Source organism: Callorhinus ursinus, unplaced genomic scaffold, assembly GCF_003265705.2.
Source record: "Callorhinus ursinus isolate GAN/ISIS: 27379988/994484 unplaced genomic scaffold, GSC_fseal_2.0 scaffold1, whole genome shotgun sequence".
Lineage (NCBI taxonomy): Eukaryota > Metazoa > Chordata > Mammalia > Carnivora > Otariidae > Callorhinus > Callorhinus ursinus.
In genome coordinates, this window is record NW_027397063.1 from 73,583,093 (window position 1) to 73,727,271 (window position 144,179).

At 43.4% G+C, this 144,179-nt stretch overlaps 1 protein-coding gene, 1 long non-coding RNA gene, 2 other non-coding genes and 1 pseudogene across 5 annotated transcripts in view; 3 read left to right on the plus strand and 2 right to left on the minus strand.

Moving 5' to 3' along the window:
• LOC141373430 (uncharacterized) overlaps positions 1–5,752 on the plus strand; it is a 6,175-nt gene extending 423 nt beyond the window's left edge. The window contains exons 2-4 of one of the 2 annotated variants that reach the window (XR_012379440.1): positions 473–555; positions 860–933; positions 4,716–5,752. This is a non-coding gene — a long non-coding RNA (uncharacterized lncRNA). The remainder of the gene's footprint in view (positions 1–472; positions 556–859; positions 934–4,715) is intronic. The other variant, XR_012379439.1, reaches the window with a different exon arrangement.
• Positions 5,753–35,562: 29,810 nt separating this feature from the next.
• LOC112834691 (small nucleolar RNA U13) lies at positions 35,563–35,664 on the minus strand. Its single transcript, XR_003210997.1, has one exon. It is a non-coding gene; the product is annotated as a small nucleolar RNA U13 (small nucleolar RNA).
• A 14,901-nt stretch (positions 35,665–50,565) lies between these two features.
• On the plus strand, positions 50,566–111,093 carry KLHL6 (kelch like family member 6). The gene is made up of 7 exons (XM_025877893.2): positions 50,566–50,912; positions 72,271–72,436; positions 88,899–89,348; positions 98,220–98,457; positions 103,581–103,783; positions 105,617–105,830; positions 107,174–111,093. The coding sequence occupies exons 1-7, from the start codon at positions 50,620–50,622 to the stop codon at positions 107,473–107,475; spliced, it is 1,866 nt and encodes a 621-aa protein (XP_025733678.1). The 5' UTR covers positions 50,566–50,619; the 3' UTR covers positions 107,476–111,093.
• Positions 96,306–97,165, minus strand: LOC112828666 (14-3-3 protein zeta/delta pseudogene; annotated as a pseudogene).
• On the plus strand, positions 104,577–104,679 carry LOC112834697 (small nucleolar RNA U13). Its single transcript, XR_003211002.1, has one exon. It is a non-coding gene; the product is annotated as a small nucleolar RNA U13 (small nucleolar RNA).
• Positions 111,094–144,179: the final 33,086 nt, after the last annotated feature.

The window sequence follows — 144,179 nt, forward strand, 5'->3', positions numbered from 1 at the left end:
GCCGAGGGAGGCGAGGGAACGAGCCTGTGGCAGCACGGGGCTATGGCTCCCACCGCAGACGCCTGCGATGCCCTAGGCTTGCCCATGCCGCACCCTCGCCCAACGTCCCGGCGTCTCTGAATGCCTTCCCGCTGGTGGGGACAATCGGTGGTGGTGATGTGCCCTCGCGAGAAAGCCTCCGCGGACCTGAGGGCATGCCTTGGGGTGCCAGACCCCCCCGGCGCCGCCCCTCCTCCGCGGAAATGCCCCCCCCCCACTACCTACCCTCGGGTGTGGGCCGAGCCCCTCTGCTTCCCCGAAGGGGTCCTCCCGCCAGGTGGGGCCCAGTGCTCTTCCTGGCCTGAAAAAAGAAAGAAAAGGAAAGGAAAAAAGACCTAACACTTGAACATCGGTCCACTGTTAGTCAAGAGATCACAAACTGTACCAGGCTAGGTTAAAAGACCTTTCCCTACCCCCTAACCCAATGCCGCAGGAGCCAGGAGAGGTGGATGACGTAGCCAGAGAAATGGCACACCACACATGCCTTCTTATCCAATGTGGATCCTCCAGCCACAGGTCAGGCCTGAGGGGTGGGAAGTATTGAATTGGATGTAAGGTGTTTTTGTTTGTTTACTATGGACTGGTTTTGGGTGTGTGTGTGTGTTTGTTTTTTAAAAGGCCCCAGATGAAGCTATTCCTATAACCTTTGGAGACCCTGGAAAACTTCAAGATCTTTCTGGGATGTTGGTTGTCCAGGGGCTTAAAAAGGGACGTTAAAAGACGCTGTTAGGAGACAAAGCCATTTCCTGTTTGTATCTCTTGTGTGTGTACCCTTTGCTTCAGCTGGGGTGTGACAGAGTGTGTATTTCTCCTCCTCTAGAAGGTGCACTTTTCCAGAGATTAGAAGTCACTGAGTCCTGTCTGTCTCCTGTGGACAGTCCTAGGTAAATGCAGGTACATTTTCTCTCTTCTCTTGCATTATCAATCACTGAAGTATTCTGTATGTGAGGCTTTTCCTGATGACACTGTTTAAAAAATCTATAGTTTTTCTTCTACCGGTTGCATTTTAAATTCATGCCTTCCATATAGTGAAGGAATCCCGGACCCCTTGGACTTCAGTCCCCTCTCTGGGATGTGGTCTCCTGGAGTTGCGGGATCCACCCTCTTCAGTATCTTTCTGTTCTGTTTAGCACCCAGGAATGAGCTTTCAGGACCAGTTGTTTCATCAGTTTAGAATTTTCTTTCCCAACTCTGGAGAGATGTGCTTGGTCCCTTACACAACGGAGAGATCGGCCTCTTCGCAGGGAAGGCATGGGGGATAGGTGGAAGAGATGAGAGAAGGCAGGAGACTGGCAGGAATTGATGGAACAAGGGGAAGGGTATGTGACAACAAGGGTGTCAAGGAGACAGAAGGAAGGTACAGAGAAAGGGTTTGGAAGGAGGACCAAGGCAGGTCCATGAAATTTTTGACTGAAAATGGTATTACATCAACTAAAACACACGGTACTTAAAGAGTACAGTGTTGAAATTTATATTGTAATCACAATTACAAATCTTCCCGGAAAGATCTCTATAGGTGGCCAGTAAAAGAGCATCTAATTTTGATTACTGCATCCTGTGTCCTCAAAGGTTTATGTTTCCTGATATTTTTCTATGAACTTTGGGATTTGCCCTATTTGGATCCTGCAACTTCATGATAAAGTGGAAGGAGGTTTTGAAAGGTTTTGAAGTCAGACAGATCTGAGTTGTCTGCTATTATTAACTGCAAACTTGAGCCCATTACATAATCTCTCTGAGCCTTAATTTCTCCATCTGTAGCTATCTACCTAAGGTAGAGACTATTAAGCAATTAAATGCAAATACAAAATAGAATACTCAAGACACCCAGCACAGTACCTGGCACATAGCAAGTGCTCAGTAGATGGTTAAAATTGTTAATATTGTTGTGTATAATATTCCACTAAAATATCTTAGAGTAATTATTTCTGTAGCTATAGTTTTTGGCATCTCTAAGGTTTTGAAGGTTTCTAATTCTTGTTTGTCTAAACTATTCAAAACCGTACTACCATAAACACTTTTGCCCAGAATGCAGGTTTCCTTAGTACTATATTCCTAGAAGTGAAATGATTAGGTCAAAGGTCTAAACAGCTTTGTAGCCTGCCAGTTGGTACTTAGAGACATTGGACCAATTTGAAATGCAAATAGAGTATCTGGGTGCATTTATTTCCAAGGTCTGGTCAATAACAATACTTTAAAAATACTTAAATTTGTAATGAGTGCTGAGACCTTCTCTTTTACATAAGATTCAAATCTTCATACTTTTAATGAGCTTTTTTAATCATATTTGCCTTGCATATTTTTCTACAGTCTGTGTTATTTGTGGTGCAGTCTTATTCCATTTTATTATGCTGAAGTTTTTGTATATATCTTTCTATAAAATATATCTATCTTATAATAGAAAATGTATTTTATTTTTCTTTAATAGTCATAAATTTATCATCCATTAAAATAAAAACTTTTTGGTTCTCTAACACATCTGCAGCTTTAAATAGTTAACTGTGGGTATTAAAGACTTATTATTAATCCATTTGCCAAGTTTTATTACCTAATGTTTCATATGTGTTGCTTATTTTGTACAGTAGGTGCTTATGCTTATGGTCTGATATCTTGAGTCTGTTTCTGGGATCTTGATTCAATTTCATTTGTCATTTTTTTAAAGATTTATTTATTTATTTGAGAGAGAGTCATTTTTTCTGAGTATAGCCCCATATCAAACAGATTTCCTAATTAGGATATGTCTATTTAAATGGTCATTCATATTCTTGCTAGTTTTTTTTTAAAGATTTTATTTATTTGACACAGAGAGAGAGAGAGAGAGCCCAAGCAGGGGCGAACGGGAGAGGGAGAATCAGGCTCCTTCCTAGCAGGGAGCCTGATGCGGGGCTTAATCCCAGGACCCTAGGATCATGACCTGAGCCGAAGGCAGACCCTTAACCAACTGAGCCACCCAGGCGACTCTTGCTAGTTTTTTTTTAAAGATTTTATTTATTTATTTGAGTGAGAGAGCACATGTGAGCACAAGCAGGGGGAGGGGCAGAGGGAGAGGGAAAAGCAGACTCCACTGAGCAGGGAGCCCAATTCAGATCCATCCCAGGGCTCTAGGATCATGACCTGAGCCAAAGGCAGATAGATGCTTAACTGACTGAGCCACCCAAATGCCCCCATATTCTTGCTAGTTTTATTTTATTAAAATTCACCAAGGAGTTTTAGTTTTTTGGAATATGGTATTTTGATTGTTATCTCCTACAATGTGTGCAAACTTTGGGTGAATGTTCATTCTGTTTTATCTGTATATTCTAATTTTTTCTATAGCGAACATGCAGAAACAGTATACATTTAGAAGTAAGAAAAATATGATATAAAGGATCTTTAGTGGTAATGAAATGTAAGAGGGCAACATGATTGTAACTTCATAACTAAGCATTGACTGAAATAGGCAGAGAAGTGTTGGTTATTGTCTCACTGGTTTCTTTACATAGATTCACCAAGCTCTCCTGTTTATTGAGCACTGGAACATTTTTAAAAAATTTTTTATTGTTATGTTAATCACCATACATTACATCATTAGTTTTTGATGTAGTGTTCCATGATTCATTGTTTGTGCATAACACCCAGTGCTCCACACAGAAAGGAGCACTGGAACAGTTTATTCTTTATTTTATTTTTTTTAATTTTTGAAGATTTTTATTTATCTTTTTGACAGAGAGAGACACAGAGAGAGAAGGAACACAAGCAGGAGGAGAGGGAGAGGGAGAAGCAGGCTTCCCTTGGAGCAGGGAGCCCGATGTGGGGCTCGATCCCAGCACCCTGGGATCATGACCTGAGCCAAAGGCAAACGCTTAACGACTGAGCCATCCAGGCACCCCTGGAACATTTTATTCTTAACTACAACTCTCAAAGAACCACATTGAGACTTGCAAGACCAGGAATAGTCTTGGCACAATATAGGTAGTTTGTTTGAATTTGCTAAATACATAACAGTGTCACCTTGATATTTTTTCTATTGTGCTAATAACAATTGCCATAAATTAAATAAAAGGGGTGACTTCTGTCTGATTTCTGTTTTTGATTGAAATGAACTAACTTTGGGGTGCCTGGATGGCTCATTTGGTTAAGCATCTGCCTTATGCTCAGGTTATGATCCTGGGGTCCTGGGATCGAGCAGTCTGCTTGGCCCTCTTCCTCTGTGCCCCTCCCAACTTGTGCTGTCTCTCGCACGTTCTTTCTCTCTCTCAAATAAATAAATCTTAAAGAAAGAAATGAGCTGACTTTGCTTCCACACATGATAGAGTATAATAGGGACTGGATTTACCCTCCAGCCTTAAACAGCTAGAACTCTGGACAAAATATATAATAGTTTTTGGAATGTAGACAGGTAGAATAGACCTGTGATCCCTGAGAGAAGAAAAACAAATGAGGTGAGTTTTACAATTGACTCAGTATACTGCCTGGATGGACTGAGTGCAGGGAAAAGGAACTAACACTCCAGGCTATAAATATAAATTGGAGTTCCAAGAGGTCAATGCAGATAGAACTTGTGGGGCTGAGTAAAGGAGGGGAGGGAACTTCACAAAGAGAGAGCTCTGTATATTTACAGAAAGACCCCTTTAAGGGTTTGGTTGACTGATCTGCACATTTGTTTTTGTTTTAAAGATTTTTATTTATTTATTTGACAGAGAGAGACACAGCGAGGGAGGGAACACAAGCAGGGGGAGTGGGAGAAGGAGAAGCAGACCTCCCGCGGAGCTGGGAGCCTGATGCGGGGCTCGATACCCAAGCTGAAGACAGTCGCCTAACTGAGCCACCCAGGCGCCCCGAATGATCTGCGCATTTGTAAGAGGAAACTACTGAGGCCATGGAAAGGATCACCACGAAGCTGTAAATCAGACAATTCCTAGAGCTCCCATGGAGCTGGGAATAGTTTGTGCTCTACACCAGCTGGAGTAGAAGGACCTCATAAGGCATCAGGGAGACAGCTCAGAAAGCTATTTTCTTAGTAGTAAGGCTAAATTAGCCCTAGACTAAATTAAAGGCTGCTCTGGCTTCAAAGGAGGCTTTGAAAAGAACAAACTGATTCTAAGTGACGTGATTACGCCAGAACACAATCCAAAATTAATTGAGGAAATTCAACAAAATCTAGCACCAGAGGGATAAAATTCACAATGTCAGGCATCTAATAAAAAAAAAATTACCAGGTATGCAAAGAAGTGGGAAAATATCCATAAGCAAGAGAAAAGTCAATCAATAGAAACAGTCTCAGAAATGACAGACATGATGGAATGAGAAGACAAACATTAAAAAAGCTTCCATAAATACACTCCATATTTTCAAGAAGGTAGAGGAAAACCTAAGATAGAAATGGAAGATACAAAATGGATCCAAATGCAACTTCTAGAGATGAGAAATATATAAAATGAAAAATATGGTATGTGAGATTAGTTCCTGCAGAAAAAAAATCAGTGAATCTGAAATCATAGTAATTCAAATTCAAAGTGAGGCATAGAGAGAAAAAATACTGAAAATATATGAACAAAGTATTATGATCTGTGGGATAATATAAGCGGTCTAGCATACATGTCATTGGAAGTCCAGAAAGAGAAGTAAGGAGGGGCTAAAGGAGGAAACAGGAAAAAGTATTTGCAGAAATAATGGCTAAAATATTTCCAAATTTGACGGAAACTATAAACCCACGTATAATGAACACCAAGCAGAACAAACATCAAGAAAACCATACCATGGCATATTATAATAAAATTGCTAAAAACCTGTATAAAGAGAAAAAACTTAAAAGCAGTCTTAGGGGTGCCTGGGTGGCTCAGTCGGTTAAGCATCTGCCTTCAGCTCAGTTCATGATCCTGGGGTCCTGGGTTGGAGCCCAGGCTCCCTGCTCAGTGGGGAGTCTGCTTCTCCCTCTCCCTCTGCCTCACCACCAAGTACACACATGCGCTGTCTCTCTCAAATAAAAATAAGTAAAATCTAAAAAAAAGGCAGTCTTAAAAACAGAAAAGGGACAATTATACAAAGAGGAACAAAGGTAAGGTTGAGAGTAAAGTTCTCATCAGAAACTATACAAACTAATATCTGTGTAATTACCTACAAATTTTTTTAAAAGATTTTATTTATTTATTTGACAGAGCACAAGCAACAGGAGTGGCAGGCAGAGGGAGAGGGAGAAGCAGGCTCCCTGCTGAGCAAGGAGCCTGATGCATGGGACTTGATCCCAGGACCCTGGGATCATGACCTGAGCCGAAGGCAGACACTTAACCGACTGAGCCACCCAGGCGCCCCTGATTACAAATTTTCTGTTGGACATTCCATTTAATAGAATATAAGTAATAGTTCTTCTTAAATCTATTTATTTATTTAATTTATTTTAGAGTGGGAGAGAGCAGGGAAGAGGCAGAGGGGGAGAGAGAATCTTAAGCAGGCTCCATGCCCAGCGCAGAGTCTCTCACAGGGCCTCTCACAGGGCTCAATCTTACAACCCTGAGATCATGACCTGAGCTGAAATCAAGAGTTGACTGCTTAATGGACTGAACCACCCAGGCACCCCAGTTCTTCCTAAATTAAAAAAAAATTGTTTTCTTTCTCATTTGTGATTTTACTTATAAAATTCAGGTAACTTTGAATTTTGCTAAATATTTCATAAAACCAAATATTGATGATTTCAATAGTTCTTTATTTCTATAGTTTTACATTCTATTTTATTTGCCTTAAACATTATTTTTCTTTACCTTTTTAATTTTATTTTGATTTTCTCCATTTCTTTTTTTTTAAGATTTTATTTATTCATTTGAGAGAGTGTGCACATGCGAGAGCATGGGCAGGGGTGGGGCAGAGGGAGAGAGAGAAGCAGGCTCCTTGCTGAGTGGGGAGTTTGACTGGGGGCTCAATCCCAGGAACCCAGGGTCACTTCTTGAGCCAAAGGCAGATGCTTAACTGACTGAGCCACACAGGCACCCTTTTGTGGTTGAATAATATTCCACTGCATGTATGTGTGTGTTTATATGTGTGTGTGTGTGTGTGTGTGTGTGTGTGTCTCCATTTTCTTTATCCATTCACTCATCAATGGACATTTAGGATGCTTCCATGTCTTGGCTATTGTGAATAAAACTGCAATGAACATGAGGGCACAAATATCTCTTCAAGATAGTGATTTCAGGGGTGCTTGGGGGCTCAGTTGGTTAAGCGTCTGACTCTTGATTTTGGCTCAGGTCATGATCTCAGGATTGTGAGATCAAGCCCCATGATGGTCCCCATGCTGGGTGTGGAGCCTGCTTAAGATTCTCTCTCTCCCTCTCCCTCTGCTCCTCTCCCCACCTCTTAAAAAAAAAAAAAAGATAGTGATTTCATTTCCTTTGAATATATACCCAGAGGTGGAATTACTGGATCATATGGTAGTACTATTTTTAATTTTTTAAGGAACCTCCACACTGTCTTCCACAGTGATGGTACCAATTTACATTCCCACCAAATGTGCACAATGGTTTGTTGTTACTTTTTGTCTTTTTGATAATGGACATTTAACAGGTATGAGATGATATATCATTGTGGTTTTGATTTGCATTTCCCTGATGCTTATTAATGGTGTTTATCTTTTCATGTGCCTGTTGGCCATCTGTATGTCTTCTTTGGAAAAATGTCTCTTTGGGTTCTTTGTCCATTTTAAAATAAGATTATTTGGGTTTTTTTGCAATTGAGTTGTATGAGTTCCTTACATATTTTTGACTTTAACTCATTATCATATATTTACTCCTATTCTATAGATTGCCTTTCCATTTTGTTGATTGTTTCTTTTACTGTGCAGAATCTTTTAAATTTTATGTAGTTCCACTCATTTATTTTTGTTTTCATTGCTTGTGCTTTTGGTGTCATATCCAAAAAGTTGTTGCCAAGACCAATGTCAAGGAGATTTTCCCCTATGTTTTCTTTTTTAATTTTTTAAAGATTTTTATTTATTTATTTATTTATTTATTTATTTGACAGAGAGAGAGAGCACAAGCAGGGGGAGTGGCAGGCAGAGGAAGAGGGAGAAGCAGCTTCCCTGCTAAGCAGGGAGCCCAATGCAGGGCTCCATCCCAGGACCTGGGGATCATGACCTGAGCTGAAGGCAGGTGTTTAACCAACTGAGCCACCCAAGTGCCCCTTTCTGATTTTTTTTTAAAGGTAATCTATACATTTAGAATTTTTACATCCTTTTAATAAATGACCCTTTTTTGATACAATGACCTTCTTTGTTTCTTGTTACAGTTTTTGACTTAAAATCTGTTTTGTGTGATGTTATGGATAGCTACTCCTGCTCTCTTTTGGTTTCTGTTTGCATGGAAAACCTTTTTCCATCTTTCACTTTGAGCTTATGTGTGTCCTTAAAGCTTATGTGAGTCTCTTGTGGGCAGCATATAAGTCAGATCTTGCCTTTTTAAAAAAAAAATCCATTCAGCCATTCTGTGCCTTTTTTTTCTTAAAGATTTATTTATTTATTTGAGGGGGGAAGGGGCAGAGAGAGGGAGAGGGAGGGAGGGAGAATCCCAAGCAGCCCAAGGTGGAGCTATATCCTAAACCCTGAGACCATTACCTGAGTCGAAACCAAGAGTTGGACACTTAACCGACTGAGCCACCCAGGCACCCTTTTTTTTTTTTTTAGAGAGAGAGAGAGGTTGGGGGGGGGGGGGGGGGGGGAGAGAGAGAGAGAGAGAGAGAGAGAGAGAGAATCCTAAGCAGGCTCCACACTCAGCACAGAGCCCAATGTGGGGCTTGATTTCGTGACCCTGAGATGATGACCTGAGCCGAAATCAAGAACTGGATGTTTAACTGAGCCACCAGGTGCTCCTTTTGATTGGAGAATTTAATGCATTTACATTTAAACTAATTATTGATAGGTAAGGACTTACTAATGCCACATTATTGTTTTCTGGCTGCTTTGTTCACTTGTTCCTTTTTTCCTCTTTTGCTGTCTTCTTTTGTGAATTGATGGTTTTCCATAGTGGTATGCTTTGATTCCCTCCTGTTTATTTTTTGTGTGTCTACTGTAGGTTTTTGCTTTGTGGTTACCATGGGGGTTACATAAAACATCCTCTAAATATAACATCTTATAGATATAACAGTCCACTTCAAACTGATAACAACTTAACTTTGATTATATATAAAAACTTGATTCTTTTGCTCCCCCCATTTTATAATTTTGATGTCATAATTTACAACTTTTTATATTATGTATCCTATAACAAATAAGATTTATTTATTTATTTATTTGACAGAGAGAAACACAGTGAGAGAAGGAACACAAATAGGAGGAGTGGGAGAGGGAGAAGCAGGCCTCCTGCTGAGCAGAGAGCCCAATGTGGGGCTCAATCCCAGGACCCTGGATCATGATCTGAGCCGAAGGCAGACGCTTAATGACTGAGCCACCCAGGCACCCCTGTAGTTATACTTATTTTTAATACTTTTGTCCTTTAACCTTTATACTTAGAGTTTAATGGTTAACACTTAAACATATTACAGTATTAGAGTATTTGGAATTTGACTATATATTTACCTTTACCAGCATGTTGTATATTTTCATATATTTCCATGTTACTGATTGTGTCCTTTATTTATTGATTGATTGATTGATTGATTGATTGACAGAGAAAGAGAGAGAGAGAGCACAAGCAGGGGAAGTGGGGGAGGGAGAAATAGGTTCCTGCTGAGCAGGGAGCCCGATGAGGGGCTTGATCCCAAGACCCTGGGATGATGACCTGAGCCGAAGGCATTCGCTTAACTGACTGAGCCACCCAGGGGCCCCTAATAGTGTCCTTTCATTTCAACCTAAAGAACTCCTTTCAGCATTTCTTGTAAGGCTATTCTAGTGGTGATGAACTCCCTCAGCTTTTGCTTCTCGGGAAATCTTTTTCTCTCCTTCATTCCTAAAGGACAGCTTTGATGGGTAAAGTATTATTGGGTGGTGGTTTTTTTTCTTTTTTTCAGCACTTTGAATATATCATCCCACTTTCTCTTTGCCTTCGCAGTTTCTTTTGAGAAATCCACTGAGAGCCTTATGGGAGTACCCTTGTATGTGAGGAATTTCTTTGTCTCTCGCTGCTTTTAAAATTTTCACTTTGTTTTTGAAGTTAGAATGTTTTATTATATGTCTTGAATAAAATCTTTTTGAATTGAAATATTTTGGGAACCTGTGATTTGCATGAACTTGTATGTCTGAATCTCTCCCCAGATTTGGTAAGTTCTCAGTCATTATTTATTAAGTAAACTTTCTTCCCTTTTCTCCCTCTTTTCTTCTTCTGAGACTCCAACAATGCACAGAATGTTTTTCTTAACGCTGTTCCATATTTTACGTAGGCTTTCTTCATTCTCCTTCATTCTTTTTTCCTTTGTTCTCCTCTGAATAATGTATTTCTTTTCTTTTCTTAAGTTTTTATTTATTTTTTTAAGTAATCTCTACACCCAACATGGGGCTTGACTCACAACCCTGAGATCAAGAGTCACATGCTCTTCTAAATGAGCCAGCCAAGTGCTCCTCCTCTGTATAATTTCTAATGACCTGTCTTCTACTTCACACTTCACATATTCTTTTTGTTTGATCCAGTATGCTGTTGATGCTCTCTATTGTGTTTTTCATTTCATTCATTTCATTTCATTCATTGTATTCTTTCATAAGAATTCTTCTTTAATTCTTAGAATTCCTGTTTGTTCTTTTCTGTGATTTCTATCTTTGTTAAGCTTCTCATTTTGTTCATGTATTGTTTTCCTGATTTTGTTGAATTGTCTTTCTGTGTTTTCTTGTAGTTCACTGAGCTTCCTTAAAACAACTATTTTGAATTCTTTATTGGGCAAATCACAGTTCTCCATTTCTTTGAGGTCCGTTACTGGAAACTTATTGTTTTTCTTTGCTAGTATTATGTTTCCTTGATTTTTAAAATGTGTCTCAAAGTCTTGCGTTACTGCTTTCACATCTGAAGAAACAGTTACCTTTAGCCTTTACTGACTGGCTTTGGGAGAGAAATACCTTTTGTCAGCCCTGTTAAGGATTCTGAGGCTTTCTTGGATCTTTTCTATGGATATCCCTGCTTCATATTTCTTGTTCCCTTGTGGGAGCGGGTGGGATTCTTAAGATTGTATGCAAAGCCAGGCTAGGTGCTGACAGCCTCCCCTTTGCTTTTCCTGGGGTGGTGCTGAATGCTTAAGTTTGTTTACTTTCACCTAAATCTTCAGGGCTTGGTCAGCTTTCTGTGTGTGCTCACTAGGCTTTCTGCAAACCTCACTCTCATTGCCCTTCAGGACACACACAGGGAGCTGGCCATAGGATGTGGGTGTATGTGGGTGAGGCATGTTGAGCTTTGTTGTGGGTCCCTGTGGGCCGTTTGGGGGATCTTCAGGTCAGGCATCCCCAGGAGTGCATAGCTGGGCTTCTTGATGGAATACATGACACAGTTAATAAAATCTCTGTCCCTCGGATGCTCTTCAAGAGCCCTGTCTGCTGGTCTCCAGCCACTCTCTGACCCAACCTCCCCCGCCCCCACCCCCAGGTCATGCAGTAATCCTCAGTATTCTGGGTGGGTGAAAAAGAAGTGGGCCCTTTGGCAGCATCATGGACATCTGGGGCTGCTGGGCACTTACTTACACACTCTCACTTTCCCCTGTGGGAGAAATCATGGGCTGAGTATGTCACTCTTGGCACTGAGATGTGCTGCCTTGGGGGAGGGGTGACTTGGGTAAAGAGAAACTGTTTCCTCTTACTCTCTTAAGTGTATCCAACATCAGATATTTTTTTGCTCCAACAGTGTGCTGGAACTTCTCCATTGGATTCCTAGACTTCCACAAAGGCACTCTTGTCCATGGGTAATTGTCAGAGTTAGTGTTCTTTAGGAGGAAGATGGTAGAAAACTTTTTTTTTTTAAGATTTTATTTATTTATTCGACAGATAGAGAGACAGCACAAGCAGGCCGAGTGGCAGGCAGAGGGAGAAAGAGAAGCAGGGAGCCAGACATGGGGCTCGATCGCAGGACTCTGGGATCATGACCTGAGTCAAAGGCAGCCGCTTAACCGACTGAGCCACCCAGGCGCCCCAGTAGAAAACTCTTATTTCACCATTTTGATGACTTCACTCTGTGTGTTGTGGTCAGAAACATTTGAAAGCATTATTCAGTCTATATAGGTGCTTAACACATCAAAGAGCAGACTCAAGAACTCAGCAAGCATAAATTGTGGAAATTTAGTGTTATTGTTGTTGCCAGTTGTTCTCTATAATTTAGTAGGCCCTGAGGTTATTTTAGAGAAGACTTAATTCAGAGTTCCAGAAACTCACTCAAACTTGCATAAGCTAAAAAGAGACACAAGACTACGTGTTTCACAGAACCAAAGGTCTAGAGAGAGCCTCATGAGGCACCAGATTGAATTCTGGAAAGCCACCAGAAACCAAGTTGTCTCTTCCTCTTTACCTCTCTCTGTGAGGCCTCATGGTCTTTTATTTCTGTTCTGAGAGCGTGCTTCATTCTTTTCTTTCCTTTGCTGTTTTGTCTGCTCAGCCTCTCATCCATTCTCTTCAGTATCCATATAGCCTACCTAGAATGGCTATATCCAATTCCAAATTTCCATAAGAGACAATCTGCTCAGCCCAGCTTGGCCAGGTGTCTATCCTTGGACCAATCAAATGTGGCCAGGAATGTGAAATCAACAAGAACCTACCTATGGAAATTACCCCCTTAGGAAAGGGCAGTTCTCAGAGAAGAATCCCAGAAAAAGTCTCTTAAAACCAGATATCACTGATGTTCATTGCAAGGACTCATCAACAAGAGAAAGATCATTACAAAATAATTAATTAATAAATTAATTATTAATAAAATTAATAAATAATAAAAAGGATATGAGGCAGCTAATTTTTAAAGTATGTACATGTACAGATTTTAATATGATAAGCCTGGAAAATACATAAATTTAGTATTAAAATACTTTACTTCAAAATCATTAAAAATTTCAAGTGTGGCTTAGTTTAAGTCATTGTTCTAAGTGGAAAGTTTTATTCCAAGTGATTACAGTTAAGTGTGGAGATTTTAAAAAGTGAGTATTTGGCTGGTTTGTTTCTTTTTGCTTAAATGCAGTCTGTATTTTAGCCAAAATTAAATTAAATTAGTAAGAAAATGTAATAAAAGAAGAACTAGTAAATCAATTTGAATTTAATCAACAGAGGGAGCTAGTTTTAGATATTTAAAATATCTTGGTCAATTGTAATATTTTGGTTAACGAATTGTTGAAATTTCATAAGGAAATGAAACCCAGTTGTCTGGCTTTACCAGGTGTTTCTATATGACTATAGCTAATTGTACCCCATAGCATGGGTATTAAACATTTTAGGCAACGTATCTTGTTTTACTGCTAACTGAGTAGGGGAAGTAAAATGCGGAACAAATCATTACTCTGGACAGGAAGCAATAGAAAGGCAAATCAACATTGTTCTTGACTTGGTCCTTTGCATTGTTTTTATATTTTTACTGGAAATACTTTATAGCAATGCCCTTTTGGATCACCATTTAGTTGATCAGTAAATGGGTATCTAATATAGTGCAAACCCCAGCTGGGACTGAATGTTTCTTTTCCCCTGGGGAAAGGCCCTATAACCTGAGTTAATTTGCATATGATTCAGGTGGCTAGGAAAGGGAGAGAGTGCTGACTTGGGGACCAGGCTTCCCACAGTTGAGGAGAGGGGCTATATTCTCCAACAGGCATGGGTGCATGTCCTTTTGCGCAATTATAATTAGAAAGTAGGAATGTTATGGGGCGCCTGGGTGGCTCAGTTGGTTAAGTGTCTGCCTTTGTCCCAGGTCATGATCCCAGGGTCCTGGGATCAAGCCCGCATCAGGCTCTCATCTCAGCAGTGAGTCTGCTTCTCCCTCTGTGATCTCTTTCGCTTTCACTCTCTCTCAAATAAATAAATAAATAAAATCTTAAAAAAAAAACAAAGTAGGAATGTTAAGGAGGGAGGGCTTAAGTAACAACAAGCTTCATTAAGTTGATCTGCCTGCAGCCCTTGGTGAAGTGTGGCTTAGGGGTAAGCTCAGCTTGGGGAATAAACAAATAACTGCAAGCTAGGCTCTTGGGTAGCCTAGCCTCTTGAGTTTCTTTGTGATGGTAAGTAAAAATTTGGAGGATTGGCCCTTCCTTTAGAATAACCTCAAGAGGGTAAAAAGCTGGGCTCTTGCTAGCCTCAGTTGATCCCAGAATTTGTCTTAAAGAGCCCAGCCGTGGGGCGCCTGGGTGGCCCAGTCATGACCTGAGCCTTTGGCTCAGGTCATGATCCCAGGGTCCTGGGATCGAGCCCCGCATTGGGCTTCTTGCTCAGCAGGGAGCCTGCTTCTCCCTCTCCCTCTGCCTGCTGCTCCCCACTGCTTGTGCTCATGCTGTCTCTCTCTCTCTGTCAAATAAATAAATAAATAAAATCTTAAAAAAAAAAAAAGAGCCCAGCCCTGCAGGGATCAGCCATTGACTTTTCTCCAGACAAAGAAACAGCTCAGAGATGGCTGGAAGGATTCTACCAACAGACTACCAGGGAGAGAGTATGCAAGCAGTTGTAGTCAGACAGTGCAAACAATAGTGTGAGAATTGGTGGTTTTTCCTTGTTGGGGCATCAGCAAGATCAGTGATGGAGACTCCAAGAGTGGCTGTGCACATGAAGTGAGGTGACAGCATGCTTGTACCTGCAGCTCTGCCCTCTCCCCTTTCTACTGTTCATCCTCATCAACTTACAGACTTGGTATAGTGTCTCCCATCTTTAAAAAAGCCTACACTAGATCCTTCATCCCTTTTCAGCTGTCAGACCATCTCTCTGCCTTTCTTCCCAGAAAAATATCTCAAAAGAACTACCTACACTCTGCCTTTAATTTTTCACCTCCCTTAAATGATACTTTATCTTTAGGATGCTTTTGGCATTGAATAACAGAAAACTCTTGGGGTGCCTTGGTGGCTCAGTTGGTTGGGTGTCCAGCTCTTGGTTTCAGCTCAGGTGTGATCTTGGGGATGGGGCATGGGGCTCTGCTTGTCCTTCTCCCTCTGCTCCTCCCCGGGGTGTTCTCTATCTCTCAAATAAATAAGTAAATGAAGTCTTTAAAAAAATAACAGAAAACTCTAAATCAACTGGGGATTTATGAATTTAAATAACAAGAACACCACAGATAGAGCAGCCTTCAGGTGTGAGTTCTGGCTCTGCTTTGTGACAGTTCTCTTGAGTCTGCTCTTCTCTTTGGCATTGGCTTTATCCTCAGGCTGGTATCAAGACGGTTTCTACACAACTAGAAATCACATGCAGAAATGACAGTAGCCAATGGAAGAAGAGAAGCTGTCTTTTCTTTGTTTCTTTTTAAGGAAAAAGAGACCTTTACAGAAATCCTCCAACAAACTTCCCCTCACATTTTGTTAGAATTATATCACATGCCCATTCCTAAACATATTGCTAGAGGAAAGTATATTATAGTGGTTGGCTTGCACCAATCAGGATTTACACTGGAGCTGGCCATAGGATTCTATTTGAAGGAAGAAAGAGAAAACAGATTTTAGCAAAGTATCTAACATGCCAGTTTAACTTTTGTCCTCAACACTACAGTGGGATGAAATTGCCTAAGACACAAATTCCAGTGAGCATTCTTTGTCTTCATCTAATTCCACCTTTTAGCAACATTTGACTATTTGAGTACACTTTAGCTTCTGCCACATCATGTTCTCTTGGTTTTTCTATTCTCTCTAGTTGTTTTTTCTTGGTTTTCTGTGTACCAGGATTGTAAAACAGGACTCATCCTATTTTGTTTTCAGCTTTATTTTCCCAACACAATCAGATGATTCCAACATTTCAAATTAAGGAATGAGATGATTAGTGAGGACTTGCAAAGGAGGTGGCAAAGAGTGGGTTTTATGTCTATTAGCTGATTAAAAATTCAGCCTTATAAAAGAGGTTGAAGAGACCAACCTCTTTTAAGAAATTGGAGAGAAAATTACTTTAGAGATCTGCAATATAAGTTTTCTCCCACAGTAGGGAAGCAGTGGGGATGCTTGCTATTCTGTCAGTTTAGTGAAAGGGGCTTCATTGAGGAGCACTTGGAGAGTGGGGGCACAGAGGACTGGAGTCTGACTGTGGCTGACTAGCTCCTCTGATGGCAGGGTAAAGAGGTGATGCTGTGTTGGGGATGGCTGCTCTCCCAGAGTTTTGGACAAATGATGCTTCAGAGCTTCCCACAGATGTTATATAGTACATGCATAGAGAGCAGGTATGGGGTTTTCTTAGATCCTGCCCAAGAGAGCTGCTTGGGGAAAAACAAACAAACCCTGGAGATATACCCTTAGATTCTGGGGTAATGAGGGAAGAATTTTAAGTGACCAACCATGAGAAAAGCATTTATTTTGAAAAAGGGAACTGCCATTGCAAGATTTCCTGAGATGATGGAGCTCTGTAAAAGCCACAAAGTAGTCCCATGAAATAAAGAATATGCTTTAAATACCTACCAAACCTAAGTAACTTTGTTTAGTTCATAAGTCAATTAAGATCTTTCCTGCCCCATACCTTTTCTCCCTCCCTAGTCTGTTTCCACCCTGAGGAAGCAGAAGCTGAAGGCCTTAGGTGAAAGAAAAAAAGAGCCACCTATACCCTTTTCCTGCTCGAGGCAGCCAGATTGGAGCACACTCAAGCTGCGGGGGGGGGGGGGTAGGGAGGGTTGGGGGGTGGAGAAGCTTCAACTCTTCATGGATTTGGAAGTTGTTATTGCTTTGGACCACTTGTAACACTTGTAAAATGAAACTGTGTGTCTGACCAGAGGTAACCTGATGGCGTTTTATTACTTAAGAATGTCTAGAAAAGTCACAAAATTGCCTTTGATTTTATTTAAAGAGCAGGGAACATCCAGTTCCACTGAAGGGATGATTTGAACACGTAGTGGAGAAAAAGAATAAAGTGGTTTTCTGATAATACCAAGTGCATCCCTCTTGCTCAATGTATCATTAAGATGGACTTTTTCCTCTTTCATCCAGCTTCTAAATGAGGGCGTGCCCAGGACCTATCCTAGGTCTTCTTCTCATCTTTGTCTACGTTTTCTTGATATGTTATCCTTTCTCATTGTATGGCTTTGACTCACTTAATGCTGCCTTCCAGATGTGTACCCAATGTGTACCTCTAGCCCAAACATTTTCTGAGCCCCAGAATCATGAATCCAATATACTGGCAACTCCACTTCTTGCTAGTCTAATAAGCATCTTTCCATGCAGATTTTCCTGTCCCATCTCCACCATTTGTTTTTCTCCAGTTCTTTCCCATAATTAATAAAGAGCATTAAAAAATTGCTTCACCCCTAAGTTTAAAAAGTTATTTTGGATTTTCCTCTTTTCTTTCTCCCTTACTTCCAGGCCATAACCAAGTCTTATCAGTTCTATTTGAAGAATATATCCCTAGTCTGACCTCTTCTTTCCATCTCTACTCTCATCCCTTCCTCCAAGTTACCATCAGCTTCTCCTGGACTGGTCCAAGCCCTCCTTCCTGGTCTCTCATCTTCCACTCTATCCATGTTTAGTCTGTTTTCTATATCACGGAGTGAATTTTATTTTATCTTATTATTTTTTGAAGATTTTATTTATTTATTTGTCAGAGAGAGAGAGCACAAGCAGGGAGAGTGGCAGGCAGAGGGAGAAGCAGGCTCCCCACTGAGCAAGAAGCCTGATGCAGGACTTGATCCCAGGACTCTGGGATCGTGACCTGAGCCGAAGGCAGACACATAACCAACTGAGCCACCCAGGTGTCCCACACCAGAGTGAATTTTAAACATTTAAATCCAGTCATATCACTGGTTAAATCCTCTGTTTTATTCCTGTTTCATAAAAGTAAAATTCAAGCTCCTAATCATGGCCTACAGAAGCCTTGATGATCTGGTCTTTGTCTTCCTTTTTAAGTTCATATTGACCAGCCCCTCTTTGTTCACTGGGCTGCAGTCACTCTTTCCTGAATGGCCCAGTCTTCTGTTTACCGCAGGGACTTTGCACTTCTGTTCCTTCTGCCTGGAATGCTCTTTTACTGACTCTGATAAGGCTGACTCCCTCTCAGCCTTCATGTCTCTGTTCTAATATCACCTCTTTGGGAAGGCTTTTCCTGAGCAGCCTTTCTAAAGGAGCTAGCTCCTTCTGAATCCTCTGTTATTCTCTATCTAATTCACCTTATTTCTTGTATCGATGGCACTTATCACAAATTTAAATGATCTTATCTGTTTACTTATTTTATTTTCTATTTAATAAATGGGGGAAACATCCAACAATGAGTAGGTATCCTCTGAAGAAACCAGGCGGACCTGAGTTAGAAGAGCCCAGAGTGAAATCACAGGGGCCCTAAAGTTTGTTCAGAGGGGAGGATGTCACTTCACGGTGACATGCCCCACTCTGCCATGTTACCTGGGAAGAGGGATATAGTATCTTCATGGTCCAGAAAAGATAGATGTTAGCAGGAATTAGTTTTCTCTTTTCTGCAGCCAGAAGATGATAGAGAAGGAAATTTACTTAAGGCTTGGGAAGCCTCTCCTCAAGAAAATCCTATCAAAATGGCGAAAAGGGCAACACTTTAAGCATTCCACTCTAATGGCCAGATTGAGTAACAAATCCTTCAGTACAGAGGGCCCAGGTGAAGATCTCCCTCCTCAGGGACAGAGTGCTTGCCTCTACTGGAGCCCTCAAGACCTCCTACAGCTGAAAACTGATTTAATGTACACCCAGCTAATAGAGGATCCAAGGTGACTTGGATAAGTTGCTGTGAGTCACAGAAGTGATGAGAAATTCTGGGATACCATCCTATGTTTATAACTTCCATGCCCTCCTCCACAACCAAATTCAAATTGCAAATAGCAATAGATGACAATGAATATTTGATCAACATGCTATGGTGGGAAGCACATGAGCATGTGGCCAGACATGTGATTTTGAATTATATCTCTGTCACTTACTGGCTTAATGATCTTGGGCAAGTTACTTAACCTCTCTGAATCTTAATTTCTCCATTTAAGGAATAAATTACCTTTGTTAAGTTGTTCAGGTTTAAGGCTCTGATACATGGAAAGGGCCTGACAAATGATGGTATGATCATTATGGTTAGGAGATCTTCTGCTTATACCTCACTGTGCTAAAACACTTCATAGGCATAATAAAATGCAAACCTGTCTTACCTTTCTTCTACCATCTCTATGCTAAATCTTGGAGGATGTGAGCCTTTTAGAGAAGCTGAATGCTGTAAAGCAAGAAGTGGATTTCGGGGGCGCCTGGGTGGCTCAGTCGTTAAGCGGCTGCCTTCGGCTCTGGTCATGATCCCAGGGTCCTGGGATTGAGCCCCGCATCAGATTCCTGCTCAGCAGGAAGCCTGCTTCTCCCTCTCCCACTCCCCCTGCTTGGGTTCCCTCTCTCGCTGTCTCTCTCTCTCTGTCAAATAAATAAATAAAATCCTTAAAAAAAAAAGTTGATTTCAAGTAAATTTGTGTCAAGATTGACATCCAACATATCATTAGTGTATATTAAGACATGGAGGTACCTGTGATCCATGCTGGAAACAAAAGGCAATCTAATTCCAAGGAATAGGAGGTTACCAGGAATTAGCATGGTTACAAGGTGGCAGGCTGAATCATAAGAGATTAAGTCTAAACAGGAAAGTGACAATCTAGGTCAGTTCAACTTCTCAGTAGACAAATGGAAGACCATTTGCTTTCTGATTAGGCTATGTTAATTCCTCCACATGTTAATCTCTTCAAAGCCTCTGTTTTCTAGCCTTTTACCAGTGATATCTTACATATCCCTTTAAGCACTGGGTAATTGTTTGCCATGAAAGATAGACAATTGTACATAAATGTGGGTGGTGGTAGCAGTCATGTTTTCTGTTGTAAAGATGAAGAAGCTAAAAGAGCCAGTCTAAGAAAAATAGTAAATCAGATGTTAAGAGAAGAGAATGTTTCCTGGTTTATTCTTTGCCCTGGGAGACCCTGGGAGTATTCCCGATCATGGGTTCAAAGTGATTTCTGTGTATCTGTAACAGTTTTATTTTTCACACCTGTGTCAATCTGAGTTGGGTTTTGTTACTTGTGACAGCAAGTAACAATTTTTTTTTTTTTTACTTAAATAGCACTGTTTTATTTGTCCCAAGAGGGTACCACTTTTATAACCATCATTATTATATGTGTTTATAAACACTTCTTGAAATGCATTGCAGAAGAGCTATCACATTCATTTTCTGAAATAACATTCTTCTCAAAGTGTTTTGCACAGAACGGGCAAGAGTCCTGTGTAATACACTGTATTAGAGTCCTGTGTCATACACTGGTATGACACAATGCTTGGTACATAGCAGCAGTTCTCTGACAAAAAAGGTCGCTGTCATTATTACTGTTGCTGTTAGTACCACTCCATGAGGATAATACCCTTAGCCTCACTGGGGGCATTCCTGAAAGTCAAATGTCAGTGTGGTCTTCAGAGATAGTTTGGGGAGGGTGGTAAATCCTGGCCTTAAACTAAATCCTTGTAACTGGTTCTATCTACGGAATACACCTGTTCCTACTTCTCTCTCTCTCCATTCATCCATCCATCCATCATCCACCCATCCATCCATCCATCCATCCACCCATCCATCCATCCATTCAGTGTGGCACAAACTAGGGAAATAATTTCCTATTAGTCAGATCATCTAACAAGAAACAGATTCTTCAACCTTCCGGAAGGAGCCCCAGTAGAAGCACTTCAGAGTGAGAGAATGGATCTGGTGGTGCTTCTATGGAGGAAGACTTGTCAGATCCTTTCAGTTAGAGTTTTCTTGTCTTTGGACAGTGCTTAGATGAGCCATTCCTGTTTGTCGTCCTCTAACAGCAGCTATAGGCCTGAGCTGATCCATGTCCTGCCTGACCTCACATCAGCTTTCTGGCCGCCTCTGCATTTTGCCTGACTTTAATTACCCTGTAACAGCTGCTGCCTCCTTCCCTGGTGCTGCCCCAAACCGGCCTGGCTTCCAGCTGGCTTCCGGAAAGCAGGCATCCAAGGAGCTGGAAGAGAATTTCTCCGTGTCTTTACGGAGGGGCGTTTGCCCTGATAGTATGACTTCTCAGAGTTGCAGAGTCTCTCTTCTGTAATCCTTGCTATTAGCAGTGGTGTTTTCTGCTGTTGAGTCCATCTTTGCCACAGATAGCTGGAAAAGCAGTGCAGAATGTGTCCTTGGATGTGGATCACTTTCATCAGGCAGGGAACCAAAACACCACTCATTCTGTCTCTCTGGAGAGTCACAGTCATGAAAGCACAAACTACATGGAGAAGCTAAGCAGCTGCATTAATGTGCCAGAAAATACCCCAGCAAAGACATCAGGGCAAGAAGTTGCCCTGGGACAGTGCTCAGCCTACGGGGATGAGGCCTCTTTTCAGGGCTCTGTCAGCAGCCTTGGGCTGTGGAACTGCTAGGAGTTTTAAGGGACCGGGACAAGGGAACCAGGGAGGAGCAAGTGCTCCTGGGCCTGAGCCTGTGGATTCCTGATGGTCCGATACCATTCTCAGGACTGGAGGGTCAGTCAGCCCATTCCAGGACACAAGGGTCATAGGCCAGTCAGATGGGGGAAAGGTGTTTGCTTGAAGCAGCCTGAGCCCACGTGACCAGGGTGAAGAATCAAAATCATCTCCCAGACAAGTAGCATAATCAGAATGAAAGAAAGCATGAGGACTGGGTCAAGGAGACTGGTTCAAGTTTGGGAGGGAGTCTCCTTTTCCTGTGGAGCCTGTGTGATTCTTGGGGGTGGGTGTGAGGGCTTGAAGTAGCTGTTCAGGGTGCACAGATGGAATGTGGAGCTGGGAACCTGGTGGAAGAGGAATCCTGCAAGTTCCTAGGGCTGTAGGATTGATGGGATTCCTCATATAGTTGGCCATCCTGACTGTAAAACCTTGTCTTATATGGATCTGTGGAATTCTGTGCATTTCCTTTGTCCATAATGTATACTGTTCTCACAGGAAAGGTGAAATTTGCAAGCCTATGAACAACCTCCCCTCTTTTAGGTGTTCTTTCTCAGATGCAAGATGAAGGCTTTGGTGTCTTCCCTATGCTGGGTTCTGATTTGTCACAGGATACAGCCTTGCTGGCTTACAGGCAATGTCTGTCCTCCTATCAACATCAGTGTGGCATCTGCAACCTGATAATTCACAGCTCAGGTGCTGGTATTTGGTTAAATGCCTTCCATTTTTTCTCTGCAACCACTCCACCATGTCTTTCTGAAATATTTTTTGTCAAGTCATCTAATCATTTTGTCCTCTACTAGCAGAAAAGGAAGACTCTGAAAGTCTTAAATGTTTTTTTAAACTTGATGCTTAAAAAAAATAGAGACAAGTCAGAGAGCTGTGATAAACTTGAAAAAGACTATATTATACACATTTTGAGGACTACTTAACTATTGGTTAAATCTGAAAAATACTAATGTAATGAAAATAAAGGGTCTAGTAGGGTCTCATTTGAGTCTCCAGTTGACAGAATGACCCCTGAAATCACTAGTCTCTTGGGGCCTCATGATCAAATGAGAGAACAACCAGAGCTGTGCTTCTCAAATGGTGAGGTATAGGTAGAGTATTTGGGATCTTAAAGAAATGCAGATGCTGATTCAGTAGGAGGGGGTGATGCTGCTCTACCATTCAGACTTGAATAGCTAGGGCTTAGAAGACCTCTACAGAGTTCTCAGTCCTGGCTCTACCTCAGAATCTTCTTGGAGTTTGGAAAGGACTCAAAGAAGCTACATGTGCCCAGGCCCTACTTCCAATGATAAAATTGGCCTGGGATGGGCCAAAGCACAGTCTTTTTATTTTTTATTTTTTTTAATTTAATTTAATTTTGTTATGTTAATCACCATACATTACATCATTAGTTTTTGATGTAGTGTTCCATGATTCATTGTTTGCGTATAACACCCAGTGCTCCATTCAATATGTGACATTTTTAATACCCCTCACCTGGGCTAACCCAGCCCCCCTCCCCCTCCCCTCTAAAACCCTGTTTGTTTCTCAGAGTCCATAGTCTCTCATGGTTCGTCTTCCTCTCCTATTCCCTCCCCTTCATTTTTCCCTTCCTGCTATCTTCTTTTTTTAACATTTAATGTATTATTTGTTTCAGAGGTACAGATCTGTGATTCAACAGTCTTGCACAATTCACAGCGCTCACCATAGCACATACCCTCCCCAGTGTCTATCATCCAGCCACCCCATCCCTCCCATCCCCCACCACTCCAGCAACCCTCAGTTTGTTTCCTGAGATTAAGAATTCCTCATATCAGTGAGATCATATGATACTTGTCTTTCTCTGACTTATTTCACTTAGCATAATACCCTCCAGTTCCATCCACGTCATTGCAAATGGCAAGATTTCTTTTTTTGATGGCTGCATAATATTCCATTGTGTATATATACCACATCTTCTATATCCATTCATCTGTTGATGGACATCTTGGCTCTTTCCACAGTAGCACAAGTCTTTTTAAAAAAGCTCTTGAGATAATTCTAATATGCTGTCAGGGTTTGGTATTACTATGATGAACTCTAGGAGTCTATGAAAAAATGTATACACACAAACATACACGTATATGTATATGTATGTGTATGACTATACACTCACACAAGGTAAAAGAGTGTTCCTTTTCATTTTTTCAGAGAATGTAGAAAATTAGAATCTGCCACCTTTCTGCTTTTGATGTTTGAGTAGGGATAGCAGAGAAGAATTAGAGGAAAAAGCAAAATGACTGTCAGCCAAAGGAGCCACAAAAGTAAACAAGGCCCATCCTTTGCCTTGAGTAACGCATTGAATACCCAGTCGGGCATGAGTCACTGAGACAGGCTGCCTAACACAGAGCTTATCAACTGAATGGGCCTGTCAGATTTTGGACCATGGGCTGAACAAGATTCGATACTAAAACTCTTTCTGTCTTTAAGCCTAAGTAGCTAGCTCAATAAACCAGTAAGTTTAAACCACCTGCCAGTTAGTGATTTGGGAACCTTATTCTAAGCTTGGAAAATTTGAATGCATTGACCATAGACCAAACACCTGCAATTAAAGGGAAGGAAAAAAGGCTTCCACTGTTTATTCATGCTGAAGAAGGAGGTTCAAGTACCTGATTTCCATTGCATCATTTATTAGAAAAGCAAAAGCAAAGAGAAATGGCTCTTTGAAATCACAGCTATCTTCAAGGACAGTGAATATTGTTAAAAAAAAACAACTGTAAGTCAAGGCCTCTGTTGAGAGTACATGGCCTGTTTGTTCAGCTGAGCCCCTTGAAGGGTTTACTTGAAGTTGGGGCTAGGGTGACTTGGGAAGGAGGGGCTGAATGGCTCACCTCAAATTGTGTGGAAAATCTGGACCTAGGGTGTGGTGGTGACAGGAAAGGGGGGAGAGGAGAAGGAGGGAGAGGTGTGAGTAAGGCCAGGATATCCCAGGCTAGGTATGGGTAGTGAGATATGCCCAGTGCTGAGTGTCCGAGAGACCTTTGAGAACAAGTTGTCTACATGAGTGTTGGTTGTTGTAGGGCAGCCCTGTAATGTCTCCCCATGGCAGCCTTGTGTTCACCTCTTGGGGTCCCATGTGAAAGTGCTGGTCCTAAGTGAATCACACCAGGGCCAGGATAAAAAACAAGCCCGGGGGGGCAGAATGGATGGCCAGGGCTGCTGGGAATCAGAGCTGAAGGGGCTGTGAGCACTGCCCTGCTCCGTTTGCAGAAATCTCAGGAGAGCCTGGACTTTCCACAAGACCCAGATTGGGATTTGAACCGGTCCTATCTAGATCTCAAAGGCGCATGGCTACCCCAGCTGCCATGAGGGCCACATTTCAAGTGAGGTTTATTGAATGATGTGATGGAAAAAATGACTAAGTTTGTGTGTTTTCCTTATGCCTGTGCTTTGAACTGTTACTAGTTTACAGTTTATTTGGAAGTAGCTGAACCCAAGAGTTACAGGGAGTGGGTTATTTTAATATAATATAGGGCTAGGATGAGGGGATTTCTTGACTTGCTACTTGAGAAAAATGACTTATTGAGAATCTAAACTCTGAAAGACTCAAAAACTATTAGACTGCACTTCCTTAGTGATATGACTTTGGCAAGTTGTGGGAACACTGACCTTGATATTTGTCCAGGGAGGTGCAAGGCTTTAGTCCCAAACCACACGGCTGGAGACTGTGTTCATTTTCCATTTCTGATTGCCCAGAGCTCATTTGAAGTCACAGGTTTTGAAGAGTTACAGAGTTATTTGGCAGAAATAAGTTGCATTCTTGGAAAAAGTTTAATGCCTTTGAATCATGTTTAAAGTTCCTGTGGCTTCTGCTGGGTTTTAGGAAAGAATTTCCATATAGTTCAGTAATTTCACAGAAAAACTGTTTTCCTTAGTTATAAGGATAATTTAAAACACATACAATATAAATGCATTAATGAATTTTGCACCCAGGGCATGGGCCAGGGAGCTGGTAGCAGGGCTTTGGCCAGGAACTATGCTGAGGGGGCATGCTGGGATTGAAATCCTGTCTGAGTTCCTCCTATCCAGCTGTGCACCCCTGAGGGGGGCTACATCTGCTGGGGAGGAAGGGATGCCTCTTTTCCTAATGCATCTGCCCAGAGCGGGTGCCTTTCCCTAATTCACACAAGGGTGTCTCATAAGCAGGCAATTGAGAGACCTTAGCAAATGATGCTGCATGACATCGTTAATCTCCCTTTGGCTATTCTGAGATGGCAGTCAGGGTGGGATATCCCTGTCCAGGTGCCCATGTTGAAGGCAGGTGAAAGGAAATTTGGATGTGCCTCAGAATGGATCCCAATGGACTGATCAATTCTCAGTTGCCTTGGGAAAATTAAAGTACTTAAGCAGACTTGTTATTTAACTCTAGACAGCAAGCCTCCAGCTGTTCCTGGATTAGCCTGGGCTTGCCTTATCAGTGTATTACGTTTTCAAGAGCTTAAAGATAAAAATGTATTATGCCCATGTGGCATTCTCAGACTCTTTAGTTTTGAAGGTGAGTGGTGGACACCAGACTATAAGCTCTATGAGGGCATGGGCCTGGTTCTATCATGTTCAATGCTGCATATACTGCTTTAAGCACAGCGCTTGCCATAGAGTATGCCCTGGATAAATATATTTGAATTAAATGAGGTATGAATGGTGCTCTGTGGAGGTGGATGAGGACAGAGGAGAAAAGACAAATTTCATGCAGTGGCTGACTGAAAACAAAACCACATTTATTTGGGGGCACATTTAAAACAAGACCTTCTTAAAAATAACTTTTCAGGGAGCTGGGTTTTGTGTTAGTAGAAGAGCTAAGAGTGATTTTTATTTTTTTAATCAGATTTTACTGAATATCTACTGTGCCTGACACTAGGGAGATGCAATGCAATTATCCAAGACATAGTTTCTGTCCTCACATTGCACATCAGTGTGTGTAGTACAGTAATGGTCACTGGAACAGACGTTTCTAATAAGGGGTGTCAAGTGCCGTGGCAGAAATGCCCAGGGTTCTATGGGAGCAAATTTAGGACACATCTAAACCAATCTGAGTAGGATGAAGGAAGGCTTCCTGGAGGAAGTGGACTTTTTCAATCCCTCTCAATATATATGGTTCCTTTCGATTAGGTGGGCTGTGGCTTTTCTATTTTCTCAGTCTTCAAAGGTGTAGTCCCACTAGAGGTTCTGTCCTGGGGTTGGCCATCCCTCCATCCATGGAAAGCAGCTCCCACCTGGGAGAAGCTTACACCTGAAAAAACTTCACCATTTCCTCCCCTGTAGCTGCTACTTGACCCTTGTGGAGGAGACCAGAACTACACTTACATATCTTCCAACACTGGCCTAAATTTGTTGAAAAGAACCTTGTATGCAGGGATTTCTGAATGAAAAATAGCCACTTATTTAAATGTTTTAGCTATAATGTTTTCTGATTCTAAACTGGCTACATTCTCAGATAAGAAAACTGATTTGATGTTGTGAAGTTTAGGATTTTCTTTTCAAGAATAAAATTCAAATAACTTGTGTTCCATTCCTTAATGTTTAGTTTTTGTGAAGAACAATATGACAGGATGACTTTACAAAAAATGGACCCTCTATCCTTGTTGGTGGTAGCAAAATAAAGAGCAAAAATTTGATTTGGGTTTGAAAGTTTCTATCAATTGAGTAAGAATGGCCTCATTTTAAACAGCTTTCATAGTATATATATAATTATCTGTTGGTTACACCCACATCCTGTTCTCACTTAGGATGCATTTTGGAGGGGAAGAAAATTTAAATGTATTGGTTATTAAAACAAGAGGCTAATAATACTCTAGATAGCAGGTGGTACTCAAGGCACTTATTGGTTGGTTCATAGACAGCTCTGCAGCTTGGGGAGGCAGGACTGTGGTCCACAGTTGAAATGGAAAAAGATGTGATGGTTTGCTGTTACCTACAGATCATCTCCATCTGGATGACCCTTGTACACTTTAAACTCAACCCTAAACCTAACCCTAAGCCCATCAGCTTCTGCCTTAAACCTGCTCTGCCTTTGTGCCCCCTGTCCTGGTAAAGGTTATCACCAGCCATCTAGTTGCCCAAAGAAGAAACTTGAGCATTTCCCTTTATTTCTCTTTTCTTCTTTTCTTTTGCCCCTCACTCCTTACTTCTAGTCACCTACCAAATCCTGTTGACTCTTTCATTTTTTTTAGTTCTTATGGATTTACTTTTTGTTGTCCAAGGATTATTGAAGATACTACAGCGCAGCAGAAAGACTCAAACAGCTCCACGTGGTATTTGAAATTCATCCCAACTGTAGGCTGAGTGACCTGAAGGTTGGATATAGTGCCAGAGCCCAAGAATTTCAACATTTCCTCAGTGTCAAGCTCTACTTCAGTGATCTCCTGATCCAGGGCTGAGACCTCAGGCACACAATTATCTCTGCTTTCTGTCTCCTCCTGCTGTAGCTTGATGGAGATATCTCTTACCGAGCCTCTCTGAATCTGCTTCATCTCATGTGTGGCAAAGGCTGCTATCTGGTTGCAGAACTTCTTGCTGGGAAATATGGCAATCTCCATCACACACGTTGATGGGGACGTCATTGCCCAGGCACGAGTAGTACTTCTCAGTGATGATCCAGGCTGTCTTTTTTATGGTTTTGGTGCAAATGTGGCCCGTGTTGGCGATTCTGATAAAAGATGGCTCTACCATTTATTTATTTATTTATTTATTTGATTTATATCTGGAATAAATTCCATTTATTTATTTGTTTTTCTTTTTTCTTTTATTATGTTCAGTTAGCCAGCATATAGTACATCATTAGTTTTTGATGTAGTGTTCAACAATTCATTAGGCTCTACCTTTTATTTTTTTTTAAAGATTTTATTTATTTATTTGACAGAGAGAGACACAGCGAGAGAGGGAACAGAAGCAGGGGGAGTGGGAGAGGGAGAAGCAGGCTTCCTGCCAAGCAGGGAGCCCCAAGTGGGGCTCCATCCCAGGACCCTGAGACCATGACCTGAGCCAAAGGCAGACGCTTAACAACTGAGCCACCCAGGTGCCCCTAGGCTCTACCTTTTATTTTTTTTTATTATGTTATGTTAATCACCATACATTACATCATTAGTTTTTGATGTAGTGTTCCATGATTCATTGTTTGCCATAACACCCAGTGCTCCATGCAGAACGTGCCCTCTTTAATACCCATCACCAGGCTAACCCATCCCGCCACCCCCCTCCCCTCTAGAACCCTCAGTTTGTTTCTCAGAGTCCATAGTCTCTCATGGTTTGTCTCCCCCTTCGATTTCCCCCCCTTCATTTTTCCCCTCCTGCTATCTTCTTCTTTTTTATTTAACATATAATGTATTATTTATTTCAGAGGTACAGGTCTGTGATTCAACAGTCTTGCACAATTCACAGCGCTCACCATAGCACATACCCTCCCCAATGTCTATCACCCAGCCACCCCATCCCTCCCACGCCCCACCACTCCAGCAACCCTCAGTTTGCTTCCTGATTTTAAGAATTCCTCATATCAGTGAGGTCATATGAGACATGTCTTTCTCTGATTGACTTACTTCGCTCAGCATAATACCCTCTAGTTCCATCCTAAATGCTACTTGAATCCATTCATTTTTCTGCATCCCTAGGAACACTTCCCTCAGACCTCCATCATCTCTTACCTGGCTTGCTGGCAGGTAGCAGCTTTCTGATTTCCCTACCTCCTTTCTTACCTCACTCTAGGCCATTTTCCACGTGGCATCCAAGCTGATCTTCATCAAGTGCACATTTAATTGTCCCTCACTTGCTAAAACCCTACAGTGGTCCTATGCTGCCTCCAATTAATGTCCAAGGTCCAGTGGCTCACATAGTCCTTCAGGAATAGGTCCTGGGGTCTTTCCAGCTCTGTCTGTTGCCCACCCGAATTTCCATGCCACAGTCAGCTTCCTACAGTTCTTTGAATATTCCTTGCTCTCTTCTGCTGTGGCTTTTTCTCCTGTTTTCCCTTGTGTTTGAAATGCATACCAGTCTCCTATTTGTTCTTCAGATTTCAGCTTAAATGTGACTTTCTGAAAGCTTTTTCTGACTTCCTCAATTCTTCATCAGGTTTCCCTGTTATAGGCTCCTATACTGGATGTTGTTGATCATGGTCCGGATTGTGTGTTGTCATTGCTTGACTAAGTCCTCAAGTAGTTGAAGAGACACCTGACAGTGGGGTTCTCTGTGTCTCAGTGTTGTATCTTCAGTAATTACCCTGTGGCTGCTCCTCAATAAACATTTGTCTGTAGTTTGTGGGAGTCCAAAATGGATGATTGCCCTCAGAGAGATTTGATAGCAAATACATTATAATAAAAAATTTTTTAAGGAATTTTATTCCCAACCCCATCTCGATTCTTTACAGTTCTATTCTCCAAATACTGTGAAGTTTTGAGCGGTGCATGGAATAGCACCTTTCTACCTGGTATGGTAGAAAAAGCCTCAGACCTGGCCAACTTTTAAATTTTTTTTATTTTAAAATTTTTATTTATTTATTTTTTAAAGATTTTATTTATTTATTTTAGAGAAAAAGAGAGAGACAGCACCAGTGGGAAGGGCAGAGGGAGAGGGAGAGAGAGAATCGCAAGTGGGGATTCAGACACGGCTTGATCCCAGGACCGTGAGACCATGACCTGAGCTGAAACTAGAGTCGGATGCTTAACTGACTGTGCCACCCAGGCGCCCTTGGCCAACTTTTTAAAAAAATCTTAGTACATGCCAGCCTGTGTCTGTGTTATGCAGATTACACATATTATTTCATCTAATCCTCATAAACAACTCTATTGGATAGACATTATTATCTTCATTTGTCAGATAAAGAAATTGAGGTACAGAGAATCAGACCTCAGATCACATCAATGCTCTGTCACTTATTAGCTGTGTGACCTTGGTCAAACAACTTCTCTTTCTGAATGTTCATCTTCTCAGCCATAAAATGGAGAAAACACTTGCTGACAACTTGGATTCCAAATTTTTAGTTTAGTTTATTTTTTTAATTTTATTTATTTATTTGACAGAGAGAGACAGAGTGAGAGAGGGAACACAAGCAGGGGGAGCGGGAGAGGGACAGGCAGGCTTCCCGCGGAGCAGGGAGCCTGATGCAGGGCTCGATCCCAGGACCCTGGGATCATGACCTTAGCCGAAGGCAGACACTTAATGACTGAGCCACCCAGGCGTCCCTTTAGTTTAGTTTATACACCATGCACATTACACCTTGGCCTCCCATAGGAAGGCCCCTGATTCAGTGTCCTGTGTCAGTGAACAAATGAATGTGAGCTGTGGCGTGGTGATGTTCCAGCCCACCAGCCGTCAGGACAGCTTTAGCAGCGTAGCCAGTATGTTTGTTCAGCTAATTATTTTATTGCAACTTTTTCTTATTATATTATAAAAATATATGGAAAATGAAAATAAACACTCTGATTCTAGTGATGAATAAGAATAACTCACAATTATTCAGCACTGTGCCAGTTATTAACCTCTTGGCTCTCAGCTTCAAACCCACAATTCTATATTCTGCTTTGTGATGCAGGGACTGGGGCTCTGCCAACCACATTTTGCCTTTGTCAGCTGCTTCCTTTTAGGCTCTATCAATAAGCAACATTAGAGGGAGACTGCGTGGCAAGATGAGGAAGAAGGGATTTACTCTTTCCTCTTTGCTTCTGGTTTTCTTTCTGGTTGGCTTCCTGTTCCTGTCACCAGTGTCCAGCAATGCTGCTTCTTCACTCCAGCAGAGCCAGTTCATTCCAGAAGCAGGTTGTTACTGGCTCAGTGTGTCCCCTAAAATTCATATGTTGTAGTTCTAACCCTCAGTACCCCAGAATGTGACCTTATTTGGAGATAGGATATTTAAAGAGGTAATCAAGGGGCACCTGGGTGGCTCTGTCAGTTGGGCACGTGACTCTTGGTTTCAGCTCGGGGCATGACCACAGGGTTGCGGGGTAGAGCCCTGCATCAGGCTCTGTTCTCAGTGCGGAGTCTGCTTGTCCCTCTCCATCTGCTCCTCCCCTGCCCTCAAATAAATAAATAGATAAATAAATAAATAAAATCTTTAAAAAAATAGAGGTAATCAAGTTAACATGCATTCATTAGGGTGGGCCCTAATTCACCATGACTGATCTCTCTCTCTCTTTTTTTTTAAAGATTTTATTTATATAGTAGAGAGAGAGAGAACACAAGATGGGGGAGGGTCAGAGGGAGAAGCAGACTCCCTACAGAGCAGGGAGCCCAATGTGGGACTCTGTCTTGGATCATGACCTGAGCCGAAGGCAGCTGCCCAACTGACGGAGCCATCCAGGCGCCTGACTGTCTTTATAGGAAGATATGCATAGAGGAAGACAATGTGAAGAGACATAGAGGGAAGATGGCTGTGTACAAGCCAAGGATAGAGGGCTGGAACAGCTCTTTTCTTTACAGCTTTCAGAAGGAACCCTCCCTGCTGACACCTTAGTTTTGGACTTTTAGCTTCCAGACCTGTGAGACAATAGATTTTTGTTAAGTCACCCAGTCTGTGGTACATTGTTATGGCAGCCCTAGCAAATAACGTTCAGTAGGATCTAGTTTGAGGTTTTACCAGCTTGCAAAGGCAAACTCATTGTATCCCTGCAGAGACACCAGCTCAGGTGGCTGGCACCCCTTTTCAGGGACTCTCTTCCAAGCTTCTAAGTTTTAATTACAACCTCTTCCCTTTGTTCCCCCAGCCCTATGAACTGCTTCCTGCTCTTGCTACCTGTGAAAGCTTAGTGTTCTTTTTGCCTTTTCAATTACTTAGTTAACAATTCTTTATTATCTAGTTAAACATTGTCTATTTTATATTCTGTTAAAACAACTGGAGCCTAGGGGGCAGGTTTGCTGCTGGCAGAGCCTTGAGGGCACGAACCTGGCCTGGTAGAGCTGCAGGGTGGGGCTGCTGCCCCAGTGGGTCTGGAAGGCCAGGCATTGCACCAAAGAGGATTATTCTCAAGACTGAAGATCTAATGGAATTTACCATGCTGGGTTTTGTACTTACTTGAAACCTATCATTCCTTCCTTTTTTCCTATTCCTCCCTTTGGAATGGGAATGTCTATCCTATGCCTGACCTGCTCGTGTGTTTGCGAAGCATGTAACTTGTTTGATTTCATAAGCTCATAGCTGGAAAGGAATTTTGCTTCAGGATGAATCACAATTCTAGTCTCACCTATAACTGATTTAGATATTTAGATGAGAGTTTGGACTTTAGACTTTAGAGTTGATGCTGGAATGAGTTGAGACTTTAGGGGTTGTTGGGAAGGAATAAATGTATTTGGTATGCAATAAGGACATGGATTTAGGGGGACCAGAGAACAATGCTATGGACTGAATTGTATCCCCACAAAATTCATATGTTGAAAGTCCTAATCCCCAGTATGACAGAGAGATCTTTTCTGGCATAGCCTTCTCTAGACTGTAATATATACCTTTCCTCTGATGGTAGCGACAAGAATCATAGAGCTGACAAATTTAGCACAATCGAAACAAAGATGGCAATTTTTTTTTTTAAAGATTTTATTTATTTATTTGAGAGAGAGAGCACGAGCAGGGGTAAGGTTATAGGGAGAGGGAGAAGCAGACTCCCTGCTGAGCACGGAGCCCAAGGTGGGGGTGGATCCCAGGACCCCGAGATCATGACCTGAGCCGAAGTCAGACGCTTAACCAACTGAGCCAACAGGGTGCCCTATAGATGGCAACTCTTAAGCAAACCGAAAGTGGTGAATTTTGTTTTCTCATTTGAATGTACATTGGACTTAAGCCTATTTTCTGAGTGTTTAATTGTTAAGGAAAATAAAGTGCAGAACAGAATAAAATGTTGAAAATATATAAAGATTGGGTCAAAAGGCTTCATAAAACTTAGGATGCTTTATTTTCTCACAGTAACCTGTACGTTCTATATGCCATTCAGTTTCCTGTTCACATGTTGGCCTCATTACTCCGGGAGCTCCTTGAGGGCAGGCTGGGGGATATTTAGTTACCTCTGTATTTTCTAGTTTCCAGCACAGTGGCTGGACCATGCTTGACATTTAATGCAAATTGTTTAAGCTTAAACTTAAATTCTGGAAAAGGGCCTGTTTCAACTCCCCATTGTCAGTGTCATCTCAGACCTATCGATTACCCAGAACAGAGCCAGTGGAGAAAGGCGCAGCTCGGTGAAAGGGGTGTACCTTGTCCAATTTAGACATAGAAATTACTTTCCGTTATAGTGGGTTATTTTGAGAGGGTTAGACATGATTTACATGTCAGTCAGTGGCCAGAGTGGTTCTCATGTCTGGAGGGAATTTATGTCTCTGCTCTTCTTTGCCTAGGTTTTGAAACTTTCGTTATTTAATAATAGTTGCTATTTATTTAGCACTACAGCATGTCAGGTGCAGTGCTGAGGGCTTTACATAATGAGCTGTCCTTCAATAACCACAACAATGCTATGAGATGGGTAATCCTTATATATAAAAAATCTGCGGATCTGCAAAGTTAAGCAAATTGTCCAAGGCCACACTGTGGGAAATGCAATAACTAGGATTAAAATTCAGGTCTTTCTGACTCTAGAGTTTGGCCCTTTCCAATGATCTTTTTTCCTGCTCAAGCAGAGCCCCTAGACCTTTAGAACGGGATGATGGATCTCCTGACTCTCTCTCCACACTGGGATACTTTCTCCAGGTATAAAAACTCAAAATCCCAATTATCCCTCTGAAAAAGTGGTGGCTAAATTTTCCAGTCCCCAGTTTGAACTGGTTAATACACCTTCCCTTTCTTACACACCATGCTGAAGGAGACATTTTACAGAGTGGCAATGTGAGGTACAGAAATGAGCAGGGAACTTTACTTTGTGTGCCCTCTCAACATCTCTTGTCATATCTGTGCTTGGAAGGGTTGATATGATGATTAACTATGTTATAGAAGACTATTGGTTATATAGGGCTCATTTAATAATATTTTCTCTTTTCATGTATATATATCCACAGTGCTGAGCAGCAGTGTTGTTAACCCAAATTGGGGATTGTACAAAAGTCCTTCCTAAATGGCTTTGGAATGTGTTAAAATATGTCTGTATATATTTAAAGAATCATAAAAGATAAGAGCTGGGGCACCTGGGTGACTCAGTCAGTTAAGTGTCTGACTCTTGGTTTCAGCTCAGGTCATGATCTCAGGGTTGTGAGATTGAGCCCCACGTCGGGCTCCACACTCAGTGGTTTGTCTACTTGAGATTTTCTCTCTCTTTCCCTCTGCCCCTCCCCCACTGCACTCTCTCACACACTCTCTCTCTTTCTAAAATAAATAAATAAGTCTAAAAAAAAGATAACAGCTACTGGATCATATTTATTGTAACAGGTTTCCAGTATGTTAAGTCTAGAAGAACTTAAGTTAATTCAGAAATCTCTGGATAACATGGATAATACACCCAGAGGTAGACATGAAAACTTCCCTTGAAATGGAGAGGTAGAAAAAGTAGATTTTATTAATCCAGTGTTTTTCTTATTTTTCATCTGTCATTTAAAGGTGTATTGAAATTCTGTAGCTTGAAACTTCAGACTTGATCACATTTCTTTACCCTGGATGAAGTGTCTTAAGGCTGAGAAGGCCACCTGGCTGTTTCAGAATGAGATTGATTCAAAGTCCCCGTCCCCCAACTCCTCTGCCCCAAGCTATGCCTTGTCTTATAGTCAGCTGATCAGGTCACACTTTAATTCTAATGGTACATCCAGAGGTGACCGTCTCTGCTAGACTTATTTACTCATTTGGAGTTTGTTGTAAGGCCGAGTCCTTGGGGGAAGCGATGGCGTGGGTGTAGTGGTGGCATCCCGGTGCCCTGTACCAGCAATATTAGCGCTGAACGCTGCAGCATCTCATGCTTGGGGGTGAGGAAAGTGGTATCCTGACCAGGCTGATCCTTCAGAGAGATTTTCAGCCTGTTCTTAACTGCATCTTTCAAGCCTTGTTCTCCTTCTAAGCTGGAGATTTTGTCCTCCCCATATACTCTCCAAACGTTTTTAATTAGTTAATTAATTATTATTTTTTCACATCAGACGGGTAATGTGCCAAGGTCGTAACAAGGTTTGAGGAAGGCACATGTCACAGTGGTGTGAACAACCAGTCATCATGCTTATGAACTACAAAAGGATCCAAACATTTCAAATTTAAAATATAAAAGAATATGGAGCGCCTGGCTGGCTCAGTCGGTGGAGTGTGAGACTCTTGATCTTGGGGTTGTGAGTTTGAGCCCCATGTTGGGTGTGGAGATTGCTTAAAAATAAAACCTTGGAAAGCCTGGGAGTTTAAGTTGGTTAAGTGTCTGCCTTCAGCTCAGGTCATGATCCCAGGGTCTTGGGATGGAGCCCTGAATGGGGCTCCCTGCTCTGAGAGAAGCCTGCTTCTCCCTCTAGCCGCCACTCCCCCTGCTTGTGCTCTCTCTCTCACTCTCTGTCAAATAAATAAATAAATAATATCTTTTAAAAAGATAAAACCTTAAAAAAAAGAATAGTATGATGAGCTCCCATATACTCTTTGCTTTATTTCTCTCTTTCTATACAATATTTTCTTTTGCTGAACCATTGGAAAGTAAGTGGTGGTATGATGCTTCACTCTAAAAACCGCATGTATCTCCTGAGTACAAGGATGTTGTCCTACATAGCCACAATGCCATTATCATATGCAAGAAACATAACCTTGATATAAAATCACTGAGTACAGTTCATGTTCAAATTTTCCTTAGTCCTTAAAACGTCCTTTATAGCTACATTTTTTGGGGGGCAATGTAATCAAGCCTTTAATACCACTTTTGTGCTAGATGAATTCACACATAATTGAAAATATCGGGGCACCTGGGTGGCTCAGCCTTTAAGGGTCTGCCTTTGGCTCAGGTCATGATCCCAGGGTCCTGGGATGGAGCCCTGCATGGGGGCTCACTGCTCTGCTGGAAGCCTACTTCTCCCTCTCCCACTCCCCCTGCTTGTGTTCCCTCTCTTGCTGTGCCTCTCTCTGTCAAACAAATAAATAAAATCTTAAAAAAAAAAAAAAGAAAATATCTTAGATCATCTCAAATATCCCAGGACTCAAGTTTGATTAATTTTCTATTTCAAACCCAAGTCCATATTCAATAGTGTTTCATCTAAGGATATTTTGAAACATGTGACATTTGGTGTTAATACTTTTGGAACTCTGGAATAACCCGTGTCCAATATTCCCAATGTGTTAAAACTAGAAAGAAAACTCCTTTCTTTTAGCTGTTTTTGATGTTCTTATCGCTGGTTTTTGTTTTTGTTTTTTACCATGTTAACCATTTTTTTTTCAAGGTTTTTTTTTTAAAGATTTTTTATTTATTTTTTGACAGAGAAAGACACAGCGAGAGAGGGAACACAAGCAGGGGGAGTGGGAGAGGGAGAAGCAGGCTCCCCCTGGAGCAGGGAGCCTGATGCAGGGCTCCATCCCAGGACTCTGGGATCATGACCTGAGCTAAAGGCAGATGCTTAACAACTGAACCACCCAGGTGCCCCTACCATGTTAACCTTTTTTTTTTTTTTAAAGATTTTATTTATTTGACAGAGAGAGAGAGACAGCGAGAGAGGGAACACAAGCAGGGGGAGTGGGAGAGGGAGAAGCAGGCTCCCCGTGGAGCAGGGAGCCCAACACGGGGCTCGATCCCAGGACCCTGGGATTATGACCTGAGTCTAAGGCAGACGCCTAACGACTAAGCCACCCAGGCGCCTCCTTGTTAACCATTTTTAAGTGTAGAGTCTAGTGATATTAAATATATTCACATTGTTCTGCACCAGTCTCTTTAACTCTTTTCATCCTGCAAAACTGAAACTCTGTATCCATTAAACACTAACTCCTAGATCTCCACCTCCCCACCAGCCTCTGGCAACCACCCTCCTACTTTCTGTCTCTGTGAATTTGACCACGCTAGGTACCTCATGTAAGTGGAATCATGCAGTATTTTTTCGTGACTGGCTTATTCCATTTAGCAGTTTCCTCAAAGTTCATCCATGTTACAGTGTATGACAGGATTTCCTTCATTTTTCAGGCAGAATAATGTTCCATTCTATGTAAATACCACATCTTGTTTATCCATTCATCTGTCAATGAACTGTTGGGTCGCTTCCACCTTTTGACTATTGTGAATAATGCTGCTATGAATATGGGTGTTGTTTTTCTTTTTGAATCCAGGATCCAAACAATAATTATACACCCAATATTGTGCTAATAAATTCAGTTTCTACTAAAAATAGCTGGTGTTGAATTAGTGCTAGTCATCAGGGACTCAGACTCTATCCAAATGCATATGGATAGCATCTTGTACATGATTGAGCTTGATTTATAAACCTGATGCTAAATACAGAAACTCATAGTAGGTGTTGGTGAGTGTGACTGCACCTTACTTTTGGGATTAGCCTTACACTCCTGGCTTTTCTCCATCCTTACATCCCCCCCTCATTCTGCCTCAGGGGAAATGCTGAGTGAGGAGATAGAAACTGTGTGTACATGACCCAGAGTCTTCCTCACCTCTTCCCTTGGTTACTAGCTACTCTCATGTGCCTTTTGTTTTGCAATTCTGGGGATAAGGTGGGAGTAGGGGCTGGCTCTGTTTCAGTGTTGCCACAATTGGGTGGATAATCTGTTGATTATATGGTTTGACTCCCCAGCTCATCTAGTACACAAATATTTGGCCCTCATCTCCTAACTCTTTGTTTTATTTATCAGTTGGTTCATCCAGGATGAGGGGAAAATATTGCTTTTTATTGGACTTCTTAAAACACCTCAATTATCAGGGAGACACCTGATTACCAAACTCAACCATCTACCTGCACTGTGGACCCACTACTGTTGCATAAGTCTACTCGGGATAACAAGTTACAATTTGGAAGATGGCTGGTTCTCTGCAGACCCATGTAAAAGAAATATGGTATTGCCAAAGAGATATTAACATTAAACTAATTTGGCTTTCTCCACTCTAGGGACCTTCCTGTTGAGGTTACTAATGCCAGTTATGAGAAATAGAGTATTCCTCTTTGCTATAAGCGCAGGGAAAAGTTTACTCTTTTTAAAAACTCTATTTAGAAAAAATTTTTTTCATTGCTGAAAACCTGAGAAAAGCAGAAAAGTACAAAGAATAAAACAAAAGATACAAAAGCTTATCACCCAGAAATAACCACTTTTCGTGTTTTAGTATATCAATTTTATCTCCAACCCACACTTCTCCTTTGAGCTCCAGACCATGTATCAAACATTTCACTTGATAGCGCATCTTGAATGTCTCAGACTCTACACTCAGCATGACCAAGAATAAACTCCTACTCCTCTCCCCCACACCTGTTCCTTTAACAGTGTTCTCCATATCAGAGTGTTGGTATCTTCATTCATCCAGCTGTTCACACTAGAAACCTCGGCCATTCTTGAAAATTCTTTTTCCTTTACATTCCATACCCAATCCTTCAGCAAATTCTATTGATTCCAACTTTTGTTTTGTTTTTGTTTTGTTTTTGGTGGGCAACAAAGCAAAGTTTATTGATCGATAGTAAAGTGATAGTACAAAGCTCCCGAAGAGGAAGGGGACCCGAGAGGGTTGCCCTGATTTTAACTTTTCTATATACCTCAAATTCATTACTTGTTTCTCCCCCCAGCACTACTCTCCTGTCCATGCTGCCGTCATAGGCCATCTGGATTATGATAGATTCCACACTGGTCCCTTTCTCTTCTAGCTCACTCATGCTGACCCCTTTTTAACCTCTGATTAGACTGGGTTACTTCTGGGAAGAATTTCCCAATGGATAAATTCTTCTATGAATTGTGACTGTGGGTAGAATAATATTTCTGATGCACAGGGTGGAGTGATGGAAATGTTTATTTCTCTGGGGAAATGGTGGTCTCTGGGCCCCTCTACACTGATTATATGGAAATTATCCAAGATAACATGGGAACAGTAGACAACCTGTAGGTATTAGTAAAGGCCATTGTGCTGAAGGAGTTTTTGGTCTAAAACCAGAAGCCAGGTTTAGACTGAAATACACATACTTTCTTTTTTTTTTTAACATTTTTAAAAAACATTTTATTTATTTATTTGACAGAGAGACAGCAAGAGAGGGAACACAAGCAAGAGGAGTGGGAGAGGGAGAAGCTGGCCTCCCGCTGAGCAGGGAGCCCGATGCGGAGCTCATTCCCAGGACCCTGGGATCCTGACCTGAGCCAAAGGCAGGCAGCTTAACAACTGAGCCACCCAGGTGCCCCCATATACTTTCTTTTATATAGAAAGGTTTGAATAGTAATAGCTAATGCTTACATAGGGTTTCATATATGCCAGACATCATTTTTTAAAAATTTTATTTATTTAATTTTATTATTTTTTTTTAGAGAAGGCAAGAGAGAGATATGTGGGGGGGGGGGCAGGAGGAGAGAGAGAATCCCAAGCAGGCTCCATGCCCAGTGTGGAGCCCCACACAGGGCTCGACCCCACAACTCTGAGAGCATGACCTGAGCCAGAATCAAGAGTCAGACACTTAACCTACTGATCCACCCAGGCGCCCCTGCCAGACATCATTTTATTTTATTTTATTTTATTTTATTTTAGATTTTTTTTTATTTATTTATTTGAGAGAGAGAATGAGATAGAGAGCATGAGAGGGGAAAGGGTCAGAGGGAGAAGCAGACTTCCTGCTGAGCAGGGAGCCCGATGTGGGACTCGATCCCGGGACTCCAGGATCATGACCTGAGCCGAAGGCAGTCGCTTAACCAACTGAGCCACCCAGGCGCCCCAGACATCATTTTAAAGGCTTCACATATATTTATTCATTTCCCCTTCTTCACAAACACATGGAGGTAGAGACTACTACTATCACCAATTTACAGATAAAGATACTGAGACACTGATCTATTTTTAAAATCCTTTCTTTTTTTTTTTTAAGAGTTTATTTATTTGACAGAGAGAGACAACGAGAGAGAGAACACAAGCAGGGTAAGTGGGAGAGGGAGAAACAGACCCTGAGGGAGAGGACCCTGGGATCCTGACCTGAGCCAAAGGCAGAGACGCTTAATGACTGAAACACCCAGGCGCCCCTAAAATTCTTTCAATAAACCATAATCAACTGACCGTGCTTTAACCTTATGCCTATCTGTAGTCCTTAGTCCTCTGGGTACTATGTTTGGTATTGCTATTCCTTCAGGACTGAAATTTTGCCTTTCTCCTCCAGCTTATTCTCAGGGCTAACATTCTTTCATAAACTTCAAACCTGAGGGCTGCCACCAGAGCCCTTAATACCTTTTTTTTTCTTTTAACAGTCCAGAGATTCTTTCTTTCTCTCTCCCTTTCTTTCTTTCTTTCTTTCTTTCTTTCTTTCTTTCTTTCTTTCTTTCTTTCTTTCTTTCTTTCTTTCTTTCTTCTTTCTTTCTTTCTTTCTTTCTTTCTTCTTTCTTTCTTTCTCTTTCTTTCTTCCTTTAACACCTATTATGCCATAAGGAATGAGTTCTAGAAGTTCAGGCTCCTTTCTATTGATTTTCACAAAGTGCTTCTCTGGTTGAAGCAGGCTGGCATTTCAGTTTGTTGGGGCTCAGGGCAGGCTGTGTGCCAAGATGTGCCACAGTGGCATATTGATTATTCTAAACTGAAGTTACTTAAGCAACAACCAGTGCTAGAGGAACACTCTGACCTTCCTTTGTCTTCAGAAAGCAGGAAATAAGTCTTTCATATGAAAGGTACCTTCCCTGTACCAGGAAGTATAGAGACATCCTTACAGTCAGAGATTTGAAATTGAGGGCCAAGAAGACTATATAAACAAACTCTGCATAGATTCTCCACTAATTAATACCCAAACCTAAGTTTGTCTTATCAATTTGTCAGAAATTCATTGTTTCTTTGTGTAGAAAGTATAAAAGCTGCCTGCCTTTGTTACTCCTTGGTCCTGTGTCTGTGAGTCTCCATACAGATGAATTAAATTTTTTTTTCTCCTGTTAGTCTGTCTTATGTCAATTTAATTATTACACAAGCCAAAAGAACCAAGAAGGCTAGAGAGAAAATTTTCCTCCTCCCCAACAAGTTGAACCCAAGTACTTCTCTCTTTGGTTTCCTTCTTTTTCTGATCATTTCCCTTCACATATTTCAGGACGCTATCTTGGCTCTTAGGGTGCTTATAAGATATGCTCAATATACACATTAATTCTCTTGGCAAGAATCTTGCCCTTAACTTGTTTGTTTACAGCAATGCCAGCAGCATGCTGGGTAGTATTGTAAACTCTTCCAGTTTTGCCATGTGAACATGTTCCTTTTTGAGCAGTGCCGTTCCTTTAGCCACATACATCCAAATCTAGAAGAAGGGTGATATTGTAGACATAAGGGAATGGCACAGCCTGAGAAGGAACAAGTCCATGTTTTCTAAAAGGCCTAGAGAACATATAGAGGGCACCTCTCTTCTTTCCTTTTGTGTTAGTCATTTTGATGAACTATTGGAATATGGCAGTTCTGGTTAAAAAAAGAAAAAAGAAAAAGAAAAAAGACCTCTTAATATCTTGAGCAACCCTGGCTAAGAGGCAAATTGGGACAGAGAACCATAATGGGACAATGAGTGAGAGACTACATGAAAATAAATTGTTCAAAAATGAGTGTCTTTTGAAATATTCCCTTTATGAGAGAACTGGAATTGCCATCATGGCAGGTGTAGAAGCTTTAAGGGCTGCAGATATGATTCCATAGTGAGTACTTGGAGGTGGGGCCAACATTAGAGTCTGGAGGAAGGGTAAGTATGAGGATCAGACAGAGAAACATCCTGGTGCTGCTGTTCCTGTTCCAGGGAAGCCCATTTGGATGTAAGGAGCAGAGGATCAATCAAGCTACCTTAAGAAAAGGGGGATTTAGGCAGAATTTCTCTGAAATCCAGTAGTAGAGCCTTAACTGGAGCTGGAGAGTGGCCCAGATTCAAAGTAACCTGAGGACCTCCACAGTCTAAAGGGGAAGGTGGTATGTGAGTTGTGTGTTGGTAAATGTTTAATATCTGGATTTCAAACAGACAGACAGACAGACAACAGGGTGCTGATTTATAGCATTTACCAATTTCTGTGGTGTAAATACTATCATGGCCAATTTCAACCAACATAATATCACTGAACTTAAAGCTGGGAAGAAATACATGGAGCTCTATCTCTCTAGTCTGTTTAAGTCTATTCCAACACATCAAATGTTAACTTTGATTTTTTTCCCTGAACTTTCCAAGTTTTCAAGAAGTGGTTTATTATTGTTTTATAATCAGAAAAAAGTAATAAAAGTTATTTTTAAAAAATAAATAGAAATATATGAGATATGGACTGGTATATTACAAATGAATTTCTCTGGTTTTGCCATTTGTTGAAGTTCAGTCTTAACTTTTGCCCTTGGCCCCCTGATCCACCTAAGGGCTTGCAGCAGGTTTGGTTGAGCTCACTTCCAAATTTTGACTCCCTATTTTTTAGACATTGTTTCAGAGAGAGGTTGCTCAAAACCACCTGGTGGGGTTCTCAGGAACACCTGGCTTTCCTTATGTTCAGATCTGCAGAGGACGTCCCGGAGTGATGCTCAGGGACCTGGCTAGGTGGCTCTGAATAGAGTTTGGTAAAACTATAACCAGTACATGACAAGTCTTTCATTATGTTGACTAAAAACTGAAAAGTTATGCTATGGAAAGTGTTTGCTGTATGTGGCATTTGTAAGAGAAGATAAAACCTTGACAGATCTTTTAAAAATAATCACCTCCAGGGACGCCTGGGTGGCTCAGTTGGTTGGGCGTCTGCCTTCGTCTCAGGTCATGGTCCCAGGGTCCTGGGATCGAGCCCCACATCGGGCTCCCTGCTCAGTAGGGAGCCTGCTTCTCTCTCTCCTCCCTGCTCATGCTCTCTTTGACTATATCTCTGTCTGTCTCTCTCTCAAATAAATAAATAAAATATAAAAAAAAAAATAATCACCTCTGGATTTAAATGATGAAACAGTTGGCCTTAGACTTGGCCCTGTATTCAGATTTTGGTTTCTGGGCTCCCCACTTAGATCAGCCTTATGCTCCTTCTCATGCAACTTCCCAGCTTCCTGTTTCTGACTCAGTCAGGCCCCCAGCTCATTGTTCTTTATGAGAGCATTTATCTTTTGTTAATATTAAGCTGGGACAAGGTTGTCAAGAGGAGTTGGCCTCAGAGGCCCAGGGCTAGCGTTTGATGGGCAGGAGTCTAGGAGCCTTGGGCAGCTTTGAATCAGGCAAGGAAGAGAGACCAGGCCACAGTGTCTGCAGGATAGGAGTGGGAGAGGCTGGGGTGCTCCACCCATGAGCTGGGGGTACACAGGTGAATCTGATCTGAGGTAGAAGCTGCAGGTTCTCTGTCCTCTGGATCCTCAGCTATTAACTGGAACCAGAAGAAGATCACAGGACAGAAGGTAAGGCTACTCTTGTTTGAGGCATGGGTGGATATTCCAGTTAGCTCCCACTTACGAGTAAGTTATATACAAAGTCTTGACCATCCTACTCGAGCCTGGGATGGATAAAACACTGACTCAGGAGTTGCAAGTCCTGAATTCTTGCCCCATTTCAGCTACTAACTAGCTGTGTGACCTTGGGGCAGTCACTTAATCTTCTGGGTTTATTTCATGATCTACAAACTACTTGTTTGACGTAGTTGTAAGCCAGTCTGGGAAGACTCTAAGGATTTGGGAATTCTTCATATTGGGCTCCAAGTGGTCTGCCTGTAACTCTTTTTTGTTGGCTCTTATTTGATTCCCTGGAGTCATCCTCTAGTTTCTTCCACCTGATGGCCTTCCAAATCCCGTATCAGAGTCCTTCTTTTCCCCTTTGTTAAACACCTGCAGAGCTTCCGACAGATTCACATATGACGATGGTTCTCAAAGAATGGACCTGGGACCAGGACTAGCAGCATCTGCATCACCTGGAGGCTGTTAGAAATGCAAATTCTCAGACACCACTCTAGACCTACCAAATTAGAAAGTCTGGGGTTGGGGCCCAGGTTACACTGATGCATGCTCCAGTTTCAGCATCACTGCCAGAGGGCATGGGTCCAAATCCCCTCACTGGCCTGGTCCCTCTCTCTCTTTTTTTTTAAGGAAGAAGTTGAATGTTTTATTATCAAACTACTTATCTTCTTGCAAGGCTTTGTTTCATTGTATAAAAATAGCACCAGCAAGCACTGTATATTGCAAAATTAAGATAGTATTGCTCTTTATCTGATGCTATGCAACTAACAAACCTTTCTCCACTGCCAATTATTTCCAAGGAAAGATCATTTAAGTATTTTGACCCTAATCCAGGGATAGATGTAAGCAAGTTACGATATTCCCTAAGGTTTAAGATTACAATGTTATTTTTGAATTACATAATTTTTATAACTACTTTTTAACCACACATAATTTCAGGATTCTGACTTACAACTGGAACCTGCCTAAAAATCTTAGGGTGTTGCAAAAAAGTTGCATATTATGTTTATCTGCAATCATTAAAAAGTCAAGGGGTGTTTTCTTCCATGAACGTTGTTGCAAGTAGTTTCTTTTTCCATTAGCATTGCTGAAAGTTGCAATTTTTAAATCCTCTATGCAGCACTAATTTAAGACCACTATGCTAGATTAAGTTGTTTATTTAAGGATTCCATTTTCACTCCTCAGTAGATTTTATGTATTTCTTATATGCTTCTTCACTCATCAATTCACCCAGTTCTGAAGGATTACTCCGTGTATCTTGATCAGCCAACAATCTTCATAACAAGATTTGTTGACAAGTCCCAGATTTTCTACAAGAGCTTCATTAATTTCAATTACTTCTCCTGATAGAGGAGAATAGACTTCACTAGCAGCTTTCACACTTTCCAAAGCACCTAACTCATCTTGTTTGTCCGATTTTGCCCCAACTTCAGGCAGACTATAGTAAACAACATCCCCCCAAGCTTCCTGTACAAAATTGCTGATTCCCACTGTTCCAGTACCATTTTCTGTTGCTATTTGGGCGTTAAATGCACGGAGAGCTGAGCAGAGCCTGCGCGCAGCATCAGGCCAGCGGCACCCGCCCACAGCTCCCCAGACAGTAGTAGGCAGGGCGCGGCGGGCATGAAGGAGGTGCCCAGGCTGCAAGCCTGCAGCCTGCATGCTCTGAACTGCTTGCTCATATCGACGTGTTCATGGGTATGGGGGTCACAGGGCAGCGTCTCAGGAACCCCGGCCTCGCCCACAGGAGAAGGGTGCAGGTGGCCCCTCTGGCCTGGTGTCTTACCATTGTACCCCATTTTCTAACCCTACCCAGCTCACACACCTTGTCTTCCAGTTGTACCTAATGGCTTGTAGTTTTCCAAATACTCCTTGTTCTTTTACACCTTTGGTGTGTTCATTCCACCTTTTTCTTGGAAAGCCTTTACCCTCTCCCTTTTCTCTCATAAATTCTTCTTGTCCTCCCAGGTAAATTCACACATTACCTTGGCCATGCAGGAAGTCCTCCTAAGAGAGCCACTGGCTACCAAGGCAGAACTCTTCTTCTGTTTTTTGTTTTTTTTTAAAGATTTTATTTATTTATTTGAGAGAGAGAGAGAATGAGAGATAGGAAGCATGAGAGGGAAGAGGGTCGGAGGGAGAAGCAGACTCCCCGCTGAGCAGGGAGCCCGATGCGGGACTCGATCCCGGGACTCCAGGATCATGACCTGAGCTGAAGGCAGTCGCTTAACCAACTGAGCCACCCAGGCACCCCGTCTTCTTCTGTTTTTGATTATTCTTTCATCCCACCATGAAATCCGTCTATCCAGCCCTTATTTCTTGACTGAAGCATATGTAACTGGGCTTGTGCCAGGTTCTGGGATATAAGATGGCTTGACTTGAGCTCACAGCCTACTTGTGGGAGACAGACAAATAGCCAGGTAATGACAGTGCTTTAGTGCATCCATAGGAGCATGAGCAGAGTGCAGTGTGTACACAGGCAAGGCTTGCAATAAATGTAGGTATATTAGGGAAGCTTTGTGAAGGCAGGAAGGACATTTATCCTGAAGGATAAATTTTGCGGGCAGCAGGAAAAGGTGAAGGCTTGGGTCTCTTTCGGTAGGATTTAGACCCTGAAGCACTTTGTTCATTTTGCTGGTTCTACCCTTCCACACCTATTGCTGCTCATCCTGGAGAAATTAAGTTAAAATGAACTGCATGTTGGGGCACCTGGGTTGCTCATTCATTTAAGCTTCCAACTTTATTTTTAAGATTTTATTTATTTATTTGAGAGAGAGAGAATCTTCAGCAGATTCTACACTTAGCACAGAGCCCCATTCGGGGCTTAATCTGACCATGGTGAGATCATGACTTGATCCAAAACCAAGAGTCAGACGCTCAACCAACTAAGGCACCCAGGCACCCCTAAGCTTCCAACTTTTGATTTTTGGCTCAGGTCATGATCTTACGGTTGTGAAATGGAGCCCCATGTCAGGCTCTGCGCTGAGTGTGGAGCCTGTTTAAGATTCTCTCTCTTCTTTTCCCTCTGCCCCTCCCCTCCCCACTCCTAAATAAATAAATAAATAAATGAACTGCATGTTAAATGTATATGTATAGGTTTCAATTTTTTTTTCTGACAGGAAATACGAAGTCTCTGAATCAGAAAAAAGATAATTTATTATGCACAGACCATCTTCTTACCAGTTCCCTGCATCCCAATCTCTATAGATAATGTGAAGAAAACCTGATGTTATCCTGAGTGTACAATGAGGTTGCATCATAAGAGATGAATGCTGAAATTATGAGACTCAGAACTTATATAGGTCAGCTGGCACATGGGTCTGTTTCCTCCTCATCTTCCTCCTTCTCTACCTCCCCTGGGGAAAGAAACCTTTATTCTGGTAAACAAATCCTCTCGGGGTGGCGGGGGCAGTCTTGGCTTTTCCTTTCTTACCCTGGAATATAAGCAAATGGCATCAGAGGCTTCCCTCCCTTAGAGGGTGAATGGGTTAGTACTGTGGGCACTTACAGCTCAATCCTCTGAGAGTCTTCTGATAGGGTAGAACATGCTTCAGCATTGTCCCACCAAGAAACAGGAAGGTAGTGTTTTTATCAACCAACTCCTGACTCTCAGTTACAGGTCACTCTTGGGAGCACTTCTGATGAGCCGACATGCTCTTATAGCTGGACAACACTCTCAGGCAGAGTGATGCTTTTGGTGTGCTTATAGGAACTGTCTGTGGGTGACCTCCGGGATGGACTGAGGAGATATGGACATGATACCAATTATGTGATCTTGTCTGTCTTCATGTCTCTAAAATGGAGATCATAATACTTAACTGCACTGGATTGATGGGAAGATTAAGTGCATCAGAGTTCATAAAGTGCCTCTCACAGTTCTTGAAATATAGTCGATATTCAATAAATGATAGCTTTAGTAGTAATAAGTTAACATGAGGCACCAGTGGCTCTTCCTTTGTAGCTGACTTAAGACTTGTTTCTATCACTATAAGTTGTGATAGAGAAAACATTGACTGGGGTCAGAAGGGGCAACCTGTAGTTTTAGGAATAGAGATTTCCCTTTAGTGAAGCTACCCATTTGCACGGGGACAGAATCTATTCCTTTCAAGCGTTATAAAGCTAACTAGTCTAGTAAGATATAATTAGATAGTTTTCTCAGTATTAAAGCTTTTGCCAGTGGCTTGTACATTTTGTTGCTTGGTAGGGAAAATAAAACTTCCACAGAACTGGTTATTCTGCTTGTCGCTATAAAGAATATTTATCAGTTGATGCTAAATCTCAGAGCATATCCAGGTTGACATGGATGCCAAACTGGTTGTGTTTTTTTCCTTTGCACTAAATCTAATTGTAGGCATTATCACACCTTGGTACAAGTTTGTGCATGCATCCCTACTTACTAGGAAGATGTAGGGGTGGGGGGAAGGCAACAGTTATCTGCTCATGTCAAGGGAATGGGGCAGGTGGGCTTGGAGGTATATGAAAAATAGTAAGGGAACTTGGTGAACAGGATCCATCGCGAATGGAGAATTGAGTTTTATTCTTATTTTGTTTTAATGGGGGGGATGGAATGGAGCTGAATATGGTTAGTGTTCTTTATACTTTGAGAGGTTCTGGGTGCCAAGATGCCATGAGAGAGGGATTGGGTCATGTATTGTCCTCAGTTCTACCAGATGTGGCGGTTAGAGTCACGGAGCTGTAAGTGCTGAGCTCCTCCCAGTCGAGGCCTGTGGGAAGAGTCAGTTTTGTGCATGTTCCCTGTGGTGGGCTCAGGAGGCTAACCACGCACCAGCCCTTGCCCCTCCTCTGTGCTAACAGGCCCTGATTTTGTTTGACTATCAGATCCTTGTTCTTGGGGAAAGTGGACTCAAGCCAGTAGATGAATCATGTTTTGTGCAAGGCAATCATGTTATTCCATTTGTATTTCCTGGAGCTTGGTCTGAGGTGGTCAAGTGACCTAGGAGAATCTGATGGGGATTTTAGGAAATATTTTCTTTCTGGTAAAAAGAGATGAAGGAGAAAAGGCCTGCCCTTCTTCCTTTTTTTGGACTGGTTGGTACTGTGGCAGCTATTATGTGATCATGAGGGGCATCTCCATCACATGGAGAGTATGATAGAATGGGAAAATGGAAAAATTCTGTGTCTTTGATGACACAGAAGGATGAGTGTCTGGATTAGCCTGGGACTCCATAGCTCTGGCTTCTTATAATATGAGACTTCTATTGCTTAAACTACTTTTGATGGGCTATTCTGTTCTTGAAGCCAAAATGTCTTGATTGACAGAGCTCTGGATACAGAACAAGTCTGGTGGAGGGGAGATAACATAGACACTGACATTAGGAGTAAGCATCCATGGAAGAGAAGAAGAGCTAAGGCAGAACTGGGACCCCTGGAGAGGGCTCGGTCACCACTGACCAGGGCAGAGAAAGCATGAGGACTCCCTGTTGATCAGTAGGACAGCGAGTGCTCCCCACTGCTAGATGGTACATGAGAGCAGGAGCAAGACAGCAGAGGCCACTTTGGTGAGGCGCTGCAGACTGGAGTGGCCATGGCAGGTAAGCCCTGCGGTTCTCTCTGTGGGAGATGCAGGAGTCAGGACCAACATGATATTACAGCTCTTGTAGCCTGATGGGGGTGGAGGAAACAGGGGCTTTGGAGCCAAACAGATCTGGGTCCCACCACTTGCTTGAGCAGAGCTTCAGTTTCCTTCTCTGTAAAATGAGGAAAATCATATCTGCCCCATTGGATTCTTATAAGGATTAAAATACATTAAAATAAGTTAACTAATCTGTAATATAGTGGGAGTTTATGAAAAGATAGTTATTATTATTTAACAGACACCTGCAGAGGTAATGAAGATACTTCATGGTGTACCACTAGATACATGACCACTAGATACTGAGTGAGATCAGGCCAATTTGAGTTGAAACTTGCTAGGGTAATCTGGTGTTGACCTACCCTGATTAGTCTACTAAGAGAGAAGCCCCTGGGGATGGAGTTTCTGGAGACCATTTCTCCTCTGTCCCCAGAGACATATCTGAAACAATAGACTTTCTTGGGGGGGGAGAACATTAATATCTGCCATGACATTTTTTCCCCCTGAGCAGCGGAGGAAGACAAAGGCAGAAGATGCGCAGTGCTGATATAAATGAGAAGGCCAGCCATAAGTGGGTTTTCCAAAGTTCCCAAGGGACTGGGTAGGGGCTTATCGTGGGGTCTCAGACTCCTCAGAAGAGGGAGGGGGAAGATCGTAGAATGTTTCCTGCCCATCCTACCATTTACAACCTCAGTTACAAAAGCACCAGAGGTACAAATGTAATAACCAGAATCAGAGGCTTCCTGCTCACGGATATGAGGGGGAGATGGACCAAAATAACCTCACAGCACTAATAGCAGACTCTGAGAAGCCACCCCTTCTCTCCTGGAGCCCCTTTCTACACACCCCTTCTAAGTAATTTCTAACCTTTTGTTGACTCACAGAAAGAAGAAGAATAGAAGTTACTGGCGTTTGTAGTAACAGGATGAGAAAGTACGAGACTTCCTGTTGTGTGTGTGTGACAGCTGGTGATAAGTGGAGGACTCTACACAGGAAATCCGCTCAACTTCTGCAATGTGACCTGCCTGAAGCTTGGGCGCTCCTTCAGTCTGGATGTTGATGGCAGGACAAAGGGGCACCTGGACCATGGGCGACGTGGTAGAGAAGAGTTTGGAAGGGCCCCTGGCACCTTCTACAGATGAGCCCTCCCAGAAAAAGGGAGACCTGGTAGAAATCTTAAATGGGGATAAGGTAAAATTCGATGACACGGGACTCTCCTTAATCCTGCAGAATGGCCTGGACACCCTCCGTGTGGAAAATGCTCTGACCGATGTCATCTTGTGTGTGGACATTCAGGAATTCTCCTGCCACCGCGTGGTGCTTGCTGCGGCCAGCAACTATTTCAGGTCAGCACGCCTAGGATTACAGTCAAATTGGGTGCAGGTTGTAAGGAAAATCGGTATCGATGTGAGAGCCCAATCTAAGTAGGTGGCCGTTGTTGCATGTACAGTTTGTATATCTATTTAGGTTTGTGTGTCTATTCAATATACAAGAAAGGAAGTTATTAAACCTTAGATTTCAGAGTTGGAGGCATATTAAAAGAGAGATTGGTATTATTTAAAAGCAATGTTTGTTTATTATGGTGAATCTTCTGTATATGTGTCTTTGTTCCAGAGGATGGAAAATTACTGAAGTCATGGGGATTTTTTTCCCCTTGATCTGATTAGCGTGTTGGAAACATGATGTTGTCTTTGTTTACCAGTAGAGGTATAGAAAAGGTTGTGGCCCCTCGTTTGGAGTTATCAAATGACTTGCTGAAAATTAGGGGCTTCTGGTTGTGTACAGGGAGTGCATTGGAAAAGAAAACGTAACAAAGGTGCTTTTCCAGTGAGGGGCTCCCCGTTATAACACACTCTGAGACTTGGGCTCCATCCTGTCCTGCCCTTTTGACATTGGGACTCGAGGCAAGTCACTGCATGCTCTGGGTTCCTGTTTTGTCATGCATAAGCTGGGGACAATGATTACCTTTCTGGATTGTTGTGATAATTAAATATGAGAGGGAAACTGCTCTTACACGGTGCCTAGGGTATAGTAGATGCTCAGTATGTCTTTGTTGAATTCTTCACCTCATTCTGTTTGGTTCAGCTTAGAACCATTTATTGAGTGTTTACCACAAGCAAATGCCTGGGACAGGAAAGTGGGAGAATCAGGAATGCAGTGAATAGGGCTGGATCCAGAGTTCTCCCGATCACGGTAGGCGTGGTGGGAACCAGTCCCCAAGATGAAGATGAAGATGAAGAAGCTAGTTGGGGAACTTGAAAAAGAAATGCCTTTATAATTCTTTTTAATGAGATTCTTCTTAACTCTTGGTTCTGGCTGAGGAAATTAAAAAGTATTTACCTATGTAAATATCATGAAAAGTATTTTATTTTTTCATTTTTCTGAGAGGCTTAGAGGGAAATTTTTCCTTGGATTTCAAAGAGCAGGGTCAGTGGACTGTTGTGGAATTGATTAGGTCCCATATGTGGATAAGGCAAGGGGATGCCTGGGTCGGTGAGAAGTAGTGCCTGCTCTGTGCCAGACAGACACAGTTATCTGATTTTATTTTTGCAGCAGTGCGGTGAAGGTGGCTGATGTTCCCTTTTACAGATGAGGAAATGGAAACCCAGCTTTACATATGTAATCATTGCTAGAACAGGGATTGGGCACATTCTAGAAATCCTTATTTTTATTGAAATACAAATTGCCCCTAAATTTGGGGCTTCAGGGGCGCCTGGGTGGCTCAGTCGGTTGAGCGTCTGCCTCCGGCTCAGGTCATGATCCCAGGGTCCTGGGATGGAGCCCCGCATCGGGCTCCCTGCTCAGCGGGGAGTCTGCTTCTCCCTCTCCCTCTGCCTGCCTCTCTGCCTGCTTGTGCTATCCGTCAAATAAATAAAATCTTTAAAAAAATAAAAATAAATTTGGGGCTTCATTCCACAGGAAGTACATAAAAGGTAACGGGTAGGCACAGCATAAAGATGGGTTGACACAGATAAACACATTACTTACCCACCAGTTTTGAGCATGGCTTTCACATTGATCACAACCACTTTCAGAAGTGAATGAAAGTCAACTTGGCTCAATGTCCTGAGTACCTGTTTTTAGGTTTATTCATTCTGTTTTGAATCACTGGAAAATGGCTGTCACACAAAGGTATACCTGATTAGCAATTTTGTTAGTGGCTCGAAACAGGATCGCTGGCTGTGTGCTCTCAAGTACATCACTGGTTCCTCTGGTCCTTGGGTTTCTCATCCTAAACCGAAGGTGTTTGGGCCCAGGTCCTTCCCACCGCGCTGATGCAGGATACTTAGGGAAAGTGTCTACCAGCCCCCAGAGGAGGTGGTGGCAATGAGATGCGGGAGGCTCCCACAGTGTGCATATCTGCCTGGGGATGAAGAGTCGCTTCCAAAACTGCCTGGTTGTGGAGGGAAATTCCTTCTTTTCTTCAGAGCAGTAACTTTTTCTTATGTTTGTATTTCAAGATGACTTTCCTCCTATAATGAACACAGTCCTGGAGACAGGATTCTTTTTTCCAGTACTGCTATTAATAATGACGTCTGTCATTGAGCACTTACTGTGAGCAGAGCGCTGTGCCACAGGTGTCACACACACTATCCTGCAGCCACCCTGCGAGGGAGGGAATTTTATCCCCATTTATAGATGAGGAACCAAAGCCCCGAGTATCTCAGTTAATAGAGTGACCAAGTGGGATTTGGACCTAGGACTGATATGAGGTCAGACATTGACTCACGCCTGTCTTGCTTTGTTTCTAAGGTTTTTGAAAGGGGTTGGGAGCCAAGTTCCTTTTATGCTCACACTTCGGAAGGGCAGAGAGTCTGCTCTGTCTGAGAGGCTTCCGACACAGCCCCCCATGCTTAGGAGGGCCTGGAAGCTGGCTGTTAAATTATGTAAGTTATTTTTCCTTTATTCATTGAAAACATAAATATTTTCCATGGAGTGATTGAACCATAACTGATTTAACCAGTCCCCTGTTGACAGACATTTGGATTCTTATCTTTTGCTATATAACAATATCACAATGAATGACGTTATGCATGTCATTTAATATGCATGCAGGAGGATCTGGGAGTGCATTTCTAGAAGAGGGTTTGCTGGGTCAAGGAGAAATGCATCTGCAGTTTAAGTGGATATGCCAGATTCTCCTTGATAGGGATTCAATTGTTTTGTATTCCCCACAGGCTTGCCAATAGAGGATGGCTTCCCACTTTTGGATTTTTCCCAATCTGATGGATGAGAAACAGTATCTGTTTTGTTTTAATTTGCATTTCTCTTATTTTTTAAAAAATATTTACTTATTTATTTGAGGGGGAGAGGCAGAGGGAGAGGGAGAGACAGAATCTCAAGCAGACTCCCTGCTGAGCGCAGAGCACAACATGGGGTTTGATCCCACCACCCTGAGATCATGACTCTGAGATCACGACCTGAGCTGAAACCAAGAGTCAGATGCTTAACCAACTGAGCCACCCAGGTGCCCTGTATTTCTCTTACTTTTAATAAATTCAAACATCTTTCCATATGCTTAAGGATTGTCTGTAGTTCTTTTTCTATGAGCTCTCCACAGCCTTTCAAATTTTTACGTATATTTTTTAAATTTAAGATTTATTTTTATCAAAGTACTACATGCAGTTAGTTAACAAAGAGTCCAATACTATTTAAAGGCTTATAATGAAAAACAAAATTCCTCTCCACCTCCTCTACCCTTCAGTTTTGCTCATCAGAACCCACCATTTTTACACTTAGCTGTTTCTTCTGGTATTATATTTATATTTCTTCAAAATATGCTTATCCTACTCTTTCCTGATTTCTCAATGTTAGACATCATTTATTGATTTCCTGGTATGTCTGATAAGGGCTTAGCACTTACACCTAACTCCCTTACCATACACTTCCCTTCCCTACAATCTCTCAATATAATGTTATCACATTTTTTTTGTTTAATTTGTATTAAGAATTTACATTGTGTTCATGAAAACATTGTTTCCTGTTGAGCCAAGTTGTGTGATAATGTTACATTTTCTTTCTTGTAAAGCTTTTTATCTTTTCTGAAGTTAATAATTCATTCTTTTTTCCATTTACTTAATTTGAGGCTATCTTTCACTCACAGCCTCTCACCATGATCTTTCATGTGGTCCAGGGCGTCAGAGAATCTACCAGTTCCATTTACCCCCCAGAATCTTCCTCACTGACATCATTTTATACATGTTCTTTGGACCTGCTGCCCAGCTATTGTCTAGCCGCATATGAAACCATGATGGCTATAAACAGGGGCTTTATTATTAACTCAGACAGTGTAGTTCCCTTTGGGGGCCTATTTAAAAGTCTTGAGTGGAATGAGGAAGTTGGGAAGATACATAGAGTTGAGGCTGAGAAACGGGCAAAGGAGAATAAAGCTTTAAAAGTAGCTCATGACACACGTTAAATGTCAAACAACCAAATGGCAAGGTGTCCCTCATGGCAGGAATATCAAGGGAAGCATGATTTAACATTCATAATAATGCTTTTTAAAATGTTATAAGACTACTAGTGTCTTTTATAAGACTAAGAGAGCTGCCATTTGTCTTATGCCTTTGGACATGTCCCCAAATCAAAGTCTTTGGAACTGGTTGTGCATCCTACATGCTGAACCTTTCCTCCCAAAGGATCTCCATCTAAACCAGTGGGTTCTTGTCATTTTGGGGGGCAGGGAGCAACAAACTGCAACTATGGCACACCCCATAAGTGATGTTGACCCCTGAGAGCAATCATGTTGTGAGTCCCAGGGATGGCTGAGGGAAGGGGTGGTGATGAAGAGAGGGATCATCAGGTTTCTCACAGTCCTACCTCATGACTGGCCTTCCTACATGAAGAAAAAAGCGTGCAGACTGAGGCTGAGTCAACAGCAAGCTCCTTTGTTGCTGCTGATGCCCCAAATCTGCCTGGACCTTGGCTCCTGCCTTGTACTTCTGTACCTCAGTCTCTGGGTTTGTTTCCCTGAGGCCATGATGAGGGGACTTTGACCACTGGCTACAAAAATCAAGCACAGGTCAGGAATCGGAACGGCATTGTGGGCCCAATCTATTAATATTATTATTATCTATTAACCAATTACTGTATGGCAGAAAGTGGGGCGAGAGGCTACTCTTAAACCATATGTAGATGTTACAAGTCTTTGCTTTTGCTACATAATAGTGTAAGGTGTCTACAAAGGAGCCAGCAAGTGTGGGTGATAGTATAAGTGCAAAAGAAAACAAGAATGAGTTAAGGCCATCTGGGTCTGGATTAGAAATCTGGCTAATGGTGAGAGCATTGAAGGTTGCTGTCGCTGCAGTGGTGAACTCAAGCAAACTGGTGATTGTACTTCTAGCATCAGTTCCTGCATTTTATGCTTTTAATATTGTTTGTTTGGCAGAACCAATAGGCCTATAATTTCTTATCTTCAATTCTAAAATCCCCAAAGTGTTGATAATTGAAAAGCTTTTTATAGCTTACTTGGTGGAAAAATCTGTGTCTTGAACTGCACTTGTCTGATGGAGACATCTATCCTGAACTAAGGGGAGACTACTTAGAGTCTGTTTATTCCACTTAGGGCCACTATTCAGATATTCGCTGCTGGAGTACTAGTGCATTGGATTAAGGAGTGTTGGAGTTGCTATATAATATGCAAGATACGGCAATATCCAAACAATTCTGAATGCCAGAGCTCAACTGACTGCAAGATTTTGGGGTAATGGATTATGGGACTTTCTGATAAAGTTTGTTTTCATTTTGGTGTTATTCTTCTACCTTGTTTCATAGGAATATTTTACATACTTGTAAACATAGTTTACATACAGTTTTGCATTTTTTTCATTATAATCTTTCCCTGTAGTTTTCATAACTCCTATTTATTTATTTTGCTACAATTTTTAATAGATGCATAATATGAAAATCATTCTTTCCTTGTGAATGTAGGTTACTTCTAATATTTTGTTTTCATAAATAATGTGGTAATAAGCATCTTTATATTAAGTATTTTTTGCAGTTTGGAATCTGGAAAGGTCAACATTTTTTGAGTACTTACTGCATGCCAGGAACTTTGCTGGATTCTTTTTCATTTGGTTTAATCTTCACAATATCAACAATTAAGTAACAACAAATAGCTAACAATGTCTCCGTTTTACCCTCCAAGGAACTCACTTTGATAGGAAGAGCAGCTTCCTCATTGGGATCCAAACTGAAAACAGATTTTTCCATTGGGCTTAAGTGTGGCTGTTGGGACATTTCCTGTGCAAGACCATTAATTCCCTCTCCCCACCATGTACAAGTATGGTCTACATAAGCTGAAAATGAGGAGAAAATGTAAAAATTATTGCCTCTATGTGCATGTACCCCCCCCAACACACACACACCCACACAAGCTGGATACTATGGAAACATTCAAGCCAATTTGTGTCTGGGGGCTGAGCTGACAGACTCCATTGCAGCAAAGACTCAGCATGCCTTAGGACACCAGTCTGGGTCAAAGGATTAAAGAAGATTAAATAAGAAATAAGAAAGATCAGGATTCGAGGTGAAGAAGCAGTATACTTTGAAAGTATAAGGTCTCAAGAACCCATAGGACATCACTGGGGCAGGAACCAACAACTGCTTGGTATAATGGAAAGAATAGCATCTTAAAGTCTTGTCACTGGCATTTGAGTCTGTACCCTTCCACTTATTGGCTGTGTAAATCTTGGAGGCATTGCTTGGCCTTTCTGATGTTCAGTGCCATTCATTATACAACACAGTGAAGCTAATGATTTGTGTTTATCCCAGTAAGTTTGTGAAATACACATAATAAAATAGATTCATTTATGAATTTATTTGCCTAAACATTTTGTACAGGATAATGACTCAGATCTCTTCATTCTAAGGAAGAGAAATCAACTGGATTTATGTAGGTAACTCACAGAATCCCCCAGAAGGCCAAGCTCAGAAAACAGACAGGGACCAGGGAGGCCAGGCAGTGGCCAGGACCACAGCCCAGAGCCACCCAGAACCCATGTGGGGAGGACTCCCTCGCTGCTGCAGGATCCTGGGGGCCAATGCTAGCACAGTTCTGGCCACGGGCACTACTGCCCTTGCAGTTCCTGGAAACCGGAGCCTGCTGCTGCTTTCTGCTGCCTCCACCCGAATGGGCTCTCCTCTGTCCCTGCTTCTTTGCATCAGCAGCTCCCAATTCCCAGCCTGGAGTTAGTTTATCTGATTGGTCAAGGCTGAGTTACACACGCCAATGCCTTAGCTGTGACAGAGGCTGGGAAAGTGTGTTTTGGGCCTTTGCAGCTTCTGGATCGAGAAGTGGCTTCTGCCACACACTACATCTCATTCTGAGGGAGAATTTGCCATACCTATGAAAGGCTTTAGATGCTGGGCAACCAAAAACTGGCAAGAGTCTATTACATGCAGTTACAATGTGCCAGACCTGCATTAGGTGCAGAAGAAGACTTAAGGCATCATGAAAAAATATGTAAGTATTAGAGAATTCCATGACTCTGGTCTCATATGCATCAGAGATAAGGATCCTGAGACCTTACGGGCAAGAGGATGATTCTTTTGCACTTTGAGTTCTCTTCGCCCTTCAAATCTCGAGTAGCTCCCAGTATACCTGCGAGAGTGTGTGGCATGCAGGCATCATCCATCATGCGTGGTCTAGAAACTGGCTGAAAGTGTGAGCTGTGAGAGGGTCTTTGACACCATTGCAATGGCTGGCATTCAGCAGGCAACCTGTAAATATTTGATGTCAATAAAAACTTGATATTCCTCCTGCAGTTTCAGTCACTGATTAGGGAGCATCCTGGTCAGAGCAGGAAGTCCTCACAGAGTTGGGAGGCTATTGCACAACCTTACAAAAGGGAAGGATGATCAAATGTGGTCACCATAAGAAAAACTGGAAGGAGCAGTTAAAAAATCCAAAATGCTTCAGAATGTTGTGGATTCAATAGGTTACTCACATGATTGGACACAAATGTGCTAGGCCTACATAGTGACTCCTGAAGACCTTTTTTTTAGGATTAGAAGGTACTGGGCAGGAGTTGCTGCCTCGGGGTAGAAGTACAACTGATTTTTTAATGAAATATCAATTCTGGGGGTGCCTGGATGGCTCAGTCAGTTGAGCATCCAACTCTTGATCTCGGCTCAGGTCTTGATCTCACGGTGGTGAGTTCAAGCCCCGTGTTGGGCTCTGCACTGAGTGTGGAGCCTACTTAACAATGACAATAAAAATTCATTTCTGTCATCTTCACCTCTGGTGTCCAGGGTATGTGGGTTATCCTTCAGTCAAGACCAGAAAATCCATTTTTCTCTTGTTTTGAATAATGCTCTATAGAGCTCTCAACTAAAACACAACAGAGAAATACTTTCATCATTCACATCTCAAGTTGTGAGCTTTACCCCTATGTCAAGTACAGAGATATGGAAATGTCCATTTATGAAAATGCCTTTATAGAGTAGATTCTAATATAGTAAACACCAAGCAGTCCATGAGAAGAGCTGCCCATATGCAGAACATCTATGTTTTTGGTAAAACTGCCTTGGAGCTCACCATTCATCACGTTGCTCAATGTTCCTATATTAGTCAGCATTCTTCTGGTTGCCAGAGATAGAAACTGAAGTCAAATCAGCTTGGGCAAAAGAGGAAGGTATTTGGCCACATAGCCAATTCATAGGAAGGGCCGAGATACAGCAGAGACTGGGAAGAAGAGGAACCAGGGCCTTGAATGCAGTCAGGGTGTTTCTTTCCACCCTCCTTTGGCTTCTTTCTCAGGTGGGATTTCTCAGATGGACTCCTGCCACATGGTTGGGGGTTTGCTTGTCGGCATTTTTGGGACTCACTTCTCTTTGGTTGGTTCCAGAGAGAAACTGAGGGGCTAGCTTCAGTTTGAAAAGCCCCCAGGAAAGACTCTAATTGGCCCAGCTGCATTCAATTACCCAATCCTAGACCAATTACTATGTCAGGGAGGTGGGGCACAATGATCAGCCCAGTTTGGTTTAGGAGTCCAAGGTTGGCCAAAGAGGGTATAGGGAGAGGGGAGTGAAGAAGGGGAGATTGGTAAAAAGGTAGAGAGCTTCTATTTGAGCCACATGATTTGGGTGCAACTTGGGAGAGAATTTCCCAGAAGGAGGAGGCACTGGACAAAAGGAAAAGTAAATGTACATTAAAGAGGGATAGTAAATCCTGGTTTACTTTCTTTTATTAGCTAACTTACTGTACTTCTGCCTTTGCTCTGGCTGTCAGGAGGCTCAGTGCATGAGCTCTCCTTAGCCTAGGTTTCAGTGATATATTCTCCTCCTACTTTAATTACTTAGATCTTATCTTCTTACTTTTTGTTGTTATTGGTTTGTATTTTATAATACCTCTGAGGCTTTAGTATGAGCCACTTTAAGTTCTTTTCAGAAGCCTTTTTTTTTTTTTTTAAGTAAGCTCTAGACCCAACGTGGGATTTGAACTTCGACCCTGAGATCAAGAGTTGCATGCTCTACCGACAGACAGCCAAATGCCCCTAGAGAGGCCATTTTTGTAAAAAGATAAGTCTCCCTTGCTATGAAAAAATATCATTTAAGCAACCTACATGTCCTCTGCAAGCTGTAAGAGTAGGCATTCTTTTATTACATCTAACTTTTGTGGAAAGCTAACTTTTCTGGAAAGGCCACAGTAATTACAGGAATGTTAATACTGCTATGACTTGAAAACACAATCAAACCAAAAGTTGCATCATACCCTTTCTGAGGAGACACTCAAGGATCTATAAATTTACCCGCATATGTTTGCATATGATGTATCAGGTCCAGGGTCAAGTAAGAACTCACACACATTCACAGGACGCCTGGGTGGCTCAGTCGGTTAAGTGTCTGCCTTCAGCTCAGGTCTGATCCCAGGGGCCTGGAATCGAGCCCTGCATTGGGCTCCCTGCTCTTCAGGGAGCCTGCTTCTCCTTCCTCCTCTGCCTGCCACTCCCCCTATCTGTGCTGTGTGTGTGTGTGTGTGTGTGTGTGTGTGTGTCAAATAAATAAATAAAATCTTAAAAAAAGAATTCACTGGCATTCAAGAGATCATGTGTCATGTGGAGTAAGCTCAGGCTTGTCAGGGGTAGATATCAAGGGCATTTTGGTGTTGGGGGGATTAGGGGAAGGGCAGAAGCCCAGTGAATAATTCTTGAAAGGTGGGGTTAGGGATCACAGTTCTCTGGGTCGGAATACATGAATGGATAGATGAATGGAATTTCACTAAACCCACTCTCTACCAGACATTGAGTTTACAAAGATTAATGAGTTCTGATTGCCTATTGACTTCAAAATCATAGTCAGTTAGAGGAAAGAGAGGCAAATCAGTGTTTCAGTACAGGGTGATAAGTGCTACAGTGGAGTTCTGCTTACAGAAGGGACATTAAATCAGACTGGAGGGAAAAGCAATCAGAGAGGGCTTCCTGGGAGAGGTGATATCAAAACAGAGTTTTATTTATTTTTTTTAATTTTTTAAAAAGATTTTATTTATTTGTCAGAGAGAGAGCACAAGCAGGGGGGGACAGCAGGCAGAAGGAAAGGGAGAAGCAGGCTCCCCCTGCAGAGCAGGGAGCCTGACGTGGGGCTCGATCCCAGGACCCTGGGATCATGACCTGAGCCAAACGCAGTCATTTAACCAATTGAGCCACCCAGGCATCCCCAGAGCAGAGTTTTAAAGGATGAGTAGGCATTGGCCAGAAGGTACCAAGTGAGGGAAAGAAAAGGGGGAAGCATTCCAGGCAAAAGGAAATGCATCTGGGAAGGTATCATGCAGTGTAAGCTTGGGAACAAGAAGTAGATGAGTAGGGTTGGTGTAAGGATATGCATGGGCCAATAAGCCTAAGAGATGGGCAGGGTCAGACCATGAAGGTTTTGTTGGGCTAGAGTGAAGAGTTTGATATGTGTCCGATAGGCAGCAAGAAGCCATGGTAGAATCTTTAAGCAGGAAAGTGATTTGAGATCTCTGTTAAAATAACCCTTTGGGCTGTGGTGTAGAGGCCTTGTCAATCTAGGAAGACCCTCAGGTGGCTGCAGGCAGTGGCCCAGCCAGTGGGCATGGGGAGACATCTCAAGTGACATTCTGAGTCCTTGGGGCAGCTAGACCACAGAGGAGCTGCAAGGAGGGGAAGCCCTGTCCGGTGAGAAGGGGAGGAAGAAGGCAAGGCTATGGGGGCTAGGAGACAAACTCAGCTGGAAGCTAAACCACACTTTTGCCGAGGGCCAATTCTGAGCTTCAGGACTGGGAAAAGAAAGCAAATATGAAGTAACTTTATAAATCCTTCACCCACCCATGTCATCCTATTTTAGAGCAAGGCCCAGAAACACAAGCCATTTTGAAGTAACTCAAGTTTTGAGCTTGTATTTTTTGAACACCTTGAAAGAGAAACATACCGCAGCTGTTATTAAATTCTGTTCTCTCTTATCTACATCTCTGACCTGGACAACGGCTAGTTTTAAGGGCACCTTCGTATGAATTTTTAAAAGTTCTGTTTGGGAAGATCAATTAGAAATAGATTTCCTCTTCTCTGGGGACTGTCACAGTCCACCTTAGGGCACGAGGCTTAGGGAGTGTGGCAGGGGCTGGATTTCAGCCCCAACTCGAGCACCTATCTGAGCAGCCCTGAGTACAGCCCAATCTATGGTAGTCCTTCTTCACCTCTTTGGCTTTAAAACTTCTGTCTGCTCCCAACTGAAGCATCTCCTGTCTTCCTCTCCCCTCTCCCTCCGGATCTGTGTCACAAAAGCCCGAGGACCAGGCCTGGCAGTCCAGATTCCTCCATGGACGCTGGCGAAGGGAGAAGTCTGGAATACGTAGATGATCACCTTTGCTCTGTCACAATAAGGATAGCCTTTATGACTTGGGAACACCTTGGAATGAGGATTGGAGCCAGTGCCAGTTCACATGTTTCTAAGTGGTCAGAACTAGGGAATGCTTAGAAAATCTTGAAGAGGCTGATCCATGACTTCTGGATAATGACATGGAGGTCATAAGGAAGCCAGCATGGGGTCCTGGGGGGTTAGGATGGAACATGTTTGGAAAAAGGGGGGTGATAGGAGGCTCTGGGACAACAGCTTGGTCAGGATGTGGCAGTGGATGTAAGCACAAATGCTGACCCTGCTCATAACCCAGTGGGAAGTGAGAATCAGAGCAGACCTCATTGAAGAGGGAAGTGGTGCTTTGTTAGGGGAAGCCAGGTTTCATCTCTGGCAAGGAGATGGAAGATGTGCCAAAGCAAATTAAGGTGAAGAACAACCACCATATTTTGTATTGTAAGATCTAAGTCAGGAGGGCTTAGGGTAAACATCATGGGCCTGAGGTTCCAATTTGGAGAATCACTATATAATACAGTTCCCTATTCACACACTTTGTACCAGGAGCTCATTGTTATTTGTTCTCATGGCAGTTAGAGGAGAAATGTGGGTTTGGAGTGTGTGGTGTAAAATAGGCAAATCCACTTGGCTGGCAGGACCAAGTACAGGACGGCACGTGTAGCTTCCTTCTATCCATTGATCCATCCATCTACCTACCCACCCACCCATCCACCCACCCATCCATCCGTCCATCCATCCATCCAACAAATATTAAATGTCTACTGTGGGCCAGCAAATAATTGAGAGAGAAATAAAATCCAGCCCCTTGCCTTTCAGAGCCTTATAAATCTAATAGAGGAGAAGACTCATTAAAAATAGGCCGTACAGGGGCACCTGGCTGGCTCAGTTTGTAGAGGATATGACTCTTGATCTTGGGGTCGTGAGTTCAAGCCCCACATTGGACCTAAAGTTTACTTAAAAATAGGCTTAAAAAAGGCTATGTAGAGTGTAACATAGAGAAGTCTGTCTAGCTCAAGGCTGTTGAGGTAAACAGAGGCACATGCTGGAAACTGTAGTTGTTGGGCATAGCTGCATCAGGGGAAGGGGTAGGGGGTGCATAGACCAGACTCTGAGGAGCCTTGAATAGCAATATGGAGAGTACATTAACATTTCATTTTCTGGGCACTTTTAATACAATCTTCTTTAGCATTTGGACCCATTTGTTATTCATTATCCATTTGTCTGATTGTGTCAGTCAGGACTCCTCATTGCAAATGCCAGATATTCAGTTCAAACTGGTTCAAGCATATTAAAAAAAGAAGTTATTTGCTCACATAATTTAAAAGTTCAATGGTATTGATTTCAGGTCTCATTCGATCCTTGTGTTCACATAATGTCATCAGGACTCAGTTTCTTTCTCTGTCTCTTGTCTCTACTTTCTTCTGTGTTGCTTTCTCTCTCAGGGAGGGTCTTTACACATGGAAGCAAGAAGATATCCAGCAGCTCCAAAATTTTATTTCTCCCAGCTCAGCCGTTAGAACAGAGAACTTCTCTTTCCCAGGTTCCAGAGAAAGTTCTAGATTTGGCTTTGATTGGACTGGCTTCTTCCTGTGCCCATCTGTGGCATGGGAGATTAATATGTGACTTGGACTATACTCACTCTTGGTCTAGGAGGTGGGGGTAGCTCCCTCCAAACCTCCCAGACTGATATTGGAGGAGGGATAGTTTCCCAAAGGAAAATCTGGGTATGCCTACTAAAAAGATTAGGAATGATGTTGGACAGACAAAATAAGAACTGCCTATTATATTTTTGTAGTTGAATCATTGCTGAATCCTGGCCATAAGCATTTGCTGTGATTGATGTTCTATCCTGCTTGATCTTGCAGGATAGAACAAGCCCTTCTTTCTGTTATACATTTGGATGGGCTGAGTTACATGGCACGCTGAGGCCTCAGCAACAGTCTAGTGGGGCTGGGAGGGACACCAGTTCTGTAGAAACATAGCTGGAGTTCTGGTCTTCAAAGGGTCCATGTGCAGTGTCCTTGAGGTGTGCTGAACTTGGGCAAGGAGTTTGGCAGAAGGCAATTCTTTCAAGGCTTGATGTTTAGAATCAGGTGGGGACAGCTCTGGGGTTCTAGCTCCTCTGCCGGTTTGGAGCCAAGACTCAGCCAGCTGCCGGGGGTTCAGGGAGCTGACTCCAGGCCCCAGGTAGAGATGGCAGCATGTGGTTAGTCATGTCTCTAGAGATGGCCATGAGCCCCCAAATCCATCTCTGAAGGCTTGCCTCCGGGTGTGTGAGATTCACATGTGAATAGCAGATAACAGAGAATTACACACTGTTTATTATTAATAGGGCTGTGGCAACACTTCCTGTTTCAGAACTCGTAAGTCTAATGAACTGTGTTACTTGAATAGAAGTTGCAGGGGCCCCATCTATACAGCTAATCTAGAGGAAGACTTAAAAGGCCAGCATGAGGCCAGCTTCCATTTGAGGCTACATGACGCCCCCCACCCCCAGTTTGGGAGGCAGCCTTAGGCCTCATGGAATTCTAGAAGGGCTGGAGCTCAGAAGGTAGAAGGAAGAATCTACAGGGATGGTGGATTTTCAAAGGCACGTCTGTCTCAGACCTGGAAATTTGTGCAATCTCCTCCTTTTCAAGATGAGCCAAAGGGGCTTGTGTTGGGAAGTGAGTTGACCTCTCCCTAGGGCACTGGTTCTTAAATATTGCTTTGCCAAAGAATTATGGGTGGGGTTGGGGGAGTCTAATAAAATTCATAGTCCCAGCCCCATTGCCAGGGATTTTGATTCAGCGGGTCTGGGGTGGGTGGGGTTCAGGATTCTGCATTCTTAACAACCACCCCAGGAATTCCAATGCAAGTGTCTAGGGACATACTTTGAGACTCACTGGCTTTGAGGTTGGAGTGTCTGCAGGCCAGGGATGTAGGCAGAACTCTAGTGTTGGGGGGCACCTGGGTGGCTCAGTCGGTTAAGCGTCAGACTCTTGATTTTGGCTTAGGTCATGATCTCAGAGTTGTATGATTTAGCCCCACATTGGGCTACAAACTGAGCATGGAGCCTGCTTGGGATTCTCTTTCTCCCTCTGCCCCTCCCTCCCCCAGACTCTCCTCCAAACTGCTCACAGTCTCTTTCTCTCTCTAAAAAGGAAAAGAAAGAAAGAAAGAAAAAAAGAACTCCAGTGTTGGGACGTCGTAAGGCTTAGGGAGCACCTTGAGGTCAGAAATGAGGCTGAGCCAAATGTTTATGTCCTTCTTTTTGTTAGGAAATGGCAGGTGAAAGGTTTTGGTGCCTGGGGACCATCAGAAGTGTTGTCATCCCATGCTAGGTCACCCCTGCATCTACTGCATCTGCTGACTCTACTTTTTTATAGTGGAGACCCCTTTGACCATCCACATTGTGTTTATATCCAAATAATCTCTTCTTAATGATAGTATTCATTGAGCAGCACATGATTACTAATTTAAAAAAAATTTCACCAATTGTATATACATCAACATTTATAGTCTTTCTTTTTGGGGGTGGGGAGAGGCAGAGGGAGAAGGAGGGAGAGAATCCCAAGCAGGCTCCACGTTCAGCGCGGAGCCCAACGTGGAGCTCGATCTCACAACCCTGAGATCATGACCTGAGCCGAAGTCAAGAGTTGGACACTTAGGGCGCCTGGGTGGCTCAGCTGTTTAGGGTCTGCCTTCAGCTCAGGTCATGATCCCGGGGTCCTGGGATCGAGTCCCATGTCGGGCTCCCTGCTCGGCAGGGAGCCTGCTTCTCCCTCTCCCACTCCCCCTGCTTGTGTTCCTGCTTACACTATCTCTCTCTGTCAAATAAATAAGTAAAATCTTAAAAAAAAAAAAAAAAGAGTTGGACACTTAACTGACTGAACCACCCAGGTGCCCCCACATTTATATTCTTAAATAGAATTTAGCTCATTTAACCAATGTTAGAGCTATTCCAGTGCAGAATGTCTCACTGGTGCAGAGTTAGTTTCAGGTATAAATGGGATGGTGAGGGGATTAGAGGAAGAACAGAGCAGGGGGTAGCATGGGTGGAGCTGGTCTAGGAATGAGATAGTGGGGATGGTAGGGTGGGTGTTGGTCTACGGCCTGTGACTGGGATTAGAGGAATAGGAGAAAGGGGGTCCAGAGGCCGGTGTGGAGGCCCAGAGAGGGGACAAACCATAGTAATGTTGGGCTGGGTGAAGGATTCTGAGTTGGTAACATTTAGGAACTGCAGGAGCATGTTAGCACTCATCAGAGGTCTAAGTGGAATGTTCCAGTGTGGCTGTGTCTTTTCCAAGCTCCAGGCTTGGAGTTGCGTGTGTGATAGGAGTTCTCTATGGGGGTAGAGGGCACCTAAGGCAGGCCTCCTGGGTCTGATTCTCCTAAGGGTGTTTGATAATTTTGGAGGGGCAGCTTCCTGTCAAAGGCAAACACACGGGGTTAGGGAGGAGACAAGTTCATTTGTTCATTCATTCACCCATTCATTTTCTCCCCAAATATTTATTGAGTCCCTTCTAGGCTCCAGGCACTGTTCTAGTCCCAGGGATACAGTGGTGAGCAAGGTGCAATCCATGCCCTCACTCAGCTCACATCGTAGTGGGGAGACTGTGTTAAACTAGTTAATTTCAGGTTGTGACAGGTTGTAAAGAAAAAGATAGGAGGCAAAGATGTTAGGAAGTGACTAGATTGGGGGCGGCATCAGGGAAGGCCTCTCTGAGGAGCTGACTTCTGAGCAGAGACCTAAATGACGTGAGGAGTAAGGCTGGCAGAGCTAGGAAAAGAGTGTCGCCCAGGCTGTGTTTGGGGCCACACCCTGACTTCATTCCAGAATACTCTTAGGCCCATGGAGTTTTTTATGGCTATTGTGGGAGACGAGCTCACTTGCCCAACCTCTATTTTGGGATTGGCACTGACTCACTGCTGAGTGTTGGGCAACTGGCTCCCTGCTTGAGACTATTTCTATTATAAAATGAGGATTTTAATAGCTACCTCTGTTTTACAAGAATCTCATGAGAATTGGTCAGTGTCTGTAGAAAGTATTTTTTATTACACAAAAATTTTATTTATCGCAAGTATAAAGATTAGCAATTAACTCAGCTTTGTTTCAGAGAGTGAAACTTGGTCTGGTTCACTTGGTGCTCTCATTCAGTTGACCTCCCCCAAAGGTGGCTTTGAACTCCTGCTGATTTTCTTGGTTTCAGCACACTGTTGAGCTCCAGACTAAGAGCCCAAAGTCCTAGATTCTCATCTCCATTCTATTACTGACAACCCACATGGCCTTGGGCAATTCACTTAACTTCTACCTCTATAGTTTATCAGCTATGAAATGGGTGTAATAATCAAAGAAGATACTGTTCTTTGTCCTATAAAGTGCTACAAACATAAATGTAAGAGATTACTGTTATTAAAGTGGAAATCTAGGGGTGACTTACCTTACATAGGTTATATACCTTTCATGGGGTCCCAACTTTGCCTAAGTGTTTCCATGGACTGCCCAAGAGAGCAGCAGGAGGCCTGGGAGTTTGGTCTATGAGAAATATGTAGATCTCTTCTAGTTTCACCTTGTTGGTATTGAGCATGATTGTGGCCCAGGAGAGTGTATTTCAGTGACAAGGTCTCAGAGGAGAGCAGAAAAATACTGGGACTTTGGGAGCCAAAGCAGGCAAAAAGGGCCCTAAAGAGAGGGCTCTATCTTTAGGGCACTTCCTTTCTCTCTCCCATGAACATTTATTGAGCTCCTACTATGTGACAGGCACTGTGCTAATGTCTCTGGACCAGACTGTGTGTAGCCCTAGCCCTAACTCTGTTCTGGAGGGGTAGTGGACAGAGTGCAGTGACTCTGACACCCACTTACCCGATAGGCACCAGGCCAAATGCTGGCAAGTCAAGAGTTGCAAGACAGAGGGTGATGGGCCTGCCTATTCCAAGTATCTCCCACTAGCCTGCCAAGATTCCTCTGATCTGGTCTAAAATGCCTTCCCTCAGTAAGTGCTGGGTATTGTGCTAACCACTTTGTTTATATTATCTTACTTAATCTTCCCAACAACTCACTGGGGTAGGGACTATTATCATATCACTTTACATAGGAGGAAACTGAGGTTTGCTCACTTGTACCAAGTCATGTAGTGAGGTAGCATCAGAGCCTACACTAGACCACAACCCCTTTGCCTTCCAACAGCCAGCACTGCAGGCTCTTCTTCCTGCCCTCTCCTAGCCTCCCAGAGCCCCTTTGCTTGTGCACACATCCACTTGCACACACAGAAAGCCAGAAGTGCCTGAGAATTTACTTACTTCTGGGGCAGCCCATAACTAAGACTGTCAGCAGGTGCTGGAGAATCACAGACCAGCTTCTTTGCCTCTTGTGGGGACAACTCTGGAGTGTGTTCTCCAGCAGTCCCATGCAGGATCAAGCGGAAGTTACTTTCTGTTGACTTTTGTCTTGCTTGACCTCCTCTTTTGCCTTGCCCTGCTCTTCCTATATCCCTAATACATCACTAGCTCACAAGGGTCAGCTTCTGGGCAATCAAGAGTCCCACTCAGGTAGGGGCTGAGCTGGAGCAGGATGTTATTCAGTGACTGATTCCAAGAGAGAATTCAGAAGCTGTGTCTAGCAGTGACAGCCTGATCAAGAGTCCAGATGACCCCAGAGGTCCCAATAATTGTGTCACATGGGAAATACATAGGCTTCAAAAGAGCCCCTCAAAGTGCACGGCATTGACTTAGACCTTTATATACCTATCTTATTTAATATTAGAACATCTCTCTATTGGGCTTTTCCAGCTTTCATTGAAGCATACAGATTCAACAAAATTCACCCTTTACTAATCTTAAAATCACATTGTAGGTGAAATAGCACTTCTAAATTTCACCTTGGTGAAATTTGTCGATATGTTGCCTCGGTTATGTGAAGCTTCGTTCAACCCCATCATCACTGCCCACCCTCTCCTGCCAGATGTCCTGTTTTCCATATTGATGTACATGACATTCATGTGGGTGGCATTCACTTTACCCCCTGAGATGATTGGTGATCTGGGTGGTGCTCTAGAGCTTTGCCATCTAATAGAATAGCCACTAGCTGCATACAGCTATTGAGCATTTGAATTATGACTGGTCTGAATCGAGATGTGTTTTAAGTACAAAATATGCATGAGGGATTTTGAAGTCTCAGTGTGGAAAAAAGAATGTAAATTATCTCAATAATTTAAAAATATTTATTACATGTTGAAATAACATTTGAGGTGTATTGGGTTAAATAAAATTAATTTTATCTCCTTTTACTTTTAAAAACATCATTACTAGAAAATCTGAAATTACACATATGGCTTGCATTATATTTCTTTTGGGCGGCGCTGCTCTAAGGACCCAAAAAAGGGAAGGTTTAGCAAGTGAAGTTGTCCAAATCCTGGACAGGCTGAGCTGGGAAGAAATTGTGTGCTTACTTTGATGGCAGGGTTCTTTATGGGATGAGGAGGCAGCAAGGTGAGTCCTATGTGATACCACTTTAAAAAGCACGTGGTTCTGCAGATGGCTCTGTGCGTCTCTGGCCAAGAGGAGTTATGGTTGACAAAAGTGGCTTGTAAATCGGTCATCTGCCCAAATGACATCACTGCCTCTCTGCTTCCAAGTTGGGATTTAGTAACTTTGCAGAATTCACATTGTTTCTTTCTTTCTTTCTTTCTTTCTTTCTTTCTTTCTTTCTTTCTTTCTTTCTTTCTTTCTTTCTTTCTTTCTTTTTTTAAGATTATATTTATTTATTTGACAGAGACACAGTAAGAGAGGGAACACAAGCAAGGGGGAGTGGGAGAGGGAGAAGCAGGCCTCCCACCGAGCAGGGAGCCTGAAGTGGGGCTCGATCCTGACCTGAGCCGAAGGCAGACACTTAACGACTGAGCCACCCGGACACCCCTGTTCTTTCTTTCTTGCTGTCATATTCTTGAGGAGAAAGAGGCCAGTTGAGGGAAGAGAAGAGGAGGAGAGAGAGAAGGGTGGGAGGATTATTGTTGATTACAGTAAGGAGCTGGGAAGGACTCAAGGAGACCCTAGGGAGAAGATCTCATTGGTTAAAACAAAAGGTTCAAAAAGTCAACTAGTCAAGTGATTTCTCTCTCTCTCTCTTCTTTCTCTCTCTTTTTCTCAATCTCTTTCTTTCTGGGGACTTTTGACTTTTAATGTTTATGATTGTTCTGGGAAACCAGAAGCAGTTACTTTTGTTTTGCAGATTAGGAAATGAGGGAAAGAAACTGATGAGGGATTCCCAGAGATAAATAGGAGGTGTGGAGAAAGGAGGAGGAGCAGGATTTAGGAGTAAATCCTTCTGTGTTGACATGGAAGTCCCAGTTTGGGGAAGCGCATTCTATCATCAGGGCTCAACCCTGGGACCTTCCCATTTCAATGACTTGGCTGGGAGATAATGGCTCTCTAAGGGTCCTGTTCATGTGTCTGAAGTTCAGGAGGTCCAGTCGCCTAGTAGGATGGCGACTGCCTCAATTAGTACGGTTTCTGGGACGAGGCTTTGGCATTGTCACAAGCCTCCCAGCTCTGTTTGGGTGCAATTAATGCATTACTCTAAAGGCACCTGTCACCAGCAAACTAAAGTAAGAACACACCCGTTAAAAATGTTCTTTTTGAGTCCTGTTTCTGCTCCCTTCAATGGCTCCCCATTGCCCACTGAATAAAAACCTAACTCCTTAGCCTGCCTCCAGTACCTTCCACAATTAGGACCCAGGTTATCTGGCTGCACTGATCTCTCCCCACCCTCTCTCATAGGCCCTGGGCTCCAGCCAGACCACATGCCTGCTAGATCCTCTGCATGCCCCACACTCTTGCATCTACTTCCGGTGTTTATTACCTGGAAGTCCTATTCACAGTTGTCACATAGCAACATTTTCCTTCTCCATGAGCAGCGATCCCTGGCCGGCACAGCACTTCGTATGTCTTTTTGACCCTTGTAGACTATTATTTGTGCATGTGTCCCTGCTAGGGGCTAGGGGAGAGACTGTCTGTATTAGCCAGCCTGGGCTGTCATAAAAAAATACCATAGACCGGGTGGCTTCAACAACAGAAATTTATTATATTTTCACAGTTTTAGAGACGGAAAGATCAGGGTGCCAGCATGGTCAGCATCTGGTGAGGACTCTCAGCTTACAGACAGCCACTGTGTGCTCACACGGCAGAGAGAGAGTTTTGTTGTCTCTTCCTCTTCTTTTAAGGACACCAATCCTATTGGATTAGGACCCCCCCCCTCTTACAACTTCATTTCACCTTAGCTATCTCCTGAAAGCGCTATCTATGTTGGTGGGTTAGGGCTTCAATATATGAATTTTAGGGGGACACAATGAAGTCCAGAGATTGCTTGATATTTAAATCCCTTCCAGGATTTTGAGCCCCAGTTGGCCAGGCCTGGGTGTGGGGACAGCCTCCAGGCCAGAGGAAGGCTGGAATGAGGACTGAGAATGAAGTCAGAAACCCTGTTTTGGGGTACCTAGTCATTAAAAAAGTACAGATAAGGCCTGAGCAGGGGAGGGGCCCCACAATGCTCCCAGAAGAATCTCCAGCACTCTGAGCCATTGAAGTAGTTCTTTGGGCCAGTAAAGTAGTTCTAGATCCCACCAGCTTGGCCAGTAGGGCTCCTACTGTCCCTTCAGATCTGGGACTGCTATAGGGACCATAGCTGGGCACAGCAGAGCAGGACAGTTCTGTTCAGTAAGTTTCGATTGAATTTCTGTTGTGTGCTGGGTATTAGAGGAACAGAGAACAATCATCCTGGGTCCTGACCTTAGTAGGAACCTCACTGTTCCATGGGGGCAGATGGGTGTGAGGGGGGATCTGTTTTGACCTAGAACTAAGAATCACGGTAGGACTCATATTGACTCATCTCTCTTCCAGGGCCATGTTCTGCAACGATTTAAAGGAAAAGTATGAGAAGAGGATCATTATCAAAGGGGTCGATGCTGAGACCATGCACACTCTTCTGGACTACACGTACACCAGCAAGGCACTAATCACCAAGCAGAATGTGCAGCGGGTCCTGGAAGCTGCTAACCTCTTTCAGGTGTGTGAACAGTCTCGATGCTCTCCTCTGGAGCAGGGGAAAGCAGCGACTCCTTAGAAATCCGCCGACTGGCTCCCAAGCTCGTACCTGGCACACATATATACACCACACTCACACACACACTTAGCTGGGCCTCTACTTACTTGAAAGTCAGAAGAGACTCCTTTGGAAATTTCCTGAGAGGTGGTGAGATGCGGCATTGATTTCTTAATGCCATCAAGCCAGGACAGTGTGGTGCCTGGAATCTATACTTGGTTCCTAACAGCAGTGACTACAATTTGCTGAAGCCTAATTGGAGCCAGGGGTTCCAGTCATCACTTCAATGTGTAACTTCTTTTTTTTTTTTTTAAGATTTTTAAAAATTTATTTTGAGAGAGAGAGAGAGTGAGCAGGGGGAGAATCTCTAGCAGACTGCACTGATCCCTGAGCCCGATGCGGGGCTCAATCCCCACGACCCCGAGAGCACAGCCCCAGCTGAAACCAAGAGCCAGATGCTCAACCGACTGAGCCACCCAAGCACCCCTCATGTATATAACTTCTAATCCTTAGCACAACCTGGGGAGATAGTTACTTCTCCCTACTTTACAGGAGGGAAGAGTAATAATGTACAGAGATGGGTTATTTGAACCCTGGGCTTTCGAGTCCAGGAGCTACATTTTTGCAGTACAACATGCAGTCTCTCTGGGAGCAGTGTCTAGATTTTGGGGCACGCAGGACCTTGCCTGGTCAGTACTTTGTGGTGGGTGTGGAAGAAGAGCACTTTTCATGAGCGGTATTACGGAAGATAAAAGAGAGAACCCTCGGGATTATGTTTTATGGTTTGCATTTGACTATGTTTGTTTCAATCCGATTACAATTATATTTAGCTTCATGGAATAAGTAGACCCATAGATTCTGTCGGTTGCATCCATAGTTATCATAGGGGCTCCATCCCCCATTGCCATCTTTGCCTAGGTCTAAAAGTACACTTGAACTTGGTTTTGCCAGATTAAGCAGAGAGTGTCTCACTGAGGTTGTTGAAATTTATGAGAGTCCAGGGACAAGCCCGGTCATTCCCAGGGACTTGGACAAACGTCAGATCTTGTGCATGGTTTGGGACTCTGGGAGGTGGTATCCTCTTGGATCCTCTGTCGGTCAGCAGTTAAGGGGAAACAAAACAAAGTCTGGGAAGGTGGGGAGTGACAGGCCATGAGTCAAGACCATGGACAGTGGGATTATTTTTGTTGAAGCTGGAGTCTAGGCAGGATCTGTGGAGTACAGCAAGGAAAGGAGAGTGGAAGAGGGAGGAAACTATGAAACAGCACTGATGAGTTCCGAATAATTGTTTGCCAGTTTTATTGTCTCAGTTTCTTCAGGGCACTTTAAAAGATACTTCGGTCAGGGCTGGACACACCTTCGGGGGATGTGTCCAAGTCAGTTACCCCCCCAGCCTTACCCCTTTCTCCATCTTGACCTGCTCACCCCTTCAACGTCACTAACCCTCAGGGGGTCCTCTCTCTGTGGAGGGAGGGACTCCGCAACCTCCTGCTCAGCAGCCCTGTCTCATCCCACCTCCCACCCCTGCCCCTACTGCTCCAACAGTCTGACCTCAGGGAAATCCTTCCCTGATGGGGCCTCCATCTAGTTCAGTTTTTGCCTGGGGACTATAAGACCACCGCGTGTATTCTACACTGGGTGTGAGGGTGTGGGCGTATTTACAAATCTTTACTTAGCCTCCTTATTTTCAGTATGATGTCCTCATGTGTCTTCCTCAATCTCCGGTGTCCCTGGTCCAGAACCTCTCTGGTCTGGTTTCTCCAGAGGATAAATCTTCTTTTCTATCGGGAGTGGAGTTGTTAGATCACAAGAGGTGGGGAGGCGTCCCAGCAGGCTTAAATTCTTCTTCTTCTTCTTCTTTTTTTTCTAAGATTTTATTTATTTATTTGACAGAGAGAGACACAGTGAGAGAGGGAACACAAGCAGGGGGAGTGGGAGAGGGAGAAGCAGGCTTCCCGCTAAGCAGGGAGCCCGATGTGGGGCTCGATCCCAGGACCCTGGGATCATGACCTGAGCCGAAGGCAGACGCTGAACGACTGAACCACCCAGGCGCACCCAGCTTAAATTCTTCTTAAGGTGGGGCTGATACCAGGGGTGGTACCTGGCCTTGCTCTTTCCCTTGGACTTTAATATTCCTGCTTTCTGGGCTTCTAAGGGACAAACTCCTTTGTAGGCACTTGGTCTGACCTCTTTCCTCTCAGCAAAGCCATTTGCCAGTCTTCATAGTCTGTGGTTTGGGGTTACTGATAACTCCCAGTTTCATGGAGGAGGGAGTTTGTGTTTCTGTTTCTTGTTCTTCTTTCAGTTTTGGGTGATTTTAATAAAAACTCTTTAGATAGTAAAGAGTTTTGTAATGTTGCAAATATTTTCCATTGGTTATTTGATTCATAATTTTTGGTTATGACTTTTTTTAAGGTACAAAATTTAAAATTTGTGTTTCGTCAGATCTATTGATCATTTCCTTGATGTTTTTTGCCTTTGTTATGTGTTTTTAGAAAGACCTTCCCCACTGCTTAAGTATATACTTATTCACTTATAATTTCCGTTAGTCTTGTAATATCCACAGCTTTGATACTTAAATCTCTAATGTATCTGGAAATGATTTTGCCATTAGGTTTCTCCTTGTCCTTGTCCATCTTCCTCCTCCTCCTCCTCCTCATTTTCTCTCAAGTGGTGAGCTTCAGTAGAGATTTTGGTTTTAATCAGAGGTGGAAGGAGGAGGAAGACAGAGACAGGATAGAGATAGAGCGTGCTCAGTTTATTATTGATTCCCCTATTCTGGTAATCCCTCACCTTAAAATTTTCCAAATCTCATTCACTTTCTAGGCAAAAAATACTAAGTTTCTCTTTGAGGCTGTTTTACTCATTTTCCTATGAGTGTTAATTCTTATGAAAACAAGAGAAGAGTGCTCTGGGCGTCTGGGTATCTATTTAACCCACTTTCTGATTTCTGTTGCTTCTGGATGACTTGCTTTGAAGTCTTAGATGTAGAAAACTGGGAATATCTTCATGCTTGAAAGCACCATAAGGGACAGAAGTTTCTAGGTTGTTGAAATCACTTTGTGGTTTTAAAAAAGTATTTATTCATTTGAATGAATAAAACATACCCTTGTTCCAAATTCAGAAAACAGAAGGGGAAACAGTGGGACATTTTGCCCTGTTCACTTTTAACCATGTCTTGCTGTCCTTCACATCCTATGCACAATGTATATGTGCATTCTATCACTCCCACTCATTGTCTCCAATGAATGTTGGCACACTATACACACTGTTTTGCATGTTGCTATTTTTGGCTTTACAGTATATTTTGGAGATTGTTACAGATCAGTATGCATAGAGACTTTTCTTTCTTTCTTTTAAGGTTTTATTTATTTGAGAGAGAGAGAGAGAGTGAGCACGAGGGTGGGGAGGGACAGAGAGAGAAGGAGAGGCAGAGACTCCCAGGCAGATTCCCTGCTGAGCCTGGAGTCCAACCCGGGGCTCGATCTCACGACCCTGAGAGCACGACCCCAAGAGCACAACCCAAGCCGAAACCGAGTAGGACGCTTAACCGACTGAGCCACCCAGGCGCCCCTGCATAGAGCCTTTTTGATGGCTGCATAATGTTGTTGGGGTCTCCTGAGAAGTGGAACATGTCGAGTTATCTTAATGGTCTCTTATAAGGCAGAGTGGTAGAGTGGAAAGAACATGGGTGCTGGAGTCAGGCAGAACCTGGGTTTAAATCCCAGTTCAGTCATTTATTTGCTGGGTGGATGTGGACAGGTTATTTAGATTGTCGGAGCCTCAGCTTTTTATTTGTAAAATTAGGGTGATAACAATACCTATACCTACCTTTTAGGGAGAGTTATGAGGATTTAATGAGATGCTATTTGTAAAACGCCTGGCACAAAATAGATGGTGGATAGAATTTTCTTCCCATCATTTGTGCATTAATTTTAACTTTACTTCGGGCAATTTATACCTTAAGTAAACTGGGCTGACATTGAGCTGTGAGAACATTTTCCTATGCCATCCCCAAATCTTTGCTTTTACCTGGATTAGAATTATAAGAGACCATGATTTAAAGTTTTGTTTTATCGTGTTCATATGACACTTGGTTAGTAGAACGAATTGGACTGGTGCTATATTTAATTAATCAGGATTATAGATAGAGAAAAGTGTGCCAGAGTTGGCATTTTATCTTGTTTTTTTAGAACATCCACAGAAGTCAATACCACCTTTGTGGGACTGAAATCAATGGGAATCAGAGTATCTTGGTGTTCTCTACCGCATCCGGTGGTAAAGGTTTTTAGTTGTCACACCACCGCTGATCCTCAGCTGTTCTCTCACTTTCTCCTTCTCTTTTCACCTCTCGTGCTATTATCCACTGATTGCTTCTATGCCAGAATTTCCCAGTCCAGAAAGAGATCTCTTGATTGACTCAGCCAGTCACCACTATTGCTGTTTGAAAAGAGCTTTCCATGCGAGGCAACTTCATGAGTTGCCGACCTCACAAAGACGGCTAACCCTTGGGTCAGTTACCATTACCATTGTCAGTTGTCACTGGTCCAATCATCTGTGCCCAGGGTGGGATAGTTTCTTTTAGGAGGAAAGTTAGTGTGGGGCAGGTACTGAATGAACTGCCCATGAGAGGAACTTTGCAGTAATCTAGCCATAATTTATTGGTGAATTATGGGGAGAAATGTATTTTCTCCAAGTAGTGTCTAGAAAGGTAAGAGTAAGAAAAGCACCTACGAGGAAAGGCCTGAGTGACCCTTCACTTGGCAGGCAGGGTTTTGAGATGAATGTCATCCAGTGGGGGCCCCGAGAACCTGCCTTAGCTGGAACTTCAGGCTCTTGAGTTCTAGATGAGCAAGGCAGTCAGAAACTATAGAGACTGTAGGCCTGGGACAATGGCTATAAGAACTTGGTGAGATTCTTTAGTTTTGGAGAACTGCCCCCACGTTCATTTGGAGAACTTTGTCATATTTGTTACTTTCAATTTTATTATTAAAAACTCATGAAAGAATAAGGACTTGTGAGTTTATCAGCAGGGCAGCAAACGGTTGTGGAACATATCGAGTTATCTTAATAGTCTCTTATAAGGCAGGGAGACCAGCTCACCCCTCATTTAGTTTTGGGACAGAGGATGCCTAAGATAACAGAACAGCTGGTTAGAAGAAAGAGCTTAGAAGCTGAAAAGAGATTAGGCTGAGTCCTGAGGGCTGACATGAGGAAGGAAAGGGGGGCTGCCAGAGTGGGAGCCTGGTCATCTGGCTGGGCCTGAGAAGACACAAGCCCTGACATGCTCTGGGCTGAGATCTGTATGGACGAGGTAGCCATGTGGTCAGTGATTGACCCTGATGGCCTGGGTTGGCTTCTTGGCTTGCTTATAGTACATAAATCATAGTACATAAATATTTGTTGAATCAATGAAGGCATACGTTGCTCTTGTTCATTACTAGCTGAATATGAGGACTGCCTCAGAAACTGCTCAAGACCCCATTAAAATTTGCCCGACTTGCTTTAAGAGGACACTAAGAAGCCCACTCCTGGCTTTAAGAAATGTTGTGGGCTAGTAGAGGAAGAAGTATTCCACAGGTTAATACTAATAACTACTTCATTTGTAAGCACCTACTAAGTGCCAGGCACCTCGCAAAAGCAGATCTCATCACTGCAAGTTACAGATGAACCTCTGTTGTCATTGACAGGGACCCACAGATTGTATGGACCCAACATCCGAGTAGTCAGTTGATCCAAGCAAGGAAACCAGCCCAACTATTTCTTTGCTGCTACCTAGATAAAATCCATCTTTTTTTTTTTAAGATTTTATTTGTTTATTTATTTGAGAAAGTGAGAATGAGAGAGAGAGAGAGAGAGAGAGCACATGAGAGGGGGGAGGGTCAGAGGGAGAAGCAGACTCCCCGCTGAGCAGGGAGCCTGATGTGGGACTCGATCCCAGGACTCCAGGATCATGACCTGAGCCGAAGGCAGTTGCCGAACCAACTGAGCCACCCAGGCGCCCTAGATGAAATCCATCTGTTGACTGAAGCACTCTCTCCCACACACCCCCTTTGTCAACCAATGTTACTGTGTGGCCACTGTAAGTGATAAGACATTAGGGTTAATATCCTGGTCCACACGGCAGTGATAGTTTTGTTTTTCAGAGCATTCACTATGTGGCAACTCTTGCCTGTACTGTTTCATTTAAAATGAGGTCAGTATTTTTACCCCCAATTTAAAGATGGGAGAAATAAAGAATCAGTGATGTATAGTAAATGTTCAAGTTTTCATGGCTAGTGAGAGAGGAGCCTGAATTTCACTCCTGTCTGCTTATGCTAGCCTGTGTGTTCTCCACTCCACACACTGTGTCCATCCCTCAGCACGAGGCCTGAATCAAGCCTTGATCCTAAAGGCAGCTGGAGCCGTCAGCAGCCTCAGGGCTGCCCAGTGAAAAATTCTGGGAACCAGTGGGGCCCTGTAAGTGTGTCAGGGGGCAAGACTGGCACAGCTGCCAACCCTCATGCCTAACTCCCTCTGGGGAAACTAGGACACTTGGGGCCACCAGATGTCCCCATCTCAACAGTGAGCCTGCTGCTGTCCAAGCAGTGTCTCTTCTTTAAAACCGTTCTGTGTTTAATCTCAACGGTGACTCTTTTATTTTTAGGTATAACTTACATTTAGTAAAATGCACACATCTTAAGTGTATAGTTTTTTATTTTTTACATGTGTTTGCAACCATGTAACCTCCACCCAGATCAAGCTCCAGAACATCCCTGGCATCCCAGAACACTCTCTTTAGAATCGGGTTGCTTATATAGTTACAAGGGGTGTTTACAGAATGCTAGGACATAGTAGAAAGAGGCATCTGGCCCCGGCTTACCATGGTTATTTGCATCATTGGTCCATGGTGGCACCTGCTGGAACATCTGTGTTCCCATCATTCTCTCTCTGATCATTGACACCCCCGCCATCAGCTGAAAATTCTCAGGCCCACCTGGTTCTGGCCCTCAGTCTTTGTGGGTCACTTTGCATTCTCTTTGTACCATTTGCCAGGCCTCCTCAGGTCTGCCAGTCCCCTCCGCAACTTCTGTGTCCCTCTCAGGGACACACAAGAAGCTTTCATTTGCTCTCCTATGCCAGTCTGGAACTCTAGGGAACTTGGAGCAACTGGCATAGACCCCCTTTGTCTAGACACAACATATTCTAGCTTCTCTTCTGTGGCTGCTCTGCTGGACTGCTGCTTTTCTGATTTCATTTCGCAGTCCAGGCACACATTCTTTTGCTCTCAGATCCACAACCTCTAAGGAGCTTTTTGCATCTCCCTCACCTTAGAGTTTGGCCTGAGTTGAGAGGCAGAACATGGTCTCAGGGACCCACACCTGCTTCTCACTCTATTACTAGACTCTTTCTCCTCTTTCTTCCTGGCCTGGGAATCATTGTTGGAAAAGCTGGCTCCTACATTATCATCCATTCTCCTATATTTACTGCTTTGATATAAACTTTATGCCTAGACTCTTTGGTATTCTGGCTTTTCCACTTCAAAGCGCCCAGTTATTACCACTAATTGATGTTTTAAAACTATTTTTCTACTATAGTTCTGAAAGTGTATTTAGAAACTTGAAAACCAAAATTGTATTCTTCTGTCTATCCTATTACCACTTCCCTGGATATGAAAGCCTGAAATGCCCTAGTTACTGCCTGTAGGTTGTAGAATATAGGAAGTGAGATACGGGTTTTAGTTGTAATGAAAACCCATGTTGCTACCAGATTCTGGCTTTTACTTCTACCTAATTACCACAAATTACTAACCATTTTCTGTGTGCAAGGTACTTTATAAGAAACTATCAGGGGGAAATAAAAATAAAAGTTATAAATATAGATCACATTTATTTAACCATTTATCATATTCTTTCCCCTACATGATCCCATCTGATGTTGACAATATTTCTGTGAGTGGGCTGGCCAGGGAGTGCCCTCGCAGTGAAACTGCAAGGTGGGCTTTATTATTCTCAACACTTTCCAGAAGAGGAAACTGTGGCTCACAGAGAGTGAAGCTATGATCTGGGGCCTAAACCCAGAACTTCTGACCCCCATACCTGCCACCTACCACTACACCCAAAGCCTCAAAAGTAAGGATTTCCACTGAGCTTTCAAACCACAGAGCAATCCAGCCAGACCCCGGGGCAGAATGTAGGAGTAGAAAAAAGTTCTGGGTCTGAAGGAGGTGGCATTGCACTGGACTTCATAGAATGGGTAGGATTTTAACAAATGGCAGCTGGGTTGGAGGAAATGTATTCTAGGCAGAGAGAACTTGTAAGCAGAGACAAGTTTCCACCTTCTCTACCTGCTGCCTTACCTATTACAGCTGTCTGCTCATGGATCTGCTTCTCAGGACTTGGCTTTGCTTAGATGCCTACTGCTTCTGTGCCCCCCCGCCCCCCCCCCCCAGATAACCCATATCCTGAGCATCAAACATGTCCCAGACACAGTTATTCCATTTAGTCCCTCCCTGGCTTTTATCCTATCCCTGGGCTGAGTCACAAAGCTCCACTGTGGCCCTGGCCCGTTGAATCTCTGTATGGCCCATGTGGTTCCTCCTCACCCCCATTGTGTGCTGCTGGCCTGTTGGGGGCCCCACTGGCTCCTCTGCAAATTCAGGGGCTATCTGTTGCCAGAATCTTGACCAAACTTCCCACACCCTTTCCTTTCCCTCTGATTCCACTTCTGAGGTCAGTCTACCTCTACAGTTGCGTCAGTTCCCTAGCACCTACCCTACCTTAGTAAGTGGGCCTTTTTCAGGTTTTGTTCCCTTTCCTGCCCACCCCACATAGCTTTCTGGGACCAGCAGACCCCTCAGCCAAGTCTAGAGCAAGGACTGAAAGTTTGGAGGGAGCAGAGGACATCCTGGAGGTAGAGGGCACATATTCCCATTGGTCTGAAATAGATGTATCACCTGAGAAAGAGGGAAAGGGGCAGGGTTAGAAGATTAGGAATAGTGGTAATTTACAATTTTTAAGTATGAAGACTCCTCTTTTTTGGGGTGGGGGAGCAGAGAATCTTAAGCAGGCTCCACACCCAGAGTGGAGCCTGATGTGGGGCTTGATCTCATAACCCTGAGATCAAGACCTGAGCTGAAATCAAGTCAGACACTTAACCGACGGAACCAGCCAAGTGCCCCTGAAGACCCCTCTTTAACATCAGTACACACCCCATAGGAGAACAACTTTACTTTTTATAACTATTGTCTGAGAAGGAAAATGGTGACAAAAAATTTACTATGAATTCACAAACAATTCACCAAAAAAATCACAATTTAAAATGATTTTGACTTATTAATCTCATCAACAAAATATATACTCTTCACAAACACTGATTTGTTGGGGCTTGAAGGTAAGAATACCAGTGTCTTTACACTCCCTTTGCAATAACTATAAGGTCACTTGGGGACTCTGGTCGATGGAATTGCTGATTTGGGCCAAAACAGGACTTCGGTTTTTCTGGAGTGTATTTGAAGGCACCTCTGGGGAGATGTGGAATTACACTGGTTAAGTCTGTTAAGACCTCATATTCTGGAGAGCATGAAGGGAAGCAGAGCAGGGCCAATGGGGTTGGGGGGCAGGGGGTCCATTCTCATTGGGGCAGACGCTTCTCATGGGAACTGCAGCCATGTCTCAAGTGGTTTCTTTGATTGTATTTTTAGTCTCCCTATTCGAGAGTCAGGTGCCTGACTGTAACCTTTTGCTCACATGTCCCCTCAAACAGGAAGTTGGCTGTCTGTTGCCATTATCTGTCATCCCTCAGCTTTAATAAACAAGTTCATGGGTCATTGGAACAGGCTGAGAAAGAAAATTTACGCTAAGTCCTAAGTAATCTTGAATATGAAGAAGCAAAAAGCATATATATTGTAAAGAAAACAATTCCTTTTTCCCATGACTGCCCTGAACATCAGCAGTTTCCCAGCCACTGGTTAGGATGCTGCTCTACACCCCTCACATTCGGAAGTGTTTCTTGAAGCATATTTTGGGGGAAATGTAGGCAGCTTGGAGATTCTCACTACCCTTGTCCTCATAAGGCCTCTTTAGACTCCCCTGGAAGTTTGTTAATTCAACAATGCGACAGTTACAAAGGCAGTGTGATGGCCAGTGAGAAGAGCGAGCTAGCCATGACCTTGAGTGTCATCTGTACCACCTATTGGCTGTGTGATCTTAGGCAATGCACTTAACTCTTTGAATTCTCTAGTTCTTTCTTTGTGCAAATGGTCTGTACTAATACCTACCTTGTTATTACTTATTAAATAAAATATATTTGTTAAAAAATAAAATTTATTCATTAAATAAAAAAATGGATGAGAAAGTGTCTAGCTCAGATCTCGGTACATACTAGGTATCCGAAAACTATTTTCCTTCTCTCTCTTTCCTTCCCTTCTTTTGGCAGAATTTGTGCAGGTGCTGTTGGAAATAAAAACACGAGTATGACCTAGAATCTGCCCCTGAGATGCTTGACCATAGTACAAGGGAGAAATGTAATCTGTGCTCCATGGAGGGGCAGGTGAATTGCCCAGTGGAGCACAGAGGAGGGAGGAGTTGATTTCATGTTAGTCAGCTGGAGGAGCCAAGAAGGAGGAAGTGGCTCTTGAGAAAGAATCTCATGAAAGGGTAGGATTTCTCCATGTCTTTTCCCTTCCCTTCTCTTTCATTCTCCTCTTTTCTTCTTAAGCAAGTACTGACCCAGAATTAAAAATGTCCAGAGGCAAGGAAGGCTTAAAGCACAGTCTGGTTAAGACTCTCTGGTCCTGGGCGCCTGGGTGGCTCAGTTGGTTGGGCGACTGCCTTCGGCTCAGGTCATGATCCTGGAGTCCTGGGATCGAGTCCCACATCGGGCTCCCTGCTCAGCGGGGAGTCTGCTTCTCCCTCTGACCCTCTTCCCTCTCATGCTCTCTGTCTCTCATTCTCTCTCTCTCAAATAAATAAATAAAATCTTAAAAAAAAAAAAAAAAGACTCTCTGGTCCTGTCAGCCTGGCTCTCCCTCTTGTGTTGACTTTGTCCTCAGGTTCATGGATACTAGAGGGCAACTCAGTGTCTCCCGTAAACTCAATTTCCAGAAAACTGCCCCATGTGCAAACAGATGTTTGCACACCATTGTAGGAGTTCGCAGAGTCTGGAACCCATCCATCAGTCCCAGATTTAACACTCTGAATGAAGAAAACAGCCTTGTGTAGATAAGGTGATGGTCATGGTACTCTTTCCCTTTTTTTTTTTTTTTTGGAGGTTAACTTGAAAGAGGCCTTTTCAGTTCAAATTGGGGCAAACTGTCCTGAGTCTTTTCGTAAAAAGTGGAGCTCTGGAGTCAAACTGTCCTGGACAAGGAGAGCAGGATTTTAACAGATAGTGATGAGGGAGAAAGCTGGTTCAGGCTAATGAAACAGCATGAGCACAAAAAGGCACTGTGGGGTGGGGGGATGGGTTAGCCTGGTGATGGGTATTGAGGAGGGCACGTTTTGCATGGTGCACTGGGTGTTATGAACAAACAATGAATCATGGAACACTGCATCAAAAACTAATGATGTAATATATGGTGATTAACATAACAATAAAAAAAATTAAAAAAAAAAGGCACTGTGACGGGTGAGCTTAGGAATATTTGGGGAAGGTGAGCAGACAGGTCTGACTGTGGAAGCGTTCCATCAGGGAGAGTCCTGGTGACAGTGCACAGCTTGAGGGGTAAGAATAAGGCTATGTCTTCACTTTCAGGCAGTGGAATCACTGAACTTTGTTACATAGCATTTATCACAGTTATAATTTGTCACTTGTGTGATTATTTGATTAATGTCTGCCTTCCCTGCTGGTCTGTCAGGTCCAGTGAGCACAGGCACTGTGTCTCTTTCTGCTCACCTCTGTACCCCCAACACTGGTTGATGGCCTCCTACATAACAGATGTTCAATACACATTCTGGAAATTAACAGGTGGATGAATGAAGGAATGAATGATTTCTGGGTGGGGAGGGATACTTTGGATCAATGTTTCTAACAAATCTGAGCTCCAGTACTTGGTGTGATTCTCTTTCATGGTTTCCTTCTTTGCTCATCAGCAGTCATTAAGCAGGGGTAGGAATTAGCACCTTGTAGGCCAAGCCTTCCTTTGGGCAAATCAGATTATTGAAGCTCTCCTTGGTGAAGTGTGCAAATCATGGTTGACATCTGCCAAGCCCTTGTTCTGTGCACACACTGTTTGACCTGAGGTAGCTTGAAATGGTCTAAAAACATGTATTTTTGGAATCAGATAAGACTGGTTCAAATTTTAGCTCTACCTCTTATTAGCTTTAAGTTTCTGAGGAAATTACCTCACTTTTTTGGATCTCCTTTCCTCATCTATAAAACAGGAATGACAATAAAAATCTACTTTAAGTGTTATGAGGATTAAATTATCTGGGTAATATAGAGGGACTGGCATATAGGAGTTGTTGTTTTATTCTTTACATTTTATTTTATTTTCTCATTGTGTACTTGCAAATCACAAGGAAGTATTTATTTTATTTTTTCTGATTTTAAAAGCAACCTCATTGGGGTGCCCGGGTAGCTCAGTTGTTAAAGTGTCTGCCTTCAGCTCAGGTCATGGTCCCTGGGTCCTGGGATTGAGCCCTGCATCTGTCTGGCTCTCTGCTCATTGGGGAGCCTGTTTCTTCCTCTGCCTACCCCTCCCCCTGCTGGTACTCTCTCTCTCTGATAAATAAATAAAATCTTAAAAAAAAAAAGCAACCTTATATGGGGGCGCCTGGGTGGCTCAGTCGGTTGGATGTCTGACTCTTGATTTCGGCTCAGTTCATGATCTCAGGATCATGAGATCATGCTCCACTTTGGGCTCTGCACTGGATGTAGAGCCTGCTTGGGATTCTCTCTCTCTCTCTCTCCCTTTTCCCCTGCACCCTCCCCCTGCTCCTGTGTTCTCTCTCTCTCTTGCAAAAACATAATAATAATAAATAAAATAAAAACAGCAACTTCATGCTCAGTGTAGAACATTTGTTCTAAACAGCAAAGTCTAAAAGACAATTTAATAACTTTATAAAACTGCATTTGAGATAAACGTGGATAGCATTTTGACACGTTACCTTCTAGTGTTTTCTCCATTCATGAGAATCCTTATTTTATTTATTTATTTCTATGAGAAACTTTATTTTAAATAGAGAATTCTGTCACATGGCACACAAAGCAAGGGAGTACAAATAGATGAACAGTGAAAAGTAAGTCTTCCTGGGGTGCCTGGGTGGCTCAGTTGAGCATTTGCCTTCGGCTCAGGTCATGATCCCAGCATCCTGGTATCAAGCCCCGCATTGGGCTTCCTGCTCAGTGGGGAGTCTGCTTCTCCCTCTGCCTGTGGCTCCCCCTGCTTGTTCTCTCTCTCTCTCTCTGTCTGATAAATAAATAAAATCTTTTAAAAATAAGAAAATAAATAAATAAATAAAAGTAAGTCTTCCTTTCTACCCTGACCCCAGCTACCAGTTCCCCTCCTCAGAGACAACCACTGTTACCAGGTTCTTGGGTGGCCTCCCAGTGACAGTTTACATATTTTGAAAATTTATTAATTTTCATATCATCTTCTTCTCATGAAAACACTGGAATAGTGTACCTGCTGTTTGCGCTGGAGGCTGCTACAAAAGTGAGTTCCCTTTCAGTGCTCGTAGACACCTGTGGGCAGAGCCACATAGGGTTCTGGTGACAGGTTCTGAGGGCTCAGCAAGTCTTGGTCTTGATTGTATATTTTTACTTTTTGAACTGAAAATCTGCAAACAACTGAACAGGTGTTAGAATTCTCAGTCTCAACCGTTTCTACTGTTGCTCATGCGAGGAGTAGATCTGCAGGCGATGGCTGGGGCCAGCAAACAGAGCAGTCTGAGGCCAAATTCAAGCTTCTCCAGCATTTCATTGACCCTTAGTCAATGTTTTCTAAACTGACAACTAGAATGAGTGTTCTGACGTGGAAAGATAATATGTTGCAATTGGGATTGACCCAAAAATCCTAGAATGCTCTGGAGTGAAGGCTGGAGCCTAAATCAATATGGTTCGCTCTAAGACCAGCCCTACCCCCACCCCCACCCTTCAGGCCTTACAACCCTGCTACCCTCAGCTCATCACTGGGGTGTCTTCTCTGCAGGTTACACCCCGTTGGATGCAGGTCTGCCCCATCCAAACTCTCACTGGGCTATCTGCCTGCCCTCAGACCGGCCCTACCCACCAGGTCCTCTCCACTCAGCCTTCCTCTTTCCCTCCTGTTAATTAATTCATCAACCCAAGAACACTGAGAACTTGACCCGTTACTGGCCCGTGGACAGGAAGGGGAGATAGGAAGTTAGCCTTGTTCAAAATTAAGCTCCAGAGAGCAGTGAATAAGAATGAACTGATGCATTTGAATATTGTACACCTTAAACTAATATAACACTGCATGTGTTACATTAAAATAAAAAAAAAAGAATGAACTGATGCATTTGAGACACCTCATCTGTAAAATGAATATTAAATAATATAATGGATATGACAGTGCTTTGTAAATGGTTAAGTGCTGTATAAGCATAAGGGACTCATATATTTATAAGAATGATGATTATTTATTTATTTTTTTAAGATTTTATTTATTTATTTGAGAGAGAGAGAGAATGAGAGAGAGAAAGCACGAGAGGGAAGAGGGTCAGAGGGAGAAGCAGACTCCCCGCTGAGCAGGGAGCCCGATGTGGGACTCGATCCCGGGACTCCAGGATCATGACCTGAGCTGAAGGCAGTCGCTTAACCAACTGAGCCACCCAGGCTCCCAGAATGATGATAATTTAAAACTAAGATATGGAAACCAACAATTTTACAAATGAATTTTTAACTTACAAAAGTGCTACTTATTCATTTTAGAGGATTTTTAAAGTATATTTAAAAAGTAAGGGAAATTCTCAGAGTCTTATTAGGAAGTGTGGTACCTTACATTATTTATACACTATCTTCCCTTTCTATCCTTATGGGACTGTGTCTATGGGAGGATTATTTTTCCCTTGGCAACAAATTTTGCCACATGACTTACTCTGACCAATTGAGTGTGAGTGGAAATGGCACATGCAACTTCCGAGCTGAAGTCTTAAGAGCCTTGTGAGTCTCTGCCATCTTTTTTCTCTTCCTGTCACATCTCAGCTCAGGGCTTTTCTGTCATCCTGGGCCTTGGAATGAAGACCCCTGTAGGACATATAACGTGAGTGAGAAATAATTATTTATTCTTGTCAGCACCTGAGATTTGGGGGTTATTTGTTACTGCAGCATAAATTGTGCTAAGATACTGATATACCGAGATATAATAACTGTTAATATTTTGATGTATACCCTTCAGTCTTTTTTCTGTGCTAATATTCTATATATCTATTTTTAAGATTTTATTTATTTATTCGACAGAGAGAGAGAGCACAAACAAGGAGAGTGGGAGAGGGAGAAGTAGGCTTCCCGTGGAGCAGGGAGCCCGATGCAGGGCTCGATCCCAGGATCCTGGGATCATGACCTGAGCTGAAGGCAGACGCTTAACGACTGAGCCACCCAGGCGCCCCAATATTCTATATTTTTTATAAAAATAGGATCATAATGTACCTATGATTTTGTGAAGTGCTCTTCTCATTTCATCTGCAAATATTTTGTATATATCTCTAAAACACAAGGATTCTTCTTTAAAAAAAAAGGTATTTATTTGGCAGAGAGAGACACAGCGAGAGAGGGAACACAAGCAGGGGGAGTGGGAGAGGGAGAAGCAGGCTTCCCGCTGAACAGGGAGCCCGATGCGGGGGCTTGATCCCAGGACCCTGGGATCATGACCTGAGCCGAAGGCAGATGCTTAACGACTGAGCCACCCAGGCACCCCAACACAAGGATTCTTCTTGAAACATAATCACAATACCATTATCACACTTAAAATGAACACTATTCCAAATAAGGTCCAGACTTTGCATGAGGTTGATGTGTCTCTTACATCTCTCTTCATTTCTAGGTTCCTCCTCCCGGTCTTTCTCTCTCTCCTTTACCCGCTTGTGATGTATTTGTTGAAGAAACTGAGCTTGTTTTTCCATAAAGTTTCTCACAGTCCAGATTTTGCTGATTGTATATTCCCATGGTGCCATTTAACGTGTTCCTCTTTCTGCTATATTTCTTGGAAACTGATTAAATTGAGAGGCTTGATCAGATTCAGTGAACAGATATTTAAACTCAATACATTATGAGCATTTTCTATATCATTTAATATTCTTTTACATGTCATATTAATGACTACAGAGTTGCCAAAAATAAGAATGTACATCATTTCTTTAGCTGATCTCCTACTGTCAGTCATTTGGATTGTTCTAATTTTTTGCCACCACACATGACTTGCTGATAAGGCTCCCTGTGGACTAATGGTTTTCTGGCCTGATTTGCCTCCCTTCTGGTCTCTTAGTTCCTGCGGATGGTAGATGCCTGCGCCAGCTTCCTAACAGAAGCCTTGAACCCCGAAAACTGTGTTGGAATACTGAGGCTGGCGGACACACACTCCTTGGACAGTCTGAAGAAGCAGGTTCAAAACTACATCATTCAAAACTTTGTGCAGATTCTGAACTCTGAGGAGTTCCTCGAACTTCCCGTGGATACTCTATACCACATCTTGAAGAGTGATGACCTCTATGTAACTGAGGAGGCTCAGGTGTTTGAGACTGTGATGAGCTGGGTCCGACACAAACAGTCAGAACGACTCTGCTTGCTCCCCTATGTCCTTGAGAATGTGCGCTTGCCCCTTCTGGACCCGTGGTACTTTGTGGAGATGGTGGAGGCAGATCCTCTTATCAGACAGTGCCCAGAGGTCTTCCCGCTGCTTCAGGAAGCCAGGATGTACCACCTTTCAGGCAATGAGGTGAGTTGACGATGAGCGACCCTGTAGTTAAGCAGCAAAGTAGAGGAGTCAGCAGCCTCACAGAAATGTAGGTGAGGCTGGCTTACCAATCCTTAGGAACAGCATGGAGAAGAAGATGCTGCCACTGTTCATGGTTTGAGTCAGGCAGTTCCAGAAGCCCTGGATTTCTGATCTGTAAAATGGGTCTGATACTACATTATAAACAGCTACTGAGAGGACTGAGTGAGATAGGAAACCACTCAGCACATCCTTCCTCTTCCCAGTGCATAGGGTGGAGGTTGTTGAGGGTGACACACACAGGACAGAATGTACCCTGTCTGGTCGCCATCCCACAGGAGTACTGCTTTCCTCGTTTGCCCTCTCTGGAGAACCGCGAGTCTCTTGGATATCCTATGATGTTACCTTGGTTCAGATTGTCATTGTTTCCTTCCTGAATTTCTGAAAATTCCTCAAAACTCATTGTCCTGCCCTCAGTCTGGCCTCCCTCCAGGTCATTCACCAGCTGGATGATCTAAAACTCAAGCCTAATTATTGTGTTCTTGGGCTTACCCTCTTCACGGCTCCCCATGACTCTCAGGGTAAAGCCCACACACTTCCTGCCTCCGCTCCCAGAGCCACGCCTCACCCACTTCACCTCCCACCCACTTCTCTAATGCCACCTCCAGCCTCTCCCTCCTGCTAGGCTCCTAATGCACTGCTTGCAGTTCCTCAAAGTGGATGTGCTTTTTCATCCACTAATGCAGACTAATGTTCAAGTGCCTTTTTCCTCTCTCCATCTAGCTGACTTCTACTCCAGCTGCAAAAAATTAAAGCATCACCTTCTCCAGAGACCTCTCTCATTCTCATAGCACCTGGTGCATTGCTGTGTCGTAACACCAGCCACCACATGGTAACCATTGACTTCCTCATCTGTAATTGTCTCTCTACTAGCAGATTGTTATGGTCAGAAAAATGTATTATTGGACTTTTCATCTCTAGACCTTACGAGAATCCTTGGTATAGAGTAAGCGATTGGTAAAAGTTGAATAAATAAATGGGTACCAAGATGATGAATACACATATCATTTGGATGTATTTGGTTCTCCTTAACAACTCCTGAAGAAATGTTTTATTCAAAACTTCATAAATACAAAAATAGGCTTAGTGGAGAGGAACAAAACCCTCAGGAAATAATAATATAGGGACAGTGTGTTAAGTTTATACACGTGGGCACACACACTTATATACCACTGTACAATAGTTCTAGGATAGGCTTCCAAACCTTCATTAGGCCATTGATAGATCCTAGCCACAAGTGGTTTAGAAATTGTCTGTATGAGGCCCCTGGAGCCTCCTTCTTTTCTTGTGCGTCCTTTTCTAGTTCTGTGTTGTCCTCAGATCTACTGTCATTGATTCACTCTGTAAATATATCCTTAAACGTTTGGTAGAATTTACCAGTGATACTATCAGAATCAGTGAGTTTTGGGTTTTTTTTTTAAAGATTTTATTGATTTATTTTAGAGAGAGTGAGAATGCAAGTCGGGGAGGGAGAGGGACAAGCAGATTCCGCACTGAGCGCGGACCCCGATGTCGATCTCACAACCTTGAGATCATGACCCCAGCCAAAATCAAGTCTGACATTCAACCGACTGAACCACCCAGGTGCCCCAGGAGTTTCCTTTGTGAGGTTTTTAACTACAAATTGTATTTCTTTAATAGATATGGGGCTATCTATTTCTTCTAGAATGCACTTTGTTAGTTCGTGTCTTTCAAAGAATTTCCCACTTCATAGAAGTTGTGGAATTTATTAGCATAAAGTTGCTCACAGCATTCCTTTATTATCCTTTTAATATCCGTAGAATCTATAGTGATGTCACATCTCTCATCCAGATATTGGTGGTTTATGTCTCCTCTCTTTTTTTCCTGGTCAGTCTGGTTAGAGGTTTATCAATTTTATCAGTTTTCTCAAAGAAACAGCTTCTGGTTTCACTTGTTTTTATGATTTATTTCATTTACTTGTGTCTGGTCTTGATTGTTTTCTTTCTTCTGCTTACGTTGGGTTTAATTTTCTTTTATTTTTTTAAAGTGGACGCTGATGGGGCCCCTGGGTGGCTCAGTCGGGTAAGAGTCTGCTTCCGGCTCGGGTCATGGTCCCAGGGTCCTGGGATTGAGTCTCACATCAGGCTCCCTGCTCAGTGGGGAGTCTGCTTCTCCCTCTCCCTCTGCCCCTCCCCACCATTCATGCTCTCTCAAATAAATAAATAAAATCTTAAAAAAAATAAAAATAAAGTGGAAGCAGAAGTCATTGATTTGAGAACTTTTTTTTCTAGTATTGTCAGTAGTGCTATAAATTTCCCCGAAGTACTACTTTAACAGCATCCCATATATTTTAATAATCTATACTTTTATGTCTGTATGTATGTATGTATTTTTTGCAAATAAATTCTGAACACCAGCTCTGTGCCAGATATGGCACCAGGCACTACAGAAACAGTCTCTGCCTTATGAAATTTATGGTCTGTCAGAGAAGCCAAGACAGTAAGCGAATGAACGGTGATGAGTAGACTGATGAAGGGAGTTCAGGCAACCATATGGGTCCTACCCTATACTGGATATGTGGGTCACTCGCAGATGGCTCAGCACTGGGTATCAAAGCCCTCATAAAACTGCAGACAGTGTCTGTCTCTGCAGCTGCTCTCAGTTTAGCATTCAAAGTACAGAGTCTTGATCAACTATGCTTCCAATAGTCTAGCTACTTTTATTTCTGCTTCCTGTTTCCTAAGTCCCTGAAATGCAGGTGATAAAGGTTTTCTGCTGATATAAAATATCTCTGCTCTGCCTTCTGCAAAATTGCTGCTATGAAGTATGTGTTCTGACTTTGGTATTTGCAGTGTGGGGGAGAGTGGCATCGTGAGTTTTGGATTTAGGAAAAGAGAGAATTCTGATATCTGGAAGATTTTCCAGTGGCAGGACATGGACTTTGCATTTAGGCAGATCTGAGCTTTAATCTTGACTGCACAATTTACTATGTGACCTTGGGTAAGCTACTTAACTGCTTGAAAGCTCTGTCCTGACCTGTAACATGGAGATAATAATGCCTACCAACTGTTACAATTGTTTTGAGAAATTAAATAGGATAATAAATGAGATGTGGTTAGCACAGTGTCTGGTGCATGGTAAGGCTCCACAAATGACGACTGTTCTCATTCTTTCTCAATTCCTTTATGGTGCACTATTTCTCACAACCAAGCATTTTCTTTCTCTGAAGCTAGGATTTCTCTTTTCTTTTTTTAAAGAGATTTTATTTATTTGTCAGAGAGAGAGTGAGCATAAGCAGGGGGAGCAGAGGCAGAGGGAGAAGCAGGCTCCCCGCTGAGCAACAAGCCTCCTGAGGGACTCGATCCCAGGACCCTGGGATCACGACCTGAGCCGAAGGCAGACACTTAACTGACTGCACCACCCAGGCGTCCCAGATTTCTCTTTTCATTGTGTCTAAGAGTTGCTGCTTTATTGTCCCAAATCCTCAGGGCACTTTCTCATTCCCATTTTACAGTCTGGGTAACTGAACCAAACAACCACTGTGATCTTCGAATCGAGGTTTCACTGCCAGTTCATTCCCTGAAACTCCCTGTCTGCTCACTGCTTGAATGGTCTTGGGTTTCCTCCTGGTAATAGTGGTGTAAGTCTGGAAGCTACTCTCTGAACACACTTTTCCCCTTAACCTTCCTTTTTCAAACCTAAAACCTTCTTGTCCTATCATCATCTCCCCCTTTTAACTGTATTTTAACTGTATTCCTCATCTAAGCTCGTGGAGGCGGCAACAGTGGGAGATTTTAGAACCCTAAAAGCAGACGTCAATCTACATTTGATTTAGAAGTGGTAGCTAGTACCTTCATTGAGAGAAATCTTTGGGGGCAGAGATAGTTTCCCCTCTCTTTCATTGCCTCCTAAGTTTCCAGCGACCACCTTGATTTATACCAAAGGCTGCTCTGACATGTGTGGTGTTGCTCACTCCTGAGCGAGGCAGAGAGTCACCCCTGAGGACAGCTTTGTTGAAGCAACACGGTCACTTCTGTTGGTCCCCTAGTATAGACCCTGTTAATGAATAGGCAGCAAGGTGCAATTGTCTGTTCTATTTTTAACAATCTGAAAAGACACTGGTTAGGGCTGATTGTTGCATGTGATTCACTGGAAACCCTCCTATGTGTCTGCAACAAATTTGCACATCTCTGACTTCAAGACTGGCCCTTGTCATGCCTTTGGGGTTAATATTTTGTCAAATGTAGCTGAATTTACATTTGATAATAGTGCCACCTGGGAGTTCTGTGGTGCCAAGTGATAAGTCAGGTCTTAATACCCAGCAATTCCATCAACTGGAGTGTTGTATTAGTTATCTATTGCTGTATAATAAATTGTCCCCAAACTTCATAGTTTACATTTATTATTTCACAGCCCACAGGAATCTAGGCCTGGTTTAGTTGGGTGGGTTCTTGTTCAGAGTCTCTCATGAAGCTGTAGTCAAGCTGTTGGCAGGGGCTACAGTCATCTCAAAGCTCAAACAGTGTTGGAGGATCAACTTCCAAGCCCACTCACAGGATTGTTGACAGGTGTCAGTTCCTTGCTGGCTGTTGGCTGGAAGCCTCCGTTTCTTGCCAGGTGGGCCTGTCCATAGTAGCTGGCTTTTCCAGAGCAAATGGCCCCAGAAAGACTGAGAGAGCCGTCCAGATGAAAGCTGTAGTGCTTTTTATAACCTAGTTTCAGCAGTGGTAAACCATCGCCTCTGCTGTATTCTACTAGAATAGAGGCCTCCCCTGGAACAGTATTGGGGGGACAACATAAGATGTAAATGCCCTGAGGTGGGGATTGCTGAGTGCTGCTGTGGAAGCTGGTTACAACCATGATCTAGACTGGGAAAAAATCTGTATCAGGTCCTGGGATACCTAGGTCTCCTATTCATTCATTCATTCATTCATTCATTCAACAAATGTTTATAGAAACCCACAATCTCCAAGACTATTCTTGGTGCAGAGGATCCATTGGAGAATAAGGGCTGTTTCTGTCATCAGGGACCTTATAGTAAATTACAAGGAAGTAGAAAAACTGCTGTGATGGGGAAATTCAGGACTGTGGGAACATGTATAGAAAGTCAAGAATGGCTTCTTAGAGGAAAGGACAAAGGGACATTACAAATAATGCTAATGACTTAAAGGGTAAGTGGATGGGGAGGTGGTGTGGGAAATCAAGGACAGATATTATGGGGGGATCCAGATAGCAGGTAGGAATGCACGGGTTTCTTTTTTTTTTTTTAAAAAGATGTATTTATTTATTCATTTGAGACACACAGAGAGAGAGAGAGAGAGAGAGAGAGCACGAGCAGGGGGAGAGGCAGAGGGAGAAGCAGGCTCCCCGCTGAGCCAGAAGTTGGACATGGGGCTCCATCCCAGGACCCTGGGATCATGACCCGAGCCGAAGGCAGATGCTTAACCATCTGAGCCACCCAGGCGCCCCTTGGAATGCAGGGGTTTCAATGGGAGCAGAGTCATCCACAGCCCAGGACTCAGGAATGGGGTGCCAGGCTGGGAATCAGGAGTAAGATCACAGCTAGTCCAGTCTCCTACTGGCCAGCAGGCTACTGAGGCAGGAGGGCAGCCACCGTGAAGAAGATGGGGACCTCAGAGGAAAGCTGAGGCCTGGCTTTCAGAGCTGGAATAAAGGTCACACAGGGACCAATTCTGGGAGGCTAGGGCTGTCCTCTAAGTGTTGCTCCACAATTCCTAATCCTTTTGAAAGGACCAGATTGGTCCTGGAGGTTGCATCTGAACTGTGGGGAGGGGAGATTTAGGGGCATGAACCAGGGCAGATAATGGGAAAGAAAATCACAGAGTGGCAAAATTTGTGTTTGGTGCCAACTCATTGCTCAGATCCTGTCCTGCCAGCTTGGTATCCTCACAGTGACTCCAAGTTCCCAGGCCCACCCCTCCCACCCTTATCCCAGCTGTCTTCTCCACTGTCAGTGCCCTCAGATTCTGCCCATTGCCCCACATACATCCCCCACTTCTTTCTGCCGACCTCCAAAGGAGAGCCCGATGACACACTTGATGGCCATGAATTGAGGATGCAAAATTTACTGTATCTGACTCTTTGATACAGAAAACCAAAGTCTCTTATGGAAAAGTAGAGGTTGGGTGTTGGCTGGTCTGCTTACTTGTGACCATTGATTGGATTCACCGCTTGAGGGGGCAGTTTTTGCTACTGTAACTTGTTTGTCACATCTGTGGTCAAGATTGAAATTTCTTTTTTTTTTTTTTCATTTTTACTGCATCTTTACTTGTACATTTGTTCGTAGGTTGCCTAAAACATTTAAATACAAATTAAAAGGAGTGTAGCAAAAATAATGAAAGCAAACAGCAGGTAGCTTTACAAATAATGGAATGTGAACCGTTTCTGCCCTTATCCAGAGTAAATTGGGTCACAATTAAAGGAACACTTCTGCAACTGTAGTCAAAGGTGTGCACATTGAAGAGTATTCCACAGATACTCATGGTTCAATATGTAATATCTACAGAATACCCATTTCTACTACAGCCTTGTAAGTGCTCCAAACCTTAAAGTACCCACAAAAACTACACCTGTATCTGGAACCAATTATCCCTTTTATTCCCCACCAGGACAAACCAATATGTAGGCAGTTTTCTTTGCTTAGACATGGAAGCAGTTTTAACACTGGCCCTTGTGAAGCCACAATGTACCAAAAGTACTATGCCAAACATTTATAACTAGTATAAAAATTCCACATCCCCATATTGGCCACCTCAAGATGAAAACAGATAACTCCCTAAATGTTAACTGGCTCTACTCCCCTAATATTCAACATAAAAACCACATGGGAAATATAGAAATTCAAATAGAAGTAACATAAACCTGTCATAAATCATAAACAAAAAACTATTTGTGGGACAGCATGGATGACAAATGGTCTACTGTGTAAATTTTAGAATGAGGCAGACAAAAGTTGGAAGGCCGGTTAATTTTCCCCTCCTTCTCCTGCTTCAGCTTCGTCTCCTTGGGTGTCCGATGTCCACAATGTCAAGTTGTCTCTCAGTAATTGCATTATTAGCGTGCTGTCTTTGTAGGACTCTTCACTTAATGTATCAAGTTCAGCAATGGCTTCATCAAAAGGTGTCTTTGCAAGAGAGCAAGCTTTCTCCGGGGAGTTCAGAATTTCGTAATAGAACACAGAGAAGTTAAGGGCCAGACTCAATCTAATAGGATGTGTTAGTTGCATTTCCTTTTTGCTGATTTCAAAAGCTTCTTGGTATGCTTGTTGTGACTGATCCACAATCCCTTTCTTGTCATCACCAGTGGCAACCTCAGCCAAGTAACGGTAGTAGTCTCTTTTCACTTTCAAATAGAAGACTTTGCTCTCTGCTTATGAAGCATTGGGGATCAAAAACTTTTCCAAAAGAGACAGTACATCATTGCAGATATCTCTTAGCTCGGTCTCAGTTTTCTCTCTGTATTCTCGAGCCATCTGCTGTTTTTTCTCAGCACCTTCCGTCTCTTGCTCAATACTTGAGACGACCCTCCAAGATGACCTACGGGCTCCTACAACATTTTTATAAGCAACTGAGAGAAGATTCCTCTCCTCATTGGATAATTCAGCTCCTTGCTCAGTTACAGACTTCATGCAGGCTGCCATGTCATCATATCGCTCAGCCTGCTCAGCCAGTTTGGCCTTCTGCACCAGCTCATTTTTATCCATGACTGGATGTTCTGTGTCCAGAGTGGGTGGCGGCAGACGGACGGGGGCTCAGCAGTCTCTGGGCGGCAGTGGCGAGTCTGAGACTCTGTCCGTCAAGATTGAAATTTCAAATCCTGTGTGAGGTCAGCCTGACCTTGCAGGCTGCTTTGGTCATTGGGAAGTGGGTGCTATCTTCCATCAGCCCACCTGTAGAACCTTCCCCACTGAGCCCAAGGGATGGATGGAACCAGGAGGAGGGCAGCTCTCCCTTTTCCCTAATAATGCCAATATGCCATCTCTAGCTTCTCCTACTGCCATGACTATCTATTAAGGGCTGTGCCTATGCCAGGTGCTCTGCTCGTCCCTCATCCCTCTACATCACAACCGCGTGAATGCTCACAATGACTTGATGACACAGAAATGATCTCAGGCATTTATGGAGATTGTGTTGCTTCTCCAAGGTCACATAGCCACAGGTGGTGAAACCAGGACCAAACTCTGGGTACTTGACCTTCAAACCTCTGTTCTTTCAGCTGGTTTCAAATATCTGTGATGTGGATTTCTTTGCTTGCTCAAGGCTCTGAAGGGTCATATCTTTGATGTTGGGACCCAGTCCTCCAACATTCCTTGCCACACCATGCTCCCGTTTGGTTCTTTTTCCCTAAGTCTCCAAGTGCTCTGTGTGCCTACCGTCAGGACTTCTTTTTCAGAAGAGATCTAGTGGTGAGCAAAGTCTGGGATATCATTAAGAAATTGAAACCAGGAAGGGGTGGAAGGTGGCCAGAAATGAAATTCCAAGGTTCAAGCCTTCAGACCGGGCGGGAAGGGTGAAGTGCATTTGATGGTAAACAGACCAGGACTTCTTAAGATAGCAGCAAAAGCAATAATAGGTAAGCTTTGTTGAGTATCTATTATACCCTGGGCCCCTTGTAAGCCAGGCACATTACATATATGATACCATTTCATCTTCACCACAGACCTATGAGGTAGTTACCACTAAAGTCCCCATTACACAGATGATGGAGCTGAGGCTCAAGGTGAGGTCACATGGTGGCAGAGTTGGGAACTGGGCTCTGCTTGGTTTGGCTCCATAGCCTGGGCTCTGAACCTCTGTGTCACCCTGCCTTTACGTACTTCCATTGGTTTTCCAGATCATTTCGGAGCGCACCAAGCCCAGGATGCATGAGTTTCAGTCTGAGGTATTCATGATCATTGGTGGCTGCACGAAGGATGAACGGTTTGTGGCGGAGGTTACCTGCCTGGACCCCCTGCGGCGCAGCCGCCTGGAGGTGGCCAAGCTCCCCATGACGGAGCATGAGCTGGAGAGTGAGAATAAGAAGTGGGTGGAATTTGCATGCGTGACATTAAAAAATGAGGTCTACATCTCAGGTAAGCAGGAGTCACATGATGCCAAAGCAAGCCCCCAGTGGCACTATGCATTTCCCGAGTGAGAGCCAGGCAACCAACTTAGAAGAATTACTGTGAATGGCGATGGTCTAGCTCTGACTGGATCAGCACGTGGGAACCAGGAGCTCAGGTGGTCTTATCTTGGAAAGCGCATTCTTACTTAATGGACGCTAACCTGTGAGCAGTATTATACTAGGATCTAGGGGAGCAGGCAGACAGGTCCGGTCTTTAATGGAAAAGGAAGAAGGAAAGTGATACTAGAGTTTATTTGGTATTTGCTAGAGGTGTAGGACACTGAGCTGGGCACTGGGTAATGAATAAAAATGTCTGCTCTTCTCCCCAAACCTGAACCCTCACCTCAAGTTTACTGTCATACCTTTAGATGCTCCAGTAGCACACAGTACTTTGTCATTTCTCACTTCTAAGTTATTTGCTTATTTATAATTACATGGCGCCTGATTCCCATTAGTCCTTAAATTCCACGAGAGTCAATACTGTATTGCCAGTACCTGGCACTGCGCCTAGCTACTAGTAAATAATAAATATTTATTAAGTGACAAAGTCTCTACCATCTTTAAAGCACAGTAGATGAATTTACACTTTGGTGGTATTTAATCATTTGCCTCACACATCAACTCTCTAGGGTAGATGATTTTAATCTCCAGTTACAAATGAAGAAAATGCAGGCTCTGAAGGATTATAAAATGTATCTGAAGATAAGTCACACACTGGTAAACATCAGGCAGGGTTCCAACCCAGGTTCTCTGAGTCCCATATCTCCCCAAGACATCAAAAGCCAGCCAGCTCTTCTTGGGTAATGAAGAAGAGGAGACAAGCATCCTCTGTCCTCTCTCGGAGGCTTTCTCTAATCTGAACTTGTTTGGGGAAGAGCTTCTTCCCAGAACTGGCATCCTCCCAAACCAAGGGCAGGTCCGTTCTTCCCTGGGTATGTTAATACCATAGATTAGGTAATAACCCTTATTTATCTTGTAGAAATATTTTTTTGATTGTTGTAGAAGATTCAAATAATAGAGTGTAAAGTAGAATATGGCAGTTTCTCTGTGCCATTACAATCTTCTGTGATTTAACTTTTTTACAAAAATAATTTTATATTGGCTTATATTACTTTATATTACTTAGAGTAAGTAATGCTAGTTGCTGTCACAAATGCTAAATCTCAATGAATTATTGCAATAGTATGTCGGGGGAGTGGACCTGCTTCACTGAGTCATTCAGGGACCTAGGCTCCTTCCATCTGATGATGCTGCCTTTTTCCACTCGTGGCCTTCCAGGTTGATGCATTTCAGGAAGAGGGAGATACTGAATGAGTTGAGAAGGCACACCTGCTCATAACAGCCTCAGCGTGGATGGGAGGCATCAATCCGCTCACATTCAATTGGCAACAAGTAGCCACAGGCCCCCCTGCACCACCAGCCCCCATGCCGGCGGGCTAGGAAATGTAGTTTAGCTCTGTGCGCAGGAGGAAAAGACAGGTTTGGCAATCACAGTCAGTCTATGTCACATACACTACACATGTTATTCTAGTTTGTCCTTTTCCTCTCTTAGATTTGTTGTTGTCTATTGAAAAATGATACAAGCAATGCATGAAGGCAGGCTTGCTACACACAGTTAAATCATAGAAACTTGTACTTCAATTAACAATCTATTTTGGACATAATTACATGTTGATATAATGAATCTATCATATGGATTAAGTCTATTGAATGAATGAAACACAATTTTTTAAACTTTTATTTTCATAATGGAAAAAATACTGCAATAGGCATTTTATTTTATCTTAGTTTTTTAAGGATTTTATTTATTTATTTTAGAGAGGGGGGGAAGAACAAAGGGGGAGGGAGAAGGACAAGCAGACTCCCCGCTGAGCGCAGAGCCCCATGCAGGGCTTGAACCCCTGACCCTGAGATCATGACTGAGCCAAAATCAGGAGTCAGGTGCTCAACCGACTGAGCCACCCAGGTGCCCCATAATAGGCCTTTTAATACACATATATTTATGAACTTGTGCTGCTCTTTGGAGAAATTCCTGGAGGTGGTCATAAGATACGTCAATTTAGAATTTTTGTAGATATTGTTAAATTGTCCTCCAGAAAGTTTGTACCAATTTACAGTTCAACCAATGTTGAACAACAGTGCCCATTTTCTACACCCTTGCTAATATTTTTTATTATCAATTACATTTTTAATAGCTAGAATATTTAATTAATTAATGATGTTAGCATATTTTCATATATTTATTAGCTAACACTTTATTTTTAAAAAATTGTATATTCCCACACTTTGTCTTTCTATTGGATGTTTGTCTTTTTATTAATTTTTTGGAGCTCTTATTATATATCCTTTGCTATTTGTATTGCAAATAGTTTCCCTCAGACTATGATTTTCTTTTAACTTTGATTTATATTGTATACAGTAACTTTCTTTCCTGTGTGATTCTATGTTTCATGTCATGCTTAGAAAGCCCCTCCCCACCCCAAGATCATCAACATCTTCTCCTATATATTCTCCAGTTATTTTTATACCATTTATTTATTTTTTTAAATTTTTTATTGTTATGTTAATCACCATACATTACATCATTAGTTTTTGATGTAGTGTTCCATGATTCATTGTTTGTGCATAACACCCAGTGCTCCCCGCAGAATGTGCCCTCTTTCATACCCATCACCAGGCTAACCCATCCCCCCACCCTCCTCCCCTCTAGAACCCTCAGTTTGTTTTTCAGAGTCCATCGTCTCTCATGGTTCGTCTCCCCCTCCGACTTACTCCCCTTCATTCTTCCCCTCCTGCTATCTTGTTCTTTTTCTTTTTTCTTAACATATGTTGCATTATTTGTTTCAGAAGTACAGATCTGTAATTCAACAGTCTTGCACAATTCACAGTGCTCACCGTAGCACATACCCTCCCCAATGTCTATCACCCAGCCACCCCATCCCTCCCACCCCCCACCACTCCAGCAACCCTCAGTTTGTTTCCTGAGATTAAGAATTCCTCATATCAGTGAGGTCATATGATACATGTCTTTCTCTGATTGACTTATTTCACTCAGCATAACACCCTCCAGTTCCATCCACGTCGTTGCAAATGGCAAGATCCCATTCCTTTTTATGGCTGCATAATATTCCATTGTTATACCATTTATTTTTGAATTTTATTTTAACCATAATGTGAAAGAAGGTTCTAACTTAATTTTTCTCCAAATAAATAGCCAGTTGTTCTAATACCATTTATTTAATGATGTTTATATCTTTCAGTCTCTTCTGTATTCATTTCATTCGGTTTGATTGTCTGATGCCAATACCATACTGCTTTCATTATCATAGCTTTTTACTGTATTTTGATGTTTGCTAGGAAAGCCTTATTCATTCTTTTTAAAAAGTTTCTTAGAAATTTTTCCAAATTTACTCTTCCAAATGAAATTTAGAATGATCTCTTCAAGTTCCCTGAAAAGTTCTGAAGGCACTGAATGTATCAATTAACTTGGGGAGGGTTGACATCTTTGCAATAACCTGTCTTCTCATCTATGCACATGAAATGCTTCCCACTTAATCAGGTCTTCCTTTACATCTTGAAGTAAAAAAATCATAGGTTTTTTTTTAATACAGTGTACATACATTTCTTTGAAAGCATGTAGTTATTTTATAACTTTTTTTAAAAAAGATTTTATTTATTTGAGAGAGAGAGTGTGTGCGTGCACGTGTGAGGTGGGGAGAGGCAGAGGGAGAGAATCTTAAGTAGGCTCCCCGCAGACTTCCAACACAGGTGGGGCTCAGTCTCAGGACCCTGAGACCATGACCTGCGCTGAAATCAAGAGTCGGACACTTAGTTGACGGAGCCACCCAGGCGCCCCTATTTTATAACTTTTGACACTACCTAAATGAGATCAATATCACACACACTGTTTTGAATAGAGACCTCTCAAATGTATACAACCCAAGGAAAAATGGTTAAACTATATGAACAAAAAATACATGGAAGAGGAAGAAGCTCAGTTTCCCTAGCAGCCAGGAAAAACCAAACTATGACAGTACTTTTCTCCATCAGCCTATAAAACAAACCAAACCAAAAAAAAACAAAAAACAAAAACGCTCTTAATATATGCTGTGGGTAGGGTGGGGGAAGGTCAACCAGAACAGCTGTGGAAGGCTCTTTGGCAACACCTATAAAAATTCAAAGTGTGTGTGCCCTTGACTTAGAACTCACTCTGGGCTCTCCTAGAGAAATGCTTACCCAGAACACAGAGCATCATCAGTGATACACCTTGGCCTACTAGTGCACATTTATAAGTCTGAAAAGTACATCTTTTGCTTTAAGTAGTTGGTGGTACTCTGTGCTGATGAGGAATGGAAACACAAAGCTGATAAAATATTTTATTAAAGTCACCAAAAAAGTCAGTTCTCCTTTGTCTTGGTCTCTCACCCTAACTGAATTATGTATTTTCTGTTTATTGAGAGAGTGGTCTTGAAAAAAATATTTACCAACTCATTCTCAAATTACCTATTGTGCGCATCTCATTCTTTTATAAAAAAAATATTTAACAATAGGATTAAATTCCACTTATGTTTTTTGTATAGATTGGAGATTTGAACTGAGACAATTTTGTAAGATTTCTTGGTGATTTTTCCAGGTTTGTATTTGTCTAAATAAGTAAGCAAACAGAACTTAAGGTGCCTTCTAATTTGGCTGTTGGTGAAGGACCTACCATCCCCACCCGCAATCGTCCAACCTCACCTGACCTGCCTTACTTCCTTTCCCTTGGCTGCACAGACACGGAGTCCAGGCACCTGCTGGCCCCTACCCACCCACATGGACGTGGGTGCTGATTTCCTGAAGACTTCTCTGAACCCAACTCATTCAGCCACCTCTTCCCTGAACTCTCACAGCACAGAGGTGACACACGACACAGTCCTGGTACACAGTTCACCCCACCCTCACACTGGCTCTCTCTATCCCTCTGTGTTGGCTCTGTCTCCCCAACCAGACGACACACACCTTCACAATTTCTTAAGGACTGTGGGAAATTATGGGACAAGCTGTATTTCTGACACATCTGGTGGTTTCTTAAATGCTCTGTATCTCTTCTAGGTGGCAAAGAAACACAGCACGATGTTTGGAAATATAATTCTTCAATCAACAAATGGATTCAAATTGAGTATTTGAACATAGGCCGCTGGAGGCATAAGATGGTGGTGTTAGGTGGCAAGGTCTATGTGCTTGGAGGTTTTGATGGCTTGCAGAGGATCAACAACGTGGAGACCTACGATCCCTTCCATAACTGCTGGTCAGAGGTATAGGAGATTTCCTTCTTTTTTTTTTTTTTTTTTAAGATTTTTATTTATTTATTTGAGAGAGAGAAAGAGCACAAGCAGGGGGAGTGGGAGAGGGAGAAGCAGGCTCCCTGCTGAGCAGGGAGCCCAATGAGGAGCTCAATCCCAGGACCCTGGGATCACGACCTGAGCCGAAGGCGGAGGCTTAACCGACTGAGCCACCCAGGTGCCCTATGAGTGACTTTGTATTACTACTTCAAAGCTTAAAAAAAAAAAAAAGTATATGCCAATGTAGGTATATGGCTTTCTGATTTCTCTGCTCGCACTGAGAACATTGTTGGTGGCTCTGAGCTTCCCTCCTGAAAGGAGCCATTGCTTCAGCATTGCTGATCAGGTCACAGAAACAGCTTCCTTTCAGGGACAGCTCTGTGTGGGCAAGAACCCCAGATGGAGAGGGGAGGCTTGGTCCTAACCTCGGTCTGCACGTCTTAGCTCAGAATCTCTGTCTCCTCAGATGCCATCTGTTGTCTCCACAGTGGGCCTACAGGGATCCCTTTACTACACTGTTTACTGAGTCAGAGTCATTTGGTAGTGTTTAGAGGTTAGCCCTTATTTATTTGCCTATTGATCATGAACCATTTATATGCTGCTTGTAAGACTTTAGCAATTCAACCTTAGGTGTATATCATTGCTAATCAGTGGGCATAAAGTTTCAATTATGCAAGGTGAATAAGCTCTGGGGATCTGCCTACAGATAACAGTACTGCATTTTATGCTTAAAATGCATTTTATGCCTAAAAATGTGTTAAGAGAGATCCTTTTGTAGTTCATAAGCATGATGATGTCGTGTTCACGCCGTTGTGTGACACGTGCCTCCCTCAAACCTTGTTACAACCTTGGCACATTACCCTCTGATGTGGGAAAAAATTTGCTAAGAGAGTAATCTCATGTTAAGTGTCCTTACAATAATAATAATAATAATAATAATAATAATAATAATAATAAAAAGTAAAATGAACTTAATTCCTGTATCTTCAGGTTAGGCCCAATCTCAAATTTTCTTTCTCCTTACCAGATCATATGTCAGAGTATGTTCCACTTTGGGGAGTATAAAACATGATCATCAGAGGCACAGGCAAAGGTAGCCAGGTCTTCATGCACAGCCAAGATCTGTCAACCTGAAAGCTGCTATATAGCCCTTAATATTTATGGGGGTGCGCCCCAGATCTGCTCAACTTGTCAAGTCCCATTACAGAGTTGCTCCATGACCTAAGAGGGCCATGTCAGTGGATAAGAGGCTCTGGGAAGTGCCCTTGAATGCTGTGGGGTTCACACAAATCTTCATGCTACCCCAGAGTGGGAGTCTGCTTATCTATGGCCGCCTGAAACCCTTATACCAGCTTTTCTTCCTAGATGTAAGCAATATGGCCAATACCTGGCATATAGTAGGCACTCGTATTTTTTAAATGAAAGAACACATGAATGAATATAAATAGGCATGTTTGAGAAAGCATTTTCCTCCAACACTGGCTGGTTTCATCTGTATAAATGTTTATTCCTATGTACACCTTTTCTCCCCTGATAGCTGGACTTCGGAAGAAACAGGCTGGAAACATCCATCACTCAGCCTGTTCTAGCCTGTCCTGAGTCTGCAGGGAGGGTGGGAAATACATGCTTTGACCTCTCTGCATCGCAAAGGGAGTCAAGCCCACAGGCCTTGTGACTTCAGGCAAAGGATGCCCAGGCTTGTGTCCCCTAGCTCCTGGCCTGTGTGCTGTGAGCCGTGGCAGCAATCTGGGAGCAGTCTGTAGCTGTGGGGCTGACAGCGTCTCCCGGTGCCCTGTGCCTCTGCAGGCAGCGCCCCTTCTCGTCCACGTCAGTTCCTTCGCAGCCACCAGCCATAAGAAGAAGCTCTATGTAATTGGGGGCGGACCCAATGGGAAACTGGCCACAGACAAGACTCAGTGTTATGACCCTTCAACTAATAAATGGAGTTTAAAGTCGTCCATGCCAGTGGAGGCTAAATGCATCAATGCAGTCAGTTTCCGGGATCGCATCTATGTTGTTGGTAAGTGAATGAATGGCATCTTATTTATCTGAGGCCCCCCACCCATGCAGTCTTGCAGGTAGATCAGATAAGGCCCTCCTGGGAACTGACAGATTCCTGGGAGATGTGGGTGAAGTTGAAAAGAAAGAGAAGATGGGATTGGTCCGGGCCTTGGTGGAATTTACCTTCTAGTCCTGGATACAGAAACAGCCCACTTTTAGGGGACATACAAAGCAGACTGACAGCTGGGCCTACTGGACGAGCCAGAAGTTGCTACAGGAACGAAGCATATTGTAAACATTAGCAAATGTACAGAAATTGAAATGTGCACAGTATATATGGTAAGTGACTGATAAATAGTAGCTATCATCATTTCTTATTTTGTGTTCATGGGAATTTTACTCTTTCCACTTGCTTTGGGGGCTCTGAAAAGTTGCATTTAGCCAAAAGGAAAGCGTGGCTGGCCAGACCAGAGTTGGCATGTAATTGTTAAGGATGATGGATCTCAATCCTGACTACTCATGAGAATCACCTGGGGAGCTTTTTACAGAAATACGCATAGCTGGAGCTTACCCCAGACCAATGATATCAGAATGAGAAGGAGGATGCTGGCCAACAGTGCAAGGTTTTTCTAACGTGCAGGTGATTTTCTCGGGCAGCCATGATTGAGAGTCACTGATTTAAGGAGATGCCAAAAATACGTAACTCCAGTAAATAAGAGCTAATCAGAAAAGGCTTCCTGGAAGCAAAATACAGGAAGAGATTAAGGAAAAACCCCTTCTCACCCTTGCTTCAGGTTTCCTGTATCTGTATGGTCAGTCTCATGACTTCAAAGCTCATCTTAAGATGGTGACGTGGACTGGTGTCCCAGGTCATGCTCAGTCTACAAAGAGATGCCACTGCCTCTAGTCACTGCCATGTGTTGATAGCTTCTATGCACCAGGCCTTCTGCAGGTGCTTTATACGCATGGTTCTTCTCATGTCTTAAAACCACCACGGTCTCAGGGCTTATGGTTACAATAAAAACGTGGCAGAGCTGGGATGACAAGCTGAGTGCACCCGATGCACCAGGTGGTATTTCCTCCAGGGAGCAGTCTTAGGGTACATTTTGGCACCACGTGAAGCCAACTGTCCTTTCACACGTGATTAGCGCCTGGCCACAGAGTTTAAAGGGCTCTGCGAAGTGTTTCTAGCATGAGACTTACTGCCCTGCATACCCACTCAGCTTCCCGGAGAGCCACGAATCTACCCTTTCTATTAGCAAGATGGTGGATTTGACCGAGCAGAAGTAGGATTTTTGTGGGTAAAGGGGAAGAAAACCAGAAGAACAGCGAGATGCCCACCGTGTTTCCCTTCCTCTTCAGGAGGGGCCATGAGAGCGCTGTACGCGTACAGCCCCCTGGAGGACAGCTGGTGCCTGGTGACCCAGCTCAGCCACGAGAGGGCCAGCTGCGGCATCTCGCCCTGCAACAACCGGCTCTACATCACCGGGGGACGGGACGAGAAGAACGAGGTCATCGCCACCGTGCTATGCTGGGACCCTGAGGCCCAGAAACTAACGGAGGAGTGCGTCCTGCCCCGGGGGGTGTCGCACCACGGCAGCGTCACCATCAGGAAGTCTTACACCCACATCCGGAGGATCGTGCCCGGGGCTGTGTCGGTGTGACGCACGAGGGCGCCGGGCAGGGCCGCGGGGGCTCGGGACCAGGTGCCAGGAGACCTTCCTCCTCATCTGTCGCCGGGTTCGTGCCACTAAAGACAGCAGGCTGGGCTTGAGCTACAGGCCCTACACCTGGGCTCCCCGTGGCTTCCCGTGGGACTCCTTGGAAGTCACAGCTTTGGGACACTTGAGACCAGCCAGGAATGTTTGCATGACCTACCTCAGGAGGGAAGAAGAAGAATATTTAACATTCAGGACACACCTGTCCCATGCCAGGTTCTGTGCCAGGCACTTGTGTATATCAATTCATTTAACCATAACGACCTGGTGACTGGATATTATCACTTCAGTTTTACAGGCAAGGAAACCGAGTTTCAGGGAGGCTAAGGGCTTTGCCCCTGGTCACTCTGATTGTAAGTAGCTAAGCCAGGAATCTAAACCCAGGTCTTTCCATTGCAAGGTCAGTGGCGTTCTGTCATGCTGTCTATCTCTGAGTAGGAAACAAAAACTGGCTCATTTTTTGTTCTGACACGTTTGCTAAAGGATTCACTCAGAAAGGCAGGGAAATAAAATTGTTTCTTTTTGTTCTTTTTTTCTTCTATTAGAGCCTTCAACTCCTTGTCAAGAGTGTTTCATATGTTGTTCTCTCTGACAGGACCGGGAGATGGGTCTGGGAAGACCTATATGCTTTGAAAGAGATAAAAGACTTTTCCCCCATCAAAACCTCTATTTCTTATATGTACCTTATAGAGGTACATTCAGACCAGAACTGTCATCCCCAGACAGAATTGTACCTTCAGCACGGGGCACTGGCCTGGCCTCTTCATGTCCAATACCTGTATTGCAATGTAGAAAGGATTTTCCAGAGACTCAGAATACTATTTTTTTTTTTAATGTAAACATCCCTCCACTGCTGACCACTGCAGGAATGGCTGATTCTTTTTGAACTGTATACTTTCTACCTTTTAGACTGTGATTTGAGTCCTTGTGCCTGAGTCCTTGTCACCTTCCTGGAACCTTAGTTTTCAGGATCCTTTGAAGCCCTTCTATTTGGTTTTCGGATCAGTCTGGCACAATTTGGACTCAAAGAATGGAGTCTGTCCTTCACTCTAAGAGATAGAGCTTTCAGATGAGCTCACTGGAAATTCATTCTAATCCCCAAATTGGGGAAACAGATTAAGAGATCCTGTTTCATGTGCCGTACTTAAAAGCAACAACAATGGTAACGACATAGTAACCGCATTACCCAGTGTGTTTTATTTTCATCATATGATTTCAAATCTCTTTACAGAGTTTTATTTCATGGCAGATGTGGCAGATTGTGCTTGTACTTCTGAGTAGTTTGGGAAGTTAGAGGTATTAGAGTGGATAGCGTGTTGAATTTTCATAGATAAGTTATGGTTAGAAGAGGCTAAAGTTCAAAGCTGATTTAAAAAAAAGACTTGGAACATTGCAAATGAGATTTCTATGTATGCTTAGGTCATTGAGAATAAATATAAACGCATGTCGGTGTGTGAAAAGCTCTGTGCCTAGGGGTCAGGTTAGGTTTAGCTCCCTGCTCCGAAAAGCAGGATGGGAAAATACAAACATATTTGTGGAAATTTAGAACACATTACAGTAAGTGATGCACTTACTCATGAGCACTAATAATCTTAATGAAGCTTTCAACTGAAACAATTTAATCTAGTTCCATTTAGCAAACATTCAAGGTGTCCTTTCTGTTTGTCAAGCCTTGGGGACGCCAATGAATAAGACAAATTCCCCCCAACCAAGAAACACTCAAACCGGTAAACAGGCCACGAGTCGACATTATAATTTTTCTTTTCATCAAGTTAGAGAAAAATGAGATGTATGAGGTTACATCCATGTCTTTATTGCCCTCCCAGTGGTCATCTTGAAAAGCTGTGCTCTTGGGTCAATGATGTGGCCATTGCTTACATATTTGACTTTTTTGAGATCACTTTCAGAAACTATTTATGAGCTAGAGAAATCATTTTCCCAAGACCATTTCAGGGAAGAACTTCCAAGGAGGCTATCTAATGACAACATCAATGGCATATGCAGAGAGGTCCCCTCAGAAAGAGAGTGTCCCTTGTCATGGCAGTCCTTTGATAAGAGTAGTTGCAAATTTTGCCCCCATCAGTGGATCAGCCCTACTCTGAGAAAGTGTGGATTTAGGATCTTTGTGTTATAAATCTGGTTCTAACAGCAGGACCCAAGTATCAGGACTAGTTCAGAATATAAATGAAGGCAAGGGAAGGATTCAATGTGATATGTCACCAGATATGCAGGTGAATTGTAAAATCTCAGGAGCCTGGCTCTCAAAAAATAGAGATTCTCAATAATGGCATGGGTTGGCAGACAGTTACACCTGTTAAGGCTGTACAGAATTCTGCACTTAAAGCTGCCAGTCAGCAGCTTTTAGGGAAAGAAAAGAGTTCAAGTAATTTGGGGAAACTTTAAAAGCATATCGGGATTTAGCTTCTAGGCACTAGCCAGGGATGGAAGCTCTTAAAATCTAATTTCCATTCACAGATAATCAAAAATTTAGTTTGTGTAGCTGTCATAACCCATCCCACCAGCAGGGGGATGAGGCAGAGCGGTGCCCGATGAACCAGAGGCAAAGGGCCAGGGGACTGAGGCAGGGCATGTGGCTCATCTTGGCCCAGCAGACTGGATCTGGAAGAAGGTCGTGTGAGGGAACAGAGCGCCCCTGGCTGGGAGGAAGAGGAGGTCAGGTTTAAGGATACAGGTCTAGAAAATGATATCATGGTCCCTAGAGTTTGTGAGCTTGACTCCATTCTCAAAGGCAAGGGAGATGAGGAACAGGTGGTTCAGGCAATTGGGTTCCAGGAGAAGAGAGGCACAGGTTCAAACAGGACTGGCAGCCAGACCCACTTTTTGGGGTGCTCTGAGCTGCTTGGCTGGGTCTCCTATTTTACTGGACCTAAAGAGAATGAGGCCCAGAGGCTGTGATGGGATGGGAACTGTAGGAGAGGTTAAAGGACCCCAGTTGCCATGCTGATCTGAAATGGGCAGGGAGCTAAGCTCTCCTGAACATAAACAGGTAAGTGTTCTTAGCCGTCACCACATTCTGCAATCAGTGGCTTCAGGAAACACACACACTCCCACACTGCCCTTGAACTCAAACTGTGCTCTCAGGGAGATACAAATATCGTTTGCTTATAGCTGTGAAACTATAGCTTTGCTATTTATAAAAGCACTTGAGGTACTGTTGTCATTTACGAATCCTACTTGATTTTGAAAAAGAAAAGTACTCAGAGTTTTCAAAGTGGGTAAATACCACTGGAATTTCTTATAGAAGGTCCTAACTTGGGGTTGCAAAATCATTTTTTCCCTTAACATCTGATTTGAGTGTTGTATTAGATCTCATAATCTGAAGAGCCATCCTTCATGGAAATCCACAAATATCTCACATATGGCTCTTGCAAAACCAATTTTGACAGGCTGAATTTTCATATTTATAGGTAAAAGAGTTGATGCTTAGTTGACCAAATCCTTTAAGCATTTTGGTTACGTGAATTTGTATTTTTTTAAACCATCAAACTAAGGATATTGTTTATACATAAATATACCAATAAAGTTTGTATTTATTCAATAACATGTGGAATGGATAAGAATGTGTTTTACACTAGGTGAATTTTTTTTTGCTTGTTTTAGTTGATATGAGTAAGTGGTATCTGAATAGAAATTAATTTAGGAGGTGGAAATTTAAAATATTTCAGTTGGCTCAACAGGGTTTCAATAAAATCATAGGATAGAATTGATCAGAGGTGGTCTATAGAACGGTAAAAAAGTAGACAGCTTTTCCCTCCCTGAAGTCTCATTGCCTCTTTGAACATGCTTTTACCAACCCACTTGCAAGCTGTATGACTCTCATCTTGCCTGCATTACCCCTTCTTACAGGAGGCCCCCTTCTAGGTTTCTGATTTCTGGTCTGACTCTTAACCCTGCCTTCACCAATGTCACTGTGTTGTTTCTGAAGCCTTAACCGACCTGTGTTTCTCAAATCAGGGCACATGGAACTTGGCATGTGAGACGGAGAGCGGTAGTTTTTGGCCACTGGAAAACTTGTCATTGGTTTCGTTTGTTTTGAATAACATTACAAAGATCCTATGCCACTGAAAAGGAAAACCTGAGGTTTTAAAGAAATGTGGGGTCACATGAATAACTTTAGACCATTCCTCCTGGCCTCCCTGGAAATAGAGGTTCTGGCTCCTCTTCTTTGGGGACTCTGGGTGGAAAAGCTTGGGATGCACAGCCCCATCTCACAGATGGGAAGTGCTCTGGAGTTAATCCTGGGCAGTAGCTCCCACAGGCAGGGCACCAGCTGTGAGTCAAAATGGGGTTTTGACCTTCAATTCACTGCTCAGGCCTCCAGTTTCCCTGCTGAGCTTAAGTGGTAATCTGATGCCTGAGCTGCTTGGCCAGGGCCTGGCATCTGCCCAGCTTTCCTTGGCTCCTCTCCCAGCTCCTGGTGCTCTCTGCTGGTGTGTGGCATCCTCTGGACCAGCCTCCTTTTCACTGAAGCTGTGGCCATTATATAGGATCTCAATTCTCCCCTACCTCCTGTGGGCTCATACTTCATCTTCTGTTCTTTTTTTTTTAAGATTTATTTATTTGAGAAAGAGCACGTGCACCAGCGGAAGGAGGAGCAGAGGAAGAGGGAGGGGGAAAGGATCTCAAGCAGACTCCCTGCTGAGGTCAGAGCCTGACGTCGTGGGGCGCAGTCTAACCCTCCTGAGATCATGACCTGAGCCGAAACCAAGAGTTGGAGGCTTAACCGACTAAGCCACCCAGGCGCCCCTTATTTTCTGTTCTTATACACACGCTGCCACAATTCAAGACCCTTGGTGCTGGGGACTAATTTGGGTCAGGTCCCCCCCACTCCCAAGCTGCCCAGTATGAGCCTGCCTAATTACCAATCACTCTGGTTTCACTTCCATGCTTGTTTCTAACTCCTAGGGATTTTCCTTTTCTTCTTGCATGCTCAGATAGCTCCTTTGTTATTGATTCCTGCATGACAGGCTACCTGGACGCCCATGCCTGCCCCATCTCTGGTCATCCACCTGAGTCCCTAACCTGCTGCCTCCCCTGGGGTCTCCAAACACAGAAACCTCATTACCCTTCTTGTGTTGACATCTAGCTATCCTATCACCATAGTATCTCTCAGGTCCCCTAATTTCTGAAGTTTGGAGAAAGAGCAAAAGAAGGAGATTTCCTGACTACGAATTCTTTAAAAAGGTTTGTGTGTAAGGAAACTTTACTTTCCCTTAGTAAAACTAACCCAGTTCCTCCAAGTTTGTAGTAGAGGGAGAAACTCCCAATGGGGACAGAGAGTTGGATCTCATAGTCCCAACTCTTATCCCTGTAAGGAAAGAGTCCTATACATGGCTCTCCATTGCCCAAAGGACATCACAGACCGGGCTGGAACAGCTGAATAAGACTTTACTAATGACTTAGAGATGCTATAGGGAAATAAGCACAAAAAGGAGCAATTATCTGGGTGATGAGGACGACAGGATTCAGCTGTCTTTGAGAAGCAGTGTTATCCTGGCGGGGGGCGGGGGGATGTACGTGTATGCATGTGTGTGTACGTGCTGTCCACAATAAACAAAGCTGGACACAGTTAAAGCAGAGAAAACAGATTTTATCCAGTAACTACTGATAGTAGAGGAAAGAGCTAAGCCCCGTTCTGCTTTGTGCAGAGCTGAGCAGGTGCTAAAGGGAAAACAGAGAGCAGGGGAGAGGGAGCAGGTGGGCACTGAAGTAGAGGCAGGGAAGTGAAAAATTAGAAAGCATTGGTCAGTAAGTGTGCTTATCCCTGCTGTGTCTGCTAGCTGGCAGTGTTGAAGTTAGGGTTCTGTCCTCCCACAGAGACTGGCAGGCAGAGGCCCTCCACTTCCTGATAGTTACATTCAAAGGAATGGCTTATCAGGTCCTTGAGAAAGACACTCCCGGGCTATAGGAGGTACATACATGTATATCTCAAAGGGACAGAGGATGGATTTACAGTTGTAAGCCCTTTTTAGTAAACGCTCTAAAAAAGAAGGTCAGGGGTCTATCCTCAGGTGTTGGCTACAGCAAATGATAAATTCTTTTGACAGTCTTGAGCTTTTCCAGACAGAAACACAAAAGGAGGGCTGGTTCATCCCAGGGATGTGTTCTTAGGCAGCCATGCTAGGGTTGATCACGTTTGTTAGCGCAAGGTTTGAATGGAGGGTTCATGTGAAGAACTTTTGCCATTTTCAATTACCCCAGGTATATTTGCTTTATGAAACCTACAATTAAAAGGATAAGTGTGCCCACCACTCGTACTGCTGGTGGGGGAATTTTAAAAGGGGACTGCCTGGGGGCGCCTGGGTGGCTCAGTTGGTTAAGCGACTGCCTTCGGCTCAGGTCATGATCCCAGGGTCCTGGGATCGAGCCCCACATCAGGCTCCCTGCTCGGCAGGAAGCCTGCTTCTCCCTCTCCCACTCCCCCGCTTGTGTTCCTTCTCTCGCTGTGTGTCTCTCTGTCAATTAAATAAATAAATAAATCTTAAAAAAAATAAAAGGGGATTGCCTGTTTTCTACAACTCAACACAAGCCCACTTGAGACCAGGAGTGCCAAAAACCCTCCTTCTAGAATATTCTAAAGACAACTAAAGAGAAAAATAATGCTAAGCCTTCTTTCAACCTATATAGGCCAGAGTGGTGCTCTCAAACTTTTGGGACTATATCCCACAGTTTCAAAATGGAAACATTCTCAATAGTTTCTATTCTAGTTTTTCTTAAAATGCTGTTCACAATTTATTAAGTTAATTTCATCACCTATCAATGGGTCACAAGTCACAACCCACATCTGAAAAATACAAGGCTTCTGGGCACAGACCCAGACAAAGACAGGGCAGGGGCAAGAGGAGAGGAGGTCGGCAAACCCTTGGTTTAACACTTACAGCAGAAACCAGAGGGAAACATCTGGTTGCACGAAGAAACCCATGAGTCTGACCTTAGACAAACGGAATTTTTGTGGGTAATAGTCTATTCTTTTATAACAAAAGTATAGTAATGGGAGCATCTATTGTGTAATTTCCAGAAACATGACCCAGAGCCAGAAGTAATCAAAGAGATCAGGACAGTGACAAAACCAGTCTAGGTAGAAATGCTGGGGTTTTTCTTTATCAAGGTGCATCCCAGAAAATGTCACCCTAGAAACCTGAAGGAAACATAATACATTAGACTTTGCTCTGACTGAGTCATAAATAGACATTGGTGGAGGGAGTAATGGGGTTAGTTTTTGTGAAACAATGCAGCAAATGTTTATTGAGCAGCTGCTACATGCCAGGCATGATTCTAGGTTCTAGGGCTCCATGTCCACAAGTAAAACAATGTCTCTGCTCTCATGAGCTACCATTCTAGTAAAGAAAGACTGGCAACAACCAAACAAGTATATAAATAATGCCAAGTAGTGATAAATGCTGGAAAAGCAGGGTAAGAGGTACACATGCTACTTTAAACAGGATAAGCAGATGTACTTTCTGATAGAGACAATTATATAGAAACTTGAGTGAAGAGAAAGTGTGAGGCCCGTGACTATCTGGAGGAAACATGTTCCAGTTAGGGGGAATAGCCAGTGCAAAGGCCCTGGGGCAGGAGGTTCAGTGTCTTTAAGGAACAGTAAAAAGGTCTGTGTAGTTCACTGAATTCTGAGTAATGACAGTGAGTCTCAAGGCCATTGTAAGCACATTGTGTGTGATCAGAGTAAGATGATAGGGCATAAGGCAAGTTTAGAAATGCTAAAAATCCACAAATGTTACGTACCCAAACCTGTGGCTTTCACATTCAATTCTGCTGCATTCCTAGTGGCAGTTAGGAGCTAGGATCTGCTAAACGCAAGGTTTTTGTGACCGCAACAAACATTAAGCTCTTTCTCCAAATCCTTTGTCTTTCCTATCCTGCCCTGTGCACTCACATCAAGGTGGGCTGGGCTGCCTCTCCCAGCTGCCTAGTTACAGGATCCTGGAGGGCGGGGTGGGGGGGTTGGGGAAAGCCTTTCAAATAACTAAGATCTATCATTCCCTGCATAAATAGAAATGGCAGCACTCAGATACATGGGCATCCTGGTATGAATGAGATCACTAGTGGTGATGTTGGTGGGGTGGGGCAAGGGGGATGAAAACTGGAACTTTTAAAGTCAGTATCCCCCCAGGAAGCCTAGAGATATTTGGAAACCTCTCATCAGTAGCCCAAAATAATGTGGCCTGTGGTCAGCATATTAAAAAACAAGTAAAAATCCTTAATGGTTAAGTGTAAACCAAGAAGCTATTTAAAAAAATCTCCCTAAAATGTGTGACAATTCAGATGCAAACTAGAAACTAGGTGCTAAAAGTGTTATTTCCAGATGACTTTAGAGATTGCATCTTCCCAGGAGGTGGTTGGAATCCTCAGTGGGAACCGAGGCAGGAGATGAGGAGCATTAGACTAGGTTCCAGCGTTGTCACACAACCCCTCTGACTCCCGAGGAGGGTGATGATAGGGGGTTGGGGTTTGGTGGCCTTCAGGACTACAGTACCTTGCACAGAAGCTGTTATGTGGCAGGGAGAAAGAACGGGGGTAGGGTCCTGAGAAGTTGCCACCCCAGCAATTGCCACCACCATTATTGATCCCCTCCCAGACACTGTACACCCATTAGAGGTTGAACGATGAAAACCACTGATATCTTTTGTTCAGACTGTGCAGTATTTTTAAAAATTGGCAACACAGGGGCCGTATTTCTACTTAACAACTGGCTGGAACAGAATAGGGAATGTTTTCTTTAGAAAGGGGCCTTGCTCTCTAGTTTACCGGACCCCACTGACCTGCTTGGCCCCAAAGGCATTTGAGTTTGCAGCGTCTGACATATACTATCTTGTCTGATGCTTGCACTGACTCTGCGAAGAACATTGATGCTCTATGGGTGTGAAAACTGAGGCTCAGAGATGTTGCGTCACTTCTCAGGGTCAGGGCTGGACACAGATCTCTGGATCTCCCAAGCTGGTGATGCTTCTGCTATGTTCACTGCTGCTTACGAGGAGGGGCTATATTGGATGCAGTGATCACACCGGAACCATGTAACTCCATGATTGTTTGATGTGAGGATTTAGATCATGCATGCTACAATTCCAGAGCCACCCTGAAAAATCTAGAAATACATATTGCTAATTCACTATGTGATCTGTGCAAGGCCAGAGACCTCAAACAAAACAAGGGGTTGGAGAGGATGCTCAGTTGACTTCTGGCCTGGACACACACTCCTGCAGGAGGCAGGACTGCACTTTTGTAGGCATCCACGTGGGGGCAAAAGATGATCATGAGATTCTTAGTTACTAAGTGGTGATGGGGCAGAGCCAAGGACACCCAGGGTTTATTGTCTTAAAAGGAAAAGTCTGGTGGGAGCTGCCAAGTCCTACGGCTCTGTCCCGTCCCCCCTAGTTCCCTGCCAGGGCCCCCTCCTCAGAGTGAGCTCCTAAGCAACTGTGGCCTGTTCCTTTCGTTTCTTTTTTTAAGATTTATTTATCTGAAAGAGAGAGAGCATGTGAGCAGGGGGAGGGGCAGAGGGTAAGGGAGACAAGCAGACTCCCCACCAAGCAGGGAGCCCAATGCAGGGCTCGATCCCAGGACCCGGAAATCATGATCTGAGCCGAAACCGAGAGTCGGAGATTTAATCAACTGAGCCACCCAGGTGCCCTACTGTGGTCTGTTCTATCCTGAAGTCATTGGACCTAACACACTACTGATTGTAAGATACCTCTTTATTTTAGGTGACTCTAATAAAGGAAAGATGGTACAATGCCTTAATGATAGAATTTCACACTGATTGCTCACACCAGCCTTTCTTTGCTTTGAAATTAGTTTTCTCTGTCTTCAGAGAATTGGCCATTTACCCCTCCCTTCACTTGTATTCCTTAGCATAACATAGGCAATCTTTACACGTATTCTCAGTAATAAAGCATAAATAGAGCATCATTTACTTAGGTGTCTTACAGCAGGTGCTTGGTGCTTTGCAAGAAAATATGGGATTGTGGTCAATCCCCCCTCTAATGAATATTTATTTCACTAATATAAAACTTATGTCCCAATGCTCTATTTCCTTGCTTTCCTGTACATGGTAATTTTTTTGTATCAATGCCAAATCATAGCACTATTATCTTGAAATCATTTCTTAGAAAAGCCTAATTGAGGTATAATTGGCATACAATAAATTATATATCTTTTTTTAAAGATTTCTTTGAGAGAGAGAGTGTGCAAGCACAGGGGGAGGGGCAGAGGGAGAGGGAGAAGCAGACTCCCCACTGAGCAGTGAGCCTGACGCGGACCTCGATTCCAGGACCCTGAGATCATGACATGAGCTGAAATCAAGAGTGGGACATTCAACTGACTGAACCACCCAGGTGCCCCTAAACTGTACATCTTTAAAGTATACTATTTGGGGGCACCTGGCTGGCTCAGTAGGAAGAGCATATGACTCTTGACCTGGGGGTTGTGGGTTTGAGCCCCACATTGGATATAGTGATTACTTTTAAAAAACCTTAAAAAGTATACGATTTGATGTGTTGACATATGTATACACTCATGAAACCATCATTACAAATAAGATGATAAAACCATTCACTGTCAAATGTTCTCCTGCCCCCTGGGGATCCCTCCCTCTCATCCATGCCCATCTCTTCATCACCCCTGTACAGGTAAACAATATCTGCTTTCTGTCAGTTTGGGTCAGTTTGCATTTTCTAGAACTTTTGCATTTTCTATGTTCTTTATATAAGAACCACACAACTAGTACTCTTTATTGTCTGGCTTCTTTCCCTCAGCAATTATCTTGAGATTCATCATTGTTACTGTGTGTATCGATATGTTCATTTCTTTAAAAAAAACAAGCTTTGTTGAGATACTAATTACATGGCACAAAATTCACCTGATGTAAGTATACGATTCAATTGGTTTTAGTACATTTACAGAGCTGTGCAAACATCGCCCAAATCTGATTGTAGAACATTTTCATCATCCCCAAAAGAAACTTCATGCCTCTTTGCAGTCATTCCCAGTTCTATCCCCAGCCCTAAGCAACCACTATTCCACATTTTGCTTCTATATGTTTACCTACTTTTGACATTTCATATATACAGAATGATACAATATGTGGTGTTCTGGCTGGCTTTTTTGATTTAGCAATGTTTTCAAGGTTCAGGTATGTTGTAACATGTATCAGTGTTTCATTTTTATGACCAAGTAATATTCCATTGCATGGGTATAACACAGTTATCCATTTTTCCATTGATTGAAACATTTGGGTTGTTTCCACCTTTTGGCTATTATGAATAATGCTGCTATAAACATTTGTATACAAGTTTCTGTATGGACATGCCTTGCATTTCTCTTAGGTGTATACTTAGGAATGAAGTTGCTGGGTCATGCAGTAACATGCCAACATGCCAACTCTACTTAACATTCTGAAAAAACTGCCACACAGTTTTCGAAAGTGACTGTATCATTTTATATTCCCTATAGCAACGTACAAGGGTTCAATTTCTGCACATCCTTGACAACACTTGTTATTGTCTGTGTTTTTTATTATATCCATTTTAGTGGGTATGAAGTAGTATTGTGGTTTTGATTTCCATTTCCCTAACAATTAGTAGTGAGCATTTTTTCATATGCTCATAGTCCAGTCTTATATTTTCTTTGAAGAAATGTCTCTTGAGGGAGCCCAAAAGTAACATAGATCAGAAAGGAACAGAGACAATATACAGAAACAGTGACTTTAGGGGCACCTGGGTGGCTCAGTTGGTTAAGCGACTACCTTCGGCTCAGGTCATGATCCTGGAGTCCCGGGATCGAGTCCCGCATCGGGCTCCCTGCTCAGCGGGGAGCCTGCTTCTCCCCCTAACCCTCCCCCCCTCATGTACTCTCTCTCTCTCTCATTCTCACTCTCTCAAATAAATAAATAAATCTTTAAAAAAAAAGAAACAGTGACTTTACAGGTAATACAATGGCACTAAATTCATATCTTTCAATGGTTACTCTGAATGTCAATGGGCTAAATGCTCCAATAAAAAGACACAGGGTATCATATTGGGTAAAAAAGCAAGACCCATTGGTATGCTGTCTACAGGAGATTTATTTTAGACCCAAAGACACCTCCAGATTGAAACTGAAGGGGTGGAGAATTGTTTATCATGCTAATGGACATCAAAAGAAAGCTGGAGTATGGGACACCTGGGTGGCTCAGTCACTTAAGTGTCTGCCTTCGGCTCAGGTCATGATCCCAGGGTCCTGGGATTGAGTCCTGCGTGGGTCCTTGCTCAGCAGGGAGCCTGCTTCTCCCCCTGCCTGCCACTCCCCCTGCTTGTGTTCTCTCTCTATCTCTCTGACAAATAAATAAATAAAATATTTTTAAAAAAAGAAAGCTAGGGGGCACCTGGGTGGCTCAGTTGGTTAAGCTGCTGCCTTCAGCTTAGGTCATGGTCCCAGGGTCCTGGGATCGAGTCCCACATCAGGATCCCTGCTCAGCAGGGAGCCTACTTCTCCCTTGCCCTCTGCTGCTCCCCCTGCTTGTGTTCTCTCTCTCTCTCTCTCTGTCAAATAAATAAATAAAATCTTAAAAAAAAAGAAAGCTGGGGTAGCAATCCTTATGTCAGACAAATTAGATTTTAAACCAAAGACTGTAATAAGAGATGAAGAAGGTCACTATATCATAATTAAAGGGTCTATCCAACAAGAATATGTAAGAATTGTAAATATGTATGCCCTTAACACAGGAACAGCCAATTATATAAACCATTTAATAACAAAATTAAAGAAACACATTGGTAATAATACAATAATAGTAGGGGACTTTAACACCCCATACACAGCAATGGACAGATTGTCTAAGCAGAAGATCAACAAGGAAACAAGGACTTTGAATGACACACTGGACCAGATGGACTTCACAGATATATTCAGAACATTCCATCCTAAAACAATAGAATTCGCATTCTTCTCAAGTGCACATGGAACATTCTCCAGAATAGATCACATACTGGGTCACAAAACAGGTCTTAACTAGTACCAAAAGATTAGAATTATTCCCTGCATATTTTCACACCACAGTGCTTTAAAACTTGAACTCAATTACAAGAGGAAATTCGGAAGGAAAACAAATGCATGGAGATTAAAGAGCATCCTATTAAAGAATGACTGGGCCAACCAGGAAATTAAAGAAGAATTTAAAAAATTCATGGAAGCAAATGGAAATGAAAACACAACTGCTCAAAATCTTTGGAATGCAGCAAAGGGGGTTCTAAGAGGGAAATACATAGTGATACAAGCCTTTCTTAAGAAACAAGAAAACTCTCAAATACATAACCTAACCTTACACCTAAAGGAGATGGAGAAAGAACAGCAAATAAAGCCTAAACCCAGCAGCAGAAGAGAATTAATAAAGATTAGAGTAGAAATCAATGAAATAGAAACCTAAAAGCAGTAGAAGATCAACAAAACTCGGAGTTGGTTCTTTGAAAGAATTAACAAGATTGATTAAGCCCCTGGCCAGATTTATCAAAAAGAAAAGAGAAAGGACCCAAATTAACAAAATCATGAATGAAAGTGGAGAGATCACAACCAACACCGAAGAAATACAAACAATTATAAGAACATATTATGAGCAAGTATATGCCAGCAAATTAGACAATCTGTAAGAAATGGATGCATTCCTAGAGATGTATAAACTACCAGAATTGAAACAGGAGGAAATAGAAAACCTGAACAGACCCATAACCAGTAAGGAAATTGAAGTAATAATCAAACATCTCCCAATAAATAAGAGTCCAGGGCCAGATGGCTTCCCAGGGGATTTCTACCAAACATTTAAAGAAGAATTAATACCTATTCTTCTGAAGCTGTTTCAAAAAATAGAAATGGAAGGAAAACTTCCAAACTCTTTCTATGAAGCCAGCATTACCATGATCCCCAAACCAGACAAAGATCCCACCTTTTGAGAGAATTACAGACCAATATCCCTGATGAACATGGATGCAAAAATTCTTACCAAGATACTAGCAAGCAGGACCCAAAGTACATTAAAAGAATCATTCACCACAACCAAGTGGGATTTATTCTTGGGCTGCAAGGGTGCTTCAACATTCAAATATCAATCCATGTGATACACTACATTAATAAAAAAGGATAAGAACTATATGATCCTCTCAATAGATGCAGAAAAAACATTTGACAAAGTACAGCATTCTTTCTTAATTAAAACTCTCCACAGTGTTGGGATAGAGGGAACATACCACAATATCATAAAAGCCATATACAAAAAGCCCACAGTGAATATCATTCTCAATGGGGAAAAACATAGCTTTCCCCCTAAGGTCAGGAACACGGCAGGGATGTCGACAATCACGGCTATTCAACATAGTACTAGAAGTCCTAGCCTCAGCAATCAGAAAAGAAAAAGAAATAAAAGGCATCCACATAGGCAAAGAAGAAGTCAAACTCTCACTGTTCACAGATGACATGATACTCTATGTGGAAAACCCAAAAGACTCCACCCCAAAATTGTTAGAACTCATACAGGAATTCAGCAAAGTGGCAGGATATAAAATCAATGCACAGAAATCAGTTGCATTTCTATACACTAACAATGAGACAAAAGAAAGAGAAATTAAGGAATCGATCCCATTTATAATTGCACAAAAAACTGTAAGATAACCTAGGAATAAACCTAACCAAGGAGGTAAAAGACCTATACTCTGAAAACTATAGAACACACATGAAAGAAATTGAAGAAGACACAAAGAAATGGAAAAATGTTCCATGCGCATGGATTGGAAGAACAAATATTGTTAAAATGTCCATGCTTCCCAGAGCAATCTATACATTCAATACAATCCCTATCAAAATACCATCAACAAGGGCACCTGGGTGGCTCAGTTGCTTAAGCATCTGCCTTCGGCTCAGGTCATGATCCCAGGCTTCTGGGATTGAGCTCTGCATCAGGCTCCCTGCTCTGTAGGGAACCTGCTTCTCCCTCTCCCTTTGCCCCTTCCCACAGCTTGTTCTTTCTCTCTCGCTCGCTCTCTCTCTCTCAAATAATAAAATCTTAAAAAAAAAAGTTTATTCTTTCCCCCACTGAATTGTCTTGACAAGGAAGAAAAATTGAAGGACACCCACCCTGCAAAAGAAGAATTAAATTATTTTTATTTGCAGATGACACAAGTATGTATGTGGATAATCTGATGGAGTCAGTAAAAAAAATAGAAAATAAACCAACAACAAAAACTTTTAGAGCCAGTAAGAGAATTTAGTAAGTTTGCAGAAAACATCAATATACAAAAAGATGGATTGTAATTCTATAAACTAACAATGGATAATCAGAAATTGTTATAAAAATCAGGAGCGCCTGGGTGGCTCAGTCTTTAGGCATCTGCCTTCGGTTCAGGTCATGGTCCCAGGGTCCTGGGATCGAGCCCCACGTCGGGCTCAGCTCGGTGGGAAGCCTGCTTCTCCCTCTCCCACTCCCCCTGCTTGTGTTCCCTCTCTCGCTGTGTCTCTCTCTGTCAAATAAATAAATAAAATCTTTAAAAAAAAAGAAATTGTTATAAAAATCAATATCACTACCTGTAGTCTTCTGGAAATCTGATAAAGGTAATATGTCACCTATATACTTCTACCCTATACTTGTTTGAGTTCCTTAAATTTTTGTATCCTCGGTCACTTGCTTGTCTAGTTCTGGATCTGATTCCAAATCCCAGATTATTGAGTATGGTGGTGCTAACACATGTCCATGAGTTCTTTAATATTCTTCCTTAAAAGGTGTGTGGGGGTGAATTTCCCCTCCCTTTAGGCAGGGCTATACTTAGTGATTCATGTATAAAGAATGGAATGTGATCGAAATGAATATGTAACTCCTGAGACGAGGTCAAAAAAGCCTTGGGTCCTTTTTCTTCCTCTTGGATCACTTGCTCTGGGGGAGTCAACTGCCATGTTGTGAGGACACTCAAGCATCCCTGTAGAAAGCCCACACGGCAAAAAACTGAGGCTTCCTGTCAATAGCCATGCTCAACTGATCTGTCTTGGAAGTGGATCTTCCAACCCACTAGCCTTCAGATGACCACAGCCCCAGTCATCAGCTCTACTGGACTCTCATGAAAGACCCTGAGCTAGAACTGCTAGCTGAGCTGCCCGCAGAAACCATAAGATAACAAATGTCTGTGACAATATGGGGGAATCTGTCACACAGCAAGAGATTACAATGTATGGAGTGAAGGGTGGAGGGCGGAGGAGAAACTGGCTCAGGGAGGTGCCTCCCACTGCCCCCCTCCCGATGGGACTCAGGAACATCCGCAGTAACACCCAGAGACTCGTCTCTAGGGCAGTCATCCAACCCAGGCCCCCTTACACCGGGGAGTAGACAATGAGGATGTGGATTGGCAGTCTTGCTGCGAGGCTATAAGGCAGGAAACGGAGACCTTGCCCTGCAAGGTCAGGCTCCCTGCTCAGCGGGGAGTCTGCTCCCTCTCCCTCGCCCCTCCCCCTCCTTTGCTCTCTCTTAATCTCTCAAATAAATAAAATCTTAAAAAAAAAAGAACACAATAGAATAAAGCAGAATAGAACAGATCAGATCAGATGAGGACAGCATACTTATAAGGGGACTATTGTTCCATAAACTTGTTTTCATTTTAGAGATGTATTATGTGTGCACGCTGTGTTGGAGGTAAAGTCCACCCCCTCCCCACCCCCCCGCACCCCCAACAGCACTGTGTGAACGGAAGGGCTGCTCCTCCGGGGGCCATGGCCTCAGTGGCCCAGAGACAGCGGGGGGGGGGGCAGGGGTCCCAGAGCCACCTGCTGGGAGGCCAGGGGTGGGGCCTGGCCCTGAGGCCTCTGGCAGCTGTGGAGCACTCAGGGCCCCGGGGCGGCAGGGCTGGGGAGCAGTGCAGGAACTGAGAGACCTGACAGCCAGTTGCCGCCGCTCTGCAGGGAAGTGGCACCTGGGATAAAATGATGACCAGGCACTGGTGGTGGCTTGCCCCTCTCCTGTGGGCCCAGCCGGAGGGGGAGGGGGCCCTCAGCCCGGCACAGGGCTGCCACACAGGACCTCACACACCTGGCCACAGGTTGACTGCACTATTTCGAGGTCATCTGGGCCTTTCCCTGCCTTCAGGGAGGAACGGCCTGAGCCTGGGAAGAGAAATGATCTTCCCAGCACTGACAATACCCAAATGCCACCTCCCTGCTGGGGACTGTCACCACACATGGCTTCCTTCATTCCCGGCACCACAGGTGAGGGTGGGGGATGCCTGGGGTCCCCCAGGCCCCCAGTTAGCCTAGACCAAAGTTGTCTATATTCCTTGGGGTGCAGCCACAGAGAGATGCCCATTTTACACCCAACACAGTGTGCACACATAACACATCTCTAAAATGAAAACAAGTTTATGGAACAATAGTCCCCTTACAGGGTGTGATGTGCTCACCTGATCTGTACTATTCTAGTCTTTTATTCTGTTCTACTTTATTCTGTTGGGTTCTATTCTATTCTGTCCCATTCTATTCTGGGAGACAGAGGAGGAGAGGGGCTGTGGAGGTGGTGGGCTCACCCACAATCACCTCATAAGACCCTTGAAGGGACACAAACTGCAGCTGCCCCTGGTGAGCCCTCCTATGTCTCCCCCGAGGGTCCTGGGGCTCTTGGCAGCAGAGACTATACCCTATTCACCCAGTATCCCACTGCCCCCCTCCCCCCGCCCCCTGGAAGAGACTCTGAATTCGCAGAACCAGCAAACCTTGGAAAACGGCCGTCAGTCCAAGCTGGAAGTGCAGGGGATGAAAGCGCAGCTCCCAGTCTGAGGCGGCTGCATCTTTGTCATTTGCATATTGAATCCCTTCCTCCTGGATTCACTGGCCATGGGCCCTTAGGGGCCTTAGGGACTAAGTCTTAGGTCCTATAGGGGTGACAGCACTCAGGAGACCCCAGCATCTTGGGCTCAGGGTCTGGCAGATGCCATGAGTGAATAAATGAAAGGCCCATTGTCCAAGGGTAGGAGCAGAGGCTTTGGGGTCAGTGAGACCTGAGTAGAGTTCTTAGTTTGTCGCGCATTTGCTAGCTGTGTGGTCCTGGGTAAGCCACTTAGTCTCTTGGAGCACCAGTTTCTTTATCTGTAAGATGGGGGAGATACTACTTATTTTGCAGGGTTGGTGGATTAGCAAACATGTATATAACTCAAGGTGCGTGGGTACTCAAAAGTAACACATGCGACGATCATTGTTAATCTTAATTACAACCACACTCACTAGAGGGTCTCAGGACCACTCTGAATACTTCAGGTGTGCTGCTGTGACTGAGTTTTGGGGGAGACTGGGCTAATATTGTTTTCATCCTAGACAGAAAGGAAATACTCATAAACACCTAGGGGAGGAAGCTGGTTGTTTGTCATGAACAGCCTTAATAAGAAAAGGAGAGGAAACACACACACACCCCAAACCAAACCAAACCAAGAACATGGACCCTTGCCAAGCATTCATCCTGGTTACAAAGGATAGTTGCATTCTTGGAAAATGAACGGAATGACTCTGGCCAGTGTTTGGCAGTCTGCAGGGAAGACATAACCCTGGTCTCTGCGGGCACTCCCAGTCCACGTGCAGAAGAAACACAAAGTGTGTTGATAGAGAAGGACCAGGTGAATGGGAATGAGGGGCCATGAATATTCATGCTCATAAGACCTGGGGAGCTCTCTTTCCTAGGCTGAGCTTCATCATTGCGTGACTTAGGAAATTAGTGTTTGGGTTTAGTGTTTAAATGCTAGCTCTGTCGTTTTGCTTGAGCTCATTGAATAAAATCTTGTAGTGAATATAATAGGGAATTTAAATTATCCCGATTAGAAAACATATTCAGCGAATTAAAGACTTTGGAACAAGCGTCGTGACTCGATGAATTACTTTGCTCTAAATTCGGGTTTCCCCTCATCATCCACTAGGTGGCGGGATGGGATCACGCTAGGTACCGAGCTCAGCGGCGGCTCTCCCACAGGGAGGTTTAAAGGGAGGGAACTATATTTTTGTTTTGGGTCCATCTAAATCTTTTTTTTCCTTTCAGAAAATAAAGGTAAACAGTTTATGCACAACTTTTTAAGGACCCTCTCTAACACATGAAGGGAGGTATGCCATTTCTCTGTCTGAAGCTCTAAGCCCAGGTGTTTTCCTCTTATCTCTGAGGAACAAACAGTTGATGGTACCCATTAGTAATGAGTGAAATCTACCCTGAGCCACATGCTGTGCTAAGAGCTTCATCTCATTTATTCTGCACAGAGAGACTAGAAGGTGTTGCTTCCATTTTGTTTAAAAAACACTATCATTTTGTTGCATGGACATTTTGTAAGTAGGACTTCTGATATAAGAATTTCAAATGTGGGGGCACCTGGGCAGCTCAGTCAGTTAGGCGTCTGCCTTTGGCTCTGGTCGTGATCCCAGGGTCTTGGGATTGAGTCCCATATCAGGCTTCCTGCTCAGCTGGGAGCCTGCTTCCCCCTCTGCCTACCATTCCCCCTGCTCGTTTTTTACTCCCTCTCTCTCTCTGTCAGATAAATAAATAAAATCTTAGAAAAAGAAAAAGAAAAAAAGAAATTCAAATGTGACTACATCAGCCAAATGAAGGATCAGGCTGAGTGTCTGGTGAAGCCGGCTTCCAGAAAGAGACCACTTTTGGGTGCCCAGCTTTTCATTCTCGGCAGTGACAGCAATGTGGCAGAAGTGTATACTTTTTTTTTTTTTTAAGATTTTATTTATTTATTTGACAGAGACACAGCAAGAGAGGGAAACACAAGCAGGGGGAGTGAGAGAGGGAGAAGCAGGCTTCCCGCCAAGCAGGGAGCTTGATGCGGGGCTCAATCCCAGGACCCTGGGACCATGACCGGATCCGAATGGCAGATGCTCAACGACTGAGCCACCCAGATGCCCCCAAAGTGTGTACTTCTTGCACAAAGACAGAGGAAACATCTGGATAAGGGAATCAGCACAAAGCCAGCAGAAACAAAAAGCAGAAATTGTATGACAGAGGAACCCGTAATTATAATCACTAGAAGCAAAAATGTTCCTTCCTTTCCAATCTGATCAAGTATCCAAATGAGTCAGCTCTGAGGGCCCTTTATTCAGCATCTCCCAGGTGCCAGGCATGGTGCGAGGTGCTTTTATTATAACTTAATCCTCATTTATTCCTCACAACCACTCTTGACATAGGTGTCTTGAGCGTGGGGTGATGCAAGGGTAATCCCACGGAGTCGTTAAAATTATTTACTCGGCTTTATCTCCGCAGCCAACATTCTGCTCAGGAGAGTAGAGACTGAATCAGAAATGTTCAGGGGGGACCCCATTGGGCAGAAGCCAGCAGCACAGGTGTAGAAGTTTCTTGAATACACGGCAAGGGATCAGCTAGCAGGACAGCAAAGGAGCGACCATCTGCCAGGAGGAGGTGGGGGGGGGCTATAGTTAAGTGGGGGAGTGAGGCGGTATGGGAACATATGAAATTTTCCTTCTTTTGGTACCCGTGCCTGGTTGTAAGTAGTAGCTCATTGGTCATCAGGGGCCTATGGCTATTTTGAGGTGGGTCTCTTAATGGGCCTGTGTACATTCAGTCCGGTGGTTGCTGTGGGCTTTTTGACCCTACTCAGGTTTCCATCGCTCAAGCCTGTTGCCTAAAAGCAGCCTCTACAAAATGAAGGTCTTTGCCGCTATAGGACTTACAGTAAAAATCCCTCCATTGCTGGATCACAAAAACCAGTCCTTGAAAAGAAAAATAGTTTTTTCAGCATGAGTATTCAAACTTAAGAACTTGGTTGTACCAATCAGGATCTAAATGGAATCCAGATGCATTTCTTTTTTTTTTTTTTAAAGATTTTATTTATTTATTTTTTTATCTAGAGAGAATGAGCAGGTGGAAGAGCAGGAGAGGGAAAGAGAGAGAATCTCAAGCAGACTCTGAACTTAGTGGAGAGCCCAACACGGGGCTGGATTTCAGGACCCTGAGATCATGACCTGAGCTGAAACCAAGGAGGTTTGGAGGCTCAACCAGCTGAACTACCCAGGCACCCCCAAATGCATTTCTATCATGCACTGGTTTCAATAGAGAAAAGCTTTTGACATATGGAGAGAAGTCAAATTCATCTCAGTTGAGATCCATAATGACAGTTTCTGAAAGTGTTTCCCCCAGTGATTTACCTAAGTCATGAACTAATTGAGCATACACATCTGGGAGAGAAATTAAGTATTGGAAGGGAATTTTCCTTAAATGTTTTATTTGTGAATTTATTTACTCAAGTTCAACTACTTCGTATTACAAATAGGAAGTTAAATAGGTTAAATTAGGACTTCATAATTTTAAACCTAAGTCAGATCATGGCATTTTTCTCTTAAAACCCTGTAATGTCTTGCCACTTCCCTAAAGCCAAGGTTCTCCCAAGGTGTACAGAGCCCTACACACTCTTGTTCCCCATGATTTCTCTCAATAACCTCATCTGGTTTCTTCCTTCCCTTTTGTCTTTCTTTTTTTTTTTTTTAAGATTTTATTTATTTGAGAGAGAGAGAGAGAGACAGATACCAACAGAGATCACAAGCAGGATGGAGAAGGAGAAGCAGGCTCCCCGCTGAGCAGGGAGCCAGACATGAGGCTCCATCCCAGAACTCTGGGATCATGACCTGAGCCAAAGGCAGACGCCTAACCGACTGAGCCACCCAGGCGCCTCTTCCTTTCTTTTTATAGCACATCAATTCTACATCTAAGAAAAGATTACTCTTTGCTGCTCCCAGAAATCCCCCTCCCTCTGTTTTCTACATCAAGAGTCAGTAAATACAGCCCATGGACCAAATGCCTGTTTTTGTATGGCTCACAAGCTAAGAATGGTGTTTATATTTGTAAATGGTTGAAAAAAAATCAGAAGCATACTATTTCATGACATGAAAATTATATGAAATTCAAACTTTCATGTCAGTAGATAATAGTGTCATGTGTTTTTGGAACACAGCCAAGGCCATTTCAAGAGGTCCCCACCGTACACTCTGAGCACAGAGGGGCTATAGATACTGCTCCTTAAAATACTATTATAGGTCTTGGGTTTTTGCACTGGTTAAAACCTGTATTTTCTGGGGCACTGGGTGGCTCAGTCATTAAGCCTCTGCCTTCAGCTCAGGTCAAAATCCCAGGGTCCTGGGATCAAGCCCCGCATCGGGCTCCCTGCTCAGCGGGAAGCCTGCTTCTCTCTCTCTCACTCCCCCTGCTTGTGTTCCTTCTCTCGCTGTTTCTCTCTCTCTGTCAAATAAATAAATAAATAAAATCTTAAAATCAAAAACAAAAACAAAAAACCCTGTATTTTCTATAGGAATTATGAAAGAAGCCCCTCTGCTAAACCACACATTTCTTTCTAACCTGGGGTTCTGTCTCATGTTAAAGTGACCACCATTTTCTCCAAGAGAAACTTGGTGTAGTCTCCCTTAGAATATATACATATATTCTAATAAAAATATATTTAGATAATATATGTATACTTATATACATATATATTTAGATAATATATGTATATATTATATATAATAAATAAGTTATATTACATATAATGTATATTATATATAATAGATATATTTTGTATGATAATAGATTATATATTATTATATCATATATATAAATACATTGTTATATATTAAAATATATTATATATGCATAATACATATACAATGTGCACATATTAATAAATATGTTATAATACTGATATAATATTAAATATAGTATATATTTAATAATAAACACATGTGCACAAATATGTGTGCATATATGTATGCAGATTATATTTAGCATAAAGTATAAAGAGGAGGTATTAATCATTAATAATCCTAATGGGGTAACCACACTAGAGTTTTTTGGCATATTTACCTCTAGTTTTTTATATTTACATTTACACACACATAATTTTTTTTTAGCTTAAGTTTGACTTCTCACTAAATATTTTTATCTGGAAGAAAATACTATTTCTCACTCCACTAGAAATCCTCACTTCAACATTACCTTTAAAGTTTAATTTTTAGGGGCACCTGGGTGGCTCAGTCATTAAGCGTCTGCCTTCGGCTCAGGTCATGATCTCAGGGTCCTGGGATCGAGTCCCACGTCAGGTTCCCTGCTCCACGGGGAGCCTGCTTCTCCCTCTCCCTTTGTCTCTCCCCCTGCTTGTGCTCTCTCTCGCTATCTCTGTCACTATCTGTCTCTCTCTATCAAATAAATAAATAAATTCTTTAAAAAATAGTTTAATTTTTAGAATAAATTACAGAATATATACTTATTTTAGAATATATGCTTATTTAGACAACAAAGATCATAAACAAGGAAAATCAAATTGCCATAAATCTCCTCATCCAGACAAGCACCATTAATAGTTATATATAAACATTAATATCTGATATCCAGTAACTTAGCCAAACCTCCTTCTGTATCACCTGGGTCTAACTTCAAACCTTCAGCAGAATCCAAAAGACCCTGCATTTACCCCAGAGCCTCAGTGAAAATCAGAAGGTCGAAAGCCAAGTAAGTGTCCCGTGCTAACAATCGGCTAAAGTGAGAACATGGGTAAATTCGTCTGTTGCTCCTGAGTAAAAGGGTGAGGACCCACAGCACATGTGGTACAGAGCATTTTCCCCCCATATGTAGAATCATATTGTAAATATTATCTTGCATCCTGCTTCCCCCTCACTCAATAACATATCATGAACAGTTGATGTCATGGCATCATAATTCTTCTGAAACATGTTTTTTATTTCATCCCAAAGATAAAACTGTAATTGATTTAATCTCTTCCACTGGTGAACATTCAGATGTCTGTAAATTTTTACTATTTTTATAATCATAAGCATCTTTGGGCATTATTTCCAAATATTCAACAGAGGTGGACTTGCTTGGTCAAGCTATATGCATGCGGTAAGGATTTTGATGCATATTTCCAAGATTCTTTAGAGCAAGGTCAACTTCTCACCTTGGTCTAGGTAAGGTATTATCACTTAATAAAGCTTAGTTAATAGAATAAACAAAGCCATTCTATCTTGTTGTTATAACTTGAATTTCTTTGATAACTAAAGAGGTTGAACATTTTCATGTTTATTATTCATTCCTACTTCTTTTGTGAACTGACTTCCTTTATCTTTTATTTATTAATCTGCAAGGGCTCATTATGCATTGAGGCTACTAACCTTTTGTCATATATGATGCAAATATTTTCCTCAGTTTTTCATTTGTCTTTTAATTTTCTATAGTGTAGTGTATTCTTTCTCCCTGTTTCATTCCTAGAAAGACCCCCCCACACACATTAGGATCCCATGACCCTTTCTAAAGTATGAGGAAAAAAAACCTCAACAGTCTGGGTTTATAATTACTATGTCCTGTAGCATAGCTGCACCCCTGAGGGCCCTTTGCCCCTAAATACTTAACTGTGTATTTCCTTAGAATAGTGACTGTGCTGTATTAATTTTATAAATTACATTGATATAACATTTTTATTTTTATTTTAGGATTTTATTTATTTATTAGAGATAGTGAAAGAGGGAACACAAGCAGGGGCAGCAGGAGGAGAAGCAGGCTTCCCGCTGAGCAGGGATTCCCAATGCTGGGGCGGGGGGGGGGGGGGGGGGGGGGCATGCTGGGCTCGATGTGGGGCTTGATCCCAGGACCCTGGGATCATGACCTGAGTCGAAGGCAGATGCTTAATGACTGAGCCACCCAGGTGCCCCTGATATAACACTTTTATCCCAGGTACCTACTCCCTGTGTTTATATAGCCCACAAGCTAAGAATGATTTATTTATATATTGTTGTTGTTAAAGATTTTATTTTTAAGTAATCTCTACGCCCAGTGTGGGGCTTGAACTCACAACCCCCCGAGATCGAGAGTTGCATACCTTACCAACTGAGCCAGCCAGGCACCCCATGTATTTTTAAATAATTGAAAAAAACTAAAAAAAATATTTTGTGACATATGAAAATTATATGAAGTTCAAATGTCAATGTCCAAATGTCAGTTTCTTTATGTGTCAAGTTTTACTGGAACACAGCCCTGCCTGTTTGTTTCTGTACTGTCTGGCTGTTTTTGTGCTGTCATGATAAGACCGTCTGGCCTGCAAAACCTAAAATATTTACTATATGACCCTTTACAGAAAAGGTTTGCTGACCCCTGACTTAGGCTGGTGTTCTGTCACCATTTTCCACATCTCTTATCTTCTAACCATCCTCGAATGTTCGGTTCCAACCCCAGCCTTCAGTCAAGCTGCCTCTTTAACAAATTCAGCCACAATCAGTACCACAGGCTTGATCTTGTTTCCTGGTCTAAAATAATTCAGCTCACTCACCCAATATTTATTGATTCCTGCTATGAGCCGCGCATAATTATAGGTACTTAAGATAGAACAATGAACCAGACACACTCCCAGCCTTTTTGGTAAGTTCTTATCCTACTAGACGAGATAAGAAAACATTATGATAATATAGTGAGAAGGTGATAGTGATATTTACACAAGATTTTACATTAGCCGGAGGGACATCTAATTTAGCGAGGCACAGGGGGAAGACACCGGCAATGTTAAGTGTGTGCAGTTTGAACAGAGTTTTGAAAAAAGCAAGGGAGGGTGTCAGGAGGGAGAAGTGTGGCCCTCCTACCCTCAGGCCCAGGGAACGGTGTGGAGGAGGGAACAGAGACGAGAGATGTCCGCTGTCCTGGGAGTTCTGTGGTGGGCCTGGGCCAACTATGGCAGCTTTATAGAATGATAGAAGCAGTTAGAACCTTAAAGGCCATCCAGCTCATCCCCTTCCTTTACAGATGAAACAACCAAGGCCCAGTGCCATGAAATGATTTGTTACAGGTCTAAGGCTTTGGAAAGTTAGAATGGAAATTGAGATGTGCTGCCTCTCACTGCCTTCACTATTCTTTTCCCTAAATCATGACGTTTTGGTCCTGTATTAGTGAATATTTAAAGTCCTACTTGCTGGCTATTAAATGAAACACAAAATGAAAGTAGTGCTATAAATACCGAGATTCAGTAGACTGCAGTTCCAATTCTATTACTAACCTACTGGAGGATCTCCAGCCAGTCACTTCTTGTCTCAGGTCTCAGTTTCCTTATGTGTAAACGAGCTGGTCTAGATTGTTGTTAGTATCCCTTCCCCCTCTAAGATTATTCTATAAATATATTGCTATTTTTTTAAGATTACTTATTTGTCAGAGAGAGAGAGCACAAGCAGGGGGAGCAGATGGAGAGGGAGAAGCAGACTCCCCACTGAGCAGGAATCCTGACTCGGGGCTCCATCCCAGGACCCTGGGATCATGACCTGAGCTGAAGGCAGATGTTTAACGACTGAGCCACCCAGGCGCCCCTGTATTTCTATTTCTAAAATATTTTACCATGTGGTCTTTGGTTTAATCACACCTTGCTTTTCATTTCCTTCTGCAAGCAATGAAACAAAGCTTGTAAGTCTTTCTATTCCTTCACATCCTCAATGAACTAAATCGCTAATGTGTAACTGAAGAGTGCACTGCAACAGCAAGGAGAGGGAAATCAGCGTGCGCTGGAGATGTTCCAGAGAAGGTGAGATCTGAACTGTCCTCTGGAAGGGGTGAGGGCTTGGCCAGGAAGACAGTGGGGTGTTCCAAGAAGAAGGAAACATGAGCAGGGTCTGGGAGTTCTGGCCACACACGGAGCTGGCAGGAACCACGCTGCTGGGGCAGGGGCTGGATGGGGAGCCAGGGAGGCAGGGGGGACCCCGGATGGAGGAGATGCTCATCCTACCAGGCTACAGTGTGGACTTGATGCAGGAGCCCAGAGGAAGGGGCAGGAGATGCATTTGGCCAGCAGGGCAGGCAACTCTCCAGGAGCTCGTTTCATTAAACACAGAATAGGCCCTGAGGGCTCGGACTTAAGAAAAGATGTTCTTGATTCTACATCCTTCTTCTGGTTCGATTAGGTGTTCTCTAATTACACAATCAGTTCTCAGATCATGAACACTACAGACTCGTGCAATGATCATGTTGAAACCAATGATATTTTAACCATTAAAAAAGAATCTGATGAATAGAAACACTTCCTTGGTGTTAGGAGGTTCACAGGTGAAAGTGTTGCTCACTTGCCCCTTCTCTCATTGGTTCCTTCCTTTCTCCTTTTGTATCTCACTTTCTATCCTTGTGATGGTTGGACTTGGTCTTATATTTCTAATTTTTTTTACATACCAAACTACCTCAAATGCTTTTTTTGGAAGTGGGTAGGGTATAAATAAATTATTAAGCTTTCCCTAGATCTATTTTCTTCAATATCTCATTATACTAATAATTACAAAATAACTCTTCATAGATAGAGCCCTTTTGGACAGAGGACCTGAAGTCCTTGGTAAACCCCTGTTATTAAACCTAATTCCAGTTAATTTACATTTGTATAACATTTTAAGGATCAAAAAGGTGGAGTTTTTCCTTGCTGTGCGTTATTTTATTTGAGCCCCAATCTCACCAGTGAGCTCTTCCATCCTGATTGAATTACATCAGAAATCATTGTGTGAGCAAGAGTTTGTTCCCATCATTAGTCTTGTCTCACTGAGGAGGAAGCAGCTGTGTGCAGGAGGACTGGCTCAGGGGAGACCATGGTATGGGTTTCTTCCCGGCTCCACTACCACTAAATGACTTCATCTCAGCAGCGCGACATTGGCCTTGGTGGAAGTACTTAACACCCACGAAGTCAGCAGCTACTGTAAGTCAGGAACCAACCCCCCCCCCCCCCCCCCACGGCCGTCCCTTGAGAGCCAGTTTGGAAGCATTTGCCAGCAGACCACTGAAATTACAACTCAAACTAGTGAAATGACTCAGCTGAGGTTGAACTGCTGACTAAGAGGTCAACGCCAGTATTGTGCACCTGAAGCTAATATAACACTGTATGTTAACTATGGTGGAATTAAAAAAAAAAAAGGTCAACTCCAGGTTCTAAGAAGAGAAACCATTAGGGAAACTGATGAGTCAAGGACAAGAGAGGAGCCCATTTCTGGCTCCGCAGCAGAGTTCTGGGACAGGGTGAGCGGAGGCAAGCAGGCTGGAGACAGGAGACGGCATCAAGCCCTCACCTGTTTGTGCCTGGGAATTAAGGAACCTGGACTTGAACCTCAGCGTCAGAGTGTGCAGCATGCCTACCATCCAAACACAGCAAGACAGTGAGAGAGAGAGAGGCTCCCCTGACACCATGGAGATTCCTGGGATAGTGTAGGCGGGAACTATTGGAAAAACCATCGTCACTTCAACGCACAGGAGAGAATTGTGCTGCAGTAATTCTCAGCAGAGTACCCAAGGAACTAATCTTCAGTGAAGAAAAACACACTGAAATGATCAATGTGCTCTCAGCTGGGTTACATAGAAGCAGAAGTGGATTTAGTACAAAAATTCTCATGGGTGAAAAACATGACTATTTAATATTCCAGAAATGTTTAGAAGAGCCTGCTGCCTTTTCTGTACCCGTTTTCATCTTTATGGGCCCAGAAGGTAATCTATTATTCTACTAATCAATCCCTTTACTCCCAAGAGAAATGGGGAGGAGCCAAGGGCGGGCTGCTCCAAGATGGGTCCGTTTGGCATAAAGATTATTTTGAGTTAAGGGGCGCCTGGGTGGCACAGTCGTTAAGCGTCTGCCTTCGGCTCAGGTCGTGATCCCAGGGTCCTGGGATCGAGCCCCGCATCGAGCCCCGCATCGAGCCCCGCATCGAGCCCCGCATCGAGCCCCGCATCGAGCCCCGCATCGGGCTCCCTGCTCGGCGGGAAGCCTGCTTCTCCCTCTCTCACTCCCCCTGCTTGTGTTCCCTCTCTCACTGTGTTTCTCTCTGTCAAATAAATAAACAAAATCTTAAAAAAAAAAAAGATTATTTTTTGGGCGCCTGGGTGGCTCAGTTGGTTAAGCGACTGCCTTCGGCTCAGGTCATGATCCTGGAGTCCCTGGATCGAGTCCCGCATCAGGCTCCCTGCTCGGCAGGGAGTCTGCTTCTCCCTCTGACCCTCCCCCCATCTCATGTGCTTTCTCTCTCTCTCTCATTCTCTCTCTCTCAAATAAATAAATAAAATCTTTAAAAAAAAGATTACTTTGAGTTAAAAGTAATAAAAACCCAGCACATGCAGGAAAAGCTGTGTGCCTCCCCCATAACTGCCTAAATTTAAGTTGAAAAACAGAGCCTGCAACGGAAAGAGAGTTATTAACGGAGACTCTCTACTTAAGGAACCTATCTGCATAACAGGGCAACCTTGTTTTTCCAAACATCTTTCACCTTCTTGCTAAGGAGCTTTTCTCCCCTTTGTGTCCTTAGACCCTCCCCCTCTCCTTAGCTCGAAGAAGCTTCCTGTGGCCTCACTGTCTTTGGAATCTCTTGTCTGTGTGGATTCCCCAGACACAGGCTATTAAACTGGATTTTCTCCTGTCAGTCTGTCTTGTGTCAAGTTAATTCTAAGGCAAGCAAGAAGGACCATAGGGCAGAGGAGGGTCTTCCTCCCCAACAAATGTATTGACTATGATGCAGGTGTAATTCTATGGGATACTGTTCACTGTTTCTAACACTCCTTTGCTCTAAGTCTACGACCCCAATAAGAGGTTGTCTTTGTGATTTAGACCATTCGACCAACCAAGACCAGAAAAAGTATACAGCTCCAGGTCACTTATGTGTGTCAAGGACTTTAGCTCCTGGCTTTTAAGAAGTGTTAGTATAAGAATATCTCAATGTGGAAAAAATATTCAACCAACAGTCCACTTTTAAAAAATATCCACTATAAATTCCAGACAGACTTAAAACTGCCTTTCAGAATTGGTTTGAGTGGGATTTGAACCACAAACACTCTACAATGAGCACTTAGTAATTATTAACTATTAAGAAAAGGGACACAGAGAATGATATTCTATCAGCACAACCAAACTTAATTTTAAGAACATTTCTAACACGAACGACTGCGTCTGGGCCAGGCACGGAGCCCCCGTACCATAGCCAATAACTATTTTCTGAACATTTCCCTGCTCTACAATTGTCTTCTCCTCTGTACCACCCCATCCCAGGACCCAAGTCCTTTTGCTCAGTTTAGATAGCTCTGGCAAGGCTGGTGCCGGCTGTCTTTTAAATTCCAAGCAACAACCAGACAACGCTCCAGATTGTCCCTACACCAATGCCCCTCATTCACTCCATTTGGCTATGGCGACCTGTCGACCTGGGTAGGAGGTGAAGTGAGAGGCAGCCCCTGGGAACTTGCGCAGAGCCCCGTAGGGCCCAGGCGCAGGGTGGGGTGTGGGGGGGTTGAAGCCTATGTCGGATCTGCAGGGGGGGAGGGGGGAGGGGAGAAGAAATGCTGAGCGATCCACCGTCAGGGAGGGGTACCGAGGCGCTGTCACTGGGGCTGTCTGAGCACGAGCAGCATGGAGGGGAAACCCGTGCCAGCCTCCCTCCCACCCCTTCCCCCAGTGAGGCTCCCACCATCAGCTCTGCTGGGCCAAAGAGGGTCCCAGCAAACAGGGCCTCCCTCTAAGATTGTCCCCTCCCCTGTGGGGCCCCCAGTGAGGGTAAGATGAGCACATCAGAGAATCCCTCGTGTGTTGATGTGGAAGGAGATGACCACTAAGGGGGGGTGGGTGGCTCCCCAGGGCAGAGGAGAGGAGAAAGGAACAAGATGGGTTCTGAGAATGGCCTGCGGGTGAGGGCCTGCGTGTGCGTCAGTCCCCTTCTGCTTCCAGTTCTGGGCAGACTGACAATGGTTTCACCCAACCGCCGAGGGCCGGGAGTTGAGGGAGGGTGCCAAAGGCTGCCAAACCACAGAGGCGAGAGCCGCAGGAAAGGGGCTAGTGTGCCTCCAGTGTCCACTTTGGGGCCTTGATGGCTTCGAGGGAGAAGTACACAGGGGCCTTTGTACTGTGGCCGAAGCTTCTTGGAATGAAGGTTGGAGCATTTGGTGAATGTGGGAAGCGTTCAGCAAAAATTCAACTTGACCGGCAGTTAATACGCACTTACTCTGTGCAAGGCATTGTGGGAGGTTCTTCAAGGGAACTGGAGGTGTGCAGGATGGGGTCTCCACCGTCAAGAGGTCTCAGGACTCTCAAGAGTAGGGAAAACACATCCACAGACCATTTCTACAGTGACAAAAGCCCACTGACTGTTCCCTGACATGTCACTTGTTGGGCTGGGCCCGCTGGTGAGAAGGAGGAGGATTCTGGCCTTTGGGGCCTTCGAGTGCCATCCATTCACCGGCTCATCTGGATATTCCATTTGGATATTCCATTTCACACGTGCTCAGCTTAACACTGATGTGACACATTTGAGTGGAGACACTCTAGTTTGGAGCCCAGAATCTAGACTAGAAATAGAAATCAGGCACTAAAGGCAATGGATGGGATCACCAAGGAGCAAGGATAGAGAGAAAAGAAACCCAGAAGGATCTGTGTGGGGTGGGAGGGGGCTGGCGGGTAGTGAGGGAGGAAGAGGCAGCCAAGGAGTGCTGCATTATTTTAATGCGTGATGCCGTATTAACAGAAAATACGTTCGAAGATGTGAAAAGAAACAAGCAAGCCCTTTTAGAGCGATGATGGATGCAGCAGGAAGCCCTCCTCTGCCGGCTCGTCATGTGAGAGGGGCTTTTGCAGCCTGGGGTGGGCACGAGGATGACGGCCGGCCATCCACCAAAAGCATTATGGCTTTTGTAGAGGAGTCAAACAAATTGGAAGCCCTTAAATTTGAATTACTGAATGACTGAGAGAACACATAATTTTCCGCACATAAAGTGTGGGTTTTAAATTCAAACTACAGGTTGTTCCCTTCTTTCTTAGGTTAGGATAAGCAATACCATTAAGCAGTAAGCATTTATGCCTCTGAGCACCAGTTGCTCAATGGGTTTACTGACAAAAATCCACAAAGTTGAAATTACAAGCTTCCTAGTAAATTCTGGGTGATTTGTGATTTCTTTTAACATGCTCATTTGGTGGGCGCCTGGGTGGCTCAGTTGGTTAAGCGTCTGCCTTGGGCTCAGGTCATGATCTCCAGGTCCTGGGATGGAGCCCTGCGTTGGGCTCCCTGCTCAGGGAGAAGTCAGCTTCTTCCTCTGCCTCTCCCCCCAACTTGTGCTCTCTCTCTCTCTGGTGCTCTCTCTCTCTCTCAAATAAATAAATAAATAAAAATCTTTAAAAACATACTTATTTGGCTCCTGGGCTGACTTTAGCAGGGACAACTTTGTTTAATGAGGAATAAATCACCAGAACAAGTGAGGGTTGAAAAAATACTTAGAATGTAGGAATTGAGGTAGCAAAAGCATTGAGAGGTGATTTTATCTTTCTTTTGCCATCCTTGGACAAGAGCCAAGAATTGTTCTATCATGACACTTAAAGGATTAAAAGTAAAAGATACAAGGTAGTAAAACTGGTGTTTACTGAGGCTTCCTAGGGGCAACTCATCAGTTTATGTTTATAACTTTTCAACCTGCCACTTGAATCTTTAATACTGATGATTCCTGAGGTATTTTGAACATAGGAATGACTTTTAATGAGAATGATGTAGGAAATACCTTAGCGTTCCAAGCTGATGGCCAAGAAAGAATTCTTGAGATGTCTTTGGTGCAAAAAGATGGTTTTATGAAAGCCTGGGAACAGGACCCATGGGCAGAAGGAGCTGTACTGGGGTCAGGAGGAGCGGCCGGCCCTTTATATACTTTTAAGTTGCAAGGGGGTTAGGGATTGCATAAGCCTGCCAAGTATTTTGGAAACAAGGTTTCCAGGATCCTGAGGGGGCTAGCTATTGTTTAGGAAAAGGTCATTTATTATGGTTAGTAAAAGCTTAGTCATGGGACTCAGGTGTATATGGGTGGGTCCTATGCTTGGGGGATGACTGAGCCACACAGACGGCCCTGACTTAGGTTTTTTTTTTTTCTGATAGTCATATAGTATCTCCTAAGTCTAGGCCTCTAGTCTTACCTTTGGGTTACATTACCTCTTTTGTGGAACTTTGGGGTTGGTTTCTGTTTTGGGAATGATCAGAAGGGATAATGATCACTTTACAGTAGGAGAGAACTTTGGTGCCCTCTACTGGTGATTTCTTCAAATTGCAGGCCTCCCCTTTGGTTCATGGAATCCGTTTAGTGGGTTCCACTAGAATTTACTTTTTAAAAAGTGATAATGTAGATTGCATATAGTAAGTGTAAATATTTATTGGTGGAACTTTGTTTCCATTATGTATATATGAATGCAGGATCCAAATGATTTTCCGTTTAGCAACATTTAGCACCAGTGGGCTATAGCCAGCAGGATAGGATTAGGGTGAGGGGAGTGAGGCAGGACTGAATGAGTGCAGGGTTGGATCCTATCTCTATTCAAAATTTTGAAATTTGGTTTGTCATGGATTTTGTGCGTTAATTTTAATTTTAATTTTTTATTTTTTAAAGATTTTATTTATTTATTTGACGGAAAGAGACAGCAAGAGGGAATACAAGCAGGGGGAGTGGGAGAGGGAGAAGCAGGCTTCCCGCGGAGCAGGGAGCCCGATGCGGGGCTCAATCCCAGGACCCTGGGATCATGACCTGAGCCGAAGGCAGACACCCAATGACTGAGCCACCCAGGCGCCCCAATTTTGATTTTTAAAAAGTATTGCATTTAAATATTATTTATTTTGATTACTGTGCTCTTTGGTGCCCCCTTAAGTTTTGTGCCCTAAATGAGTGCCCCCCTTCCCTCTCCTGACAGTCAGTGTGCTTTACTGAGGGGCTGGAGAGGGTTGGCCAGCCTGGGGATCCGGGAAGAGGAGGCCCACCTGGGGATGAGAAGGGACAATGCGTGTGATGTCCTCTCCTTCTTCTGTGAGGCAGGAGGTGAGGCCATCGGCTAAGTTGAGAGGCACAGGCCTTGGAAGAGGGGAAGATGGAGCATGGCTGTTGAGGGGACAGGAGAGAGAGAAGGTCCAGGACAAGTGAAGGATGCTCACACAGCATCGAGCCCTCTGCCCACAGCTAGATAGCGCCATTTGTAGGGATGCCGTCTGCCCGGCAGGTGTTGTAGACGTAGAGAAGGCAGGAGGGACCCGAGGTCTAGGGCTGTTGGGGTAGAAGAGCAGGAACCAAGGAGAGGCGGGCAAAGGTGCCAGATGATTCTGCATCTGAGACAGAGAGGTGGGGAAGAAGGAAGGTCAGGAGACTGCTGGGTGGGGTGGGAGCCTTAGGGAGCAGGTAAGGGTGGGCAGAGGATTCGGGGTGAATATTTAGAGGCTGTGGTTGAAGAGCCAACCGCCTGGAGAGTGAGCGGACTGGAATTTGACATTTCAGAGGAAATGCAATTGTAGGTGAAACCACTTAAATGACTTTCTTGCTGATAAGTTGTCTTGAGTGTGTGGCAGGTTATGGGAACAAAATGGTATACAGGTCATAACATAAGGGCTCCTTAGACTTCTGAGTGTTGCAGATCCACTAAGTAAGATTTGGAAACATAGTTTCTCTAAGATTAGATGTTGGTGATATATTACAACAATGGCCAGAAACAATGGTCAAGAAACATACAGTTGGAAACAAAAACAGATACATTTTGAATTCAAACCCAAGGGCTTTCTCTAGTTCACATTGCTCCTCCTGGAAGAGGTCTCCCCTGCTCCACCCACCCCCACGTCTCCCCTCCTGGCTCCCCGCACAGCACCCACTGTTTGCCCCACCGCTCTCCTCCCGCTCAGAGCGACACCACAGGCCTCGTCTGTCCGGCACGCTATCACCCTCTAGACGTTCCTTACCCCATCTCAACTTTCTATGAACTAGCCCTTTATTTTTTTTTAAGATTTTATTCATTTATTTGACAGACAGAGAGAGAGCACAAGCAAGGGGAGCAGCAGAGGGAGAGGGAGAAGCAGGCTCCCCGCTGAGCAGGGAGCCCGAAGCGGGGCTCGATCCCAGGACCCTGAGATCATGACCTGAGCCAAAGGCAGACGCTTAAGAACTGAGCCACCCAGGCGCCCCTGAACTAGCCCTTTGAAATAGTTCCTTTTTAGAAGAAATAACCATCTGAAGGTTTAGGGAATTTGTACAGGATTCATTTGTCAAAAGATATTACTCAGTCCTTGAATTCAAACCCGTGCAAATAAATTGAGATGCCACGTAAATATATGCATGCATGCACGCACAGGCGCATAAAATGCACGTATATGCGCATACAACATGCACATACGCATGCGCGCATAAGTAAACTACACGCATGCATACATAAATGCATAATGTAAAATACACACGCGCGCACAAAGTAAAACAATGCACGCACACACACGTGTGAAGTAAAACACACGCACGCATACATGCGCGCATAAAGTAAAATAAGATGCTTCCTTTGCCTTTGCCTCCTCCCTCTCCTCCTTCCCCGCGTTTACTTCCTCGGGGCCCCTCTGCTCCACTGTGGTCCTGGAGGCTCACTGTCCTCACAGCGGCCACCTTTCTTATGCTCAGAGCGCTCCCGCCTCTGCAGTCCCGCTGCCTCCTCCGGCCTCACCTGTCCCCCTGGACTGCTCCACCTGCGGTCTCTCCCGCACCTCCCTCCCGCCCCACACCAGCCCAAACCCAGACACGCTGCCTCCTCGCTCCAAACTCAGGAAACCAGTTTCCCCTCCGCTGTGTCGCTAATGCTGGAGACTAGATTTCCCCCCTCCTCCTTTGCTCCCATCCCAGGCCACTCAGCACGTAGCGCTGGGTTTGTTTTTCTCGAAAGGGTCTTCCTTACCCCTGACCTCCCTCCTCACTTCCACCACCCTAGACTAGGCCCTCCTCACCTCATTCCGCTTCAGCGCGAGGCCCCGAGGGAGCTGGGGGGCCCTATCTCCAGGCTTCCCGCATCCATCCTGCGTGCCACCACCAGATTAGTCCCTTTCCCGTAAGGCTTAGTCCATATTGACAAGGCAGTTATCATTAAAAACAAAAACCAAAACTTGGGTGACCTCTTGCTGCCCTCGGCACACACTGACTCCTCTGCCCCATTTTCAAGGTTCCCCATAAGCAGGCCCCATCTCCCTGCGTTCAAATACATGCTTGTATCTCAAATATTTGCCACACTGGAATTCTTTCCTGGCCTTTCCTGTGAGAACTGCCGAGAACTCTCAGCACATAATGACTCCGCCCAAACACCCGCACTAAGACTTTAACTCTACATGGCTTCTGGAAGCCCAGGGCTGCATCCTTGTGATGAGCCAGACCCCCTTTGATTACCTATCTGAAAAAAACTCAAGGAATGTATTGTTTGTTCCAACCAAGACCTGAAGATAGATCCCTGAACTGGCCTCTTTCTTGGAGGTTTTACTAAAATAAGCTTACAATTGTGAATTTTTCCTCTGTTCCTTTGAGATATATACATATCTCCTTACAACCCAGGAGTGTCTTTCTAAAGGACCTGAAAGTCATTCCTCTGAAATGCAGTCATCAGGAAGGACAGGACCTCTGTCTGCCGGTCCCTGTGGGAGGACAGTATCCTCACTTCGTGATTGCCAGCCAGCAGATGCAGCAGGGCTAATCATCATTACACTGACCCATACATCCCCATTTCTTGAAAGTTTTCATTTCCCTGCCTCTGCTTGGGCCCCCACCCATGCCCCCTCCCTACTCTATCAGCCTCCCTTTAAAAACACCAGTCAAAGGGCCCCTGTGTGGCGCAGTGGGTTGAGTGGCTGGC

What these genes read in the sequence shown, in the direction of transcription:
- KLHL6 (XM_025877893.2), top strand. Translation starts at nt 50,620, where the DNA reads ATGTTGATGGCAGGACAAAGGGGCACCTGGACCATGGGCGACGTGGTA. An exon ending in AAGCTGCTAACCTCTTTCAG is followed by an intron (nt 72,437 to 88,898) that starts GTGTGTGAACAG and finishes CTGGTCTCTTAG; the next exon opens with TTCCTGCGGATGGTAGATGC. An exon ending in AAATGAGGTCTACATCTCAG is followed by an intron (nt 98,458 to 103,580) that starts GTAAGCAGGAGT and finishes TATCTCTTCTAG; the next exon opens with GTGGCAAAGAAACACAGCAC.